Source organism: Lampetra planeri, chromosome 2 (genome assembly GCF_965212315.1).
Source record: "Lampetra planeri chromosome 2, kcLamPlan1.2.h2, whole genome shotgun sequence".
Taxonomy (NCBI): domain Eukaryota; kingdom Metazoa; phylum Chordata; class Hyperoartia; order Petromyzontiformes; family Petromyzontidae; genus Lampetra; species Lampetra planeri.
This window is the reverse complement of record NC_136108.1, coordinates 35571282-35683845: the sequence shown is the minus strand read 5'-3', so window position 1 is coordinate 35683845 and position 112564 is coordinate 35571282. Positions and strand designations below refer to the sequence as shown.

The 112564-nt window shown below is 50.9% G+C and overlaps 2 protein-coding genes across 4 annotated transcripts; one reads left to right on the top strand and one right to left on the bottom strand.

Moving 5' to 3' along the window:
- Positions 1-5034: 5034 nt before the first annotated feature.
- On the bottom strand, positions 5035-110785 carry TG (thyroglobulin). 2 transcript variants are annotated; one of them, XM_078614420.1, is made up of 48 exons: positions 110657-110785; positions 109854-109965; positions 109352-109452; positions 108079-108279; positions 106777-106942; positions 104034-104140; positions 102182-102325; positions 100723-100908; positions 98632-99801; positions 96007-96597; positions 95174-95413; positions 93192-93329; positions 92393-92470; positions 91316-91437; positions 90024-90156; positions 85920-86117; positions 83068-83304; positions 82105-82280; positions 81280-81436; positions 80307-80498; positions 79698-79847; positions 79158-79286; positions 78210-78332; positions 75205-75320; positions 72114-72222; positions 71564-71761; positions 70137-70304; positions 69308-69451; positions 67859-67975; positions 66805-66942; positions 65729-65917; positions 62640-62751; positions 52142-52221; positions 50980-51123; positions 50272-50337; positions 49922-50068; positions 45649-45819; positions 39676-39892; positions 38391-38478; positions 37162-37321; positions 35857-36053; positions 15250-15423; positions 13108-13272; positions 10604-10794; positions 10267-10374; positions 9482-9622; positions 8629-8822; positions 5035-5556 (listed from the first exon to the last, which is right to left on the bottom strand). In XM_078614420.1, the coding sequence occupies exons 1-48, from the start codon at positions 110733-110735 to the stop codon at positions 5402-5404; spliced, it is 8619 nt and encodes a 2872-aa protein (XP_078470546.1). In that variant the 5' UTR covers positions 110736-110785; the 3' UTR covers positions 5035-5401. The 2 variants fall into 2 exon arrangements, with proteins under 2 accessions (XP_078470546.1, XP_078470555.1); XM_078614429.1 differs by having other exon boundaries at positions 82114-82280.
- Positions 19439-30370, top strand: LOC144732823 (src-like-adapter 2). Of its 2 annotated transcripts, XM_078614441.1 has the most exons (8): positions 19443-19709; positions 22078-22191; positions 23133-23217; positions 23622-23708; positions 25497-25600; positions 27303-27455; positions 28272-28419; positions 29104-30370. In XM_078614441.1, the coding sequence occupies exons 2-8, from the start codon at positions 22113-22115 to the stop codon at positions 29213-29215; spliced, it is 768 nt and encodes a 255-aa protein (XP_078470567.1). In that variant the 5' UTR covers positions 19443-19709; positions 22078-22112; the 3' UTR covers positions 29216-30370. The 2 variants fall into 2 exon arrangements, with proteins under 2 accessions (XP_078470575.1, XP_078470567.1); XM_078614449.1 differs by lacking the exon at positions 23133-23217 and having other exon boundaries at positions 19439-19709.
- Positions 110786-112564: the final 1779 nt, after the last annotated feature.

The following is a 112564-nucleotide window of genomic DNA, read 5'->3' as shown; positions in this document are numbered from 1 at the left end:
AACGTCCGGATTCTTTCGACGAAATGGATGCCCAGAACTTGAGCACACAAACCATAGAGGGGACAACTCCACTTGTTTTTTGTCACGTAAACAATGAATGTTACTACCTTCCGTACGTAGCCAAGCGTGCTACAGCACCTACACCCAAACCAATCGCCTCGTTAAACTTTCCAAAAATGTTACTCGTGTCAAGATCTGTATAGTTGTTGGGCGAGATTGACTCAGAAATATGTTCAGAAACAAACAGGAACGCACATGCGTTATAAAAGGCATCAGCCTCGCGTGTAAGTTCGAGCCAACGTACAAAAAAAACCCAAAAAGATGCTCCCTCGTTGGACTGGTTTGTCAGCTTGTTTCGGATTGAAACTCGGACTTGTTTAGCTGCCCTGGCGGCAACCGACAGCGATCGCTGTCAGGTTCGTCTGTCTCCTCTCGCGGTCTCGCCACGAGTTGCCAACTTCACATTGGCACCGAACACCGACCTCGCACAAAGGGCAGCAGCACGCGGATTGTAATGTTGAAATACGCATCTAACAACGCAAATGTTGTAAACACATCAATGGTTATGCCAATGTTGTCTTTCAAGGTGCTTATGCCGAACATAAAACCGTATTTTAAAACATATTATGAGGAATTGATACTATGTACATGGATAGGGCCTTCCAAAAACCTGTTCACGGCCAGGATAACGTCTCCACGTGTTTAATCCACGCAGATGTGCACAGGGCGATCCAACTATAGATAACCCACGGATTATTTCTAGATTTGAAGCTTTCGTGACTGCAATAATTCATACTCTTTGGTTTTTTCGGTAAAGTCACGTGGGTAAAAAATCAAATAAAAGACACACTTAAGCGGTCGTGCTTTCGCTACATTGTCCCCACCTGAAGAAGGACGCTTGTGTTGCGCCCGAAACGTTGTTTTAATTTATTTTATTTTTTACCTACGTGACTTTGCCGAACAAACCAAAGAGTATGAACCCACGGATTGTTAACAGCCCTCTTCTAGACGTCCGATTGAACATTGTGAGAGCGATGGGTCCGGTGTCTCACAGAGGAGGAACGCTCTTGCACGCGTTTAGGGTGTTGAACTTTGCTGGAAAGACGTGTCGGAGATTTGAAATAAAATTGTCGTTTTCTCTACGATTTCTCGATATTATCTTAGCGGGGTATCTGTCAATGGATCGCAACGTATACATTCTTCGAATGCATGTGTTAGCGATCCAGTGCTTCTGGGCGATACACCTGCGGCGCGTGATTGTATCCTATCCCAGGGCTGTGACAATAACGCATCAATCATCGTCTTCGGGAGCCGGTTGCCGATGCAAACGCGGGGATGGTCACTCCCAAGACAGCGACATCCAAGGTTAGACGCCTGTAATCGAATCGGCAGCGAAGCTTCGGCTGGATAGTGATGGGATGTGTCGATGAAGAACGTGGGGGCTACATGGCGCCGGCAAGAAGGTGGTGCCGCAAAACCAAAGCGTGTCCTGTACTGTACTTCTATGCTTCCACCTCCTATGCCCACTGTCTGAAACCACCAAACCCAACCTGAGTATTGTCTTCAACACGAAGGCTGTCGCCACCGATATCATCCATAGTAGAGGTTTTTGGGTTTGATACCTGAGTAGCCCACACAGTCCAGACGGTGCGGGGAGGCCCTCATCCAGCAGTGGATTGACACACAAGGCGCTGTCCATGCTGTGCACGCACCTCCGATGAGCACGGCTGACTCCGTGCGCTTCACCGAAAGAGGTTCAACATCCACACGCACGCACGCGTGGCAGGGGATGCATCTGAATCCACGAGAAACGCCGCGAAGTCGGTAACGCAATGACGCGGTGAAGTGAGTACAGCTGGAAAATGGATCGCCAATGACGACGACAACAGCGCGACTTGAAATGGGGGCATGGAACCGCATTGGGACCCCCCCCCCTAGGAAAGGGCACTTGGAGGAGGCTGAAGAGCCCCTTGTGAGGAGGGCTGCACACGCATGCCTCTGCACCCCCCCCCCCCACATCACAACGTAGCCGGCCACGTTCCTGTAACCCCCTGGGGAGAATCGATTCTTATCCGAATTGTGCACGCCACTGAGGGTGTTTTCAAACGGTTTAACTTGAAAGCACGGAGAGCTCAGCCCCGTGGTGTCGTGTGTGGGAGGCAGGGCTGGATGACCAGCACGCCTTTCTTATTTCGTACAGTCGAAGAAAGTTGGCGTCACATTCTACACCAGTGGCGGTGTTTTTAAGTTCGCGAGTAAACACCCAGAACCGTCGAACACAAATAAATGCGCCCGCACGCAACTGCTGCGGTTAAGTTGAATCCGCAGACACGGAGAGGCGAGCCCGTGTGTGTGTGTGCCTGTTTCCATGACTGTAGGGGGCTGAACAAAATGTACAAGTACACAGGTACACCACGATCAGACAATTGGCACGTGGCCTGTGGTGATGTGCGTGCTCCGCGTCTCTTTCAAGACGCCCAACCAGTGCGGAAGAGTAGGCCAAGAGCCCTCGAGAAGGGCCCTCTCTCTCTAGAGCCTATCCGCCAGCAGTGGAGTGAGCAAGACATTTCAGGGCTGCGCCTTTACCGTTTACTGTATCTCGATGGCTGACGCAGACTCCGAATCCCTGGTTAGACTCGCGAGTGGAGCCACGGCAGCGCGGTCACTGTTTTCATTCTCTCGTGTCGGCGCCTTGCCAGGAACAGAGCAACATACGTGGCACACACCTCGAAGGCAAGGCGAGCACACGAGAGCGCTCTGTGCGGGCGGGCAGCCCTTCCTCAACGCTCAAACAACGAAATCGCCTTAAGCCGGCTGCACCTTTAGCGCCGCCGCTGCGTTTTGCTTTCGGCTCGGTCGTTGGGCGTGCTGGCCCCGGCGACTCTGGCAAAGTGGGTGACCACCGTCTGAGTCTGAGTCGTCGCCGACGGTGGCGGACTGCTCCCGACAATGACAGCAGAGACAGGGAGAGAGAGAAAGGGAATGGGGCGCAACGCGGGAGGCGGAAGATGTCATCAAACAGAAGCTGCAGATTCATTCTAGATTTGAAATTCCTCGCAGTGGCTTGTGTTGTGTGTCTGTTTTGTGTGATTATAAAGTGTGCGCTTACGTGAATTCATCATCAGCCATGATCTATTCACTACTGAGTGCCATTTCTCTTTTTTTTAGATCAGAGGAAACAAGAATATGCTCGGTGTAGTCGGCACTTTGCTTCGTTCATCATTTAGTTTTGTTTAATGCTTTGCTTTATGTAAACCCACCCCCCTTTTTAAATGAAAGATTTAACAAAATATTTCTCGCTCTGCTCTCCTTACCCCTTCCCTCTCTCTCTACCCCCCTCTCTGCCCCCCTCTCTCTCTACCCCCTCTCTTCCTACTCCATGTCGCTCTCTCGCTCTCTCTTTTTTAAACTACGACAAGTGCTGCATCTGCACGCAGCCCTTCTCGCAGTCCAACGGCCTCCGACGGGTCGCTCATATCTGCATGCAGAGCTCCCCGTCATCTGCCACCGAGCACACGGCCTCCTCCAGTGGCCACTGCTACTTGAAGGCCGGCACGGCGTGGGTCAGCCGCGCATGGCGGAACTCCAGCCACACCCTGGCTCCCGATCTTGCGATGTTATGTTTTGTGAATGAAGCGTTAATACCGTAAGGTGGAGCGGTGGCACAGTGCGTTATGCTATTATGAGCTCCGCGACCTACATTTAATTCCCAGCGATAGTTAACGTGAGAGACGAGTGACGCCTGCACTGCTCCAGCCCACCACATCCCGCATTTCACCAACCCGCACTGACCAGCTGGATGAAATATAAAAAAGATTAACTAAACTGTAAACAATTTTTATTTTACCAGGCAAGGCCCACTGAGCTACGTAGCTCTATTTCAGAAGCGACCTGGGCACAAATGATAGCTCAACAAAGTGGCTTATCGCGTGGAAATTTTATCGCAGCCAAATACTCTGAATCTACGTGACCACGGTGAGAACAAGCAAATTCCAAAAATACAACAGGCGTCAAGTTCGGGATCGAACCCACGACCTCCTGTGTGTCAAGCGAGGTGGTTAACATTTCACCCCGTGACACCCTTGACTAACACAGCGCAGGGACACCTCCAGAAAGCAGTGAATTCAGGAAGCGGCTGTAAATGATTCGTGAATATTGTTTGTAGAATGTATCTATTTTAGCCGAATGCAAAGTTTCATATTTGCACGCTTCCTATCCATGGATGACAGCCAGTAACACCGCAGTATTAAATCAGATTAGTCTCACCATTTGGCTCAATGTCTCATATTGGCCACCTCTCAAAATATGAACCTGAGCGTGCCAAGCGCCCACGAATCTTTCGACTTGCCTCTGATTCACATTCTTTTTCTCCAAGGGTGGAACGGACGAACCTTTGTGAGCATCACCGAGCAGCTGATATGTTACGAAGTTGTTCACTTTGTTGTCAAGTAGTGGATATCACAAACCACAAAGAGAACACAAGTATGAGTCCATAGGTCTGCAGAACAAGCCAGGTTCATCTGCATCTAATTTTATGGGGGGAAATAATATTCACGGATTAAATATGCGACGTTTAAAATAAATTTGGTTTCGAGTCAAGCTCGTAAATGTTCCCTCCCTTGCCACGCCATGTGTTTTAAGTTTTTTAGCACAACCCCGTATATTTCATTTCCATGTAAGGAATCATCCTTGCAATTCATTACCAAGCAGCATGTGCGACATCACCGATGTTTATTAACCTCCTTGCCGAATGTTGGAAAAAGTTTTACTTAAAACACACACGCACGCTCACGAAACTATATTTGACATTGGAATTTGAATTCCTTTGGAATGTGCGTTCTTTTGAAACCCAAATGTTGACACAGTATCAGCTGATGTAGTTTTGAGAGACTCTTGATCACCGACGGTTCTTCTTGAATCAATCGAGGCGCTGTGTTGCTCCGAGCCACTTGTGGGTGCGGCCACAGCCCTTGGCAGGAGTCTTGCTTTTAGAACACCGGCTGCACCGCAAGTGACAATCTCAAATAAACATGGTGAATTGCAAACATTTTTATTCAAACATAACGCACAGTACAGAGGTTTTTTTTATTTAAAGACGAGGTGCCAGAGACTCCGCGAGGGACGTTTTCGGTGCGTGTGAGATGATCGCCGGATGCCCGGGAAGTTATAGCCGCAGGACCTACCGCTAACCAAAAGTAAGCACCAACAGAAGCTTCCCATGAAAAACAAAAAGCAGATTATACGCAATCAACCCGGCATTTAAAAACATGTTTTACATTTCACATTCAAAAGTCCGGAGAGTAAAAGTTATCTGCAAAAATAGAAGTAGCTTATCGTGTGCCTAGTTTAGATCACGGCGGTGGTGGCGGTGACGCACGGTGGCACGGCGCTCGGTGGCGGGTCACACGTATGGCGCAGCGGCGGGTCGCTCCGTCGCCGTGCTCCCTGTGACCGCCGCTCGGAAGTTGCTCATCTGGACCCGCCACTCGAGCAGGGCCTCCTGGCGCCACGCGTGGTAGTCCTCTCTCCACTGCCGCTCCACCTCGCCGATTCCTCCTGCGTGGAACATTCGTCCGTTAGGTTTTTTCGGTAAAGTCACGTAGGTAAAAATAAATAATAAATAATAAAATAATAGCTCTAATAATTTAAATAAAATAATAAATCGCGACGTTTCCTTGCAGTCACGAAAGCTTTAAATCTAGAATTCGTCCGTTAACTAATTTGCTCACTTGTATCGGGTATCGTTATTATTATTTTATTATGTTTTATTTTTTATTATTTTATTACTTCCCTTCTACGTGACTTTACCGAAAGAACCAAGAAGATGAATCCCTGCAGTCACGAAAGCTTTAAATCGAAATCATTATTATTGTGAGGGCTGAGCCCTCGCAAGCGTCTTCTTGTTATACCGTGCGTTGTGTCGCATGATGTCAAATTGCTTGATCTCTGACATTCATCTCATACAACAATCCGTCGAGCTTCTGCTGAGTTCATCGCTCCACCTGCACAGGAGGTGCCTTCTCAGGCTTATACCCTCCTATCACGAGCACCACCCAGTCGTTAGCCATGACCACCAGTCGTCATCCCAAATGACGTGCGTCACCCAAGCCCACTTACTTTTCCTAGCGGTAATTATGATACCTCTAGATTGTGTATCATCTCGAATCCACCTCTTCCTGTCTCTCAGCCCAATTCCCAGCATGCACTTTTCCACGCTTACTTGTACACATTTCAACTTTTGTTCCATTTGTATTTGTCAATACGCCTGATTCGGAACCATGTCACAGCAGAAGAGTGAAGCAATTCAAACTCTGATTCAAAATGCATTAAACTATGTGCAGAATAATCGGCGTTTTTGGTTCGTATAGGACACGAGTAATGGGTTCACATCACCCCACACTAGCACCGTTACTAACGCTCACAATGTCAAAAAAGTAAGTTGAAATATAAATCATATTGCGCCCTTTAAGTCATGACAATTGATTGACTTTCCAGAGGGGTACATCCTTTCACCCATAGCAGCTGTACACACGGATCAGAAGACAAGCCAAGAGGCATCACATTGACTGTTCCGAAAAATAAGTGGGCTCGAGCAGGGCACGTCGCTGGGAGGGATCACGGCTGGTGGTCAAGATTAACGACAGTAGCAGCCCGAGGAGGGAAGAACACGCCAGAGAAGGCATCCACGGCGGAGATGGAGCGATAAGATCGGCTCGTGTGCAAGTGTTGGTTGGATTGTTGCATCGAAAGAACGTGACAACAACGGCTTTGGGGGGAATTTGTCCAGCAGTGTATAGATCGTGGCTGATTGATGATGATGAGTACAACAGCAGTGGAAATCAACTTCAATGCAATTTAATTTGCGCGGTTACATGATTGAGAATGCAGCAATAAGGGCAGGCCAGGCCATCTCAGTAGCAAAAAAGTGAGATTGTCCTTCGATAACCCGTGCCGAGCATAGCTCTTCACACCTTGTCACCTCACTCCTGCAGAGTGCCTCTACAAGTGATGGTGGAATGTTCTTTCAAAAGGAAGGGGATTAGGACGTGACGTGGAAAAATGAAGAATTATACTGCACGAGCTCGTTCCGACACTCGTGAACACTTCATAACTCTGAGGATGAGAGGAATAATGTCGGCCTGGATGGAGTTCTGTTCAGTGCAGGTCCTAGTCTGTCCCATCGGGTCCAAACCTCTTTGAGAAATATAACTCTTCAGCGTTTGTTCAGCAATTCCCACGCATTTTTAAAAGGTTAAAATTTTTTGCCTCATTGCTGCAGCAATTCCAACTGTGCATGCCAATATTCAATAACTACCACGTGCTTGTTTACAAACGCGCACACCTACTGAACGTGACAGGAAGAAATTCTGCATTAAAACAATAGTTTGTTTATATTTGAAAAAACAACCTTTGCGCTCCAAGCTTTGGCCTTCTGTTCACACCACGCAATGTGTTCAATGTCATGTATTGCATGTACTGGCATCGCATATGTCAATCGTGTCAAAGGACAAAAATTAGAAGCATTACGATAGACAAGACCAGGCAGAGGTCGTCTTCTTGGGAGCGGCAGTGTTCCGCGCGGGAATACAAAATAAAATAAAATCTTCTCCATGACAGGGCTGTGGAGACTCCGGATAAATGCCCTCACGGACAGATGTGCAAGACACGTCTCATATGCAAGGGGCAGTTGTTAAATTAACAAACTGCGGCATTATCTGCCTCATGTAAGAACAAAAATATATATAAAGCCATTATGCATTCCATTGCGGCTTTACTTGACAGAATGCTTCATGTGACAGCCGGGCGTGGTGGTGCACGCCTGTAATCCAGCGCTTGGAGGTGATGGTTGGTGGATCACATCGACAATGATGCTCTCAAACCCGCTGGGCTGCAAGGTGGCCATGCCAAAGCAGCGAGCAGAATTTTGAAACTTGTCCGTGTGAACCTTTTGAATGATATCCCTTGTTGTATTTGTGGATTTTCTCTGGGCACTAGCTTCCTCTTATATGCAATTCACTCCTTAAAATAGAATAGGTCAAACATCTCGATGCAAGACCAGCCTTGAAAAAGAGATCTGACATTCAGCATGGCTTTCCTGGATAAATATAATTTGGTCGGCTGGTGCAAGCGGTAGAGGGTATGGATTGCAATGGCAAGGTTACGAATTCAAATTCCAGTCAGGGGTCAACTCACCTTTTCAATCCGCTTGGGGTAAATAAAATGAGTACCACTCTGTGACCAGTGCTTATCCACCCAGATAATGTGTGGGCACAGAAACACTTGAGGAACACACGGGGAAATCCATTAACCCAGCCACGCAGGAGCACTGATGTAGTGGAATGTTGCACACCTTTTCCAGCTTTGCCCACGCCCAACCCCTAACGCAGCTCAACTAGATGAGCGAAATCCAAAACATCAAAGAGAGCTAAGAAACCCAATTTCTGGAGGCTCAACCAGGACACACCTCCGACAAGCAAAGCTGGCTATGTACGGTGCGAAAGAAGTTCATGGTGAGCTGGCAGGACCAGAATATTTATTTATCCCGGAGTAATCCGATGAGCCGTGAAAATCTTTTTCTTTGGCCGTGACAGTCGCGCGAGTTTGGTAGCGTTGAAGGGAGCTCCTCACCTGTGGCGGCCATCAGAGGCTGGACGTAGTCCTTCCAGAAGGAGCACTCTCGCATCTTGAGGCCTCTGTGGTTGCGCATGCCAGCCCGCACCTCCTTGTAGAGGCCTCCCGCCTCGTTGAGGGAGAACCTGGGCCACGCTGGAAGGAGGCGGCTCCCGGCCCCACGCGCGTGTCTGTTCGGGAAGCTCGGGTCTCTGCATCGGCACGCGACACGAGCGCAGAGCCAGCACGCACGGCGCCGTGTGACTCTTCCACAGGAAATACCACGAACCCTCAGCACCGCGGATTACAATACTAATTACCATACACACCACTGGCCTCTGCAGAACACCACAGTTACACATCATCAGCATCATCGCCCATGATTTATCCACTGCTAGACGAAGGCCCCCCCCTAAGCCGGCAGAACTCATGACGTTGTCCCGATGCATCCAGCGCCTGCACACGTGCCGATCTCGTTGCTCTATCTCCTTGGGGAACGTCTTTTGGGACACGTTCCGTTACTTGCCTGCCACTGTATTATTCTTGACCGCTGACCATCGTCCCCCTCAGCTATTAACTTTTCTTCAAAGTGTGCTCTCTAACCCACGTGTTGCCCTCTCCTTTCTCTCAGTGCAATGCCAAGCGTGTACTTCTCCACGCCGATTCGTGCACACGTTATAGCTTTGTTTAATTTCCATGTCAATGTCAACGTTTATGTTTGTGATCCCTGTATCACAGCAGGTGAAAAATATTGCATCGAAAAGCATAAACCATTTATGTACCAATACATTTTGATAGATATATGTGTACATTTAGGCGTAGTATAAATGCCTTTTCAGCGTGTAGCGTGGCGACCGCGATGATTCCTCACCCGGACTTCACAAAGTTGGCCAGGTACCCGATGAAGTGTCGAGAGAGTTGCTGCTCGGCCACGCAGGAGCGGCCCTTCCTCTCGGGGTGCAGCGGCACCCCGAAGGCCAGCTGCGTGTCGCTGTGTGGCTCCCACTCCAGGCTGACGGGGGGGGGGGGGGGGCGGTGAGGAGGCAATGACGGTGACGACTCTCGCGGGGCACCGCTACGGAGAGCCACTGCTGTGTCCAGTGGAGTCGCGGCGTTGCCATGGCCCACATATATTGTAAATGCTTCACATATTTGCCGGATTGGTAGCAACATCGCCCCCTCCTGGCAGACTAATGCCCTCCTGCATGGCCAGTTCTGTATTCACCCTATGCTGCACAGGGGCAGCTGCCACTGGGGGTCCCCTGCTGCAGGTTGCCTGGAGACTTACTGCGTAGGAGATGCGGTATAAGTATTAAGTGATGACGCTTTGGCCGAAAAGCTTATCTACGGTGCGCTGGTTTTTCATTGCCAAGTTTTGCTGAATACCGGCTTTCCATGGGGTCAGTACCTCATTGCAACACAGCTTTACACAAAAATTGAATTTACATTGGATCATCTTTACAAGCGTAATCGTTGTCGCCGATATAGAGACAGACAGATGGACAGAGCCAATGCACTGACGTGTTAACCTTGGCTAGGAAGCATTCGAGTCTGCTCAGGCAGAATGCTGCAGAGGAACAGCTCGCCATCTGTGCCCCAAACAGGCATTCACTGGGCCCTCGTTCACGGTGTCCGGTGCACAACGGGTGTGCGTACGTGTTCCACGACTGCTGCGTCGGCACGTAGTAGAGGAACGCGTTCGCTTTGCCGCGCGAGGCCCACATCTCCGCCATGTGCACAGCAGGGCAGACCACGTCGTAGTCCCTGCCACCACGTACCATCAACGGACACAAAAAAAACACGTAATTTTTTTTAAAGAACTTAACAAACTACGCACAAGAGACACATTTGTCTCGCTCAGCACGCGCTTAACATCGCCGTGTATTTTTCTAAAGGGGTTATTTGTTTATCGCCGCACTCGTGTCCAACGCCGGGCTGGGGCAGGCGGCCGTGGCCACCGAGCCGCCACCCGAGTCGGCAGCCGGCCGCTCACCGCGAGACGTTGCTCAGGAGCCAGGACTCGTCGGCGGCGAGGGGAGGTGGGTTGGCGCCGTCTCCCCGCTTGTAGAACCACCGCACGGCGTCGCGCGCAAACGAGCTGTCCCCGGCGCCACGCAGCACCTTCTGCAAAGCGACGTCGAAGCCGGCGCTGCTGTAGCTCATCGTGGTGAACCTGGGAAACACCTGGACACCGCCCGGCGGGACGCGCGGAACGCCAGCGCACGCGTCGGTTTCAGGGCAACTTCAGAATGTGACCAGAAAAACTCATCTTTCACGGGGCCTTGTTAATAGGGGTGGTGGGGCATGTAAAACCACGGGGGGGGGGGGTATAAAATCACGGGTGGGGGTCACAACACGTTCAATGTTAAACAATCCGTAATCAAACGTTAAACTCTGAACAGAATCATTCACAATCCGCTTTTCTTCATCGTGCATTCTGCTCTCCCCGCCTGTGTAGAGGGAGGCAGGCAGGCAGGTGGGGGGGGGGGCTAAGCCGTCGTCAGCCCCCACCCACGGCAGTCTGAGGCTGGTGAATAAGAGCGGTGCCGTGCCGGTGAGCGGCACTGCCGTGCCAATTGCGAATCGGAACCTCAGCTGCCGTCGTCATCAGTGACGCTAAATTACAACAACAAAATATATTACATTAAATAGTTTGTATATGATTTACACTTCAGGCATTCTGCTCTGAAGAAGGTATACGACCCAAAGCATCGGCCCAAGAGATAATATGTCTTTGTACTGGAAGGCATTTGCTGGTGGTGACTGAGGTGCGTTAGTTGATTGTTGCTTGTGCCGTCGCTCACGCAATCCTTTATTTATTTATTGTTCAGCTACTAACGTGGAGAAGAATGAAAAAAAGAGGTTAAATTGACCCAGTAATCATCTTAGTAACAGGACTGTTGTTTATTCCTTGACAACATTAAACAATATTAAACCACTATACTATAACATGATGATGATTTATGTCTCCACAATTCACTCCGCATCTGGCGAACATTTTTGGCCGGATATCAAGACGTGCCGTCATTCTGCGAAATGTTTGCCGTTCCTCCATCATGACATCATGAAGGTCACGGCTGATGGGTGACGTTGACAATTGATGAGACGCTCCATCTTAAAGGAAATGAGATGCTCCATCTGAAGGGATTATCCGGGTGAATTTTGATTTATCAAATAAGATACGTATAGTGAACTTTCTAGTTAACAACAACACAACTTGTAACGTGGCGCTGCACAGACGAGCGGGAAGGCAGCCAGCAGGCGGCACAGACACTCGCACAAGCTCTGCAGTCCTCTGTATATTAAGATGTCTTCAGCCAATAAATGAGTGTTTAATGAGTGACGATGATGGTGACGATGTTGATACCTACGTCGGTGCAGCGAAATAAGCATAGACCGTAATTTTACACAGTGAGCCAACCGGCGTTCGTACCAGTCAGCCTCATATTGCTTACATTTATTTCATTTCCAGCAAATCACATTGTGAGAGCCAAAAGCTACAGCGGGCAACACTTTGGCTGAAACACCTTGTTTATATGTTTTGAGATCCTGGCATGAATGCAATATTCGCATGTGTTTTAACCACTAAAAATGTATTAAATATCTACAGAGGAAACCTGGTGAAATGGATTAATATACAGTTCGACTGTATACGTGTTTTTCTGTGCACAGTTGGCACATATTTTACTGAACATGAAATAATTAGTTGCAAAGGCATCGCTTAACTGTGGCTCAATTGTCTCCTACCATGCGGCCGACTGCTTGGTGCAGAGCTTGGCGGTTCGAGCCCGGCGGCCGGCTAAATAGGCGCCCTCTTCTTCACAGTTGACGTTAAAGATCCCGTGGCGTCATTCGCAAGAGTAGGTCTCTGGTGCTGCCCGTGTCATGGTCCAAAGTTGCGGGGGGAAAAATTACCGCCAAATTATAATAATTGTAATATTCATAGCAGTTGTCTCCCTCCTACTGCAATACACTTGGCAGGAACCTCCTTGAAAAGAGTCACGAGACTCGTTGAGACTTTCTTGGGTGAACAAGCGTCAATCATATAATAACTGTGGTGGATGAGGTCTGGTTGGAGTGGCTTTTAGAAAACTGAGCTGAATATTGAAAACAACGGTGCCGATGTGCCTCAAACAGAATGTTTGATCCACGCGCATTACTGATGATGACCCGGACCAGAAAAAAAAAACTTAAAAAGATGCAAAGAAGTATGGGGCATTGCGTGCTTGGAATTACATTGAAAGATAGAAAGAGAACAAACGGATTAGAGAACACTCGTGATATTGACATTACAATCACGGTTAAGAAAAGTAAGATGGCTTGGGCCGGACGCGTCGCAGCTGAAGGCGATGATGGTCGACGGTCAACAAGAATGACCGACCAGCAGACAAAGAGACGGAACGCGTCCGAGAGGGCGCCCTCTGCGGAGACGATCCGCCTGCGGCCGACGTCGCTCGACGAATGCGAAAATAAAACATCGCCCCCCCCCCCCCGAACCTGCGGGAGGCGCGAGCGCCCGAGGGCTCCGTCGTCCTCCGTGGCACCGAGGACGATGTCCACGTCGGCGAGGGCCCCGCGGGCAGCGGCCTCCGCGGGGATGTCGCGCAGGAAGTGGCCATCGACGACCGCGGCCCAGCGCTGCAGGTACTCGCCACTCAGCAGCTGGAACGGAACATTTTTTTTTTTGCGAGAAAATAATCCCCGGTGCTGGATACCGCCATCCTGTGCTTCTATGACCGTCTGGAATGCGCTCTTCCTTCTGATATCATCTATATTGAAGACTAATTTCTTAAGAACTGCTTTGTGTATTTAGATTGTTGTCCTTCTCCTGCACTTCAAATGAGCACGGTTGGCTACGTATGCTGCGAAAGAAGGTCAATGTGCATACATACTGTGGGATGTGCATCGATTCGCACCTGAATATTGACGGCAGCGATAAAGGAAACAGGAAAAGGTGCAGCCCCGAAATGTCTTTCTCCTGGCGCTGCTGGCAGATGCACCTCTACTAGAGGGTGTTTGGTCGATGGCCACCACACGTCTTACAGGATGTGGAAGTACCTGCGCTGTACCCACACCCCCCCCCCCTTTTTACTATAGACGCCCTGCCGATCGACCGTGGGTTGAGCCCATTTTGACTGCTGGGTGGAGAAGAGAGGTGGCCGGGGGTTTTGAGAGACCGGCACCGTTGTTTCAACTCCTGCGCCAGGAGACCGAATCAAACCGGCGACCTCCGAATTCCAAGTCCAGCGCGTTGACCGTTACACCGCTGTGGCGGCATTCTTATTGCTGCGATGATTAAACCGGCTCTCTGGGTGAGGACCAACTTGAGCTCTTGAAGTCAAGAAGTGGTTTACGCTGCAGTCACAACTCGGAGTGATGGACAATGCTTCGCTACGCCGACCACAATGTTGGCACAAGGGACACGTGCAGCAGCAGTAGCGGGGCTCCCAGAACCATTATCTTCACGGACTGTGGCGCAACTTGCCGTGTGCTGCGTGGGTGTGTGGGAGTGTGTTTTCAGTCGATAACAGCAAAACGCTTCATTGCCGCTTTTGTAAACTTTCCATTAAAAAAACCTCTCAAAACAAACACAGCAAAGCAAATTAATAAACAACACTTTGAGAAAATGAAAAAAAACAAAACCATTAGTACGCGTAAATTTTTCTATGGGTCCTCCGGGTTTCCCCTCCCCCCCCACATTTAGAAACACTCGTTTAGAGTATTTGGCTGCTATAAATGTCCACGTGATGATAAGCCGCTTCGTTGAGCTGTCATTTGTGGCCAGGTCGCTTCTGAAAAAGAGCCACGTAGCTCAGTGCGTCTAACCTGGTAAAATAAAAAATAGTTTTAAAATAAAAATAGTATTCATCGTTTATTTAGGGGCTGCAGTCGCAGATATAAATAAATAAGTACAGTACTGGTTAATAGTGATGGAAACGAGGGACTAGTATTTACAGGCATCGTATCGCTACGCGTATTACGACCAGTTATGGGCCGAAAGAAAAACAGTGTTGTTTGCTTTAACGTCGATTTGCCTTCCACATTTTGCAAGGATTAATTTTAGCCAGAGCTGTCTGGGGCTGAGCTCCAGAAAATCTTTCCCGAGGGTTGAAAATATTTTTGGGGGCCTCGGAAAATGTTCCGTGAGGAATTTAAACGGCTGACAATTTTGCGTAGGAAATTAAAGACTGGAACTGAAATAACGAGAGTAAACAACAATGGTGTGTTTGGCATCGCACATCAGGCATGGGTGTTGGTAAAACAGCGAAGGAAGGAATTGCAAATACAGAGGGGCCCCCTTAACTCTAACAGCCCTGAGCCCCCATCAACCGTGACCTAGTCCTGTGTACATGCTTGTGTGTGCGTGTATTTTGCTTGAGCCTATGCATGCGTGCGTGCGCGTCCATGCGCGTGCTTACGTGTATCCCTGCATGCGTGTGCGAGCGTCGGTGTGTGTGTTTGCCGGTGTGTTCGTCGGTGTGTGCGTGCGTCTGTGTGTGCATGCGTCCGTGCATGCCTGTGCTTCCATATCTGTGTCCGTGCGTGCGGGTGTCCGTGCGTGCGTGCGTGTGTCCGTGCGTGCGTGCGTGTGTCCGTGCGTGCGTGCGTGTGTCCGTGTGTCCGTGCGTGCGTGCGCACCTGCGCTTGCGCCGCGTTGAGAGCGAGCGCCGAGCGGCTGCGCAGGCAGCGCACGAGGTACTCGCTGCTGGAGTGTCCGCAGCCCACGAGCTGGGCCAGCGCCGCGGCCTGAGAGCGAGCGGCGGCGGCGGCGGAGTCCAGCTGCACGGCCGATGGCGACAGCACGGACCCTCCCTTGGAGCGCAGCGGAGACAGCGGACACACAAGCGCAGGATGAGCACGGCCTTGCTCGAACCCTGTCGTGGGGAACGGTCGACCAGACTGTTTCATCTCATCTAGAATGTTCATCCGCCACGCTGTAGGTCACCCCGCTTCTCTTACTGCTTATTCCCTCTCCCATCAGCATCTCCGTTCACAAGTTCTTATCGCAACCTTGCTCGAATCGAGGAACGCTTTTTAGTACTCATACACACGACATCTGTAATAGAGCTGTTTGTGGCTGACCGCTTGACATGTTGGGCCTGTGCTCGGCGTAACAACCTATCGAATCCAGGTGTCCTGCTCATGACCAGTGATTCTGAGCACCACCCGCTCCTTCACCACCCCAGCTGACGCAACGGCCGGTGCATCTCGAGCGGCTGGGGGTTGTCAGCCATGGTTTAGGTGTGGCGGTCGTGGAAGGGGGGCGGGGGTGAGATTTGGCCATACTTCACCATACTGGTGAGTCCGGGTTGGTGAAGGGAGCGCACGGTGTCTCTCACTGAGCGGAGGAGCGGTCCGCGTGCGTGACGCTTTCCAGCATCGCTGCTCAAGTCTACAAGGGTCGTGGGATTCTTCGCCACATGCAGGCAGTGCCCCAGTGAAGAAGATATAATAACGATAACGAGCACTGCCTGCGCTGCAACGTGGGATATAACTTCAGTGGATTGCGAGCACTATGCGTTTCTTGCTATTTGTTTCCAAATGGCACCCTCTGGCATACAGTAATTTCAATCAACAACCTCAACCAAAATGACATGACAATACCAACTTCAATAATGTTACGTATCAATAGCAATATTACTGATGATACCAACATCAACTAAAATAATATATCACTATCAACAACATTATGACATGTCAACAATACGAATGTTAATATCATCATCAACACCACGTGTGCACATATTACCAAGGCAGATGTACACGCATTTTACAACCACAACTGAATCCACAACCGTAACCGCAACTACAAACATATTATAATGAAAACCGTCACGACGGCAATATAATCACAACCACAATGAAACCATAACAGCTGCAAAACAACATCACGATCACGAGCACGGCGTGTGCGATGGAAGGACGTCGTTTCCACGCCGACTCTGCACGTTCCGACTCCACCTGAGCGTCGGATAGTCCATTAATAAATTAACACGTTTTGCCGGCTCCAGCACGTGCGTTCAAAACCACAAAGCAACGTTACGTCTATTTGTTACGTACATTAGTAGACCTTTGACGCAATTTCTCAGGCAGCCGTGTCCTCGGCAAGACACGTTTTTTTTTTGGGATCTATGGATGTCTCCTTCCGACGTACGGTTTGGGAGAGTGTGACAGACGGATGGAAGCTGGCAAATTATGCAAATTGGTAACGGGTGATGTGCAGCCCCTTATCGATCCACTGCTTGACGAGGGCCTCCATGCACCGCGTCGAGCACGGTCAGTGCGGGTTGGCGATGGGTGCGGCCCAGGATCGGTTCAGTTATCACTTCTCGCTGTGGATATCAGCCGTGGGCGGGAATCAAACTCGGGTTTCGGAGTTCATAGCAACGTCCGCTGACCACTGCGGCAACGCTCCTCCGCACACCCTGGGTGCCAACACTCCGAGGTCTGCTCTCTAACACAACATAGAAATGTGGCAGCATTTGGACCGTCAGAGATGCAGCAGCAGCGATGTGGATCACATGTAACCCATTCAATTGCAGGAGGCATTTTCCATAACCGCTAAACGGGGCCATTTAGAAAGTTATTATTTATTATTAAAACGCAACTGTGGCTCCATTTAACTGTATGAATGCACTGACCCGTTGCAAGGGAATTTTTGCTGGGAATGCAGAAATGAAAGTCCACTCAGTTTGTCAGTACACGCCCATCCAGCGCGCTCATATCTCAGCAGCAAGCAAAGGTACAGTAGGTAAAGGTGCAGCATTGAAATGCCTTTCTCACGGCACTGCTGGCGAAAGGGCCTCCGCTAGAGGGAGCTGCAGAGGTGATTTGGTCTCCTTTTCCACGCTGACAAAGACGCTACCCTGCCACACAAACAGCTGATTGGTTAACTGTGGCGTACCCATTTGTAATTCTGGGTGGACAGAAGCAAGGGAACTTTTAAGGAAACTTGCACCATCGTTTCAGCGGCCACGGGTATGGAATCGAACTGGCGAGCTCTCGATTGCAAGTCCAAATGTGTGAACCGTGACACCACCACCACCACATCACTCCCGTAACAGCAATGCCTCAAATTCACTCCATTAAGTTTTACTCCAATACGAGTCTTACTTCATTATATCCACCCAATTATGTTTTAAATTTATGTAATGAAATATGGGAAAATTACATTTTAACTCCAAAAAATGTAATCTTCGTTCAGGACTTAGTTCCTGATTAAGGGCCGGGTGTGGCAGTTTAGGAAGGTTGGTAAAAAAATTAAGGAATTTAAAGTTGTGTTTATATATAAATCCGGATGTTAGAAAACTGTAGATTTGCGATGGAAACTGAGACTGTTTTAGTTCAACGTGCTTATTTATTTATATGAATGCACTAAAATGGAAACCGACAAATTAATTTATGTAAATATCAGCCCAAAGAAGTTATTTTGTAATGCTCATTAATGAACACTCTGCATACTTTTCAAAAGCTATGTTTCTTTACTAATTATTACCACAATTTCATGATACATGTTTATTAAGGTATACTGTATTATTCGTGAATGCTGCAAATGGTCACGAAGAAACGTACAATTTTACAAGAAAATCTATATAATATACACACTTTATAACAATGTTATATCTTATATATTTAGCAAAAGCAAAATGAAGCAAAATGCTGAAAGTGTAAACAAAAGTAAATGACCAAAGAAGATGTTCGACTGAGTCTCGAGACTCTCTTTAAACAGCGTTTTGCATTGCCATGTCCGGCCAATTCAATTCCTAACACGTGGGAGGAAACCCGAGGGGCCAGAAAAAACTCACTGCATGGGGATAGCAAAGTGCTGCACAGATGGTTTCAATAATCCATGTAATGTTGTCAACTCCTGACTCCAACCCAGGAGATGGCCACCCACCTCACAACCCACAGGTCTACGTGAGCCACCAACCCTTGCACCCCAACGAGCATGATCGATATTACCCTGAATTGCAGGTGTGAGCCACAATAACTAATATCGAGAAACATCTAGCACTTACATTCTGTGACCCCTTAACTCTCACCACCCCCCTCCTCCCCCACTGTGGAGATATTTTCCAGGCCTCAGCCGCGGCTGACATTCAGCCTTGCAAAAGGGTACTGCCAGACCTCGTCATCCATAATAAAGGTTTTTTTTGGTTAGATCGCGTAAATATAAATGCGTCGTTAAACCCGCCACCACCCGATATAGCCAATTAGTAAGGGTTTTCACGTAAACAAAACATGCCAATTCGTTACTAGTACAGCACATCGGTGTGTTGGAATTGGCACGTTCTGTTTATGTGACAAACGTTACTAATTGGCTGTGTCGGGTGGTGGCGGGTTTAACGACACATTTATATTTACGCGATCTAACCCAAACAACCTTTATTATGGATATTGGTCGCGAAAGCCTACGTGTTAAACAGACATAGTCACGTTTCAACTTTGAACAACATTTCGCTATGGGAATAAAACTGAGCATTCGGTAGAAATCATGGGTCAAAGTCGATTGACCAGTGGTTGAGTGAAGTCAGTCGAAATGATTCCCACAAGAAAGAAAGCAAGATGCCAGTACAAACCGCCACACCACCGCCACTTTGACTGAAACGCTGTTCATATCATCAGTTCACATTTATCAATGGAAAGCACAAAACAAAATTCAGTTGCCGATTTGCAAAATGCAATTTGCAGGCTATCAGCACCACGCATTGAACACCAGAATGTTTCCTGTGAACCTTGTTCATTTCCCCCGCTGAGTAGGCGTAGTAGGGGGAAGGGGGTTAACACGGGCGCGTGTGTGCGAGTGTTGGGGTTGGCGTTCACCTACGTTCTGTGACTCCGAGCCCGCGTGACCACAGAGGCTGCTGTGGAGCCCTGATAACGGGCAGAACCAATCCGAAGCAGAGAGCGCCGCTCGGACCAATTGCGAGGGCAACGCGACGTCGTACAACCCGACTCCAGCAGATCCAGACACCGGGGTGCCGGGTCACGAGCAGCCACACGTGGTGGTGCCCGCTGGCCGGTAATGGCCCAACCGTCCTCCTGACTGCGTGGGAGCGGAGGAGACGCAGCGCTTCGTTGAGATCGGCTTCTGCCAGGTTCGAATGACTTCACGGGACGAAACGTGGCAGTTGTGACCGTGCCGCTCGAGTCTTGCGATGACATCATGCGTAGCCTCACGATATTAAATGCGCTGCTGCTTTAGTTTCCTGCTTAATCTCTGGCATTGTTGCTATTAAAGAGGAAGTGATGGCTGTAACATGCCGTCTAAATGTGTGTTTTCTCAAACTGCGCTGTTTTCATAAATAAAATACAATATTCAACGAATGATACTTTGAATGAAGGCATCATTTTGAAATGAACGGTGTATGTTATTTTCAATTATTGTGGTGTTATTTTTCAATGTTTTTATTACCAACTTAATTTGGGGCGTTTGTATTACAAGTGGGTCCACATTATATTTGACCACAGAGTTTAGTCATTGTCTCCGTTCACACTTTTCAATGGATATGTAAAACGAAATATAATTAATCATAAGGCCAAACGTGACTTTCACACGGTACAATTATAAACTACGTTTTCCATGACTTAATGATCTTTCCACAATTTCACAATGCCCGGCTTAACTCACTCATACCACCACAGCTGGAGAAGGTAAGTAATGTTGATGACTCACTTAAACAGCGTGCTTACTGTGTGCTGAGCATTTCAAACTTGCCGTGCTATTTGTGGATCACCGTAACCTTCGTAGAATTCAACTGTTAAATTTAAAATCAGGAATATTTTTTTCCAAGGTAAAGGTACAGCGCTGCTATTAATGTATCTTGCCACTGCTTTGGGGAAGGGGAGCAGGAGAGAACCCCTCTAAAGAGGGCGATTTGATTTTACTCTGCCATGTTGGCCCAGCCACCTAAGCAAAGGTGCGAGTACCCACGCTTTACCCCACCAAACCAGATTCAATTTGCCGATCGACTAACTGCAGTCCACCAATTTGTACTTCTGAGCGGGGGGGTGGAGGGGGGTAGTGACAGAGGCACAAATCATTCATAAACTCGCTCCGTTGTGTCAAGTGCCACGCCGGGTGATCAAATCGACCGGATGCCACTTCACGTGGCTGCCATTGGCAATGCCTGTGGGGCACGAAAACGCGCGGTGCTGCAGGTCACCTCTGGGGAGGTGGACGACAATGATCTTGCAAGGCACGCGAGCAATCAACGCTGGGCTATTTGATCTCAGAAGAAACGCAGCTGCGCCGCATTATCTGGAGCAGGCAGCAGACGCGAGTAATGACTATTGTATGCCTGGCACAGAACCAGGACTCGCTCGCAGGGCTTAGTGCACTATTTGTGTCTGCGGCACACAGCGCCGCGAAATGCGAGCAGAGCACAACAAGTCGTTGCGTGTTTCCTATACGCAAAGGAGCCCCCGTGTCCTCCACACCCAAATACAGATCTTGGTGCGCGGGTCCCGTTTGCCTGCGCAGCGTGTTACGTGCCACTGGTTACGAATACTAAACGAATCGGAGTCTTTGTGCGTGGGTTTGCAGTGTATCGCCACCGCGTTCGGGTCTTCACGGCTGCGCTGCGTTTTAGCCCTCCGACCTATTTCCTGGTTTGTACCGCTCGTTGTTCGGCACAATGTCCAAAAAGTGTCTCTGCACCTGCCGAGAGCTTCTTCAGAACGTGGCGCGAAACGTCGGGCGCCATGGCGAACGACACGTGGTATCACCCGGGGAACACACCAGAGGGCTCGCAGTGCATCGATCGCGAGGCTTGTGCAGATGCACAGATGTTGATGTTCTTGTTCCCTGTGTCTCGGCTGTTAAGAGTAAAAGAAGCCTGATTGTCACTCGCTTATCTTGCACAATATGCTCGCACTCATAGCGCAAGCAAATGCACGTTTTATAGATAGCGCTATCACTTCCCGCCCAATCATTTAGTTTGTGAGTACGGTCTTTGTGTGCCTCTTATTGCATGACTTCGGCTTCGTTCCTCTTTGCTTTATCCTCGGGACAACGCTGGCCAAATGTCTTCCTCTAGCGGCTGTATAAACCGACACAAAAACGCACGGCGCTAAAAATCCACCGACTATCATCTTCAAAGATCAATATTTTAACAGCAATAGCTCAGTAGGCTGCAGGGCGCTGAGTCCCCGCAGGCTCAGCCGCTTTTAACAATTGTATTTCATCAACATTTGTTTGAAGTTTATTGAACATTGACTATGTCGTATATACCCACCACCCGCCCGGGGGGGGGGGGGTTATTATATAGCGGACCCCCCCCCCCCCATTAAGCAAGGGTCATGCTGCACCATCACACCCTTTGCACTCTGCGAGTCGGACGCCGCTAGCAAACGTCACGGCACCTTGCAGGAAATTACCGGCGAAAAGGTAAAAGGATATTTTTTCAGCCGCCGCCTGAACCTGAACCTCATGGCCCGTGCGTTTCCGGCGCGTGCGGTGTGCAGGAATTGACGCGGAGCGATGAGAATCGCTCGCCGCCATGGGAGTCACGTTCAGCGCGGCCAAGCAGCGCCTGCTCTCTGCATTCCAAGCGACCCAGCACGCCGCACCCGCTCCCGGTAACTAGCAATCAACGCCACGGCCGGTGCGGCGCGGGGCCCCGCCGTGCCGAGAGGGACGCGCCACCGACTGCGGGCTGCCAGGTTGTGGCCTCGAGTAGCCGGCGCACCGAGGGGCCATGGAACAAGCCAAACGTACATGCGGTGCGTTTTGGTGGTGCACAAGCGCAAACAATAACGCGCTCAGCGCCTCCGTCGGTAACGACGCAGTGAAGAGGAAAAGTGACAGAATAGGTGACGCTTGTTCTGCGATCGAAACGTCGTGGTTTCTATCTACGTGACTTTACCGAAAGAACCAAAGAAGGTGGCTAATTTCTCTGATACAAAACAGGGCCATTGCCTGCAATGTTTCCTATTGTACCGCGTTTCCTCGTTGAGACAGTGACATTGAGGGACACGTTGAGTTTTTGTTCTGCGTGGAAGGTCACGAGGGACAATCTCGTTCCCAAGACCGTGTCTGCGCGCACTTTGTGCTAGGGCAGAGTGTTTGTCGCGTGGTGTTGCCGATGACACAAACGCGGGGCAACATTTCTCACAACGCGATCATTGACACAAATTATGTCAGCAAGCATCGCGTGTTAACGATGTGGCGGATGGATCAATTGGAACCCGTGGCGATGCGATGTGCTGCATGGATAATGGGTGGTGATTTTATCCCTTGAATCGCTTAAAAGCGTTTCCCCGTTTCAGTCACTGGTGGTGATTTATAAATTTTAGTTTAGGTTTTAAACCGACTGATTACGGACAATAATACTACTCAATAAATCCATCTGTTTAAAAAATGCCATTTAAAGTTAAGCGGAGTTCGTTTATGGGAAACAAACCTTCCGTTGAACTGTGGGCGTGGAGTTGTAAAGCTGCCGTGGTGGAGACTGGGGGGCTACACTGGGCCGTGTGCCATGCTGGGCGCGCCAGTGACGGACAACTTTACTCTCTTACAGACCTCGGCATGGCTGTGATTATTAAAGACTTTCCAGAATGGCAACCGCTATTCGCAGTCGGCGAGAAAGTCAAGATAACAGGCGTGTAAGTCAAACACTGATGTTCGTTAGTGCACAAGAGTAAAGGTTGTAAAAATGCAAGCGGGAATTCACTTGGTGAAAATAACCACAACAATTTGAAATAATGTGGTTGGAGTGCTGGCGCAGTGGTTAGCGCACGACATTACGGACCTGGTCGCCTGAGTTCGATTCCTGACCAAGACTAACCATGAGTGATATCTTAACCTGTCCTGGGTCTCCTTTTCACAAACCCGCACTGACTAGCATGGTGAAGTATGGCCACAGAGCCCCTATGACTTACAACGACGTAAGGAGGGAGGCCTTCAACCAGCAGTGGAACGTATAACGTACACAAATCAAACATATAAAACAACAATACTTTAAATTATATATACTCTATTTTATAATGGCGTGTGCTTTTATCCAAAGGGATGGAGACTGGTGGAAAGTCATGTCCTTCTGCAACAACAGAGAGGCCTTTATCCCTGCCAGCCACATGGTGAAAGTGAAAGACAGGTACGGGCTAGCGGGCGCACGTACGAGTGAGATACAACAGCAGCGCACACCCACCCGCACGCCACACCGGTGGCCTGCCACCGAACAAGACACTTCAAACAACAATTACACGAATTACAGCCGCTTGTCGAGCCACTGCTAGATGTCAGCCTACCCATGTTGGTCATGGAGGTTGTTTGACTAGACGTCACCATCCTGGTCAAGACAGCTTGGTGAGGGAGCGGAGGGGTGCGGACATATCACCTGTTTAGCCGTGGTGAGGAATCAACGCGAGGTAGCTGGCTTCACAGCACAGCACGCTGCAGCTTCCCCCACACAAGCAAGTATGCAGACTAAACATGACGTTAGCTCTCCTTCGTATTTTTACATTCCCCTGCTAAACACAAGAAGTTGCAATTGCCAAGAACAATGGTATTTCTTATTTCCAATTAGAACGAGCCCACGCATTTCTCTAAAACATTCTTCTGGGCAATTCCACCAATTAGACAACCTCACGTAGTTTTTCTCTGACTCATCCCAGACAAGGAAGTATAAAACAGTGTTTCGAAGGCTATACAAATATCTAGATGTTCCCTTAAATTTACAGTGCCACGCAGACTACATGCAATACAAGCACGTTGCTAGCATGTACATGAAGTGTGAGTCCACAGTCTGAATGCCAGCTCTCTAAACGTGTTTCTGTTTTCGTCACCCCCTCTGTCGCCGTGTCTATGGGTTTAATTCGTGGACATGTCACCTGATACTCAGAGCAGTGCGGTTTCACGGGTGGTCTCCTACGATATATATAAAAAATATTTACTGAAATTGAATCTGACCACCCTCCTTTGAGGCTCTCCCAGGCTTTAAGACAGTGATGCGTCCCCAAAAGACAAATCTCTTTATTCTAGTTATTATGACACAATTTTTTTTTTCGGAGGCTACAGACACAAACATTCAAAGTGACTTCTTGTGTCTATCAGCACGGAGAAGGTTGGGCTCACAAGCTGTTTACAGCCCTGAGCTGGTGGTAGAAATTCCACATTCTTATGTCAAGTCCGAGTCTATCCATACGACAACAACCGTTGACTTCCCCACAAAGTGGTACTCATTGTATCGCTATGACGCCTGTGAGAAAGAGCTTTATCGCTTATCGGATTCCTTCAGTCGAAATAAAGATTCGATTTCTGACTCCAGAAGAGTGATGGGCTGAGCCATCTCCCAACCAGGATTTGAACTCACAACCTTTTTATTGTGAGTCGCTTGCTCCGCTGCTAAGCGACGGACAAAAACACACAACAAACGTATATATTACCTTTATAAAGGTGATGCATTCAGAATAAGTAAAATAATTCCGTAAGTGGTGGAAAGCCGTTCGATTTTTTTTGGGTTGTAACATAGCAACAGCTGCATTTTTGTATAACAGCCCCAGCACATCGGTAAACATGCGCCTGGGCAGTTCTACATGGTAGTCAAACCTCACAGTCAAATACTCAAAATCATCACAACAATGTAAACGTTGTGTCATGTTTAAGGTTATTTATGCACAATTATAGAAAACAAGGGGGGGGGGCATAGGCTCGAATATTTTCTGGATTGGCAATCACCCTCGCAGGAGCGGAGAAGATTTACACAGAAACAGCCACAGTGGGAAGTTTCGTCACGAGTGGGCTGAGCTATTGGTGTCGCCGAGATATGAAGTGAGCTCAGGCGAAGGGAGTGCCGGCAACGTAAGGGTGGCAAACCTCTTCTCTGCGTGAAGGGCGCACTGCCCCCTCCCGCACTGCGTTGGCACTTTCATTCTGCACTCAGGTGGCTCTTCGAAGGCTTGATGCGGGAGGACGCCGAGAGGATCCTGTTGATGGATGGCAACCACGGAGGCTCCTTCCTCGTGAGAACCAGCACCAGCAACCGCAGTGAGTCCCCGCACTTGGGTGCCCGGGGGAGAGGGCCCTTGCAAACGCCCACGTCAGGGTGAAACTAAACTTTAAACTATTTTTATTTGATTACCAGGTAAGGCCCACTGAGCTAGAAAAATCCACGTGGCAAAGGGGAGAAAACGCAAACTCTAAATATACAGGTGTCAGGGTCAGGATCGAACCCACGACTTTCTGTATACCAGGCGAGGAGTTAACATCTCACCACCGTGACCAGCGGTGCTCGGAGATCGGTGACACGTCTTCCTTTCCCAGCTCCAGGGCAACGATGATGGGAACGGTTTAACTCCTCGTATTCCCCTTTACCGGCTATGTTGCTCCAGTCATACTCGCCAGCATCACGATTAGCCATGATCAATCCACTGCTGGATGAAGGCCTCGCCAAGCCGTCGCCGCCTCTCGCGATCCAGCGATGCGGTCATCCACCTGGCGCCCATAGCGCCTGCACTGATTTCAAACTTTGCTGCTCACCTTTGGTTGCATTTTCTTTCTCAATGTCCACTTTTTGATGCGTGCCACGGCAAGTAACCTACACTGATTCAACAGCACATACCAATGTGCCCAAAGAAGCACGTTGTTAATCAGTGTACCTTACCTGCTGTGAATCAATCAGTCAACAGCCAACGTCGAAGGGGTGGAGCGGCGGTGCAGTGGTCAGCGCGCGGCGCGATGAACACGACAACCCACATTAGATTCACGGCTACAGCAAACATCGATGGCGAGATATCCGTGAACTAACACTGCACACTAAACTCTGTTTTATTTACCGCCTGTCACCGGCCCACACTGACCAGCATGGGCAATATGGTAAAAAAAACTACCAACAAGGCATGGGGAAACCTCATCTAGCAGTGGATTGAAAATGGTTGGAATGTATTTCTTCATATTTTATTTTATAACATAGTGGACAAAACCTAATTTTACTGATTTTCTCAACCTCAATTCCTTAGTTGTTCAGACACAATATCTCGGTCAATTCTAGGTTTACGAATTCAGATGTATGCATTGAATTAATGCGATTAACACTGTATTAAATAAAATTAATCCTGTTTGTTAAATATTTTGCTAAAAAAACAACCACTCGACGGAAATCAGTGAGCAGAGTTTGCTTCACCATGAAAAAGACACGCGCTGATTTTGACCTTTAATTGACTTTCCCTTTGACATTAAAACCAAAGCCATGCCACATCTACTTGAATATTCCATGGGGGGAACCAAAACAATTTTCCACGATGTGGTTGTTGTTTATAAAGACAGCGTGCCACGACTCCGCCTTATCACGTTGTTGTAGATTTTTTTTTGTCCGGCTTACAATTTATACAGTGTAGTCTGGCCCCTGCCATAGGAATGTGGAATTTCCTCCACTGGCTCAGAGCCACTAATTGAGATGAGTACCGCTCAATGCTCGGATGAACACCGACACCAGCTACCGACTTTGATTTTACTTGATAAAAAATATTCGTACTCAAACCCATACGCACAGAAGTAGACATCTCCTAAAGCCGCCCTGGTGCACAAGGGTATTGTGTGACCAGTACAAAGTACACTCTTGTTAAAAACACGTGTTTTTCAAAATGACCCCAAAGTTCAGGGCGCATCTTACTCTAGGGAGCGCCCAACGTTAAACAATACGGTGAATGTTCAACGCGCAGAGATGTGAGTTCCGCGTGCCGTGCCGCAGATATGTACGCGCTGTCCGTGCGTCGCCAACGACCCTCCGGCGCGCCGGACGTCATCAAGCACTACCGGATCCACACACAGCCCAACGGCATGTGCTACATCAGCCAGCGAGCACAGTTCGAGTCCCTGGACGAACTGGTCGACCATTATATGGGTACGGTGGTGCCTTCGTCGGCATCGTCACCATCACCGCGTGACATCAACATCATCATCAGCAGAAGCGGCGATGATCAATCTGATGCTAGATGAATGTCTCGCCAAGGCATCACCATCTCTCACGGTCCTGCGATGCCACAATCTATCTCGCTCTGGAACTTGTGCTAATATCATCACCCTATCTGCAGGCGAAGGTCATCCGCTCGAGAGAGTTCTAGAGAACACCTCTACAGCGACGTCGTCATCATCATCATCATCAGCTATGGGAAATCCACTGTTTCACCGCGGTGGTCAGGATGCGTTCGCTAAGGCGTGAGCGGAGAAGCCAAAGCAATGGATTTTGCTGCATGGACCAGCATGGTGAAGTATGCTCAAACAAGCCCCGTGACTGACAGACAGCATGGAGAGGCCTTCATCGGCAGTGTTATGATTAAAAGGATGGGGATCTGCTGCCACAGTGGTGTAATGATGTGCGTACTGGTTCTTGCAAACTAGAGGTCACAGGTTCGAATCCATCTCCCGGTGCAGCAGTTGACACAAAGGGGCAAGTTTCTTAAATCCCCCCAGAGCAACAGAAACGTGGCGGGGCACAGTTGGTCGATCAGCAGGTCACGTGTGGTGGGGCAAAGCGTGGGTACTCCCACCCATTCCATGATGCCCGACCAGCATGGAAGAGTAGGCCAAACACCCTCTCTTGAGGCTGTCGAGAGCTCCCTCCAGTGGAGGTCCTCACGCCACCGATGGCGTGAGCGAGAGATTGCAGGCGCTGCACCTTAACCTCGTTAACGACGCATCCCACCGCTCCACCCCACAGAGCAAGACGACGACGTCTGCAAGCGGCTGAGGGAGCCCTGCTTCTCCCGGCTCCCCGGAGAATTGCGCAGGATGAACGTCGCGCCGCCACCCCCGCCTAAAGCTGAGCCCCTCAGGGACTCGGTCCGCTACTGGCAAAGCCTCCACAGGTTCGCGCACATTGCTTCCGTCCGCCCACGTGCCCTGGCTCGACGCCTGGGGAGGATGGCCCCTGGCGTGCACCGCTCGATTCGCTCGCTCACTCTCTCTGCGTTATTACGACGCTAATGTAACAGGAGCCACGCAGCGCACGCATCATCATCGTCGTCATCATCATCATCGTCGTCATCATCATCATCGTCGTCATCATCATCGTCGTCGTCATCATCATCGTCGTCGCGAGGCATGCGAGGTCACTTCATTGGCCGCTCGCTGCTCCCCCCCCTCACCACGCCAGGATTATTCCGCTAATTGAATAAGTCGCGAGCTCTGCCAAGTGGCATGAATGTGCGCCTTTCTGTTTCGTGTTAAATTCCGCGTGTCATTTAAAACGATTCCTCCTCCACGTGAGGTCATGCCCGCACAGCCACACTGATTATAGATGATGAAGATGATGATGATAATGATCGTTGTCTTAATGTCGCTGGACTGATTGGAGGTGACGTAAAACAGATTATAGATAATGATGATAATGACGTTATATGGATTTCAGACGGTGGTGTTGATGAACTGATTGTTGATCTTCATGAGTAACTCATTGTAGATGATGACGGTGGTGTCGAGTGTAGATAATGATGACGCGATGATCTGAATGTCGACGCAGACGGCGACTAAGTACACGTCTGACGTTCCAGGCAACCCAGCTCTACGTGCGTCGAGGCTCTGTCCGCGAACAGAGTCAGCTACGGGCTGCTGGAGAGCATGCGGGATCATCTCAACTTTTCCGGGATGAAGAGCGACAGCTAAAGAATGACCGCTGGACACAGAAGTTGTTACCCAAACAAGCTAGCGGAGAGTTGAGTCGACCTTCACGGCCACCGCTCGCTGCTGCTGCTGCTGTTACGGTGTGGCCGTGCTGCGGTAACAGCTGCAGCTGCTAAATAAGAATTATGGCTGCTGCAGAACATTTCCGCTGCGGGAGAGGCTCGGTTCGCCTGTGAAGGTTACCACCGAAGCAAAATTGGAATGTATTTTTTCATACACAAGTTATGCTCAACAATGTATCCGCGGGGCTTTAAGGAGATTTGCGGGAGCTCTATCTGACGCGAGCTCCAAACGCCCTCGCTGTGAACGGGAGCTTTGGACGGCTCGTAGTGTGCACGCGCGCACGACCCTTCTGCTCCGTCCACTGCTGGATGAGGGACCCTCCTGTACGGCTCGCGCGAGGGGGGGGGGGGTGGGGGTTATTTGACCATACTTCACCACGCTGGACAGCGTGGCTTCGTGAAGGTGGAAAAGCGCAGATGTGGGAAGCATGCAAGTACAGCACAATAATTAACTTTGCTGTACGTACTTGCAAGCTACCTACCGCCTAGCCCCACAGCAGCCGATAGCAACCCGTTTGTGCATCGTGGTCACCCATCACAGCACCCTCTCGGATCAACATTGCTTAGTACCTGATAGATTGAGCACATTCCTGGTGATTATACGCAGAATAACAGAATACTCTCCGTATATACATATGTAAAACTGAATATTGCAGGGATCTTGACATTGTGTTCATAAAACATGTATAATGTGTATCCACACATTGTACGGATACCATTCTACAGGTTTCATCATTCACTTTAAGAGTAAAATTGCTAGACTATTGCACAGGAATTTTGTTCAACATTGTAAAAAACATGCTTTCGGAAATGATTTCTTATCGAGCTATGCAAGTATGAATGTACTTATTTATTTTGTTTCTCTTCTGAAATAATCTAATAATTTAAATGTTCAGTAAAAGGCTTCACTTTACGATCGGGGGACAGGATGTGGCTGGACCACTTCCCTGCCCTACATAAGCAATATTAGTTTATTTTTAAGTATCAATCTCATCGATATTTTGTTACTAAAATGATTCTTTGTACCGCTATCTTTCATTATCTGCTCAAAAAATAATACAATTTTCCAGCGCGGCATTATTGTCAGTTGTTTTGTTTCAGGAAAAATATTTTCACTTGCAACGGATATCATTCGGTCAGGTGGCTCAACGTGAGCGGATGACAAAGCCCACCATCCAACCAGGGTCGATAAAATGAGTACCAGTTTATGGGGAAGTTAACAGTGGTCCTCCAATAGATATACTCGCCCCCGCCATATGCACGTGGAATTTCCACCGGCTCAGTGTTACAGAGAAGAGATGAGCACCGCCTCAATGCCCATTCGAGTAGAAAATCAGTTTGACCTTTTGCCATTTGAGCTTGGTTGCTGTTCCGCCTGAGGGGCTGCCAATGACCACAGTTTGCTCCACCTTGGCATCGGTATCGGTTGCGCAGGGAACTTAATGTGGCAGACAGAGTGAAGGTTACCACCTTCGTCCACTGTAGTTGGCAGCCTCTCACGAAAGTTCCCCCTGCGATCGTGCAGCGGCGCAAACGACGAAGCGTGAAGTTAACCGCTGCCCATCTACGCCGTCGAACGCCGGCGCCGGAGGCAATTCATCAGCCCACACCCAACGCCGGGCGAATGGCTAAAGAACCCGAACGTCGATTCATAACATTTGTTTCTGTTCCAAGAAGACGTCGCTTACATCCGCGACGCGTCGTACGAAAAGACGACGACCGGCAAGAGTTGAAATTCAGCGTTTGGGACGTTGTCGACACGGAGCGCAAACGGCCCGGGGGCTGTAACTATCTACGCCGTACCCGTGAATGTGAGCTCTGCTCATTTGTGTTAAAAATATCAAAGGAATGGGAGAACTCTCGTGTGAGCCGATCGGGGTTTTGGGGGATAGTGTGTGCGATTGAAGTAGGGTTCGTGTCATTTCCAATGTGGCATTATTCAAGCCCGTGCCCCAGGACACGCGTGACAAAGGTAACTCGTGAAACAGGCGTCTCTATGCGCAATGCCGCAGGGTCTGTGAACAGTATAGTTCTGTTACAGCACATGCAGCAATGCTGACATTTTTGAAAATTCACGTAAAAGAAAATCCACACCCTGCCTTTCATTCTGTAGGTCCAGTCATTGCACGTAGACCACGTGACACAAAAAACACACACGCTTTGGCGACACCCTGACCCAAGAACTTCAATTGCAGCGCCCTCTGTGTTTGCTAAGCAATAGCCACACGCACGATATGGCGATGATATGAACATAGCTACTGACGTGCCAAGCATCATTTTGGAACCCCATAACCAGTGCTATAATTTGCTGTCATATGCTTTTGTTATATTCCAGTTATAATAATAGTTGACGTGCCCTTTGTCAATTCACTGGTGGATGATAGCCTAGCCACGCTATTTCAGCCATGGGGGGATGTATAGCCATACTTCACCACAATGACCAGTGACTGTTGGTAAATGGGGGGCAGGGCCAGGTATCGCTCGGCACCGATGTTTTTCCCTGACCAGGAATCGAGTGCAGAGAAACCGAGTTCCAAGCGCAGTGTGCTAAGCACTGCGCCACCACTCCCGCCTCCTCTATATTCTAATAATATATATTTTTTACAATCAATGAACAAATCTCGTTCACGTCACCACTCAAGAAAGACATTTGTTGTCCACGTCTTCTCACCAGGTCATAGACAACGCCCATCCATCTCTAGTCCCTGTGGGCCCTCCCCCCGTGCTGTCACTGCGAGCTGTGGGGGATGATGAAGCAGTGGCAGAATCCGAAGCGTCGTTCCACGCTCCTCGTCTCCCCCGCCCACGAGAGGCGGCTCTCCCGGGTGGCCCCTGCTCCCCTTGTGTGTCTATAGCACCACGGTTTGCCGAGCACAGGCCGAGAAGGCCAGAACGCCAAAGTTGGTCAGCAACCATCGGCACTGACTGAAGGTGCGGTAGGTATGTAGAGTTTCCTAAGTAGAGCGAGGTTATGAGAACTTGGGGAGAAGAGACGATGGGGGAGGAGACTCTAAAGTGGAGCGGTGCGAGGAAAGACGCACACAGAGGAGCGCTCTGGCAGGGAGTGCGGTGAGCCAGAGGACGAGTCAGTGCATCTAGCCTGGCGCAAGCGCTGTGGCGATGTGGTGTGTGTTGTTGGTGAGACAAAGGCGGTCGGGTGTGATGCTGGCCGTTGCAGTCTTCATAGAAGCTCGCTCACAGCACTTGCCCCAACAGTCTGCTAAAGGCTATCTGTGTCTCTTGTGTTGTTGTGCCGTGCAGTATGGTAGTCGAACACAGTGCGGGTGAGACAAATCAGTGAGGCTGGTTGACCATGCCCTCGGCATTGTTGTAGAACCAAGGAGTGAAGTTCGTGAGAAGGGTAACCGTGGAAGAAGCCAAAGAAGAGTGATGAGGAGACGACTGACTGCTGTGACAGGACTGCCACACCGATGATGTCCGCTTAAATGTTCACTTGTGCGTTCAACCGGTTCGCTGCTGCTCACGTTCCAAGCGACTGCTGAGGCCACGCTGGAAACGAGGCAGCTGCACCTCCGGCGAAGATCGCCGACAGAGCATAACACAGTACAGTAGTTTGCTCGAACACATGAATGACTTAGCCCAAAAAATATAAATACAATAAAGTGTTAATTCACCTGCAACAACAGGCTCCAGTAAAATGCGGAGAGAGAAATCTCACGGTCGTTGTTTCCAACCGCCCAGCCACAAGTGCGAGGCGAGCATTCTTAGCGGTTCTAGATTTGAAGCTTTCGTGACTGCAAGGATTCATACTCTTAGTTCTTTCGGTAAAGTCACGTAGGTAAAAAATGAAATGAAATTAAATTTATTTTTTTACCTACGTGACTTTACCGAAAGAACTAAGAGTATTCTTAGCGGTGCCATTCTCTGCGCTATTCAACTGAGTCGGAAAGCGTCTATGCATCAGCTCTGTCCATCAGCCCTTAACACGGGCACGCGATAACTGTTGCAAAGATTATTTGATATGAACTGAATGTAAAGTCGTGTTTAGCGACTGACCGTAGAGAAAAATCTATTAGATGAAAGGGCTGCCCGAATAGCTGGCGATAAAACCAGCGCTTACATTTTTTTCAAAGTAACGCAACGTTATTATCGCTAATTAAATACTTCCGAGGACAAACGCGCGTGGTTGTAAGGCATTCTCGCGAACGTGACGCAGTGGCTCTTCATCTGCCGTCACTCGGTCGTGAATGAATCGCGACACTGCGCTCACAATAATCGAAACGTCCAACCACCAAAGCTTCCACAGAGTTGACGTTTGTAGGAATTTGGCTCTGCAGTTGACCGCCTGGTCTCCTCCTTCAGGCTCACAGAGTAAACAGGGCCCAGTGTAATAGTCGCTGATGAAGGATTCGCATTAACCCCCCCCCCGCCACCATCCCAAAAAAAACTGTAATTACAAAGCCACGTCTGTGAAAATGTATTTTTTTTCACTCTCTCACTATTCATAGACCTGTTGATGGACAGGTTAAAGTGTTCCGGGGCACATAAACGAGTGTACGGCGCGGCACTGTAAGCCCAAGGGGGTTTCGCGGTGAGCGGCATGCTCGAAAGAAACCTCTGCCCTTCGTGTCACTTTTTTCCTTCTAAGCGCTCGAGTACCGCAGAGCGAATTCAAACTCCGCACGCAGCGGCGTTACACTGCAGCGGAGAGAGCCGGGGGGAGGAGGTCATTCAGTCGTACCCCGGTCCCTGCGGTGTATACAGTACTTGCTGGCAGGACATTAACCATCGTCCGGCGAAAGTACCTGCCAAGAACAACAACCAAGGTCGCGGTGGTTCTTATTTCGGTGCAAGGTGAAGGTGCAAAGGTGCAGCCGTGTAATTGCTCGCTCACGCCACCGCTGGCGGAAGCGCCTCCACCGGAGAGAGCTCTTGAGAGCTCCTCCAGAGGCTATTTTGGCGAACTCCTTAAAGCTCGCCAAAGACGTCTTGGGAGAGGCGGGGGTGCACATAATTGACCCCAATAAACACGCGACCTACTGATTTACTCACTGCGTTGTACCCACTTATACTGCTAGCTGGACACACTCGGGGAGGGGGGGAGGGAGGCGTAAGTCTAAACTGCCTCGCCGGGAGATCTACATTGAACTGGCGACCTCTGGATTGGAGCCCAGTGCGAGAGCTGCAACACCACGGCAGAATCTGGTTTCTCATTGCGCCCGCTAGAGATGTAGCTATGTGCAGCACTTTGTCAATCCACTGCTGGATGAAGACCTCCTCATGCCGTGTCGGTCTTGGAGGTTGTTTGACCATACTTCACCAGGCTCGTCCGTGCGGGTTTGTGAGGGCGGAGAGCGCGGACGTGAGATCGCATGAGTGCGGTACAACGATGGGTCGTGCTGTGCGTGCCTGCCACGTAGTTCCCACATATTTAACAAACGCATAAAAAACGCACACATTGCAGGGCGGCGGAGTTTAAATGGTAACGTTGGACTGTTTACGCATAGTTGGACGCACTCTGCGATTTAGGTGGGACTAGGTGGTCTGTCAAGATCATTCCAACTCACGTCACTCCAGCTGTGACCAGGCGACGTATCACGTGGCAGCCGATACATCCGCTGGCAGTGCTGTGTGCGGGCCGTTTTGAACACTTGTGGTGAATTGTTGGCACGATCAATTTACGTGACATTTAGGCTGCAGTTTAAACATTTTGGACCCAGCCGTATTATAAGTGCGGTGGTCATTTTTTAACGCAGCCTTTATGGATGTCTGCGCGAGGCCAGTTAGAGGCTCCGTGAAAGGTTTCTGGAAAAAAGCCAAAGGATTTTACACATTTCCAGAGCACAGTGCAATCGTGCTTAACTGTAATAACTTTTTTGTGCAACAGTTAGTTTTATGTGTTTATGCATGTCGTGATAATAATAATAATAAAATACAGCCATTTGTCAATACACCGCTGGATGAATGCCTCGCATGCCGGCAGGAATGTACGTAATGTTCATATCCTTCAAAACAAGGCCTTGCTTAATTCCTCACTGAATATTTTCCAGTTTGCTAGGCGCAGCACTAGTAGCCAGAACCATAGCAGCAAGGGGCGTACTGGATGCAGTGTGCTGGGAAACGACATATTTTACGCATCACCAACCTAGACAGACCTGCCTCAAATTAAGCCTGTTTATAATTATATTACCACACGGGGTGGGGTGAAGTGTGGGTACTTCCATGTCTTCTAAGATGTCTGGCCAGCGCGGAAGAATAGGCAAAGTACCTTCTGGAGGGGCTCTCTAGAGCTCCCTGGAGTGGAGAGGCCCTTCTACCAACAGCGGTGTGAGCAAGCAATTGCAGGGCTGCACCTTAACCCTTTAAAGCGAACAGACAACTTATTGAGATGACAAGTCTGGAGCCTGGAAATAAATAATAATAATTATGAAAAAGTGTCTCTTGTCGTTCTAACCCACAAGACTTGTAAACTCGCAACGGGACACTTGAGCTGATTAGACGCGGCCCAGCGACGTCCGCCAGAAGTGGCCGTGGACAGCTGCGGGCTCCGTGCCACGTGGGGGGGGGGGGCGGGGAGCGCTCGCGGGCGTGCCGGCGTACCATGAGGATGGCGCGCTGGAACAGGCCTCGGCTGCCCGGGGCCACCAGGTGCAGCCCCACGTTGTCCGCACTGCTCCGGTCGCCAGCGACCGTCACGGCACCGGCCGAGCCGCCGAAGAGCGCCGCGTGGTCCCGAACCCAGCGCAGGGCGGCTTGCTGGTCCAGGAGGCCCCAGTTGCCGGCCGCTGCCTCGTCCCCTGGAGAGCGAGCGGGGCGAGCGGGCAGGTTACGGCTCCGACTGTCATCATCGCAGCCCCTTGGGCTTCAAATGTGCCTTTGCGAGTTTACAAACTCAACGGGTGTAAGAATATTTCCGAGAATATGGACATAAACTAAACTAAACTTTTTATTTAATTTTACCAGGTAAAGCCCACTGAGCTATATAGTTATTTGTCAGAAGCGACTTGACCACAAATAGCTCAACGAAGTGGCTTATCATCATGTGGACATTTATAGCAGCCAAATACTCTACAAGGATTTTTCTAAATGTGGAGAAAAAAACCAGAGGACCCATACAAAAATCCACACGACCACGGGGAGAACATGCCAAATATACAACAGGCGTCAGGGTCGGGATCGAACCCACGACTTCCTATATACCAGGACGAAGAAGTTAACATCTCGCCACCATAGCGCCCAAATCAGTTCATGTAGATGATCAAGGCCGGCACAAGGGTGATGATGGAGCGCGACCTGCACCACCAAATGTCCCTGTGGCAACACTCGCGATCACTCTCCTGCTGAGCGGTGAATCACCATTATGGTCGCCCCCTGCACACAACGCCTCAATTGGCCCCCCATGGGATGATGATGAGGATGATGAGGATGTTCTCGAACAATAAAGTATGGCAAATAATGATGATGTTGGTTGAATGATAATCAGGATTATCAGCTACGATGAAGTACATCTAATATTCATGATGATGATGCCGAGTAACATTAAAGATCCTGCAAAACGTGATGCTGACAATGACGACGTTGGAGATGATAATAATAATTTCAGCACTTTGTCAATCCACTGCTGGATGATAGCATCCCCGTGCATTGTTGGCCACACATCTGATCGTCTTTCACCACACCGGTTAGTGTGAGTACAAGTGACGCACAGCGTCACCGCGTCGTCTAGACACGTCTCGACTCACTCACTGCGTGTGGTGACATCAGCGGCGCGCATCAGCTGCTGCAGTGGAAAAACCAAACTGGCACCTCGTGGGCCGCAACCGGGCTGGCTCGGCACGGGCACGCCGGTGGCCGTGCCAGTCGAACCCGGCGCGGGAGAGCGAAGGGAAGGGGAAAAAACCTTACCGGTGCTCAGGAAGCCGAAGAGGCCGAGCCGGTAGTTGGCTGTGACCACGATAATGTCGCCCAGGGCGGCGAGGTAGGAGGGATCCAGGGGGCCCTGAGCCGAGCCCCCGAAGGAGTTGTCTCCTCCAGGAAAGAACACGAGCACGGAGGCGTTGTGCGGCTGCTCGGAGAGAAGGGGCGAAGCGCCGAGTGAAAGGCGTGAAACCCCACGGCACACGGCGGGGCTGGATAGGACTGTAAAACGTCTTCCTTGGCAGGCCTCGGCATCGACACACCGGCACCACGGTCGCTTATGTCGCTGCAAGAGCCTCTCACCGCGACAGACGCGACTGAGTGCGGAGAAATTCGAAATGCCATTAACTTAAAATGTCGGTTTGCGAAAGGTCATCTTAGGATTCATATTTGTTTTATGGGTTAATATAATTAATGATGGCTACGTTGGCTGGTGGAGGATCATACAACAGGAATTTGGTGAGATCATTATGTGGCCTAACCCAAAAATGTGTTATAAATTATAAAACTAAAAACTTTAATATTTTTATTTTACCAGGTAAGGCCCATATAGCTCTTTTTCAGAAGCGACCTGGCTACAAATGAAAGCTCAACAAAGTGGGTTATCATTTGGAAATTTATAACAGCCAAATACTCTAAACACATGTTTCTAAATGTGAAGGTAAAAAGTGGAGAACCTGGAAAAAAATCCACACAATCACTGGGAGAACATGCAAACTCCAAATATACAGGCGTCACGGTAGGGATCAAACCCACGACCTCCTGCATACCAGGCGAGTAAGATAACATCTCGCCACCGTGTTGCCAGGTCAAAAATGATCCCCTCTAGTAACCGATTAGTGTGGTTAAGATTCTCGCAGTGATAGATAAATGTAATTTGTGGGGCGTTTCGAAGTGGCAGGCGTCATGTGTGTTCGGGGAATATTAAATTAAATGTGTATAAAAGCCAGGCCTGTTATACAAATACGTTCTACTGCTGAATAAAGGCATGCCAGATCTACCCAGGATAACGTGGATTATCTGATTGCATGTCACCAGGCTGGTCAGTGCAAGCTGGCGAAGAGGAGGGTGGGCCAGGCCCGGTTCGGATATCACTCGAGACTCGCGTTAGCCACTACCGGGAATACAACTCATCGGCGGGTTTGTGTCGCAACGTGAGAGGCGCTGCGCCGCCACTCCACTCTGACTGTGCCGGCGTGGGGAGGCCTTCATCTTACCTTGACCTTGGGGACAAAGATGTTGAGGTAGAGACAATCTTCAGACAGGGAGGTGCCTCGCTGACCGTCTGGCTGGAGACAGTCCGGCCTAGTCCCACCCAGCAAGGTGTCAGTACACTTTGGTTTTTTGTTAATAACGTGACGCGCCGGGCGTAATTGTCCATTTGTAACCCTGAGAAGGGCACTTCGAGCCTGGGTGTCTCTAGTGATGAAGAGTACACCTGCAAGCGACCGATCGTTCGTCAGGAAGTGCGGACACTTGGCCCTGCAAAGGGAAGCTCCGCTCTCAACGTCCGCACGGCGGGTGTGGGAAAGGACGGAGGCATGCGGGAGACGCACGGAACGTCAACGCTAAATAGTTAATTTCTTGAAATATTTATTCAAGAAATGAATACACCCCCAAGAGGCCTTTATTTTAGCCTCTACACCAATTTTATTTCATGAATAGTTTTTAAAAAATATTTTTGCACGGAATATTTTCATTTGCGCCAATGCTACCTCATGCGCTACTCTTTCACAGAATTTGGCCTGAAATCTTGGATCGCGGTTCAGGAAAAAGTTTTGGAAACAGCAATGTCCAGAGGCATCATAAATTACAAAATCGGTACAGGATTTGTTTCTAATGCACCACAGATTCATGTGTTTTGGAAGCACTGAATCAAATGAATGAGCAATTTGCAAAAAAAACATTTTAATTCATTTTAACTGCAAAATTTGAATTTCGTTGACATGCCAAAACTTAGAGTGTCATGTATATTATCAGAGGGAAGGAAGTTATTCATATGGTTCCAATGTTTCAGATGTTCATGCCTTTTTCCATAGGTAATGCTGGCTGCTCAATGTTACCTTAAGAAGGTAAAGGTGCAGGACTGTACTTGAGCGCCCATGCTACTGCTGGTGGAAGGGCCTCTACTAAAGGGAGCTCAATAGAGCCCTTGGCCTACTCTTTCACGCTGGCTGGACTTCTAGTAAAAGGTGGATGCAACCACACTTTAACCCACCACATGTAATTTGCCAATTGACCAATCGCAACGGATCCATTTAAACTGATCGGTGTACAGAGGTGGGCGGATTTCAAGAAACTTGCACCATTGTTACAACTGCCGCACTGGGAGATCAAATCCAATTGCACCGGTAACCTCTGGATAACGATTACATCGATGCAATTCCACGCCCGTTTATTTGCAATGCCCTGGAGAGCACGTACAACAGCTCATAAACCACTGACACTCCCAAAAAAACGACATTTGGAATATTCCAATTAAAAACATGTTCGGCGGCGTACTTGTAGCGGTCTGCGTCCCATGTCACGTTGACGGCGAGCGGCCGCGGGGCCTGCGGGCCACTGAAGCGGTTGGCGTCCAGCGGAGGCGCGGCATAGGGGACGCCGAGGAAGACGTCGACCACCTTCACCTGGGAGTCGACCTCCACCGTGCGGGAGGCCCCCTGGAGCTGCCCAGAGCCCAGCGGCACCGTCGGCCGCACGAGGCCCTGGCCGCCCCCTGGGGAGGGAGATGGCGCAGCGCTCGCGACTTGAAACGCTTTCCAGCACGAACCTCGGGTTCGAACTCTTCTTCTCCACTGGCATGTCCAAGTCGTTTCAGCGTAGGCATCTCACAACAACTAACTCACAGCCACGATTTGTCTTGCTCTTATTTTTATATTTAAACAACTATAGATAGTATTTTTTTTATATTTGGGTTAGAACGCGTAAATTTATAAATGTGTCGTTAAAACCCGCCACCACCCGACATAGCCAACTAGTAAGGTTTGTCACGTAAGCAGAACGTGGCCAAGCCACAACATTTACAATCTGAGTACGACGTTTCGCCAGCAATTACAACTTGCTTCATCAGGCGACAGTCAGATTTGTGGAGAGGCCTAACTGTTTCGTTCCTTATATAAAGGCGTAGATGTGGAGACCACGCTTCTACACTCTTGCGCAAAGTGTGGGGGGGGGGGGGATTAGTGAGTCAACGTACATGATGCATGCGCATTATGCGAGCCCTTTCAACTTGCCCTTCCTGTCTATTGTGTGTATGGAAATAGCCATACCAACAGTAATCCCTATTGAAGTATGCTGCCCTTTGTAGGCATGCATTTAAATAATGTATTATTTGATGATTCGCTTCCACACAGCACTAAGGCGGTAGCTATTCGAACGGTAATTTTTTTTTTCTTTCAATTTCGATAGATTCTATAATTAGTCTTGGCCAGTAGTAGCTAGTTTTGTACGCGTGTTATTGTTTTCTCATTGTACAGGATATTCTATTTTTATGCTTGAATACTAATGTGATGGTGCTTTGGGCGCCACGTGTGTAAGTAAAAATCAAATTTACTTGATTCACAGAACAGGTGATTTCCCCGCTGGCTATTTGCCAAGCCGAGCAGAATTCAACCTGTGTAACTCAGGCCTCACAAGACATCTGAATCTGGCTCAGGCCCAAGTAAAACCAGGGGCAGGGTTACTAATTGTAATTGTGCGTGTGATCTCGGCAGCACAGCTCTGGTCGTGCAGTGGAAAAACAACCGGGCCTCTCCTGCACTGTGTTGGGCTGGCTCAGCACTGCCCTGACACGGCTCGGAAGTGCAGTGGAAAAAGAGAGAAAAATAGGTCTCAGACAATTAACTATTCTTTCTAATCATAGCATCAGCAGCCATGATCTATCCATTGCCATTTCTCACAGTCTTGCAATGCAAAAATCCATTGAGAACCTGTGTAGTGAGTCACTTCGGAGACACTAGTTAGGAGTCAACAACGTTAATTCTACACAATATAACACCGTTACACACGGGACTACAATATGCCTATCTGTTACACACCGTTACACACGGGACTACAATATGCCTATCTGTTACACACCGTTACACACGGGACTACGATATGCCTTTCTCTTACTCACCGTTACACACGGGATAACTATAAACGGGTAAGAGCAGCCAACGTGCTGTCTGACCCACGACGTCAGAGACGAAGACGTAGCACCTCGGGTTCACTTCACCTGCAGACAGCCCCGATCAAAGATCAGGGCTTCCCTTTTATCTCTCTCGGTGCGTCCTAGGCCCGCCCTCAGCCGCGCCCCCTTCTGGAACGTTCCTGAAGGTACCAGGCTATCTTGCACGTGTCACCTGCCTGGCTCCGCCCTTAACCACGCCCCCTTCAGGAACTCTGCAGAAGATTCTCGGCTACATTTCCCCACATTCCTCACCTCGGCCCATCACGTGGTTCACCCGAGGCCGGGGTGACTCGTCCTCATATGCCCCCTTCCGCCAGCAGCCCTCACCACGCTCACTATTGAACATTTACGTGGCATTCACTCGCTGTGCTGGCGGAGTGGCTGCTATACCCTACTCTGTCGGTAGGACTCATCAGCCTTTCTCTGCTAGCACCCAGTACCACACACCCTAGCAACCCACTGTGTGGTACTGCATGGTGTGCTAGCCTCTACACCCATCTTTCCTCATTCTACTATACTTAGCTCTACGCGCTGTAGTGATCCTATATCACTACACCTGTACAAGACCTGATCTGGTACTCGGGTCTACCTCCCACATGTCAAAAAATAATTCATGGAATTAGCCAGACATCCCCATGCAGGACCCTCCTGACATTGAATCTTGAGGCTCAGGAAGACTTTCCTATGCAAAAGTCATTATTATTATAATAATAAAGTTCATTTTAGGCATACAAATATGGAATTTCACGTGTCTGCATTGTTAAACGTAATTTATAACTCATGATCTTATGATTAATATGTCGCCTAAGGACAACCTTGAACTCGCTTGACACTAAATTCCAGGGCGGCTGTAAAAATGTCAGCGGTGAATTAGGAGTGTACTACGAGTCAACTTTATTAAGACATCATTTGCACGTCGTCGACCTTCCCGTGGTATACACGTCGATGGTGACTGCTACATGGGGCAGACCGCTGGGTGACGAGGACAGTCGATGAAGAAATAGCGTAGTGCTCGAGATAGGTTGGTAGGAAAGGATCCTAGACTTGTCGATATAAAAAAAATATACAATGTAAGAGTTACGGACACCGAGGGCAGTCAATGAGGTGGACAGACAGGTGGACGGTAGCAAAGGGCGTTGTTGTTAAGATCGTGAACTCGATGAAGGAAAAGCATGGGACCCGTTGCGGAAAGAAGAACGTTCCTGCAGTCCCTGCAGCCACGAAAGCTTTAAATCGAAAAATAACTTTTCATTTAGAGCGTAACACTTGCTTTCACATGCGGAGCACAAATATGGACACACAAAAACCGGAACAAAACTTTAAAAGTACGCACTGATGCATGGAGAGGTGCACACTGGGAATTACACAAGGAACAGAGAGAGAACAACACCAGGATCAGAGAGAAAGGAGTTCATAAAATCACATAGACTACCAAGACTCAAAGTTCAATACACCCCAGCCAAGCTCTCACCGATGTACTAACCAGGCACAGCCCTGCTGAACTTCTGAGGGCTAACAAGCTAGCGTGCATTCACGGTGATTTATCGTAGGAATGCATTTCCTGTGTGGTCGTCAATCCCCTCCATATGCCACAGATGTACAGCACAATGACGCACATAGAACTCGCTGGGAACTGAGACATGTGAAATAAACAAAACGGATATGTGAACACCGATAAAAATGTGTCATTTACACCATCGTGAACACATAGGTGACTGGGCGGAAAGAAAGCGCAAAGCTGCTTTAAACTTGGTGGGACTTGGCTGCGCTTTAGCAGCGAGCGGATGAACGCGATACGAAGAAGACAACGGCTGTCCGTAAAATAGGTCACACCGCTGTGCACAAACACTCCACCGGGGTGGGGGGGTCAGGGCGGACACGCTATATGTGACGACATGCAACATGTGATGCCACGTGACATGTGACGACATGCGACACGTGACATGTGACGACACACTGCGGTTTGAACTATCTCATTGACAGTTATATTTGGTAAAGCGTTACGGCCGTCCCTTCCCAAAACATGATACAGCTTGTGAGCTATACAGGCAGAGCCCAGGGGGGTGCGGATATGTGGCCTGACCCCCAGCAGGGCACAACCACGACTCTTCCGGAGAGAGAGGCCACCAAAAGCGGCAGGCATGCCATTCGCCGGCCACGGATATTTTCTCCAAGACTTTCATATGCCCTGCGTCGCTCGGAAGAGCAGTTCTGCCATCTACCAACGGAGCACCACCGCCGCCACCAGTAGCAGCAGCGGCGGCAGCGGCGCGTTTCGTAGCCTACAGAAGCCGCTCGGTGTTTGTTCAGCTGAGGCCTGGAGGGTATGTGATAGTGTACATCAACACCCCAGGTTATAAAGTTACCGGCTTGGCAAGACAGTAGGAATTCATCCTTCACGGGTTTGTCCCGAGGACAATGAGGTACCTTGTATGGGTTTTTTTTCTCCTCCATATCGCAAACGCATACACGGTATAAAATTATACAAAGAAGATGAATTTAAGTGTCAAGCCAGAGGTTATCTGCAAAGGGAGATTGGTCGCTCTTGCTGTGATCGTTGCATTTCTAGAATAAACAAAGGGCTATTCAAGCCGACATAACTTCGCGAATTTCACAGATCTCTCCAACACATTTGTAACTGTCCAGACCTAAATGGCACATTCTTGGAAACCCACACAGAGTATTTTACAAGAACATCTTGGGGAAAATGCTGGCATTTCTAAATGACTCTCAGGGTTAACAGTATTTTTCTATTTAAAAAACTTAGGTTCTGATGGAAAGTAAGTAAAACGAATAGCTTTCTTTAAAACATGTTGGAACTGTTAGTCATGTCTTTGTTTCTTTTGCGGTGGATTAAAGCATAATTTAATGCTGCAATGTCCGTGGAATGTTTTAACTCATTTTATAGAACACGTAAAGAACACGCACATGTATTTGATTGAGTTATCTTTGCAATGACAATGCAAGGAGACCAACGCTGGATAGAGTTCATGCAATTCTTGTCTTTACCGGCCTAGTCATGAGAACCCACGATCACAGCCACGCCAGCCCAGTCTTGTGACCTCTAACCTTCGAGCCATCTGGCCTCCTCCAATCAAAATTGCATTCTGGGATGAGCAGTGAGCCAGCACCACTGAGACCCTGGGTTCAAGTGCAGGTGCAAGCGGTGGGTTGACATCTCCTTTTGAATTGAGGACGTGAGAGGATGTAAATTATAGATCCAAGACAGGAACGAGCTGGATTCAGCCTGCAGGGAAGGCAATGGGCTTCGCTTGATCGGTCCAAACAACGCGTGGCAGGTGCGGCTACTTCAACCGCAATTGGGAAATGAAAGAGACAGCGTGTTGTGAATGTGGTGAAGTGCAACGCTGTTCGTCGCCAGCCTGCTCAAGGAAGCATTGGGGCGGTGTTCACTTCCGGTCTATGGCGCTGAGCCAGTGGTGGGATTCCACATTCCTACAGCGGGAGCGAGTCTATCCACATGACAACCACCGGTGACTTCCTCACAACCTACTACACATTTTATCGACCCCTGAAGCGAGGGATTATGGGCTGAGTCAACCCCCAAGCGAGATGTGAACTCGCACATGGCCAGTTCCTCTACCACTGCCCGTTGAATGCTCACACGAGAGGCACGGACGCCTAGCGTTAACCATAATATCGCGTGAATATAAATGTGTCGTTAAACCCACCACCACCCGACCCAGCCAATTAGTAAGGTTTGTTACTAGTACAGCAACATCAGTGTGTTGGAGAGCAAATCCACAACATTTAAAATCTGAGTACGACGTTTTAGCAGTAATTGCAATTAGCTTCATCAGGCGACAGTCAGATTTGTGGAAAAAATCCTCCTGTTCCGTTCCTTAAATAGGGATAGATGTGATGACATCACTTGTGAGCCCTTCACGTGCGAAGGGGGAGGGGGGGATTATTGAATGCATATAAATGTGTCCATCATCTTGACACGTAGAATAGACTTTACACTTTCCCGGAAAGAATTCGGAAGGTGGTAAGGTGTTCAAACACCAAATAGACACCGATCACAAGGCATCAAGTCTGCATTCCCCATACAGCATGCTTGTGGTAAAACAATTACCAGCTTGTGTGGGGCATGCAGACTTGATGCTACACATCAAGCAACTCCTGGTGCCACGGAGTGGATCACCAGGCTCAACAAAGCATTTCTATGTTTTGCCATTTGTTTTTTTAAACGCCAAACGCAAGTAGAATAAGACGGAAGAAGACGACGTAGGGAGACGCAGAATGAATAAGAGGAAGGAATAAGAGGAAGGAAGAGCCACCTTTCTTGCGGTAGAGTCGGGCGGGCGGCTCGAGCACGCCGAGGTGGCAGTGGCGGCCCCCCCGGGCGCCGTGGCCGCTGCAGGCGAGCGTCTCGGCGTGCAGCACGCAGCGCGTGCGCTCCCCCAGGTGACGAACCCCCACGGACGCACACCACGGGCTCTGCTGGCACGCTGCGAGGAGGGACACAGCGACGGCGACCGTCAGGCTGGCGCTGCGGGCGACCCACATGCACCGACACAGCGTCGTCGGTTCCAGTTGGATTGTACGTGCGTACGTTGAACTTCTTCTGCGCCGTACGTAGCCGTCCGTGCTAATCGGAGGTGCGCGGGAAGGACAACAAACTAAACGCAAGAAAGATTGAGCGTTGGGTGGTTGATCATTGTCTGCTGACAGGTCTGGACATTCCACATGTCTATGGCAAGAGAAAGTCAAAAACGATTCTAACCGCATATCGCGACTGTGATCGTTATGAAAGGTAAAGGTGCAACCCTGCAATTCCTGGCTCAAAACATTGGTACAGTAGAAAGGCCCCCAATAGAGGGAGCTCTAGAGAGCCCCTATAAAGGGTATTTGGCCTACTCTTTAACACTGGCCGGACATCTTGGAAGAGGTAGGAATACTATACTTTACACGTGACCTGACCATCAACAATCCATTTATATCTCAATATCAATAAAAGTCGTAGTTATATCTTTTGCAATGAAATATAAACAATTCTCAAAGGATGAAACTTTCACTCCACAATGTGCATGCAAGCCCACTCGCTGATCTTCACAGTTTGAACAATGTCATGCACTTGTAAATGTTCCCTTTATGACGTGTTCTTTTTTCTGACTCTGTTCCTTGGGATGTATGTATGTTGAACTTCTTTTGTACCGTACGTAGCCAACCGTGTTGATCGGAGGTGCGGGGTAAGGACAACAAACTTAACACACAAAACAGTTCTAAAGAAATTCGTTTTCAATCCAGATTTAAAAGTGCATACCTCCAGTGTCTTCACTACAAATTAACTCTTCTGTGTAATAACTGGGCTATTCTGACTGTCACTGCGCTAACGAGCATTCCATCCGATGACCTTAAACCAGGACAAGCTGCGTGCCTCTAAAAAAAACCTCGCACAGCCCCACACACATCACACAATTGCTTCAGGGCAATTCCTCACCACACCTGACAGCCAAAGACAAAAAAAACTGTATAATACACAACCCACTGCTTAGCTAAATATATTCAAGAAACATCGCATGGAAACTATGAAGCAGGCATGAAAGGGTAGAGACGCACGTAATGCCTCTCCACGGGGAAGACATTACCGGGCTCGCTTTCCTCCACCACCACGACGATGATGACGATGGGAGCACAAATTGTACGCAGCGGTGCGATGCCGCGATGGCACCTGGGTGGGAGTGCCTGGGCCGCTCGCAGTGGCGCGCGCTCAGACATGAATCACTCTCTCCCCGGGCCCTCCGACCTCCTTCCGGCCAGCAGCCGGCAGGAATGTGGCATCTCCGATTGCCTGCACGGCCGCCAGCTCACCCGCCCGCCCGCTCCCTAGCTCGCCGCCCGCCCGCCCGCTGTCACGGACGGCGTAACGTAAGAACTGTACGGCAAGTGCTTCCATTTATCACAATTTGCCTGAGAGCAATTGTGAAGTTTGCCTCGTGCCACGAGACAGAGAGAGGGATGGAGACGGCATTGGGCGTTCCGAAAATAGGAACCGTGGCAGTGTCCTGCCTCGCAACCGCGCGGCCTGAAATATGTGTTTGCGTTCGCAACTCGGACGGGCTTTGATTGAGTATAATATTTAGATAGCTGCACGGTCCGCGAGAGACGGTACCAACCGCCGTCAATGATCGAGTCATTTGTTTATCTTTTCTATAACGTGCACATGTCAGGGTTAGGCAAATACTCCGAGGGATCTACTTTGGAGCCTAAATGCAACGTAAATAAAACGCGACGTTGAATTATATCCCGTTTATTTTAAAATCACATTTGTCTGACTCGGAGTGTGTGCCCTGAGCATTCTTTTTGGTTTTAGCAAACAATATTGGAATCTTGGCACGGCGCCCACAAGGCCACGTCTGACAGTGGCGGGTGGGGGGGGCTCGGCATTGTTGCGTCAACAGAGCGGAGTGCAGATTCAAGAGCACGGGAAGCCGACGGGTGCCATCTCCGCTGCGCCCGCTGGCGCCGCTTTCAAAACCTTTCACGAGTCGCAGACAACGGCTCGCCGCTGCCCCACAATTCTCCTCCGGCTCCTCCGGTGACGTCAGGCCGATGATAAATGGCAGTGATTAAGATTTTAAGATTGGCGCTAGAAAAATAATTAAAATTCCCCACCCCCCCCCCCAAACAAAAAATTCGGTCAGAGTTTTAGAAGTTGAAAGGGGGGTGCCGTGGAGATTGAAATCATCAACGTGGGGCGCAAAAATGGGTTGCAGATCAGTGAGGATAAACAAACATGCGATGGAAAGGTTTGGGAAGTGGCGTACGGCGAGCGATCTGTGTCCCCCGCGGTGGTGTCAGCCCTCGCTCAACTAAAAAATACACAATGACACCTGCCAAAAAAAAGTCCCGAGCACTTCCTGCAAAAGCCTCGATATATTTTTCTGTTCCTCGGCGCACTCGGAGCGTGCAGAGCCCCCCCCCCCCCAGGCTGCACTGCGTCTTCTCTTCTCCCTTTGTGTTCTGGCTCCAGCAATCTTGACAAATGAATCCATCCACCGGCGAGCATATGGCAACGATTGGAGAGAATTTTTCGTTGCTTTTAGAAAATGTATATCGGGTTATCCGCCGGCGCGCGCAATCACGGGGGACCGCGTCTCAGCGTTAACGATATTCTTCACGCGGGGTCCGTGACGATCGCAGGACTACGGGGAAGGACGACGTGGCTCTGACGCAGCCACGACATCGCCCGCGCCGAACGGAGATGAACCTTCGGATACGGAGAAATGTAAACAGAAAACATCCTCCGCGTGTGCGTGTGTGCGTGTGCGTGCGCTTGTGTGTGTGTGCGTGTGTGTGTGCTTGTGTGTGTGCCCCACAGCGCCAGTCACTCCACACCTGCAGACAGCCCCCACACTGATGCGGGTATGGAGGAAACCGGCCATCATTGAACGTGTGGCTACGGCATCAGACAATCTGAGATGGACTCATGGGGGGGGGGAACAAATCTAAGTGATATTTTGCTCAAATGAGTATTGATACAGTGCTCATCCCCTGACAAAGTGGTACCTATTTTATAGACCCCCAAAAGAATGGTGGGCAGAGTCAACCTCAAACCGGGATGTGAGCCGCTCACTCTGCCGCTGAGCCACCAGATTGTAGAAGATGTCAAACTCTGCAGTGCCACTTAAGAATCAGAATATTGAAAGTATTGCCGGGCTAGGGCACACATAGCCTAAGATGTTATGGTCCTGCTGAAGATAACCATCCTAAATTCGAATATAAATAATAATCACCATCGTTGTCAACATCTCTGCTCTATCCACTGATGGATGAAATGTAACCCCATGTCATCACGTCCCATCACGGTCACGCAGGATGGTCTCAACGACATTACTCACGGTGATGTGAGGATTGGTTTGTAAGGAGATATAAAGGCATAGACAGAATTTGCAAAAATATTAACCGTCACCGATTCTCTGATGCCATCGCAATGACATCAAACAGGAGTGCATGCTGCAGACTCCCCGACTCCCATTCAGAATGCACAGGTAAGGGAAAAAGCGTTGCAGAGCACACACACACAGAGGGGGACATGGGAGGTGATGAAATGGACAGAGCTAGGGAAAGGAGAGAAATAAATCAACTCACTCACACACTCCCAAGCCCACTGACTCACTCACCTGCTCACTCGCCCACTCATTCGCCTACTCAATCATTCAACTGTGCCCTCACCCATCCAGGCAATCCCTCATCTACCCACTCACTCACTCACCCACTCGCCAAGCCACTTCCTCACCGGCTTGCTCACTTATTAGACCACTCACTCAGTGACCTGCTCCCTCACTCACCCACTCACTCACCTATCCGCTCGCTCTCTAACTCACCTACCCACTCGCTCGCTCACCAACTCACTCATCTACCCACTCATTCACCTACACCCTCACCGACAGCACAGGGTTGAAGAGGAAGGTTCTGGGGAGAGAGATGTGAAAGCAGAGAAAGAGGAGTGGGGGGGGGACCCGGCAGAGAGTCGCGTGGGAGAGCGTGCTCAAACGGCGGCCACCAACAGAGGCGCAGCGGATTTGGTGGCCCACTGGCGGGCCTTACCTGCCAGGCACCACTCGTCGGACGGCGGCGCTGCTTGCGGAGATCCCCCGGCTCCGGGCCCCAAGAGAACGACGACGTCAAAGGCCGAGATGGTCGGGTCGACCGCGGCCGTGGAGACGTCCAGGCAGTGGAAGCCGTCGGCGGCGCCTGCGGGGTCCGAGCGCGAGAGGTTTGCGGAGCGTAGAGACGGACTCGAGCGGTAGCGGCTCGATCGCGCGACGGAGTGCGCCGCCGCGGACCTCCGGCACGAGCGTTGGCCGCGACCGACGAAATCGTGGAAGTGTTAGGGGCCAACCAAGAACGTGAGCAAGCAGCGGCCCAGTGGCTGCTCGCCGTGCCAAGCGCAGTACCTTTGGTCGGAGCTGGAGGAAGACTCACTGCAGGGCAGAGCTGTGCAGCCTGGGGGCTGGAACGTGCTGAGGGTGACACGATCATGATGAACGGCTAAAACGACGGCTGAAACACCGATGAATTAGAACACGTTCTGACTCTCGTGTGAGCATAAAATGAATCAATCAAACGTTCACGCACACGGTGGTCTCCCATCCAAGCAGTGTCCAGGCTTAATCCTGCTTAGCTTCCAAGTCCCGACAGAATCGAGCGCGTCCCAGGAAATTTGGTGGTGAGGCATTCTGTGCGTGTCACCGGGTGCCAATGGCTATGCATGCCGGTAATCCAGCACCGTGGATGCAGCGAGCGTTGGTGGATCACACAGACACACACTCGTGAATCTCCATACTTACCTGTGGGCATCAAGCTCACAATCTCCTGACTTGCCAGGTTATGGCAATACAGCAAGTGGGTTAATTTATATCCGAACAAGCATTGAGTGTTACCCTCTCCATCCGCGCGTGCTCTCTGCTTTCCTCCCACGTATATGAACCCTTGTGTACTGAGTCGGCCAAACATTCCAATATAGCACCAAAGATCCTGGGCAATTATCGATGCCAGTTGTGATTACATTCCCACTTCTCTCCCTCTCTCAGAGTGCACGGGAACTGTGCGCACAAACAAACAGTAAAAGATGACGATGGTGACTGCAGAGTAAAGTGAATTACCCTGCGCCCTGTACCATCCGAACAGGGAGCTCGCGGTGTCCACCCCGGGAGGGGGGCACCCAAACGTGGCGCCCACCGGCGACTCGCGGCCGCAGAGTTGCACGCCAGGGCCCGTGTGCGTCGCACACTGCAGCAGCGCCTCCCCTGCGGCAGGCGCACACAGCAGCACGCAGTGTCACACACAGCAGCACGTGGTGTCACACACGTCACACGTGGTGTCACACACAGCAGCACGTGGTGTCACACACAGCAGCACGTGGTGTCACACACAGCAGCACGTGGTGTCACACACAGCAGCACGCGGCGTCACGCACAGCGGTGCGTGGCGTCCAAGCACCACACGGCCTCCCCGCCTGGCCTGGTAAACGGTAAAACTTGAAGGTTGAGGCGTTGCAATTGGGGTCCCGCGGTGGCGAGATGTGAACAACCTCGCCTGGTATACAGGAGGTCGTGTGTTCGATCTTGACCCTGATGCCTGCATATTTGGAGTTTGCATGTTCTGCTCCACGGTTGCTTCGAGTTTTCTCCGGGTCCTTTGGTTTTTCCCTCCATAGAATGTTTGGCTGCTATACATTTCCACGTGATAAGCCACTTCATTAGCTATCATTCGTGGCCTTACCTGGTAAAATAAGAAAAATGTGTTCAGTTTTAGTTTAGTTCAATTGCTTGCTCGTGTCGCTTATGGGGGAAAGGTTCTCCGCTAGCGGGGGATCTGGAGAGCCTCCCGATAGCCCCTCGAGGAGGGATTTGGTCTCTGATCTTCCAGGCTGCCAGACTACTTGGAAGGGGGCTCCGTATCTTACAAAGAAGGGCCTTAAAGATGCAATGCGCGACATCAAGATTAGTTAAAGACGTGTACGGGCTTTGAAATAATATTCTGCTTTCCCAGACATATTTCCCCATTGTTTTAGCGGAACATCCATAAATGGATAACCTTGCATAATTAACACGCAGCATCTCCGCATAATTTGCCAACCGGAAATTCCGCGCGATCGGTTTCTGCCGTACGCCTGGAGACATCCCCAGAATCAATCTCGGGCCGAGTGCGGCTCTCGGCACTGCCGCTGCGCCGCCGCTTCCTCCCTTCGCCTCCTCGCCGCGCACTTCTCCGTCACCCTTGACCCCGAGCCGGCGTGGGTGCCCCCCGCGTGGGGAGTCGTACCACTCGAGAGCGAGCTCCGCAGGAAGGCGAAGCCCTCGCAGCACGGGTCCTCGTCGCACGTCCGCTCGCACCGCGAGAACCTGCCGGGCAAACACGCGCCCTTACCCACAGTGCCCTCCGCATGCTTTGTGGTTGAACCGCGTGTTGTCCGTCACACGGTATGGTGATGTCAGTCGATGTCAGATTGTCAGTTGCCAGCAAAGTGGAGCGACACGCTGTGTCGAACAAATTGTGCAAAGAAACGATGCACGATGCATGCTGAGAATTACACTGAGAGACGGGAAGACGATCAGAGGGATCTGACAGCAATAACGAATTGGGACATCGTACTGACTGCAAAGAAAGGTGAGAAGGCTTGCGCAGGACGCATCACTCGAAGGGACGATGGCCAGTTAATGGAGTGTGCGAGACAGACTGTGGCAAAGCGGGACCATGAGAGGCGGCACTTTCGTGGGGAGGCATTCATCCAGCAGTGGATAGATTATGGCTGATGATGATGATGAATAATGTAATTGAATACATCGTGCAAACACAATACCCGCTTTCGTCTCCCCAGCGCTGACGTCACACACTGCACCGGGTTTTCATTTAAGGCTGATTTGACCTAGAGCAGCCTCAGGACCGGTTCAAAAATTCACCACTGTTATTTGTTGCGAGCGGGAATTGAACTCGGGTGGCACAGTGATTAGCGCACGGTGCGCTAATCACTGTGCCACCGCTCCATACAATTGTAAGACAAAGATCCCCCCGATAGCCTTAACAAACTGTTGGGGCAAGTGCTGTTAGCGAGCACCTATGAAGGCCTGAACGGCACACGAGGTGTGGGTGGCCAGCACCACGCCCGGCCGCCTTTGTCTTCCTAGTGCTGATGTTTTTAGGCACTGCACCAGGTACTAATTTGAGGCTGAGTCGACCTAGGCGAGGCCGAGGACCGGTTCAGATAATCGTCACTGGTGTTGGCCGTAAGCGGGAATCGAACCCGGGTCGCCAGGTTCGTAGCGCAGCATAGCGCAAACCGCTACACTACAGCTCCCCACAATTGTAAACACACACACACAATCACAATCAGACACAATTACATGTCAGTTGGCTGCGAGCAGAAAGCTGCAGCAGCCACAATTAGCTGTTCTGTTTTGTTAAAGCAGTTTAAACGAATGACTTTGTGCCAAACGCAACATCGACCCTGATGGATTGCCTTTACTTTGTCATTTTGCCAAAGAAACAATGTTGGTACAAAGTACTGTATCCAGTTTATGTTTTAAAAAATAAAGTTTATGAACACTGAGTTTACCCCTCAAATTGTAATAATAGTAACAGGCATCTTGTTAAACAAAATATTCTATACTCGATATTTAACAGCACACACCGTTAATAATTTCCCCATGTATCGATTCAACAAAACAGTTTGTGATTTAAAAACATGTGAGAGCGACCTCCTCTCACTGAGCCAGTTTGTGGAAATTCCTCATTCCTCTGGCAGGGGCTGCGTCTATCCATAGTACTGTCGACTTCCCCACAAAGTGGCACTCATTTACCCAACCCGGATGGATGATGGGCAGAGGCGACCCACAATGAGGAATTGCGAGCGTGCGAGTGCGCGCCATGCCGCCTTACACGCAGGGTCGAGCAAGGGGAGTGAACGATTAGCATTCAGAAGGGTGTCAGGCCTTGACCGTGAGCGTAGAGCAAGAACCAAGCTGGTCGTGATGCATTCCATCTGTCCGCACGTCGGCTGCGATAAAAACCGCGGCCCGAGGGCTGGTAATGAATCGGCGCGCGTACAAGCGCTCGTTTGTAGTTGGCGCACAAAGAGCCAGAGGCGCTCCCGCGTGTGAACACGGACGGAGTGAGCACACACGCACACGCACGCACACACACATTCACGCACACACACATGCACGCACACATGCACACATGCATGCACGCGAGCACACATGCATGCACACACACATGCACGCGAGCACGCACACATACATGCACGCGAGCACACATGCACGCACACACGCATGCACGCACACACGCATGCACGCGCGTGCAGCTCCACGCGCGGTCCAGACGGACAGACGGGCGTGCGGTGATCGCAAGCGAAAATCCGCCGAGTTACCATGAGGAGGTAAATGTGCAGCCCAGCAATTTCTTGATTACACCGCTGCAGGCGGAAAGCCACCCACGAAAGAGAGAGAAAAAGGCCTTTCAGAGGGTTATTGCCATAATCATCGTCAGCAGCCATGGTCAATCCACTGGTGGACGAAGGCCACGCCAAGCTACCCCACACCTAGCACCTGCACACGAACTTACATCCTCTCGGGGATTATCAGCTTGCGTGCAGGTGTGGAAGTACAGTACCCACACTTCACCCCACCTAGCACGACCTGCTGATTGACGAATGGTGGCATGCCCATTCATACTCCTTGTGTGGATAGAGGTCGAGTGGGGGGGAGGGGGGGGTAGGTGGGAGGTGGGGGGAGCGGGATTGTTGCCGGGTGGTGGCGGCCACGCTGCCGCACGTGGCTGCATGTCACCGCGCACGGTGGCGGCGGCAGCGAGAGTTGGTGGATCAGGTCACAAGTGTCGTGAAACTCCCTTCCCATGGGCGTCGAGGTGCCACATACCCCGGCTCGCCAGGAGAAGGCGGTACAGCAAGCGGACTTATCGCCACCTGTTTCCATCTGTACGGGGATAGAGCGTTGCCCTCTCGTGTGCGTGGGGTTTCCTCCAGGCACCAGGTTTCCTCCCACGTGTACAATAAAACACCCATCGTGAACTGGCTAAAACAGCTTGAAATAAAACCCAGTGCAGGATCCTCCTGCAAAAAGCGTCGTACAACTCATCGCGTCTCTCCTGCACAATTATTACTATGGGAAGAAATCTGCACTTTCGTTTCAGCTTCCGCGCAGGGAGATGGAATGGAACCGGCGAGCTCTGGATCGCAAGTCCAGGGCGCTCACCATTCCACCACTGCAGCAGCAACTAAGTTACCATAACAAAGCACAAACACTCGTCCTAGCAGAAACGTTTTAGCCAGTGCAAGAGCACAACAATTTACAGAAGATACTGTTACGCGTTTAGCATCTGAGAAACCATTATTCATTCTGTTGGTATAGTAACCGAATTAAAATACTCATCAGAATGTAAATAGAGCTCACACTGAGAGAAGATGAAATACCATTACAGATGTTTGGCTTCTCTGAGCCACTTCCGCAGACAAGGGATGGTAATAATCACGTTTATTGAGTTACAACTTGACCTCATCAACGAGCGGCCGCTGAAACCATCTTACATTCCACACAGACGAATGAAAGCCTCACAATCCTCACGGTGAACAGGTGGCGGGGATGGCAGAGGGCTCTCCGTGCCGACAATCACAGCGCCCTGCATGAGGAATCACAGGCTGCCCTGCTGTAATGGCCAGCACACTGGACTTGAAATCCAGAGGTCACCGGTTCGATTCGATCTCGCAGTGAGGCGGTTAAATAACGCTGCAGGTTTCCTGAATCTGCCACCACCGCTGTGCGCCCAGCGGTATACATCTATACGGCGCAGGTAGGCGATCGGCAGGTAGTAGCGTGTGGTGGGGTAAAGCGTGGGTACTCCCCAGGTGTTTCAATGCGTACGGCTAGCGTCTAAGAGTAGGCTAAAATAGCAAACTCGTGGAATGAGAAATTAATTGTAGGTTCAGTAGACAGACGCAGAATGCGACGGCTCACGGCGTGACACGCGCGCGGAGATATTATCTCGAATAATTATTAAAGCAAGCAAAAAATTAACACGTAGGCTTTCACGACCAATATCATCCATAATAGAGGTTTTTGGGGTTAGATCGCATAAATATATAAATGTGTCGTTAAACCCGTCACCACCATCTCCGCCTCTATTTAAGGAACGAAACAGGTGGACTTCTCCACAAATCTGGCTGTCGCCTGATGAAGCTCGTTGTAATTACTGGCGAAACGTCGTACTCAGATTGTAAATGTTGAGGCTTGGCTCTCCAACACACTGGTGTGCTGTACTAGTGACGAATTGGCCACGTTCTGTTTACGTGACAACCCTTACTAGTTGGCTGTGTCGGGTGGTGGCGGGTTTAACGACACATTTATATATTTAGGCGATCTGACCCAAAAAAAAACTATTATGCAAGCAAACGTGTTCACGGACTACTTCCGCCACCCCGGCATTGACCATCTCTGGGCAGAGCCGCTGTGGAGCGTGACAGCGGCCACGAGGTACGACGAACCACAGCGGCACGGCCCAGCGGCTCGAGCGTGAGATGCGCCCGCCGCGGGCACGAGGGCCAAGGCAAACAGGCTGCTGCAGCCAGCACGGCGCAGCGAGACAACTTGGATGTGAACTGCTGGTGAGAGCGATGGAATTCGCAGTGAAAATAAACAGCGTCGATCCCCGAGACGGCTCTCGATGCGCGCTTCAGTCCCTGGCGTCTGCTCATGTTCCAGGTAGCAGCCAGAATGGAGCTTTCATTTTTCACTTAGGCTCTCTGCCTTCTGGGTTTGTACATTTTGCTGCGTATATATTTATGTACAGTGGGATGGAGTTGTGTAGAGTGGTTAGCGAGCTGTGCTATGAACCACTGGCGTGCTACTGGTGTGGCACTGAGAGCAAGGAAGGGGAAATTTCCTCCAGATATTTGGCAATCCATTACCATTCCAACTATATTAGGTAATGAGGGATGAGTTGGGAAAACGTTTAGTTTTATAGATATATAAAGGGTGCAATAAAAAATAGTTTGGAAATATTGATTGCTCTTGTGTAAAATCATGTCCAGCCCTGTACCAATCCACTGCTGGATGAAGGCCTCCCTCTGCTGGGTCGGTGATAGTGGTCATTTGATCATATTTCACTGTGCTGATCAGTGCGGGTTGGTGACGGAAGAGGCCAGGATGGGTTCAAATATCACTCATCACTGATGTTGGCAGTTGCGGCGAGGTTCAGAGCGTGGTGCGTTAACGGTGCATGCATTTTTCTCCAGCTGTAGGTTTCCTTTTCATCTCTTTCTTGAGTGTTCATCAATTTGTTCATCATCCATGCGTCCATCTGTCAACCAAACCGTAAGTATAAATTTTACGAAATACTCAATCAATAGAGAGAAGTTAAAGCCACTTGAACTGCAATCAAGATGCTTGTGGTTCTACGCATATAATGACTAAATAATGTGCCACTAAACTTGTGATATTTTATCACGTCACGATGGGATAATTGGTAACAAATGCACGCACCGTATTCTTGAGCATTATCCCAAGAAGGCAATCATCGTCCAGGGTGGTTTAGTGAACTTGTGAACATTTCGCTCAAAACGCCGTATATATATATTTTTCCTGATTCCAAAACGCATCCTAAATTCTACCTTTGCTTTTTACCTGTCCGCCGTTCTCTCCTCACTTTTTTGCACCCTCGAATATTCATTTATTCCATTGTTGAATCAACATCGAGCGCTACCAAGAGTTCAACTCATATTTGCGTTGGAGGAATTTTCCACTTTCCACATCGCGCGTGGGGTTGGGGCACGCTTGGCGCGCGGCAGCCCCCGCTCCCAGTCAGAACAAGAAGTAGCTGGCCCCAGACGGAATTCCTCCCTCCCACCAGGCCGCCGATTTTGCCAGAGGGCAGGCCAGAGCCCGGAATGTCTGAGCTCCGCGCGGGCGATCATCTGCCCCCGCTCGCTGCTCGCTCTTAAAAGCGCAGCGATGCCCAGCGGGGGTGGGCGGTCAAAATGGGCACTTTTACCAGAGGCCTCGCACAGAAGAGGGCCCCACAATGGGGCTGTGGGATGGGGGAGCGAGGGGCCTCGCGTGGCCTCGCGTGGCCTCCGAGCTCCTCTGGGGGGCCCCGATAGGCCAGGACGAGCATCGCTGCGGCGTCCCAGCACGTCTCGTCTAGACGCTTGTTAGCCGGCAAATGGCTTCAGCTGATGTGCGGCAGATCGCTTCAATGCCTCAGGTTGAGTCTGCGATTCCAACCGCTCACACGGTGGTTCATGACTGCGTCGGCGATGATCCCGTCGCTGGTTGGGCAACGGATCCCAGGGTTTTCCTTGAATTTCAGGTACAATAAATAATAATAAAACACAAGAGGGTAATCAGAGGGCACTGGTTGAGAGAGAGTGTGCCCAGAGTTTACATCCTTGCCATTAAGAATGGTCAGCGCTGTTTGTATGATGCCGGACAAGATGATGGCGGAATTTGGCAAGGGAATAAAAAACACACTTTTTTTAAACCACAAACTGCCGCGCCGACGCGCCGCCACGCTTGTTGAATCGCCCATTGTGGCACGGAACCGTTTCTAAAAGTCTGCCCACTGCTCAGAACGTGATAAATTGTAGCCTTTGTCTGCCCTGCAGTGATGATCATTACTGTCCCTTGCTTCATGTGTAAATCAGATCATCTCCATGTGCCATTGCGCTCCAGATTTTGCGTTGCAGCCCCAACGTTTCGGAACAACCTTGTTTCTTCCCTTACAAAAAATATCTTTCAACAGAAGAATAGGGCCAGATACAGCAGCCACATTTGGAACTGCGATTTGAAACCCTGAGTCTTACTCATGGTGTTGATAGTTAAATTATAAAGCAAAACGTAATCGAAAGACCGTATCGTGTTGGTGTCGTCTTGGCTTGTTGTTTTGTTTTTATGAAACTTGCTGACCCACCCCTACTGGACAACTGTGAAAAAGAGCTTCACGGCTCCAGTCTTAACAAGGATTCTGATTCTGGCTCCCCTGGCATCCTCCCAAACGATGGGATTGAGTATTGAGGGGCGCCTGGTTCTGCGTGCACTGCGCGGGTTTTCTGCTGCCGTGTCGTATTTTCTTTCGCTCAAATCGTGGTTGCTGAGCACTGGCTCAAAGGCTGAGGACGTGAAGCGGTACAGCAACATGCAGCAGCGCTGTACAACATTCAAGAACTTTGTAGGGGAGGCGATGGGAGGACATTTTCAAAGTTGAGCAGTGTGGTGGTTGAACACAGGGTGGATAAGTTGCAACAGTCAGCGCCTATGTGAATTGGTGAGTGCCGTATCGCTCTCCAATGGTTGTACCGCGTCTGATTTAGCCGCGAGATTCTTCAGAAAATTAATTGAGCATCAAGAACCAGCATTAGCAGCAGCAGCAACTGGAAGCGCTTTATGACGGAGGGAGCGACTTAATTCCGTTTCGGGGGTAGCTCCCAGCACGTAGATCGAAACGTCAGACATCGCGCCGAACAAAAACCGGCAGTACAACTGGAAAACACGTCGGTGGGTTTAATGTAATCGTTCGCAGAGATAATCTAGGTGGAGCGGGAGACCGGGTCACGTGCAACACAGATGTGGAGCCGAGGCTTGTTTTCAAAAGCGGCTTTTTGTTGTCATTGTTTCTGAAGGCGTCACCGGAGCGCACACAACCAAACACAGGCTGCGGGTGCAGCAGGTATCTACGAAGCCAAACAATCATCGCCTCAGTCATTTCCTGCCCCGGCACATGCCGACAGCCCAGCAGGACGCACGGCCGCGTTCAATGAAACGCAAGTGAATGTTCGTGAGTGCGCACGAAGGTCCATCCATACCCCTTGAACAAATCAACTCGCTCGGAATGTGCCGGGAATCGTCAAAGAGCTCGGAAGCGAAAGTGGCAGACCAACCGTGCGTCGCGGGTGTTATAGGCCGTGAGGCTACGTGGTGCTGTCCCTCTGTGCCCACCACATCAACGCTGCACGCCTTCACCAACCCGCAACTGACCAGCGTGGTGGACTATGGTCAAATAACGCGCACGACCCACGTGCAGAGGCCCTCGTCAGCCATGTGCGAAAAGGAAAATGGAATTGGGAAAAAAAATATTTGGAAGCATTTTAAGCCTCTCGTGCGTGAATTATGGAAAGCCAAACCAAAATTGTAATCATATTTTTTGGTTTAATGCGATTTTAGCAGTTAACGGGAGACCTCACATGTGCTTAAAATGCTCCATAATTTCACAGTAATTTGAGAAATCGCAGCAGTCAACCAGGGAGGATGCGTGAGAGGGTAAAATCTGCGGCTAATGATATGCAAGTAAATTAGCGGTAGAGTGACATTAGGTCAGAGGGCCAAATTATGTCTAAGCGTTTGAGTAACACCCACGGCAGTCATCGCACACTGCCTGTGGGCCTGAGTGACCTTTGAACAATTCTGTAAAAAGTCTGCGCAAGCAATTTGGTTGAAATAGTCTGACCTTTACAAATAGGGCCACGTGGCCCACACTGCCCACATATCTGGTTGCAATAAGCTGGAATTAAAATGCAGAGTCTCCATGCCACCCACGACTAAAAGCACTTTCTGTTTTGAAAGTACTTTTTTTGAAGGCTGTTTATTTATTTTACACATCTTATAAGACTAGGCGATCATGAACACACTTTCCGTCACAGATGGGCATGGTCTGCTAGCAGCATGTGGTCTCAGCCAATTAAATTATTTTTTTCTAATTTGGCCAATTGGATCATGACGCTGGCACACATGGCCTACTCGCTCCCGAATAGCATCACGGGATCTTGAGCATCCATTGTGACGCAGGTGGCATGAACTGTGTTCTCTGGACTATAAGACGCTCCGGACAGTAAGACGCAACCCAAACTTGTGTCAATAAAAGTTTTACAATTAAAGTTACACACAAACACAGCTACCGGAATATATTATGCCACCCCTCCAATATTTTCTTTGAAATACAGGGGAAAAAAGTGCACCTAAAATAATCTCTAGATTACAGTATTTAATATTAATGTCACTGCGGTATTAACCAGGGTGGCCGCTTGATTCCAACCGCAGAATCTCTGCAACGGGCAGCAAAGGCGCTACCGGCTCGGTGTGCCGCCGCCAAAAACCATAAAGTTTGTTTGCACTGCACCCAACGCGAACAACTTTCAATAAAATCGAGAATAAAGTGTGTTGACAAAGAAAACAAAAACAACCCCAAGTGCTCGCGTATCAAAGCAGCATGAGGGGAGCAATCTCTGCGCTAGAGCCACTTGCCCCGGTGTCCCGCTCAGCGTCCCCGCGCTTCGCTGCGAATGTAAATGCGTTTCCCCGCCGCGCCCCGGCGCTCGCTCGCGCGCCGTACGTTCACGCGAAGGGCCCCGCCGATTGTACCGGGGGTCGGCTGCGTGCGCCGCACGCTTGATTTAGTGTAGCTAAGGAGCGCCGCTCGGGGTTGCAAATGGTCCAGTGCTCGCTGCCTGGATACAGCGGCATGGACGGCGCATATCAATGCTCGCAGCGAGAAAATCACTCCGGCTTCCGCTGATGTGTTCAAACCAAGTGCTGCATACACATCCCATTGAGCCTCCTGCGTTATTGCATTTGGAGTTGGGGCAGAAGCACAAAGAGCAAAAAAAAAAACTCGACACGTTCGTCAATAACACTCTGGCCTTATTAGAAAAAAATATATATAATAGACGACGTTTGGTGAAAAGGTCCTTCTTCATTGCTCGAGCCATTGCCTGTTTAATAAGTGGCTGCCACCAAATCACGCGGAATGCGCCAAATATCATCTGATCTCAGAAGCTAAGCAGGATTGTCTGGACGGTGCTTTCATGGGTGACCGCCATCCACACCCGGTTGTCACAGGGGTTTTAAATTATCTTACAGGGAGAGGAGGCCCTGGATCTTTAGGAAACAAAAAAAAGCGAGCGTCTCTCAGCAATCAAAGCCGTTTAATTAGCCATACGCAACTCCGCATGGCAGGTCGCCCTTGTGCAGCCTGAGCGCAGCGCGGCTACTCAACGCACATCACAGCAATCGTGAGCATTTGCAGGCAGCAAGCGAGTGTACAGTTCATTGGGTAACGTGGTGCCTTGCCAAGTCTCCATTCATGAGACCCCTAGCCCTGATATGACCCCATTCAGCACCCCCCCTCCCCCCCCAGGCATTCAGGCTGCATTGCTCCTCGGAGCTGTGCGAGGTGGCACAGGGTGGAGTCGCTGTGGAGCGATCTGAGCACTGTGCCATGAACCCAACGACCCGAGTTCAATTACCGGCCACGGTCAACATCGGTGCCGATTGTCACCTGAATCGATCACGGGTCTTCCCAAGGGAACCTGGGGTGATGGGTAAACATCGGCAACTGGAGAGACAAAGGCGGCCGGGCACAGTGCTGGCCACACTCGCCAAGAGATTGAAAGCTAATTTCTTCAGAACTGCTTTTTGTGTTTAGTTTGTTGTCCTTCCCCCGTTTCTCCGATTAGCACGGCTGGCAACATACAGTGCGTAAGAAGTTCAACGTACATACGTATAACAGCACTTGCCCCCAAAAGTCTATGTCTATCGAGGGAACTTTGTCTTTGTGTTGGCGACAGGGGGAAAAGTGGTAGTGCAGTAGTTCAGTAGTGTGGGCCGTCATGACAAGTGCTGTCTAAAAAATCGTGAGAGTATGCTGAGAGTATGCTGCGCCTCCCCGAGGTTGACTCAGATGAGTGCCTTGTGCGATGTCCTAACGTCAGCATTGAGTTGGAGTGGGGTGGGGGGCGCGGGGGCGGGGGGGCTCTCACCCGTCAAAGAGAGCCATGCCGGTGAGGTTGGCAACGCTACGGAGCAGGACGCCGACCTCGCTGCGGAAAGCCGTGCGGCGGTACAGGCGTCGCACCGGCCCCTCGGCACCGTCTGGGAAATCACAACAACAATAATGTTAATAGCGATTTATCATCATGTCTAAACGTGTCGTTCTTTTGGTATTCACGCCATTCTGACAGCGCAAGGCTATCGCGCGGGAGGGCGCTACGTGCCACGCGCGCTACGTGCCACGTGCACGCACAGTCCGCAGCGGTTGCCCAGGAGGGGGCGGTGTTGCCATGCGTGATCCCAATTTCAGAGATTTGCGGTGAAAATGATCGAATTTGGGTCATGACGCTGGCAAACAACGGCCTACGCGCTTCGAATTACGTCGGGGCGGATCTTTAATGTCCGCCGTGAAGCAGGCGGCGCATGTTTTATGATTAACAACCCGGGTGGCCGCTGCGTTAGAATCGGCGTACCTCAGCGACGGGCGGTAAACGGGGATGTCAGTTGAATGCGATTCACGACAACTGAGTGCTTGCCAGTGAACGCCAATGCCTCCTTCGTTCTCTGGATTTCGTCAGATCGGGAGTTTGGCCTGCCACGTTGACGAGTGCATGCGGAGGTTGGCCAGAGAGCCAGTGGACGGCTGCAGCGGTGGCCTCCTCACGAATGTCCGAAACGCTGCTGCCGGCGGAAGATGGAAGAGGGCAGTTGCGTTGCCGTGTGGCCCTACGCGGCGCGGCTCGCGTTGAATGCGGTTGAAAAGCAAAGCGGTGCGACTCGTCCGCAGACTTTCTCCGAAACCGACTCGCACGCAATGCGGCTGCACGGAGCGCGGACAGGAAATTTTAGGAAAGTGCCAGGAATGTCGTAAACTCTGTGAAAACCTTCATTAGGCACTGATATCACAAAGTCGCCACGTGCGAGCTCGGCCCGTGATGGATACACAAGGATATCGCTTTACGAGGTTGTAAATTGAAAGCAGGCGCTTTGGCCGAGCGGGTTAATTTAGTGTATCCGGAGTGTGGACGGAGCGCGGCTCTCGTCTGGCGTGAATAAGGAGTCACGACAGTTCGGCTCTCGCGTGGCGCGGACCTCTCTTCTTCCCGCACCCACAGATCTGCCATTCCGAGCGATTGAGCGACGGCAATATAACGTCGGCGGTGCCCTCGAATGTGGAACGCTCCGCAGAGTGGCTGCCGTAGGGCGCTGGAGGTACGCGGGAGAGCGGCCCCTGCGGCCGTGATTTATCAAACAATGTCCCAAATTGTTTGGGAACATTTTAAGCTGGGGCTTAATGGTGCGTGTAAAGGAAAGGATGTGTGTATGTGAGCGTGTGCGTGCACACGCGTGCGTGTGTGCAGTGCTGGTTGTGATTAGCCCTGCGGGTGCAATGTGCCTGCGCAATACCGTGCCCGTGAATTACGTTATTCCCTTTGTGTTTCGTGCTATGACTTCTTCTGTTCATTATCCACAGCAGCCGTGATCAATCCAAAGCAACAATTCATAGAACAACTGCACATGAGCTGATTTCATCGCTCCATCTCTGCAGAGGATGTTGAGCATGCAGCTCTGCAGGCTTCTTCACGCCCTTCTCAGCTTTTGTTACATTGTATCCATCGTCGTCCATTTTTGTGATCCATACGTCACAGCGCGTACAGCGGTATGATTTTCATTCTCAAGTTCAGTTTTACGAAAGCACTTTTCACTCGTCAAAATATATATTTGTTCATCCATAACAATGAATAATAATCTCAAGCGGTAACACACAGCGCAGCGTTCGCTCGCTCTCGTAGACAGAGAGAAGACGACTCAGAACCACGATCGGGAAGGCAGCAGCAGCGACGCGGTGAGGAACGGCACCGAATACCCCTCCACACTCTGCGATCCTCGATACATTGAGGCGTCACGTGCGGGAAGAAACCGGAGCACCTGAAGAAGCCCACGCGTGTGAGCGCTGCGCATGGCCGCGCACGGATGCCTGGTTGCTCAGCAGGATATTTACACGGAGGGAAAACCTCGCACAGACGCCGGCAAGGACCGGCGCCAGCTGAGTTCCCAAACACGTTTGCAGCTAAGCCCTGGCCTGATTTATGTAATCGCCAAGAATTTGGTGTTCATAAAAAAATTACAAGCATTTAGAAAACCCTATTAAACGATGTGGAGGGAACAATAATCGTGGCAGAGTTATGGGGATTATTTCTTTCACACCCGAAATTTTTCTAAAACTTCTAAATAAAACGCAGGTGCTTGTGATGTGCACGGGTTAGGCGACGTCACGACGCGCCGTGACGCGGGCGCACTCCGAGCGAGACCGGGGCCGTGCACAGCTGACGGAAATGCCCGCCACATACCCCGTTACGCCAGACGGCAACATTCCTATACGCTACCAAATTTAACCGTGCTTTGGTCGTGTTTACCGACTTTGTTTTGACCGCGCTCCACGCAGACTTGTCGTGATTTTGTTATGGGTGGGGTTGGCGCACCGGACTCAGACGCTAGAAAAATAAGTTTAATCCCCGGTCAATATGCACAAGACTGGTGGGGCAATCATTATTTTACACTGATCTGGACCGCCTCAACCCAAGATGGGTACCTGGTGTGATACTCGTGAGTAAATATCGTCACCATGGCGACGACGGTCGCAGCACACCTCCACCGGACACCATTCCCTTCGATGGCCCTGAGCCCATCCGGCATCAATGTCCAGAATACAGCGGCCTTCTTCACGGTCCTCGATGAGCTTCCCCTTGCTTAGTTATCTGCCTCTCGTCCCACTCTGCTGCCCTCCCCTCCAGCAGCCAAGGCTCTCTCATCGACAACCCCCAGTCAACCCTAGCTCTCAGGGCGAGGTCACTCATTCTCTTCTGCTGCCCCCAAAGGGTCTGGAACGCCCTTCCCCCCGGCCGTGCCGGGCCCAAGACCTTCCATTTTGTTCCCTCTCACCTGACAGCCCCCCCCCCCACCCCCTCTGTCTCTCTGTAAAGAACAAACATGCGCACAGCGGTCGCGTTTCGTCGCTCTGTGAGTCCACGTGGCGTTGTCCGCTGTTGCTCGTCATAGTCCGTGCGAGCCGCCTCACCTCGCTTCCGGTAGAGCGTCCCGTCGAGCCGGGGCAGCAGGCTGGCGCAGGAGGGCGCGCGCGCGGGCCAGTCCAGCAGCTGCTGGCTCGTGCCGCAGCTCTGCGTGTCCGGGTAGAGGAGGCACTCGAGCCAGCCGGCCGGGCCGTCTCCCACCGTGGCGGCCTTGCACAGCGCATCCCCCCGGCACCCTGCGGACGCGTCGAGCGATGACGGAGACTCAGCGTGAGTGGCGTGACACATTGATCAGTTAACATCATCAAAATCATCAACATCATCATCATCTATCTGTCCTTTCTATCAGCTCATGAGTGACAACGGGGTTCTCTTCCTTTAGCCACTGTCACCGCTTCGCTCATTAGCAATACTTGATCATCCACGCCTTTTACTGTTCGAAAAAGCAGGCCGTCGTGTGTGCCAGCGCCACGGTCCAAATATTGTCTTCTAAATTACTTCAAATTTATGAATTGGGAACCCACATCGTAACATTGTGCTCCACTGGCAGACTCATGCGCACACGCTGGCCGGGGATGCGTTCACCTTGTGCCGAACGGGGGCAGCTGCCACCGTGGAGGGAGTCTGTAGATTTACTGTGCGGAAGCAGGGCCACATTTGCTCATCGGCTAATAAAACCATCAGATTTTGTATGCCCTCCCTGAGGCCCTCCATTCCATATTGAAGTAGCAGCTGAATGTAATCGTTTAAATAGTTTCGTTGAGAACGATGGGAGCGCAGCCATCGCAAACATTTTTGTCTTTGAATCACGATGACGCCATTCACGACTTTGCCACAGCTGACGCTCGAAAGAAAAACAATTGTAGGAAGTAATGAGTGTAGTGAGTGAGTTACGATTGATGAATTTACCTTGAGTCGAATACAATTGTTGATTTTACACATAAATAAATATATTTAACGACTTCATAATTTGTTTTGCAATATGTAAAACATACTTGGGCCTCCTATTAGCCTTAGGCCCCTCACAACATTGATCTAGCCCTGCATGGGAGGCGTGGCATGACCATGAAGTGATGATGGTGATGGCAATCCCGCTGGTGAATGTATTTTTTGCCGGGCTTACTTCTGAGGCACCACGAGGTGGCCTGCTGCGGTGAGAAGGCCCTCCGGAAAAGCCAGAAGTTCTGCTGCGCCACGCGCATCTCTGGCTGCAGCGTCACCTCCTCCGGCCGCAGGGTCGAGAACCGTCCCGACACATCGGCTGCTCGCGACCATCGGGACGGCAGGGGCAAGGGAACCCACGGGAATTTGACGTGCATCCTCTTCTGTTGACATACTCGTACGAGCAATGATCACCCGAAATCTATGTTGATGTTTCTGTGTCTCATAGTTTACAATTCATTATTGTTTTAAATACAATTCAATTGTCCAAACCAACTTTTGTTTCTGGAAATAATTCTATATTATGTCTATTGTTTTTTTGAATTGTTTTTGATCCCTTCTATCACGCAATTGTTTTTGTTTTCATTTTTTTTATTGGCATCATCGTTGTTGTGCTTTGGTATTTTACGTTTTGGCATTTTGTCATTTTGGTGACCCAGGTCAGTTTCGCGAATGAGAATTATCCTCCCCCTGGTCTCTTGAGTTCTCTAAACAATCTTAAAGGTTGTGAGTTCAAAATCTTGATTGGGGGTTTGACTCAGCCATCATCCCTATGGAATCGATATGATGAGTACCACTTTGTGTAGGGATATGAATCAAAGCCGACTTTGTGATAGAAAAAAACTACAACTTAGCACACGATGGTAGAGCTCAACAAAACGAGACACAGTGACACTGCGACAGGGGATCCTGTGTCCGATGACGTTCACCCTTTAAAACTACGAACACACTCCAGCTCACTGTCCTGCGCAGTGGGGACTTTGCGGGTGGACACGCGGCTATTTTTGCAAGACATTTCACGTGCTCTACATTCTAAACTGCGAAAATCCCCACAAAAAACTTGTATTTGTCAGCGATGTTAGGGAAGCTGAGCATTTATGGACCGTCGCATCCAGCAACTGTGATCTTCCAGGACTTCCTGGAGGCCCAGGGCAAATTGCCCCGTTTTACCACGACTTTTGGTGGCCCCGTTGGTAAGCTCGACAACATGTTCAATAATTTCCACGAATACAAACCCTCGTCTTGTGGTGAGTGGTAAGACGCATCCTCCTCCTCCTCTCCGGCCAGCTCCCCGGGCTGAGGTGTGTAGGCCTTGGTGTGTAAGCAGACATCGCGTGGCCCAGCTTCACTGCCTGCACACAAACGAGAGTACGCACCGTCGATATGCCCATTGCATCGCCAGTGTCTAATTAACAACTACAACGGAAAGGTGCAGCCCCGCAATTGCTTGCTCACGTCACCGCTGGCAGAAGGGCCTCTACTATTTAGTCTATGCTTTCACGCTGCCCAGACGTCTTGGAAGAGGTAGGAGTACCCACACTTTACCCCACCGCTTGTGAACATACACGGTGGGATTTAAGAAACGTGCACCGTTGCCCAGGTGGATTGCAAGTACGGCGTGCTGAGCATTACAACCACGACAACAGCAGCAGCAGCAACCCTCAACAGACGAGCAGAATAAATAAATAACTCACGTCTAACAACAACAACAACAACAGAAAACAACCCACCAGGAATTCAAATAAAGGCGCGTGAGAGGCAGTTACTCGGACAGCGCGTTGCACGGCGCGAGCTGAAATGTGCCTCGTCATCACGGATCACTCAGCTCGCGAGTAAAGCCGCTATTGAGGGATAATTCAGCTCGGTGAGTAACGCGCTGGCAACGTCTTGGGCCGGCATCAGCGCGCGCGGCAATAAAGACGTCGCCTTCAGTGCATCTTCCTCGCGAGCCGCTGCGCCTCGCGACGGGCGCTCGCTCTGCCCGCGCGGCAAAGCGCGGCGAGCGTTGCACGAGCCGCGGCGAAAGCGCAGTCGGACATTTATAACGGATATGCATGTTGAACATACATGCACGGGCGTGAAAATAGAGAGAAAACGTGACGGTCACAATTCAGCGAGTGGCGTAGATTGTTTGCAGGGCAGGACGGTGACATAACAGAAAGTATTTGCGGGCACTGAACATGTTCTTTTCTTGACGGATGCAATCACACGGTGATATTTGACAGTGTTCACAACCCCTGTCTCCTACTGGATACACAATGTCGTTGCGTCCCTACAACAACAAAAAACAACACAAATATGACCTCATATTTTCTGATACATTTTTAATAGACAGTTTTCTGGGGTCCTCCACTGCGCTGCCCCACGCCCCCTGTCTTCCTCCCCCTTCCCTGCTGGGGACGGTGAAGATGAGGGGGGGGGGCGAAAATATTTTCCGGCTGTCTGTGCGCTACAGCTCGACGCAATGGCGGCAAGCATACCACGCAGCCATGTCGCTGCAACAACGTCGCTGCAACAACGTCGCTGCAACAACGTCGCTGCAACAACGTCGCTGCAACAACGTCGCTGCAACAACGTCGCTGACGGGCAGCAAAACTCTTTTTGGGCTCCCAAAGGTCAACGGCTAATGCTTCCGCGTCAAGTTGCCCCGCCGGTGTCGCGTGCCCACGGTGGCCAATCCCCACCTGCCCAGAGGTAGATCTGGCTGAAGAGGGCCCCGCCACGCTGCAGGTCCAACGTGAAGCCAGCCTCCAGTGGACCGCTCGAAGGCCGGGCCGCGGCTCGGGGAAGGCCGGCGTCCTTCTCGTACGCTCCCAGGTCTTTGAACGCTGCGCGGGGCACGGGCACGAGCGTCGTCAAAGAGAACGGGAAGATTCTGACGGCAAGCAAGCGCCAGCGCGGCTGGAGTTGTTCTTCCCTCGTCCAGCTCGTCAAGTCCCACTGGGTAGCCTGGTCCCCCCGGAGGTCCTGGCTGCTGGTGCATCGTGAGACACGTGGTGCATCGTCTGCAACGCTTTTCGACCGAGGTTGCAAATGTTTATGCGTTGGCGCCGTCGGTTCATGCGTAACGCGTGGGGGGCACTATCACTCTGGTGAAGATGATTCAATCTTTTTTATTCGTTGAGATGGGGCCAGCTGGACCAACGGGTCACACAGAATTCAGGCAAAAGACTAAAAGAGCCAATTAAGGACTATTTGTAAATATGTAAATTAATTTTGTACTGCAGACACCTTCCACGTTGCTGATTGATTACTCTCGACACCAAACGCGCGTGACGTCCGACCGTTTCGCTCCACGTTCCCGAGAACTTCGTCAGGATCCGAATATCGACTTCCCGAAGAAGCACCCAGCACGCGCAGCGGAGGCGCAGGCCGTCACGGCGAACGACTCGCGGCACAACCCCAGAGAACACATCGGAGCGCCGCACAGCGCAGCCGCGGGAACCTGGGCGGCGGCGGCGGTAGCAGCAGTAGCAGCAGCAGCGGTAGAAGCGACAGCGGAAGGTGGATTACTGGCGTTGTAGTGGACGCCGCCGAGGCTGAAGCCGAAGGTGCGGCTGGGCTTGTGCACGCGCAGCCCGGAGCACTCCCCGTCGCCGTACTCATCCGCCGTGCGCGGCCACCCCGGCGCGCGGCACGTGAGCACCGTGGGGCCCGAGAGCAACGCGCACACGAGCACGCCTGCCGAGAGAGACGCTCACGCAGCCATGCACACAACAACAACAACCATCGCCGGTCGTCACTAAGGGGCGGTGATTTAACCGCGGCGTTTTGTAGTGCAGCTGGCTAACCGCGACATTATCGCTCCCCACCGCTGCACATACACGCATGCACACGCACACACGCGTACGTAAAGTCAAAATTATTTTCTGATCAAATAAGCATTGAAGGCGGTGCCATCTCCCATTTGCAGGCCTGAGCCAATGGTAGAAATTCCACGTTCAGATATCACCTGCCACGAATTTTAGCAGTGACCACAAATTGAACCCAGGTCACAGAGTCGGCAGCGCATCACATCAGCACTCCCCATGTACATACACACACACAGATGCGGGCGGGCACACGCGCACTCACACAGCAGCACTGGCACGCTTTCACACGAGGGCACAAATCTGGGTGCTCCGTGCCAGTACACCACACGGGCACGGACTGCAAGGAGGTTTTGGCAGGGAGTTCAGTTGACGATTAGGCGATGTGGGCCTGCCACTGGGTATGACCCCTGCGGGTCTCACAGGGCTGCGAGAGCCTCTGCGTGCGCTCTGCCGCTTCGTGGCCGAGTTGATCAAGGCGTGTTGCCGTGGTGCAATGGCGACCGCACTGGGACTTGAGAGGCCGCCGATCCGATCTCCCGGCGCCTCCCTCTCCACCCGGCAGCATAAATGGGGACACCGCAATTAGGTGACGTGCAGTGGGGCAAAGCGTGGGTACTCACACCTCTTCTAAGACATCTAGCCAGCGTGGAAGAGTAGGCCGAATACCCTCTGGATCGCAAGTCCAGTCCGCTAAACATTACACTGCGGTGGCATCCCTCTGTGAGGATGGAGTACAGCATCGTGAGATGTGGCGAATCGTGTCGCCCACCCGAGTCGATGTACCGAGCAGCAGAGCCACCTGTCTTGGCTGTTTCAGAATCGCTCTCTATTCGAAGCGGCTGCCTTCCCAGTGAATCTGTGAGTCTGGAAGTCTTCCCGGGACATTAAAGGCCACGGTTTTTGTCGTCTGCGTAACGGTGCACCGCTCACGGCAAGGCGCTTACGCGCAGTTCTCCGCTGGACCGGCATTGCGAGATATTCTCCTTCCCTCGACAAGTTCCCGGCGTTTTGTTCGTTGGGCGGCGGCAACCCCAGGGAGTTTAATCGGGGACTGAGTTTGCGCCATGGATGAACGGGACCGGCTTGGTCAGCCGCCCTCACGCTCGCGTGCGCAATCACGGTCATCACCGTTGTCGAGCGGCAGCTCCTTGAGCAGGAAGCCGTCGCAGCACGCCTGCGCGCTGCACGCCGAGCGGCAGTAGAGGTGCGCGTCCGGCAGGGTCGTGGTGCCGGCTGGCAGGGCCAGTGTCCGATATGCGCCGCTCGCCGCGTTCCCGAAGCCCGTGGGGCGGTACAGTTGGCCGTCCCACGAGGGCAGCTCGTGGCCTGCGTGGAAATAAAAACGTCGGGAGTAAAAAACAAATCGATGTGTCTCCCCCGTGCTGCCACGCTGTTTGCCGGTGGCCCACGCTTGTCAGTGCGGCCGCGTAGGTTTTCGCGGTCGTGCTGCATCACACTACACGACGCGCGTTCGGGTCGTGCCGCTGGTCGGTTCGGCGACACGTCCGACGTTTCGCTCCACGTGCCTAAAAAGCACACCGCAGAGCTTACATGGAAGTATCATTGCTTGATCACTATGAACGTTTGCGGTTTGACCTGGGCCTTAAGAGCGGTGAACGCAAGACGGGATAAATCCGCCGCGTGCCATGGTGAGAGGACTCAGGGCACGCTCTCCTACCCTTCTTCCTGTAGACGGTGAAGACGGAGCCGGGAGAGAGCGACACTCGCGGGCGGCAACTGAGCCGCTCCACCCAGCTCGAGTCGGGGTCCCCGAGGAACCCAGGGGCCTGCGCATGGGGGGTTTGGGGGGGGGGTAAAGATGTCTCGGACAAATCACAAAGCGCCCGTGCGATTGTGCGCAGGGTGGGGAGCGGTGGGACAGTGGTTAGCGCACTGCGCTACAAACTCGGCAAACCGAGTTCAATGCCCGCTCAAGACCGATAACAGTGGCAAAGAATATCTGAACCTCTCCTGGGCCTCCACCTGGGTCAACTCAGCCTCAAATGAGTACTTGGTGCAGGGGTGTACAAATATCCCCACTGATGCTGGCCACCCACCCCCTCGTGTGCCGTGACGAACCTCCATGGGTGCTCACAAACGGCACTTGTCACAACAGTGTGTTCAGGGACGCGGTGCGGTGATGCATGCACTGGGCTGTAAACCTTGGCGACCTGGGTTTGATTCCAGGCCAAGGTCTAACATCAGTGGCAAGCGATATCTGAAGTGGGCATCCACCTTCACTCACTCGCATTGACCAGTGTGGTGAAGTATGGTCAAATAAACCCCCTTGATCAATACGGCATTGGGGAGCAGTGGATTTACCATCATACAGCAGTGAACTAACCGAGAAGTATAAATTAATATTTTTTTGTCCACAAAGTGTATGCACACACCTCTAACGAAGCATTTTGTTTAAGGGATAAATGCACAGCTTACATGTAGTACCGGCAGGCAAACAGACCGTAAGGTAAACAACTGATCCCACGTGAAGTGCTCATGCATTTATTTACAGTTTTTCGTGACTAACAGCTGAGACGTTTGCTCCTATGTGTGTAACTATCTCCCAATGAAAGGTTAATCATGTCAAAGCATCAACAACGGACATTGCAATGACCGCAATAAACACGACGCACTGCGAAATACCAAGCGCACTCTTCTCCTCGAGTGAGACACGCTCTGACACGTGCTCTGTGCTTGGTTTTGTTTTTGCTGGGTGGGTGGGTTTTGTGGAATGGACGAAGCTCCATTTTGTATTGTTGTTGTTGTTATTGTTGTTATCGTTATTATTGTTTGATGTATTGTTGTTGTTGTTGTTGTTATTGTTATTATTGTTTGATGTATTGTTGTTGTTGTTATTGTTGTTATCGTTATTATTGTTTGATGTATTGTTGTTGTTGTTATTGTTGTTATTGTTTGATGTATTGTTGTTGTTATTGTTGTTATCGTTATTATTGTTTGATGTATTGTTGTTGTTGTTGTTGTTATTGTTATTATTGTTTGATGTATTGTTGTTGTTGTTATTGTTGTTATCGTTATTATTGTTTGATGTATTGTTGTTGTTGTTATTGTTGTTATTGTTTGATGTATTGTTGTTGTTGTTGTTGTTATTGTTATTATTGTTTGATGTATTGTTGTTGTTGTTGTTGTTGTTATTGTTGTTATTGTTTGATGTATTGTTGTTGTTATCGTTATTATTGTTTGATGTATTGTTGTTGTTATTGTTATTATTGTTTGATGTATTGTTGTTGTTGTTATTGTTGTTATTGTTTGATGTATTGTTGTTGTTGTTGTTATTATTGTTTGATGTATTCCACTCGTGCACCCAGGAAAGCCTCGGGACTATTTCTCAAGGTTCTTGCAGCAGGGGCCAATGTTGCCATCTGTAATCCAAATTGAGTCATTTGCGGGGATTTCTTTTTCAACATTGGGATGATTGGGCAATACCAGTTACATTTCGTTTAGCTATGGGAGGAAACCAGAGAACCCGGGGGAAACCGGCGCAGAACAGGGAGAGAATAGGGAGAGAACGGGGGGAGGGATACACAAACTCGCCACAGAAAAGGTACTCGAGTCAGGAATAGAACCCAGGCGATACTTGGTGCGAGGCACAAGTGTTGCCACTGCGCCATCACCCTTCCAACACCAATCTTAATAAATCAAAGAGCTAAAAATTCCTCCTTGCGCAGTGCATTATGCTTCCTGTGTATACGTGTCTGGCCTTGGTATCTGCCAAGAATAATGGAAAGGATAAACAGTCGGCTTGGCAGGATCCCATAGACCTCGCTGACAAAGCACCCACGGCCTTGACACTAGCCATGCTGTGGACCTGCTTTAAGCGATGGCAAGCCCGGCTCTGCCAAAAATATGAAGCCTGCAGAATTATAAAAAATAATGTTTGTCAATTTGTCATTGCTGATGAACCCTAGTGCATGCCTATACAACTGCTGACAATATTTAGCAGTTGCTAGCACCTGCTTTGCAGATGCGCTGGCCAAATCTAAATATTGTGCATGTGCATTTCTCATTGCCAAATATCCTGGAATCAGGATCACACACAGAGACGCATGGGGAAACAATATATATCAGCTCGAGCCACCACACAAACAACTTATGTAAAGTTCCCAGCGACAGGTTATGCGCGGTATGGACATGAGTGATTGCCTGAAACCAGTGGGGGTGCTGGCATATCAGGGGCCCTCAGCTGTGACATGTTAACTACCTCGCCTGTATATTTGCAGTTTATATGTTCTCCCCGTGGTCGCGTGGATTTTTCTCCGGGTCCTCTGGTTTTCCCCTCCACATTTAGAAACATGCGTTTAGCGTATTTGGCTGCTCTAAATTTCCACGCGATAAGCCACTTCGTTGAGCTGTCATTTGTGGCCAGGTCGCTTCTGAAAAAGAGCTACGTAGCTCAGTGGGGCCTTACCTGGAAAAATAAAAAAAGTTTAGTTTAGTTTCAGTTGGGGGCCCTCCTTTCAATATATAAAGTCCTCGTGAGATTACGAAAGAGATATATAGGCAAACTATAGATGTAGTGAGATGTGAGAGATGTAGACAAGAGATAGATGCAGTGGCATGAAGAGATTTACAGCAAATATAGAGAAGATAGAGATGAATTGGCATTTTAATTTTAATTTGCTTGTTATGTTAGTTAGGATTTGAGCTGATATTTGGGCACTAAGCTTTTGCTCGGTTTTCTCATTCCTCACGCCGCCACTGCCTACAACCCAATGTCCAGCCGCAAGCTCCCAAAAAAGCTCCTTGCGTACCTCCGACGCTGTCTCGCACTGATAGCTTTCCCGCGAGCCGTTGTAGAAGTGGCAGGAGCTGACGTCACCCTGGGTGGAGAAGACGAGGAAGTCGCAGCGCTCTTCCTTCAGGCACTCTGCCAGAGACACGGACAAGGGCGCACGGAGCGATCGAGATCACACGCACGTCCTGCTCGCGATGCTGACACACGCGCGCGCACTTCGGACCTGTGGGTGGCTCGGAGGTCGGAGCTCTTGGCGGGCCCCACTGAGAACCTGGGTTCAAACCCAGACAGCTGCCTGTGATTAAACCAGACTCTCAAGTGTTGCGAGTTGATGATCTCAGCCCAGTCATCAATGACTACGTGACAACAAATATCACGTTAAATCTGATTCCGCACTTCGTTGGATGAAAAATGTCCAACTCTTGAGAACGGTAATTATCACTTCCACTGAACATTACTCTCAGTGGCAGGGTAGCCACACCAGAGCTGTTCCCTGCTGTGTTGGCCGGAGGTCACTTGGAGGAATGTCAGAGACCGCTCAGTGATGAAAACCGATTCAGTCGGCGGTTCCCTCACAAGAAAGGCTGCACTGGGGGTTCTTCATCCCAAGCGACGGCGCGGACCACACAATCAGAACAAAATTCGGGTTAAAGACCTTTTTAGTTATCCTAGCCGCCGTGCGGCGAGATAATGTCGTGGTACGCTGGCAACGTACACGTCGTAGACGTCAACTTACACTTAGCTTTTTCAATTTCGGCATGTTTTTTTTTACTGTAAAGCTAAATCTAGGTTATTCCTGTGTGTATGCTGTCTTCGTGCAATGTAAAGAAATCTGGCAACGATTAAATGTCATCCATGTGAAGCGCATGTACAGTGTCAAGGTACAATTGCATCACGTAAATTATTTATTTTGACGCGCACCACTGCACCATCAAGACCTCATCAAACCACGTAAAGCAGCGCGCCAGCGTGATGCGGCGCTGCGCAGCGTGAACATCAACACGGTTTGGCAGGCTCCGCTTCGATCGGCGACCGTGAAAGTGCGGCGGTGACGGGACAACTCCCGACGAGAACTCCCGCGCAAGTCGCCCGAGTCGCTTGTCTGGAACGACGAGCCCCCCGGGGGGGGGAGGGGAGTGGGGGGGGCCGTCGGCTCGTCGGCGGCCGTGAGCAACGGAACTTCCCCGGAGGCTGCGCGGCCTCGCTCTAGCCCGCCGCCACGGCCCTGAGGGGCGGCACCAAGGCTACAGAGAGTCACCGCCTCCTCCTCCTCCCACCCCCCACGCGATCGGTCTGTCAATTCGTTTGCGCGAACCCGTCGGCTTCCACATGCCGACCCGGTGAACCGCTTCTGCTCCGTTTAAAATAATATTTATTTTTCTGTGAGCGGTTGAGTTTTCAGCGGAATTAACGGTCAGTTTGACATCCGAACATGGCGAATGTTGACGCGCGAGTTTTTTCTTTCTTCCCAAACGCACGCGAGCGTATTCTGTGACTGGGCGTCCACGTGCAGCTGCTCCATCGATCCACTGCTAGATGAGGCCTTCCGCCTCCCTACGCCCCATGGGCCGTTAGGGATGTTTGATCGTGCTTTACCGTGCTGGTCGGTGCAAGATGGTAAAGGTGCGGATGAACGCAGAACAACAACAATGGACATTCGTGCACTGCTTTCTGCTGCCCAAAACGCCTAATGCACCACTCTGTTGGGCATGGTGGAAACCCATCCCTGGACTGTCCAGGTTCAAGCCTGCTCAGCTTCTGAGATCTGAACCGATCCGGGTGCATTCTTGGTGACTTGGTCAAAGGTGAAATGAAGTGTGTTCTGAAACGAACTACATTCTGAATAATGAGTTTTAACTGAAATGACCCTTGCAAATACATTGCACATCCAGATGGGAGAGTGATTAATGGCCCTGCCACACTCTCTGCTCCAACAGAAATTGCTTCAGTACCTCTGCTGCCAAGATGTGTAAATGTCAATAATAGGTGGCAAGCTGAAGAGGTTAACGCACTTACATCAACTCCAATTTTCGCAGGCAACGTTAGATCATACTTTCCTTCCCCACTGGAAACAATTTGACTTCAGGGTTTTGTTTGTGGGGGAGAACGAGACGGAAACGCTGTGCGCACGACAGAGCGACAAACCCACGTCATCCCGGTTCTTGACCATCAATGTCACCGTTCGCTGAGAAACGGATTTTCGAAATCCTCTCTTTTATAATCCTTCCAAATCCAGACATTTATATTTTGATTAGTTTTTGCACAGAAGCAAAAAAATATTCTCCGCTTGGCACGACACGCAGCTTCTTTATTAATAATATTGTTGGCGACGTTGTAAAGGAGGCAAATATCCAGGCATGCGAATTCATCCAACCACGTCTCTGTATGACGTCCCTCGATATCACACTCTTACAACAACGGGATATTGATGCAATTCACGCAGCTCGAATATTTTATCCAAAGCAACGGCACCAACCAGTCGCTGGGCAGAGCTCCGAAAAACATTCCAGTGGGATCTCCGGAAGGCGGTGCGATACCAGCACCAACCTCTACACATTGCTTTTGGCAGTGCAACAGACACTGCGGTCTACAATGCACTCCTACAGCGCCGTTGTCAATCCACTGCGGGTCATGGGTGTTGTTTAACAATTCCTCACCACGCTGGTCAGTGTGTGGTTTGGTAAAGATGGAGAGGACATAAATTGTAACATTATTAAAATGACTTAAGTTTTTTATAACGGTTGAAATGCAATAGTGGAGTACGATTAAAAAAAAAAATCCTAGAGACAATTTGTTACGTAAAATTAAATCATTGCCTATAACTGGTATTACTGACAGTCATGGGCCAAAATGAAGATAGTTTTTGTTGTGTTAACTTTGATTTGGATTTACATTTTGTATATCACATTTAAAACCCAGAACAGAAATAGTCAAGGTGAGTGGACCGTTTGGCATCCACCACGGGTGGTGTGTGCGTGTGTGCGCATGCGTACGTGTGTGTGTGCGTGTGTGCGATCGCACCTTGCAGACAGCGCGGCTCCACCTCCTGCACAGGCCCCGTCTCCGTTCGAATTCTCAGCGCCACTGCGTCCACCGCCCCGAGAACCAGGTCTTCCGATGGGACCTCCTCAAACATCCTGCGGACTGCGCGACGCACGCCAGAGCTGTGGTGAGAGGCATCGCAGTACTGCACGTCCACGCAGTTGATCGACTTGACCAATCAGAATAATTACCTTTAATAGTGCCGTGGTTGGCATGGGCACCTGGTGCAAGGAATAGAAATGGGGCACCCTGGCTGGCTTCATCCCTCTTCCTTGCCCGGCATTTGGTCCTCTCTGGCCTGGGGGCTGCGGTGCAGTTGCACCGCCTGCACACTCGGCAGCTACGCCACTACCACTCACTCAGGAAATTATCACTGAGTCTCAAGGGTCTATTACAGGAGGATATTCTGTGGGGATGTTTGGCTTATTCAATTCGTGAGTGTTTGGCTTTATGTGGGAGTAAAGCGGAGTACAGGGAGAAAACCCACACGTACCAAGGGGTAATACTCAAAGCTTCGTACAGTTAGATTTAATAATCCATTGCTCTACTGCCCTCACCACCTTACACCGAGCTAAGAACACTTGGAATTTCAGGGAAGTCTCCCATCCATGTCGGCTCAACCCTGCTTTTATGTTTCCCATATGCAATACATCGACTAAGCCGAACTCAGGAGGTGACAAACACTACCCAGGGACGTTCCCCCACCTCGCGCTCGAGGTAACTTGTAGGGGCTCCGCCCTGGTGGACACCTGGTCGAGGTTGCTGGCCAGTACTTGACCCGCTACGCGACTACTCCAGCCGTAGTCGACTCGCACTCCCACGGCGGCTCTTCGTGCCACGCGGGTGCCCCGGGCGAAGCGGGTGTTTGCGCAGGCCTGTGATGGCGGCGAGCGTTATTCGTGCTTGGCCTACGAGCGGTGTGTTCACCTTCATCCTGGCCTCCCTTGGCCGGCTTCTCTCCCTCGTAGAGGCCCTCTGGGTCGCAGTAGAGCTCCACTCGCTCGCCGGCCCCCAGCTGCCCCCGTCTCAGAGCCTCCCGCTCGCACGGCGTCCGGCCTGCGGAGATAGACGTCCCCCGCTCGGGTTTGCGTAACTCACCCTACCGAACATCTGTGAAAAATAACTTTATAGCTTACTAGTTTCCTCCAGTATACATAAATATTCTGATTCCGAGTCCCGGTTTCCCATCTGAAATGTCAAAGCGTCTTCCTGCCCCAATGAGCGCGGGGCAGCGTTCGTCTATTACACCTTCAACAGCACTGCTCGTTGCTGGCCGCTCGGCGTTTTTGTGCCTTTTTGACCTGTGCTCAGAAACCCTCGTTATATTTACAAATACATTAAAAACAACAGTCCCGGTTGGAGAATCCAAAAGTCCCCCAACCGCAGAGTGTGAATGAACGTAAAGGAGACGCGACAATCTGTTCCAACCGTGGGAGCGTCGTAGGGCGGTCGACGCGCAGCACCTACACTGGGAGGCGGCGGCGGCGCCGGTGGTCAAGGTGCCGGAGTCGGCGGGGCACGGCGTGCAGGCCGTCTGCCCCGGCTCGTCCTGGTAATGATCGGTGGGGCACGGCGCGCAGACCCCGTCTCTCCACAGCGAGCCCCGGGGACACGCGGCTGCGCGGCGAACGACACGGCGGGGGTCAGGCTCCGTTGAAGTGGAAATCTTAATTTTGTTTTGAATTTGGTTACACATCCAAGCACTATCCAGGCTCACAGGGATGGCGGGGGTTAGGCTCACCTTCGGACATCCACTGTTGACTCCCCACAAAGTGGTATCTATTTTATCAAAACGCGAGGAATGCTGGGCTCAGGCAACTCAAACACAGGACAAGCCACCACTACCGTGACAACTTTGCAATAACACTCTTGATGGTTTTTACACATATACAGCGCGTCTGAAAAGTACTTAGCCGATTTGTGGAACTGCCCGTGGGCATGGGACGTGTTCATGGGACGTGTCCATGAGAAGTGTTCTTTGGATTTTTTTGTGGGGACGTGTCCGTGGGACGTGTCCGTGGGACGTGTCCCTGTTCACGGGACGTGTCCGTTCCGCACCAGGGTCGCGCGACCCACCGCATCCTTGCGCGATGCGCACATAGCCCGGCTCGCAGGCCATGCGGAACGCGGGCGACGTGTCGTAGAGCTCGTCCTTGCGGAAGCGGGCGGCTCCCTCGGAGGAGTAGTCGCGGCCGTTGAGCGCCAGGCGGTAGCCGCGATCGTCCAGCAGCTGCGCGAAGCGCTGGGCGTGCGCAACAAACGCACGCTCTGTGCGGCAACAAAGAAAGATCCCCCCCCCCCCCCCGTAGCTTTAGCGAGACTTTTTGGGAAAGTGCTGTTAGCGTGCACCTAATGAATACCAACGTGGCACACGAGGGGGTGGGTGGCCAGCACCATGTCTGGCCAATGCTAACACACCACACTCGGTACTCATTTAAGGCTGAATAGATCTAGGGGAGACCCAGGACAAGTTTAGATAATTGTGACTGGTGTTGGCTGTTAGCGGAAATCAAACTCGGGCCGCTGGGTTCGTAGCGCGTTAACCGTTGCACTGCTGCACAGCACGCACAGACGTGCAACGCATGTCAACTCCTCTACTGCACCACCACACAGATCATCATACTCATCATCTCTCACGATCCTGCGATGTTCTCGCTTGCGGAGTACCCGGAGGAAACCACACATTGCGAGGGGGGCGGGGGGGGGGGGTAATACTCAACCCCCGTACAGATGGAATTCAGATGGTAATTAATCCACTTGCTGTGCTGCCGTCGTGCCCTGGCCGTAAGCTACGAGATGGGGACATCGACGCCCATGGGTACGGAGGGATTTTTGCAAATGTGTGTGACCCACCAACTCTCACTGCCACCACCACAGAGCTGGCTTACAGGTCACGTGCAACATCGCGCCAGGCACGATTATGTACCACCGATTAGCACGATTGGGTCCGTACGGTGCGAAATAAGTTCAAAGCATGCCTACATACATGCAAACAGGCCAGGACACAGACAGATATACGTGCGTGCGCCGTATATGAGCGAGCGCTGACCGATGTTGTGCAGGTCGGGGTAGCTTTGGACCGGCAGTCTCGAGAGCGAGCTCCTCCACGTGACGTTCACCAAGAGGCGCAGCGCATCCTGGCACCGCACCCGCACGGAGGCGGCGTCGCACACCGCCACCGCGCCGGAGCCTCCGCCTGGGGCCGACTGCACGCGCGCACGCACGGGGCAGGGCGGAGCGGGCAAGCACGTGGGCGCGTGTGGCAAGGTGCTGAAAATCATTGCACGTGGCGACAGACATCGCTCCGGCTCAACCAGGTGGGGCTAGGTGGTGGTCAGCTCCAGCTGGGGGGTGAGTGCTGCCCTCTGCTGTGTGGACCAGAGGTCACTTGAAGGGATCTCAGCGGTAGGTCTGTGATATCCACTTCCGTGGGCTGTTGTCTAGCGGAGAGATATGCACTTTTCTGAGAGAGATCGGACTCAATATTTTGTCTCATAACACGATCCCAATTGCACAATAATAATAAAAAAACATTTGATTAGATTTTTTATTCTCGAGAGAAAAAAGTCAAGCTGAGTGGTGGTGTTTGCTTAAGTTCTTAAGGGGATGCCCATTGCTGTCGGGAATTCTGAAACTGTGAAGGAAATTCCATATTACAATGACGAGAACAGGCAAGGCCAGATTAACGCAAGGGCTTAAGGAACTGTAGCTCTATGGCCGCGGATTTTGAGCAAGTGGTGGCGATGCTATTTCGGGTTCAGTGAGGTAAACGTTACATCACGGCAGCTTCCCACCTTCGCATTACATAAATACATGCACCCGCGCGTTCACAGGCCGCGCACGTGCGCGCTACCCCGTAGCGTGTGTGACCCACCGCTGGTACCTGCGCGCCATTGGAAAGGTGACAGAAGCCCCGGGCAGTGAGGTCTGCGAGCAGGAAGGAGTTGAATGATTCCAGGAGGCCCTCGTATTCCGGGTTGCACACCTTCTCCTCCGGGAAGCGCAGCGTGAAGGAGATGCTCAGCTGCACCGCCTGCCATGGGTGGATTTCTAGGGGGTTGGCAACCAAAGCAATAAGAAGAGACAATTTTTTCGAATTCGGTAAAAAAGAAAAACTCAATCATTCAAGAGCCGCGACGCGCGTGAAAACGAGACGGTGGTCCTTGATGAATAACGTCACGAAGAAGCAGCATGCTGCTGGCCCCTGGGTTAGACGGTGGGAGGGCGAGTCAGGCATAAAGGCCATAATGATAATAACAATTTGTAATTTGTAACACGTACAGTTTTCATTCACTCTCAGAGAAAGAATGATTTAGAGGCGCGGAAAACGACAGCTGAGAGGGAAGGCAGAGCCAGAACTGGTGCCAATACTCTCCCAAGCTCTGTGGTCCTACATTGGCATGTTTGGGCAACTCCCTGACTCACTAGAACAATTTCATGACAATTGTCGACAGCAAACGTTACTGGCCAACAGTTGCCACGGCATTTCCTTTTGTAAACATGTAATGGCCTGAAATGAGAACAAATGTGATTGCAGCTTCCCTCTGCGATAAAACAAATCTGGGGTGGCAACTTCCAATCATATAACAGACAGTGGGCACGTGACTGCTTGATGTCAAGCGCTCTTCATTTGAGAAATGTCAGCTTCAAATCAGTGCGCATGAGTGGGGTGTGGACAGATGAAAAATAAAGCCTTCCGCTCAATTACCTCTCTGATAGTGCTCACGTTAATCTCTTTGCTTAACCTTAGACACATCCACGCCGCCGGAAACCGCCATTAATCTCTGCGCACGTTCCGGGCGCGGTCCAACGTGTAATTGACCGCGATGGCGGTTACCCTGGCAAGCGTCCGGCTGTGGCGATGACCCGATCCACTCCCCGCTAGTGGCGTTACACTGGAACTCTTGCGGCGCACCACCACCATGGCTGGCGCCGTCCAGGGTGCGCGCAAACCCACGCAGGCACGCCAGCGAGCACCGCTGCAGCCCGGCGGCAGCGGCGTTGGTCCCATCCTCGCACACCAAGGCCCACCCTCCCACACGCCTCTCGTCTTGGGGCAGCTGGCACCGCGGCTCTGAGAGCAGAGAGCGTGGAGCGGAGGAAGAGAGAATCGATGAAGTCACAGAGAGATATGAAATCACAGGGAGGTCGCGAACAAACTCATTGAATCCCCATCTCGCCTCTGTACACCGGGCAGTGAGTCGATCGTCAAGTTGCTTGTGTCCGGGTACAGTGTGGGTGCTGCCATCTCTTCCAATACGTCTGGCTAGCGTGGAAGAATAGGCCAAATACCCCATTAAAGGCCTCTCTGGTACTCGTTCTAGTGGAGGTCCTTTCGTTAGCAATGGCATCAGCAATAAATAATGCATTTCCACATAATGCCCATGAGTTTGTGTCCAAAAATTAGGTTTCAGTTTGGTGTTTTAACAACTTAACTGTATATTTTGGTTCTGGCAAAGGAGGTTCCATGATTCTGGGATGATGTTTAATAATTGTACAAAAGGTGACGCGACGGCCGGTTTGTTAATCCACTGCTGGATGAGAGCCACTCCAAGGATTCAAGGGGGTTAGTCAACCATCCTATATCACGCCAGCCAGCGCACGCCGGCCAAGGCAGGCAGCACAAACGTGGGGGCATTGTGAAGCACGGTAACGCCATCGTTCCCTGGGACACGTGGGATGGTCAGTGACAGCTCAATGCATCGGTTTATCTCACGATGATTTTTTTTCTGTGTATTTCCATTCCAGGAATTTTCAGTAACAACCCTATTTAGGCTGACACACAAACCCTACTGCTGAATTAATTTTTACAAAAATATGTCAAACCGGCAGTGTAGTTTGTTTCGCATCCACATTGTCGTGTTTAAAATTGTGCTGAATTGCACTTTAGAGGACTCCACGGTCTCTTGGGTGGTCTTCCCCTTAGAAATGTGCTGTGGTTAACGAGTACACGAGCAAAGGAGATATCTCGAACGTGAGTACACGGACAGTTGCAGCCCAAACGACGGTCCGGGCCAACTTGTGATGTGCTTCCACGGAGACCGTTAATGATAATATTTATTCCTTTGCTCATTGCGCTCAAAAAGCCCTCTCTCTGGAAAGGGTGGAAACAAATCCACGAGCGATGATTTAGAATCAGCGCGGCGACGCTGTTCTCTCGCGGCTCTCGGTGATTGATGCTTCGTTTGTTCAGCAATGCTGCCTGGCACCTTGCCAGGTGACTTTTACACGACTTAGCCATAGATCATAATGCTTAAAACTACGAACACGTTAATTTATGTGCCGGCCGCAAGGCGTTTTTTTAAATATAATATAGCATCCTGCTGATATAAATACCATATATCAGAAAAAGTTATCAAATCTGCGGAGAAAAATACATTCTTTGCACTTCTGTGAAATAAATAAATGAACGTTTGAAATTGCCGTTGCAATTTCCAAGAGTTGTGTGTGCGCAACTGGGGAAATCAGTGGTGGTTGTCCTATGGATGGACGTTCCCCCGTCAAAGGAACAGAGAATTTCCACCGCCGTATCAGAGCTGTAAACAGGATGTGAGCACCGATGCCTCAAGGCTCATTTGAGCAGAACGTGAGATCCACGTTGACTTTGAATTCGGCTGCCTGGGTGCGTGGGAGTTCCAACAAGGCAGCGCTGCAGACTTCAAAGCTCGCATGGTCAGTGTGTAAATTCACATTCATCAATGATCGTGACACCAACATAAGCCAGATACATTTACACGCACTCTCCCGCCATCAACTCAAGTGTTTACAATTACAAGCAACTATGATCACGCTTGTTTTGTATTCATCGTCAGAATCGGCCAAGTTCAATCCACTGCTGGACGAAGGCCTCCCTCCAACTATCGCAATCTCTCACAATCCTGCGATATGATAATCCACCGGGCACGTGCATACGAGCCGATTTCATCGCTCCATCTCCCCGGCGGGCGTCCTCTCTTGACGAGTCGCATTCCACCGCTGCCGCTCGATCACGAGTGGTGAGCACCGTCCCTGCGAGCGACGCGTCGCGCCCAAGCCCACCGGCTTCTCCCTGCTGCAGTTTGAGTGACGTCTCCGCCGTGCGCGACGTTTTCCCTTCGCCTCTCAATGTAACTCCGAGCGTACACATCCCCATGCGTCTCTGCACACTTTAGGATCACGTTGAATTGGTTTGTTGATGACCAATGTTTCCTGACCACGCGTCACAGCAGGCAATGGGTTTCCTTCCTTTGTTCATTCACAGCTCGTCTAAAATGAGGCAATATATTTCACAGAATTCATTAAAATATTCAACAGTATATAATTGCCTGGTTTTGCTATAAATCATTTCAGTGATAACTCACCGGTGGGCTTGTTTATTTACTCACACGTGTAGTTATTTTATTTTATTTTCATGAGCTGCAAGAGACATCATTCGGGGTTTTGATGATGCAAGAGGAGGGTTTTCACCTCACCTCATGTATTTGGGACACATCACAGGAAGGCGAATACCTCACAACTCCAAGAGAATGCATCGCCGTGAGTGCTGTACACATCAAGTGACAAAAACCGGGACTCCTTCATATTTTGCGGGAAAACAAAAAACAAATGTGGGACCGCTCCCACTCAAGAAGGCGAGGCCAGGACGGCTGGGCGGGGGGCGCGGGGTGTTGGGGGGGGGGGCTGGTGACGTGGGAGAGGAGCCGGTGGTACCGTGGCAGACGACGCCCGGCTCCCCGGCGTGCCGCCGCGTGCCGGGGATCTCCTCCCCGCCGGCGCTCGCGCACCAGCACGTCCTCTCAGCGCACTGCCGCGCCGCGTAATCCCCGCGGGAATCGCACTCGGGCACCGATCCCAACCCGGCGTCGCGCAGCAGGGCCTGCCGCCGCCGCAGCTCGCACAGACTCGGGCCTGGGGAGCAGAGAAACGTGGCAGCAGGCGCACGCACGCACGCACGCGAGAGGGTATTTATTACCACGGACACAGCTATTCCCAGAAAGTGCACAATGAGGCAGATTTCGCGTCTTGGCACCGCATCACACGGCGGCGAAACTCTGCCAGCGACGCCGCTTCCCTTCGCACCGTTGAGTTGCGCGGACGTGCGAAACGCCGAGTGCCGCGGGGAGCGAGCGAGTGACCCGCGTGTCGTTGGGCGCTCGATGTGGTCCGCCGTCGGGGGTTTGTTGATGCCGATTCTTGCACCGGTGGGGTAAGCGTGGCCAGGCAGCGCCGAGGTGCAGCGCGGGAATACGCAGAGCGGTCAGAGGCTCCCCCGGCTGCTCGCGGCATCAAATGCAGAGCCACCACGGGGAGTCGGGAGTTCGCGTGAAGCGCTTCCGCCGCGTGGTCCAAGGGACCCGTCGCCGCACGGCCGTGCTGCGCAGCTCTCTCCGGTGTGCTCGCGGCTTGTTCCGCGAGTTGTTCCGAGTGATGCCCAACGTTTCGCTCTGCGTTGCCGGGAGTGCTCGCTTCCGGAGGAATCTCCCCGGCACGTGGACCAGAATGTCGGACATCGTGCCCGAACAGCACGCGGTAAATAACCAAACGCACATCGGAAGGCCGTAAGTTCATCGTACATCGGTTCCGTGGCAATGCTAACCCGGCCCGACCTAGCGGCCGACCCGTTGGGCGGTTCACGACGCCGGCCGCGTACTCGGCCTGCGAGCGATGCAGCAGTGGCTTGGGAAAGCAATTGCATTTTTATATGCGTACATGCAATATACAACGAATACACGTTGCAATAATGGTACCAGTGGTGTCTTAACATTACAAGAGGAGGATACAATATACAATGCAATTAATGCAGCTTCTAAATGTGACAGCATCTCAAGAATGCTGTACAGGAACAGTGGGAACATTTATGCTTCTAGAGAGAGGCAGCCAGTCATCGGCCGAGAGGAAGGCCCTGGGGCAGGACTTGAACAGGGGCAGGGAGTCAGCAGCACGGGCCACTGGGGCAAGGGAGTTCTAGACAGTGAGGGCAGCAGAGGAGAACGAGCGACCTCCCACTGAGCGAATGAAAGAGCCCCGGTAAGCGTTTGGAATACAAAGCGAAGTCTGAAATATAAAAAACTAGCGAGCTGCCAATGTAACATGGAAACTGGGCTTGCGAAGCAGTGAGTCACTCGTGCATCGCAGCTTGGTTGTGTTTGTTCGCAAAGATGCAAACACAAGCGGCATGCCCCATCAAGTCGGGAGCACGAGAAACGGCGACGTGCGTGCTGGCAGGCGGCAGACTGAGCGGGCACATGGACGCCCAAATCCACCGTAGGTCACGGTGGATCCTCTCGGATTGCTGAACATGTGCTCAGCCTCACCGAGGCAACATCGGAAATGAAGTGACGTTGTTTGACTCCTGCTCAACGTACTAAGCAGACTTTTGGGATAGTTTCATGGCCCATCGTGCCAAGTCAAATATTCCTCGTCAAGTTACGTAAAAAGTGCCCGTAAGCATATCAGCAGGACCTTTCAAAGCCCATATGTGGTCAATAAAACAATGATTCTTTGTAAATGTATGGCTAAGTTCCTCTCCGACAAACACTGCAAATCCTGTTCTGCGTCCCCAGAGGGCTCTGACTGCAGTGGGGGGTCAGAGCAGCCGCGGTTCAGGATCTCACACACGGCACTCCGCGGTGGCTGCGATGTTTACCACTTCTGGGCCCACCCTAGATCGACTCAGCCTCAAATGAGTGCCTGCTGCGCTGTGCAATCGTCGCCACTCTGGGGAAACGAACGTGGCCCGACGTGGTGCTAGCTACTTCATACTTTCGTGCGCCGTGCCGGCCTTCATCAGTGTTCGCGAACAACACTTGCCACAGTGGTCTGTGTGGGCTATGAAGGGGAATTGTGGTCTTTGGTGTCGGTGGTGCTGATTGTGGTGATAGTAGCCGAAGTTGTGGCTTATGATTATGAAGTCGATATTGAGAGATTATATTTGGTGATGGAATCTAGCTCGGCGGCACTGTACGCCGTGCCGACCTTCATTGGTGCTCGCGAACAGCACTTGCCCCAGCAGTCTGTATGGCTACACAGGGGATCTTTGTCTTTGGTTTCGGCGCTGGTGGTGGGGGAAGGGTGGGTAGGAGTGTACGAATACGATGGCGGCGTTGCTTATGTTCAATGCAGAAGCCTGCAGCTGGAAAAGCAACCTTGTCCACCCCCCACCAGCCCCTGCACACCCCCGCCCCCACTACCAGCCCCCCTCTCCACCCCCCCCTCTACCAGCCCCCCCCCCCTCCACCAGCCCCCCCTCCACCGCCCCCCCTACCAGCCCCCCCCCCCCTCCACCAGCACCCCTCTCCACCTGCCCCCCCCCCACCAACACAAAATGCAGTCCTAAAGAAATGAGCTTTAAATCTAAATGTAAAAGTGCATAGCTCCCGTGGCTTCCAAATATCGGAATGCAGATGATTCCAGACGGCCGCAGAAGCGCATCTGAAAGCGCGCGATGCAGTGACCGTCTTTGTTCGACGGCCAGCGTTGTGACCCGCAGTGTTTGGTGGTCGTGGTAGAACAAAGTGTGGTGGTTGAGACAACAGTCTGGAGGAACCCAATGCACAACACGGGTGGAAGAATGAACGAGTGAAGTTCTCAGAAGCGGTAACCACATTAGTAGCCAAAGAAGAGTAGCAAGGAGAGCTCACTGACCGCCACCGAGCGAGTGACTGAACCTTGAGGAAGAGAGAAGAGGAATCTGCCCAACGTCACGCTCTCAATATCCCACAAAAATGTTTTGCCGCCAAGCATAACGGCATTTTTTCACCACCAGGGCACCATTCAAACACATTTCCTTCAAGGCCAGCACCGTCTGGAACGCCGTGGCGCGATTGTGCGGTGTCTGCTTCGTGTGGATTTCGGCGTGTTTTGATGGCCGTGCAACTGCACTTGATTGTCTACGCTCGCGTGTGGGTACTGCAAGTCCGCTGTTTATTTTATGAAGCACATCGGAGGATATTTATACAGAAGTAATTTTTCTCATGGTTATTTTTAAAGAGCAGTCAAAACAAGCTGATGTCCAGACTGGATACGATTAATAGTGCATTGTTATTCGTGACACTAGCACGCCATTACATAACGATGTCAATTCACCGTTGAGATTGAGTGCAGCGAGATGTGGTGCACTGGATGCAGGCGACCTGAGTTCACTTCCTGGCCATGGGCCATGACTCATACATGTGAGGCAAGTGCTATCTCAACTGCGTCTGGTCCCTCCAATTGCTCTTCACAGACTCGCACTGACCAGCGTGGTGAAGTATGGTCCAACAACCCCCATGACTATCGTTGGGAGGCTTCCAGCGGTGCATTTTCAAAGGGCCGTACGTAATTACATATTCACGTGAGATGAGGCCATGGTAAAATTGTAAGCTTGCTGGAATTGCAATCCAGAGGTCACCGGTTTGAATCTCCTGGTGCAGCAGTTTAAACCGCCTCAATCTGTCCACCCAGCAGTAGAAATCGGCTTACACCACAGTTAGTTGATGGGCGGGTCAGGATATTTTTCTGAATTTTAAAAGAATGTGTTTATACCAGAGGAATCCGATGAGCTATGAAGCTATTTTAAAATCATCCCCAGTCGTTTTACAGGGTCACGAGCGGTGGGTTAAAGTGTGGGGAAATTCCACCCTCTTTCCCGAGACGTCTGGCCATCGTGTAAGAGTAGGCCAAAACACACCCTCTGACAGTGCGTTCTCGTGGCGGCCCTTTCCGACAGCAGTGGCGTGAGCCGGTGATTGGCCCGGCTCGCACCGTCGCCTGCCACGCGGCGCGCCGTGGGTACGCGAAGGGGGTGGTGGGGGTGGTGGTGGTGGGGGAACTCACAGCGAATGTCTCCGCTTGGGTCGTCCCTGCCCAGGGGCTCCGCCTGCTGTCCGCTCGCGGGATCCACGCACCACGAGCGCTGCTCCAGGCCCGACTCCGAGTCGCGCTGCCGCGCCTCGAACTGCCCTCCCGCCTGGCGCCACGGGGACGGCACGGCCCGGGTGAATGCGGGAGTGGGTGGGGGGGCTTTAGGGCAGTATTCTTCACTCATTTTAAGTGGGGTGGTGGGTGCACTTTCACAGATGTCTTATCGTTGAAGGCCGCCACACATTTGAAACCATTGGGTGTGACAAGCAGCACGATGATGTGTTATTTACGAATCTCACCACATTCATCAATTCCACTACCTTCAAAGAAAACAAAAACTATATTATGCGACGTTTCAGGCAATGGCTCATTTTCATAGTACATCAACAGAAGGTTGTTTCGACTGTGATTGATCTTTACAATGAGTATCACATTTTAAAAATGAGAATCAGAATTTTAGATTTGAAGCTTTCGTGACTGCAAGGATTCATACTCTTAGGTGTTTTCGGTAAAGACACGTAGGTAAAAATAATAATAGTAAAAAAAACAATAATAAATACATTTATTTATTCTTATTTATTATTGTTTTATTTTACTATTATTCTTTTAACCTACATGACTTTACCGAAAAAAGTCTAAGAGTATGAGAATCAGAATAACCAAGGTGAATTGCAATGGGGTATTTGGCAGGCACTGGGCATGGGCGGTGGTGAAAAAGTCAGCGAGGACCTCCCACCCCCCACAACTCCCAACAGCCCCCGCATGTGACGTTGTCTCACAAGGCCACGCGTCTCGCCCTCCGTCACGTTGGCTCGCTGTGTGGCTTGAAACCGAACGCGAAGGCTAAATATTTCGGAGCGTTACATAAGCCACGAATATGCACCATTTTTCCGAACGTGTGAAGCCTCACAGTGGTCATAGGGAAGGCCACCCCGCGCCAAATCATCTCGTTAGTACGCTCGGTATTATTTGCAATATTCTCGTCGCGCGAGGAGCTAAATGTCACAAAGTCTGCAATAGTGTCACAGAAGGGGCGATGATTGCTTTGTGTTTTCCCAGTTGATCAATTTGCGGTGTCAATTTTCCAAATACGCCGGCACGCGCGACCGCGGGGATTGCACCACGAGCAGCAAACGTGCTTACGGCTCGGCCACGTCACTGCGGTCGAGTTCACAAACAGCCAAGCCAAGCTCGCCCACAAAGAACCGTGCTTCGGGGCTCACCATAACAACGCAGACAGCGCCCGGGGTGGTGTGAGGCCTCACCGGGGTGCAGGCCGGTGTGTGTTTGGTGAGGACTTCAATGGAGCTGCCGTTTTCCACGGAGCCCAAACTCTTCCAGCCGGTGAGAAGAGCCTCGGCACGGGCTCTCTGGCACAGTGTGGCGCCTGGACGGGTCAAATAAGTCACGCGACCGCGTTAGTTTATCAGTGAACGCATTTTAGCCAGGAAGGTAATCGACAGCTAAATTATAACTTATTTTTATTTTACATGAAGGGAAAAGCTACACCAAAGTTACATGCAGAAAGTACCAAAATATGTATAATTTTAACCTGCTGTGAAGAACTGCTATTACCAAAAAATGTTTCCGATTATAAATATTTCCTTTGAAGGCCACTATTATTGATGGATGTGGCAATTGTTTTGCTATATATGCGCGTACACGATTGCCAACGCAGTGTCACCAAATATGTGTTGAAATCTCAGAAGTGGAGTTAGGAAAGGTGAGATGGTCTTTGTCAAAGATATTGACAGAGACATGAACATCCAGTGTAGACGAGTGTGGAAAAGGATGATGCTGAACACCTCATTGTAGGATGAGATTGCAAAATCCTGTGCAGGGAAGCCATGTGAACATCGACCCACTTCATCGAGCGATCATATTGCGGCCGGTCGCTTATGAAAAAGAAGCTAAATAGCTCAGTGGGCTTTACCTGGTAAAATTAAAATAGTTTCGTTTTATATATTTTTTGTGATTTTCTTACCTTTCCTATACTTCTCACTCCTATCGTTTTGTAACTTTCTGACCCTCCCCTAATGGACATCTGTGAAAAAGAGCTTTAGAGCTCATCGGATTCCTCCAGGGATAAATAAAGATTCTGAATCTGAAAATCCACCCAGAACAGGAGGACATAAAAATTCCACGCAAAAAGGCACCCGTGTTGGGAATCGAACCCAGGTCCTTCTTGCTATGCTACTCAAGCGTTACCGCTGCAGCACCACCCTAACGATCGCACCGTTACCCATTCTGTCCGGCGTTTAACCTTTGTTGAAAGTGTAAAAGTGTTTGTTTGGCCCCCTCCCCGGGTTCAGCGGGGCCGCCACGCCGTGGTGCTGACTCACACTGCGGCCGGCGCCTGGGTCGGGCCACGAGGGAGCCTGCGACGAACTCGCCGGCAGCGTCCACGCACCAGCAAAAACCTGCGCCCGCTCGCACGGCGGTCCAAATTCACCACACGGTTAGAGTTAAAGGAATTAAATTGGAGATACAATTTTTTTTCTCAGAATCCTGGAAGAGGCCTGCTGAGACGTACGATTGCTTGTTGTTTAGGAGCCCTGATATTGAACTCCGCTGCGATGGTCATTAGATTAACGGGTGGATGACAAATCCAGATGTGTGTGTGTGTCTATAAATGCGCAAGTGCAGGAAACAACGGCCATTGAGCCGTGAACCGCAGGGCCTAGTTGTAAACTGGCCAACTGCATACGAGTGCACGTCCACCGAACCCGCACTGATCAGCGTGGTGAAGTATGGTCAAATCATTCCCACAATAGCCGCAAGGACGTGGGTATTTTAAAAGTCCGTTACAAAACGGGGGAAAAAATACACAAGCGGCACACAGCATGATGCGTCACTTCGATTATATCGCAAAATGTGTACGCGTACGAATCATTTGTCAATCCACTGCTGGATGTATGTTGAACTTCTTTTGCGCCGTACGTAGCCAACCGTGCTAGTCGGAGGTGGACGACGGCCTCCCCACGGCCTGCCGATTTGAGGCGGCGGCGGTATTGTTTGACCATACTTCACCACGGTGGTCGGTGCGGGTTTGGCGAAGGTGGGGGAGCACAGACGTGGGACCGTACAAGCGCGGTACAGCGATGAGTTTCCCCCGTCGCGCGTTCCCGGCGCCGAGCGTACCGGAGCTCTTGTCGCACTGCGCCGGCTCCCAGGCGCCCGGCTCGGTGCACTGCGGCATGTACGGGTCGAAGCCGTTGAAGACGCCCTCCCCGATGGTGCCCAGTCCGAAGAAGCGCCGTCGCCAGTGGAAATGCATTGCTGCGGAGCGCACGGAAACGCGCGAGCGTCACGCGTGTTCATCTAACACGGTAATTGCCACGCGTGAATTCTCACGATGACTTTGACCTGTTTCTTCACAAATTTTCTGGAAACATTAGGACGGGAAGCATTGACGGGAAACTTTTTTTCTCCCATTTACGACCCTGAGCCAGTGGTGTAATTTCCACAGTCATCGTACGGTGGGGGTGACTCCATCTACAATGTGCTACTCGTATTATTGATCTGGCCGGATCGTGAAGATACACGTTTCAGGAAGCACGTTTCCTCATGGGTGCTGCTTTAGCGGAATGGAAGGGAACGCAAAATGAACACGGCGAAACACTGAACTCGCTGGCAAGTGCTTCTGAAAAGCAGCCCAATTTTGCGCGCTCCCACACGCCCCACCGAGGGTCCCGCATCGCTGCGGGTCTGCACCACGCACAAACCATCGTGTCACGGGACATGTGGCAGGCGAGCCCTAAACTTACTGCCAGCGCCCTGGCAGGGGTGCCCATCACCTGGCGGATTGATGTTGCGAGTGCTCACGCGTTGTTGTTGTGGTGCCGACGTGAATTGCCTTGCCGCTGCACGTCACGTCACTCCGTCACGGTTACTCAGCCCGGCTCTCCAAACACATTGCTTCGGCATTTCCGCCGACCAACCCCGCATCCCAAACAATTGTTAGATTGAATTTAGAGCAGATGTGCCTTACCATAATACCATTGCACAAGAAATATTACCAAGTTTGTTAAATAATTATTGTCCAAAGATGCTGGATAATGCAAACAATTCAATCTCCAAGAGATAAAATCCCATGTGTAAAGTATTTCGCCGGGCAGTCACATGTGGCGGTTTGGCACAGTCACAGCTGTACATGGTCCCGCATGTGACTGTGAGTGTTTGGGAAGAAACTGTGGTGCGTGTAGAAAACCCCACGCATAAGAGTGGATTGCGTTCTAGCTGTGAAGACATTGGTGAGAAACCGACTTGCTGCAGAACCTCACTTTGCTGATCTGAAAGTTGACACGGCTCACTCAACCTCTGGCCACTTCTTGGAAAGCGATCATGTTGATTGATGATGCGGGAGTCGATGATTCACTCCAGTTGCTCGCTCACCGGCGGTCAGTCGCCTCCTTATGGCTACTGTTCCCATGATCTCTTTCATTCCTTCACTGATGTTGATCACTCGGACTACCAGACTCACTGTTTTGTCTCACCCATACTGCCTTCAACCATGACACTGTGGGTCGCTACTCCACTGAGGAATTATCTCTTCATAACCTTGCTCAATACAAGGAATGTATTAAATTGAATTCATGACACCTTTAATAGTGCTGTTTGTTGATGGCCGATAAGGGCCTGTGCTCAACACTTGTGATTAAAAGAAGTAGGAAGTGGCTGGGCGGCTGAGAGTTCAGAGGTCAGAGTACTGAGCTGGTACTGCTGAGGTCCTCGGTTTGAATCTGGGTTTCAGCCACCTGTGAATAAACCTGATCCTCAAGTGTAGTGGATCGCTGGTCTCACTCCATCATGGTAAGTTGGGTTCTGTATTTAATTTGGGCTAAATTCCATCTGGGATGAACGTTACTCTTATATGCACAGCAAGTGTGAGAGTGCTGGACTCGTGTGAGCCAGAGGTCACGTCAAGAGGTGGTTCTCTGATATCTGCTTCCGTTGGGTCATCCTCCAACACGTAGGGGTTCAGCTACGTCGTGAAGGCTCTCGAGCGATTCGTCTCGTGATGCCGACCCTGCCAAAATCGGGAAGGAAAAAAACCGCGACGAAAAAGAGTCACCACCAACCACACGTCCCGAGTGGCCGGGCTACGAGTGCGCGCGCCTCACCGGCCTGCGCCGCCAGTCGGACGGCGTAGCCCGTGCCGCCGGCGAGGATGGCCGCCACCTCCCCCTTCACGTCCCCGAGGCCGAGAGGCGAGCCCAGCAGCTCGTCCTCCGTGAACGCGAGGCCCCGGCCAAACGCGACGCCCTCGCCCGCCGACGAGGCTCCGGCGCTGCCGATGAGCAGGTCCGCCTGCTGCAGGTAGCGGCTCACGTCCGCGGCCGCCAAGTGGCAAGCGCCGGGACCTGAGCGCGCGAATCGGCATGTTACAGTCCGTATAGCGTCACCGGAACGCGAACCGTGCCTCAAAACACGCGGTGACATTCTATTTCCGTGCGTACATTTCTCACGGAGGCGCGGGAAACTGGAGGCAGGGGGAACGGCAGCCATAGGCAACAATTGCCCAAGCTCTGCGGTCCTCTATTGGAATGTTTGGCCAACTTCTTTAACGGGTAAGTAGTGGAGTCCTATCAAGTGTGATCACGAAACGCATCTCAAAGTGAAAGTATATTTTACAGGCTTATTGCAATATCAACATGTCGACCGGTAATTTTAGTGTGAAGAGGATTGAATTGATACACTGTGTGTGTGTGTGTGCGTTTCTTAATGAGCAGTTCCACAAATTAGGTAACCTCCATACTAGAAATGGCTAAATCATCCAGGTGCCACATTATTTACGTCTGAATTACAGTCTGCATTACACTAGGCCCAAGATAAAAGCCACCCTCGTGAATGTACAAACGATTACCCACGTCTTTAACGTACGTGTCTGACGTGTACATCTGACATTAGCACTGCCCCAACGGTACACTTCCAAAGGTGACGTTCAGTGTCTTACATTTTGGCAGCTGGCCTGGCGAGGCGGTGCGGGTACCGTCGATTTCGTGGCCCGCGGCGTCCACGCACCAGCACAGCCGCGACTCGAAGTCACCGTAGCCGCCACTGAACTCGGCGTAATCGCCGGTATACACGAAGGACGCGTTCTCGGTGAGGATCTTCCAGACCACCTCGGGGTTTCGCAGAAACCGGCTGGAAGAGCCGGATAAGTTTAAGACCTCGATCGGACCCTGCAACGACGGGTAAAGCGACAGTTCGGGGAACAAGTCCTGACGGCCGGAGTCGTAGAGAAAGCTCAGGAAGCTTCGCAGTCCATCGCCGCCGGCGCCGCGAGCTCGCGCGAGGAGCGCCCTGAGGTCGGAGAGCGTGGCTTTGGAAGCGTCCCCCTCGTCCTTCGTCCACGCGTCGACGAACTCCCGGATCTGCTGGCCGGCGCCGTCGCACTGCACCGGACGCCACCCGCCTCGCGCGTCGCACCGCGGGACGTAGATGGGCGGCGGTGAGCTCGGCGCGTCGCCACGCAGCACCGGGCCCAGGTGACGGAGCTGCTGCAGAAGCTCGCCGGCAGCGGCCACCTGGCAAGGGGTGGGGCCTGAGAAAGAGCGTGGCAAGGGGTACAAGGGAGGGACAGAGACAATCACCGTGACCGTCTCGTCGTCATTCAAATGTTTACGTGATCGTTCACTCTAAAGCGATTGGCTGCTCAAATGAGCATTGCTGCGGTGCTCCTCTTTGCAGCCCTGTGGCAATGGTGGGAATTACACATTGCCATGGCGAGGGCCATCAGGTCGGTTCAAAGGACAACCACCGCTAACTTCCCCACATAGTAATAATTTTATCGACCCCGGAGGGATGATGGGCTAGGTCAACTCCCAACGAAGATGTGAACTTGCATCCTTGGGATTACAAGGCGCTGGCTCTAGGGCTGAGCCACCTGGCCGGGTTGTTGTCGTTTGTCCTCATTCTTTCTGGCTCGAGCACTGCATCTTGGGTTGCCACCCCTCTGAGGTGAAAACAAACCAGCGCACACCACGGAAAGAGGAGTGCCTCACCATCCCGGTAGAGGAGAGAACCACGTGTGTGAATGCGTTGTCTTGTGTGGCCCAATTCAGAGTATTCTATGCTGTGTTAGATGATAAATAAGTATTTGAATATTTGTATTCCCACACGAAGTTCACCGGATTCAATATTTCACATTTCCAAGTAATTGCAAAAAAAAACAAAGCCTGGGTTTTCAATTGAATCGCTGATGGGACACATTCCGCCCACAGCCGTAGCAGCAGCAGCTGCGGCTGTGGCATCCTCTCTGCCTGCCCGTGCTGCTGGGGGTTGCGTTTACAAGGTTTGAAGAGGCCCGGGCGTCCTCTGCGCAGCTGCTCCATAGATTTGGCGTCTTGCGCTCACGCCATAAATCATCTCTTCCAACTCGGAGCCGCGGTGGTGGACGGCGAGGGGCGACGTGCGAGACTAACGCCGCACGACGGTCGGCTCCTCGCAGGCGTCGCGCGGTCATTAAAATGTTTTACTATTTAACTACCTTTTTATTTTACCAGGTAAGGCCCACTGAGCTATTATCGTTACTTTTTCAGAAGCGACCAGACCACAAATGATAGCTCAACGAAGTGGCTTATCACGTGGACATTTATAGCAGCCAAATACTCTAAACGCGTGATGTTGATTCGAAATGTGGAGGGAAAAACAGGTGGAGCTGGAGAAAAATCAACGCGACCACGGGGAGAGAGACACGCAAATTCCAAATATTCAGCAGGTGTCAGGGTCGGGATCGATGCCACGTCCTTCAGCGACTACTTGGGGCTAGCACCGGAATTAAAAACCCAATGAGCGTTTCTATGTCAGCAGGGACATTTGTTTTCACGTTAGAAAATAGCACCGTATATATTCTGCCAGACGGCATGCTCTTTGAATTAAAAGCGTGCTTCGTTAACACTCTTAAATTTCTGTTTACCGAAATGCACACTGGAGATTTGAAAGAAATATACAGAACAACAACAACCAAGAGTGGCTCTCGCGTTTGTAGGAGCCACACGTCTAGGCCCTGCATCCTGGCCTGTCCACCACAAGTTTGAAGCGTCACTCATGAGAGAGAAGAAAAGACTTCAAGTCGACTCTCTCAGGCTGACTGCAGTTACGCCAACCACAAGCAACGTATGGCAGCGTGTGGTCATAGCGGCACATTCGTGTCAACAGAGTGCTCCTGAATGTCACTTGACAGTCTGCTCACTAACGGCACGGCACGCACAGCATATGTGTGTGGCTACACGTTCCTGATTTTTATCTCATGAAATTATAACCTTTCACTGCATTTTAAAAGAGCTCCCACTTTCTCGATTAGGCAAAACGTGCATGTGATGCCACGCTGGAGATGGTGGACAGGAGCGAGCGACAAAGGTGGACACGTTCGTCAGTGACGACGCCCTAAAGAGGGAGCATTATATAAAAGGTGACGTGTTCAGAAAGAGCTCCTCCACATAACAGAGAGCGCTGGACTCAGAGAGATCTGCTTTGACAACGAGACATTGGCCGAAACGCCCCCGATTATTTAACGCGTTTTCCTCTGTAGCTCGGACTTGACGCTGAGCGGGACGTCGTCGTGCGCACGACTCACACGTCACGGGGTCGCCGAGCGGCCTCCAGGTCCCGGGGACCTCCGCTCCGCCAGCGCCCACGCAGAAGCAGCGGTCGCCGGAGCACTGCACGGGCCGGTAGTCTCCCGCGCCGTCGCACTCCGGCACGAACAGCGGCGTCCCCACCGGGCGGCCCCTCCGCGCCAGCAGCGCTCGCGCGCGCTCTCCCTCGCACGCGCTCGGGCACCGTGGCGGCACGCCGCCGACCGCGCGGGTTCCCGCGACCTCCCTCCCGTGCGCGTCGACGCACCAGCAGGCCGCGCCGCAGCACTGCACCGGCTCGTAGGCGCCGCCGTCCTCGCCGCAGCGCGCCACGAACGGGCGCGACGCCCGCGGGCCGTCGTCGGCGTCCGCGGCGTTCTGCGTCTGTCGGTCTTCCTCCGCCACGCGCAGGAAGGTCAGCGCGTTCATCCCCACGTCCCCGCCGCTGAGCCCGATGAGAGGGGCGATGTCCCTGACGAGGCCGTAGAAACGTGGGTCTTCGAGGAGCGTGACGACAAATCCGAGGACGTTTCTGTTCCGCTCCAGGTTTGTTGCACGCGCGAAGGGGTCGTCGATCGACTGGTCAAAGTTGAAGGATTCTCGCGAGAAGTTGGAGGAGCCTCGGGTGAGGTACGAGTCCTCGCCGGGGGCAAAGAGCCGGGCGAGCTCCTCAAAGTTTGCGCCGTCGTACATGCCGGTCAGCCCCACCTGACCAAACACCTTGCTGAAGTTAAACGTGCCGCGGCCACCAACGGCGCCGGTGAAATTGAAGAACTTGAGGTTCTTCAGAAACCCGCCACCGAAGAGCATCTCTGCAATGCGACCCGGCTGGACGTTGGCACCAGCTGCGGTGAGGGCCAATTCCTGTGTGGGGAAGATCCCCCCCATGAGATCACCGAGGAGGCGGCTGCCCTGGCCGCTCGCCGGGAAGAGGCGAGAGGCTTGCGAGAGAATTTCGCTGAGTCCACCGTCAAGCAGCTGCTCCCTCAGGGCTCTCCAGTGGAGCCACAGTTCGTGCTGCTTCTCCTGAGATGGCGACTCGGCGAAGGAGGCACTGCCATCACGCGGGAGGGCAGAGATGAGGTCGTCCGTGAACGGTGCGGAAGGGCCAAGGAAGAGATGGGAGAGGGCGCGCTGCCTTTCCAGTTGGCATGGACTCGAAGATGAACCTGCAGTATAATAATAACAATTAGTGATCTTACAAGTAACAGACGTGTTGGTTTTGATTGCATAAGTTCAATTGTGCAGCTCTGTAGCTCTGCAAATGTGCAGCTCACGCCAATGCTAACGGAACGACCTCCACGAAAGAGCCCCTCTAGAGAATATGTTGGCCTACTCTTCCACACTGGCCAGGTGTGTTGGAAGAGGTGAGACTCCCCACAATCCCACCACACGTGACCTGTTGATCGACTAACCGTGATGTATCGGTTTATACTGCTTGGTGGACAGAGGCCAGGTAGGGATTTAGGACATTTGCATCATTGTTTAGACTCTAGCTGGGAGATCAAACCGGTGCCCTCTGGGTGTCCAATATGCCAACCATTACTCCATTATAGGAACAGTAATTTTGATAGCATATCAATGAAAAAAATATCACAAAAAGTTGAAGATCAATAGAATTATCTTGGTAAACAAAATACATCTCGTGCAATTTAACTCAAATTATGCGGAATTTGTGTCCTAGGTTACCCATAAATTCACAATCTTCCGATACTGTCTTGATCTTGATTGGATGATGCTAGGAGGGCCTCTAGGGGTGTAACAGCCGCACCACCAGTGCAGCGTGTGGGGGAGTCGTGGATGTGACGTCCTCCGCTCCTGACCAATTTTTAGTTGATACAGCTCTTAATTTAGAGGTAGAAGGAATACTTCTTCAGGAGGCCTATAGAAATATTTGTTGTCATCTGATAGAAAGCAACAACAAATTTGTGTACAAGTTGGTGGTTTGTGTGTAAGTATGTTGAACTTATTTCGCACTGTACTTAGCCAACCGTGTTAATCGGAGTTGCGACGAGGTGTGACGGTACGCGGAAACGCCGGGGCACTGGCACGTGCCGGCTGCGTTCGGCGAAGCACGTGAGAAGCCGTACCGCAATTGGGGACGCTGTCTCGGACCCTGCTGCCGAAAACCTCGTCCCCTCGAGTGTCCACACACCAGCACGTGGGCCCGTGGCACTGCGTGGGAACGTAGCTTCCGTCCTGGGAGCACACGGGCGCGAACCCACGTCCGCCAAGTCGGTCCGCCAGCGAGCGTTCCACCTCGCACACGGTGGGGCCTGGAATGGGAGCCGAGGGCGCGAGAGACAGAGAGCATCGACTCTGCGCCTTCACGGCTCGTTCGTTACAGAGGGCGATGAGAAATAATATAAAAAATACGCATGCAAAAAACGCGCACCCAAAACGGCTTCTCGATATCAAATTGTCATTTATGATTAGAATTCTAGATTTGAAGCTTTCGTGACTGCAAGGATTCATATTCTTAGGTTTTTTTTCGGTAAAGTCACGTAGGTAAAAAATAAAAATGAATAAAAGTAAAATAAAATAAAAATCACGACGTTTCGGAGGCAACACAAGCTTCACCTTACCATATTAATAAAAAGTGTGCCGTACTTGGCCCTTCCCCTCTTCAACCATTATATATACGGAGTGGTAGCTCTTGTAATCTCTCATTTACTTGATACAGCTGTCGTGGCTGTGACGGTTCCACCTGAAGACGGAAGCTTGTGTTGCCTCCGAAACGTCGTGATTTTTATTTTATTTTACTTTTATTAATTTTTATTTTTTACCTACGTGACTTTACCGAAAAAAAACCTAAGAATATGATTAGAATTGTTTAAATGCTGGATGCTCACGTGGTGTAACGGTTAGTGGCGCACTGGACTTGCAATCCAGGGGTCACTAATCGTATGTATGCATGTTGAACTTCTTCCGTACCGTACGTACCTATCCCGGCATGGTAGTTGAAATCTAATCTAATTTATATTTATAGAGCACTTTCACTCAAGGCGATTGACACCGCTTACAGAACGGTGAAAGTTCCTTAACTGCCTACCCCAGCAACGCCCCTGTCGACCCAGCAGTAAGCGTGAAGGAGTGGGTCAAAGCTCCTCTCTAGAGGGGCTCTCTGCAGCAGTCTCTCGTGGAGGCGCTGCCACCAGCAGGGGAGTGAGCAAGCAACTGCGGGGCTGAACCTTCGCGATGAGTTTGGTTCCAACTTTTGCCTTCACCTTTTTTCCATTCTCCGAACCAATGTCACTTGCCCTAACCCTCACCCTACGTGGGGTTGGAACACATGGCTCATTGGTGGGAACACTTTATTTACCCTGCAGGTATAAACATTCGAGGAGAGCAATATTGTGTACATTTGCACGGGCGGCACCTGGGATCCTGCCACCATTTCCACAGACACAACCCAGACACGTTTCTCAGTCAGCCGAGGGCTATCAAACCTAATGTGCAGAATGTTGTAGTGAAGGTCAACACAATACAACACAAATCGATTGCTGCCACGCAAACACAGATGGTGGCAACCGCAGGCCCCCGACTCACATCTGAAGGATCCAGAGAGAAGCAGCCGCAGGGCCAGGAATCGCCGGCGTAGCAAGCGGAAGACGGGGGCCTCCTGCGCCGAGGGAGCGAGCGCCGTGAGTGCCGCGGCGTCGTCCTCCTCGCCCAGAGGAAGCAGCTCCATGCCTGGAGGCGATACCGATATGCACGTAAATTTACTTTTTTTTTTACCGAATTTATTAATATTAATGGGGTGTTTGTTTACATATTCACAATGTGACCCGGCAACCTGTCCTGCAGACGGGCATTGGTCTGCCAGTCGGGGCCCGATGACTGCTATCTGTAATCTCAATTTAGTCATTTGCAGGTTATTTTTAGAAATTAATAAATTCGAACCACGAGACAGGCACACTATGGCCCACTCGATTGGCGTCAGGCAATCTTTTATGTCCACTGTGACGCAGATACCGCGCATTCTATGGTTAATACACAATAATAACCAGGGCCGCCCGCCAGATTCGAACCACGAACCTCTGCAACGAGCGGCAAACGGCTGGCCTTCATCCAGCAGTGGATTGGCGAAGGACGACTACAAAATAAATGTTGCTCCCAGGGAGCTAACGTATCACATGGGACTGCGAGTCGACTGCAGAGTCAGGTGGCAGGTGTGCACGTGATGCGTGTGATGATTAACGCAATGAACAAATGAGTGATTGCCTTGATTTGCTGAATATCAAATTGCTTCCACCCTCGGGATTAATTGGCGAGGAAATTAAAGGTCACGAAGAGCGCCGGCGTGGTTGGGGATTATGAATGAGGGGACAGCAGCGAAGGAGAGGGATGAGTTCGGGTGACCACGCGGTGCGTAACGCGAGGAAGGAGTTACGCAACGGAACATCACGCAAGGCGTGCAATGTTAGCATTTACGTTGTATTGTTTTTGCTTTGTGTGATGTACCATTGTTATATGCAAGCATTCTAGCTAACATATAATGAAAATAATAATGCTTTTTTTTTATACAGCCTTTGTCAATCGACTGCTGGAATAAGACCTCCCCAAACGGCATCAGACATGAGGGGTTGTGTGAGCATACTTCACCACCCTGGTCAGTGCAGGTTGGTGAAGTGGGAGGGAGGGCAGATCCAATTCACACATCCCTCGCCACTGATCTCAACCGTGGCCGGGAATCGAACTCAATGTCGCTGGATTTGTAGAGCAGTGCCCTAACTATTCGGCCGCGACTCCCCACTCTGGCTACACGGGAGTATGTTGGTGGTGACTGTATTTTTTGTTGTACATTCCGCTGTTAGATTCTGCTTGCCCCGTGTAACGCCCCCTAGCCGGCAGATGGTGTGGGCTCGTTTTGTTAACACGTTGTGCTTTACACACAATATCGAGGAGATGAGAGTGGTTCAAACTATAAAGTACCGCAAATGCTGGGGAGCGTAATCCCTTGGTTCAAAGCTCTAATCCACGCTAAAGCTTGGCGAACATGAAAGTTCTCCTGCACAGGTTTTTGCCGTCGTGTTGCATCGCTCTCCGATGTGTTTTCGGGTCGTGCCGTGCGTTTTTTGGCACGATGTCCGACGTTTCGCTCCGTATGCTGGGAGCTTCTCCAGGACGTGAAGAAACTCCCATCGGCCTTCATCCCTTCTCGTGCCGTGTCTTGCCCAATACCGAACCCACTACTGAATGATTTGAACGATGTCTTGAGAAATACGCCACGAACATAACGGGGAGATGTTCGAGAGAGAACGATGCTCAGGGGAAGCCGACTCAGTCCATGAAGAAGTTTTCACGGCACGTGGAGTAAAACGTCGGACATCGTGCCGAACAATGCTCGGCACGACCCGAAAACGAATCGGAGAAGTAAACACACGAACGCCGCGGTCACCTGTTTCCGGCAGCTCACGTCCCTGAGGGTCGGCGCAGTAGCAGTAGGCGTGCACGCCGGGCAACCGCGCGCGGAACTCCGCCAGCGACCGGAACGCCTCGGGGTGCCTGCGGATGGGAGGTGAGCAACAGCGGGTGGCCTCGGAGTGCCGGAGGAACGTCCGCACGACGACCTCGAGGCAGGGGCCACAACTCAGGCTATGGCGGGGCGAAGAGGCCACTGCCTCCCTCGATTAGCTGCCGCCGTTTAAAAGGGGTTGTTGCTGGACAAAGCGAGTCACCCATTAAAAAGCCCCACACCTCCCATTAGCATGGTTGGCTACGTCCGGTGCGAAAGGAGTCCAACATGCATACGTAAACACTTACGTGTATTTATCACTTGCATTTAGAGCCTCTATTTAATACACTTTTATTTTTATGACGTAAAAGATAATGAACTGGAGTGAAGCAGCAGTGCAATGGTTAGCGCATTGCGCTATGAACCCGGCCACCTGAGTTAGAGTCCTGGCCACGGCTAGCATCAGTGGCGAGAGACATCGGAACGCGTCCTGGACCGCCCACCTCCCCAACCCGTATTGAGCCATTAACCAGCGTGGTGAAGTGTGGTCATGCAGCCATCACGATCGACACTGTGTCGGGAGGCCTCCATCCAGCAGTGCATCGACAAAGGGCTGTACATTGTTAGTAAATAGCGGCCAGCCCATGCAATGCCGCTGAGTTCTCTGCGGTGTAATGCCACCCTCTCTCATGCTGCCCTTGCGACATCTGATACTCGTCAGTATTGCTCCTGACATCTCTCTCTTTGTGTCTTGCTGTTTGCTCTCCATTCACACACAGCACCGATTTCCCCAGGTTTACATAGCGATAGCATATACGCAGCGCTTAATTTCTAACTCAAGATTTTACAGAATGCTGCTCGGTAGGCTGGCTTGTTGGCATTGTGATGATCAGCGTAAGACACTACCACGAGAGTACAAGGTGTGTCTATACAAAATATTTCTATATTTTTGTACCAGATTTTCCCGTTATCCTCTAAAACAAGGTTCATAAAAATGAGATGCGAGATAATCGGTGGACGATATTCCGGCTGAAACAAAGCACTGGCTACTCGCACACTGACAGACAAAATACATGTTTTATTTCCCATTATTACACATGGGTTACCAATTAATTAAAAACACTGCCACCGCACCTCTTAAGTGTGAAAGGAAAATGTCACCGAGGCGGAAGGAGCGATCTCATTTAAATTTCAAAATGAAAAGCAACGGGCTTGCTCTGCAGCGCGCGTCACTAACCAAGTGCAACGCGGACTCCCCCTGGGATCAGCGCCATCGTGAATCCTGGCCCAAGCCTCGATTCAACAATCGTGGCTGTAATGTACGGCGTCATCTTCTACACGGCGAGTACAAATTATTTTCGCACAATTTACGCACTGTGTGAATTTATCACAAGTGTAATTTTTTTTTTACGTTGACATTTTATCTGGATAATTTTAATTAGATGTAAGTTGGTCAACTACTTGTCTTGCACGAGTAATTTTAGCAATAGCTAGGGTAATAAATAATATCATAATAATCTATTTCCAATAATCTAAATCATCTACTTTTATATTTACGAGTGTAAATGTGATGAGGGCCTTTTGAGTGGCAGATTTGTGCCGGAACGGCGTCAAATGTTTAAGCAAAATTTTAATAACTTTATTTTAATAGCGAGGGGGAATAAAAAGATAACCCCTGAGTGTATCTGAGCTCGTTGGACTTTGGAAGCTAAGCGGAGTTGAGCGTGGTTAGCTTGGACACGCGATAGCCAGCGCTCACCGCGTGCTGAAGGTATGGGGCTGTGAGGTGCCCAGTTGGCTAGGAGATTGGCCAAGTGTCACCCTCCGCGTGTGTGCCGACTGTGAGAGCCGTGGACACGTGCGCACACATGCAGACACGCACACTCACGGAAAAATGATGCGCTTCGAAGGTATGGCATTACTTAATTAAACTCTGTGGGGAATAAAAAAACGTGTGACGATTGTAACGTGAAATTTACGGCTGATGTGTCTCTGCTGTGCAGATCGCAAGAGATACGCAATTTGCACCGTGTCTGGGGGAGCCGTGATATTTCAGCGCCTCTCACGTTTAAATAACCCCTTGCTCTCCCACTGCACATTGTTTTAACGCGCGGGAAACGGTGGGAAGGCAGCGCGTGCCCATTTAATATTTGCGCACCGCAGGAGGCTTATTTTAAAAAAAATCCACAAGTGCCATGGCTCTTTTGTGAATAGTCTGTCTCGTTAGCGTCTCACAACAAGCCGGGCAAAAACTTCCACGCGGACAAACCCATCAACCCCCGCTAATAAGGGTACATGCCACCATTTACAAAAAGTAGCTCATTAACATCTAAAATCATCCCCCCTCCCCCCGTACTGTGATCATTTAAAAAGGCAGCTTTTGGGGATGCATTACTATTAGAGCAATTGCTCATTTTCCATTGGCATATCCGAGCCACGCCAGGCTGTCTCGGCGTTGGGTTATTTTTCCACTGCGGTACCAGACCTGTGCCCCTGACATCACGTCCAAATGAATGGGCAGAGACGCACGTAGATGACGCGGAAACCCTGTGCTCGAGTTGTTACTGACCGACGTGATGCACGACGAACCTTTAGTGCGGCGTTATTGACGAATGTTTTGAATTTGTGGGAAAACCAGGACAGGGGGAAACCCTGCCACCCCCACCCCTCCCCCCGCGGCTCTTACATGCTGAAGGCGTCAAGGAGGCTGAGCGTGGAGCGGCCAGCGGTTCCGATGAGCTGGCACTGGGTGGCCAGGATACGCTGCTCGTCGCGGTCGCACTGAGGAGGGGGGCTGCCCGGTGTTGATGCCCGCACGGCGCGACGGACGCTCACCTGACATGGGGAGGGGCCTTGCGCCCCGTGGACACGGGCGGGGAGAGGGGGAAGGGAGGAGGAGACGTGGCACAGAGGCAGCACAACGCACAGGGACATCCGTGCGGTGACTCGCCGAGACGGAAACCACGCGTGTGCATGCGTCGTTCTGAAATGCTTTCCAACGTTGATTTGTGCTTAGAAGTATTTCATTATATTAATGATAATTTGTTACCTGCTATGACACGTGTGGCTCAAAACTATGGTCATTTATAAAATAGAACAAACACTTGAAATTTGCACGCAAAAGAGCGTGGGCAAAGTCATGCTTGGAATTGCACCGAGACAAAAAAAAAGGAACGTAGATTAGAGGACATACATAGGTCAACAACATCGTTCAAACTGTTAAGAACAGTAATTTAGGGAGTTGATGTCGCGAGATGATGGCCGATGGTGAAGAATAATGATGGAGTGTCAGATCAGGAATGGAGTGAGTTGGCAGTGGACGTCCACCAAGGAGATGGAGCGGAGAATACAGCACGTGCGCAGGTGATAGGTGGATTTCTATATTGGAGAACCACGAGAGATGCCGATGTATTGGCGAGGCATGTCATCCCCGCGGGCTACAGGGCCAACATAAACTCCTATTAATTATCCACACCCTTGCTCTTCCTATTATCTACGATCATCTGCGGTTTTTCCCCAACTTGTTTTGCAGAATGGCTTCTTATGGCATGTTCATGGATAAAGAGGAGGCACGCGGCAAATGCATCCTATTATCTCCAGGTTACTCATGAACAAAAAAAATTGCCACGGAAAAGTGGAGTAAATTCGTGGATAGAATCTGAGCTACCATTTGTTTTTGTTTTACAAGGTCAATCTATAAAGCCCCTTTCTCAGAAGCGACCTGGCCAAAAATGATAGCTCAACGAAGTGGGCTATTGAGTGGAAACTTATAGCAGCCAAATACTCTAAACTCATATTTCTACTTGTGGAGGGAAAAATCAGAAGACCCGGAGAAAAATCCACAGGACCACGAGGAGAGAGACACGCAAACTCCAAATATACAGGCGTCAGGGTCGGGATCGAACCCATGATCTCGTGCATACACAGGCGAAGGAGATAACAACTCGCCACCGCATGTCGGCAACGGTCACAACTGATTCGTCCTCACAGCTGAGAGGCGCGCCGAGCTGCCGGGTGCCGTAGACCTCCATGCCGTCGGCGTCCACGCACCAGCCCTGGCCCGAGGAGTCAACCTGCGCCGGACGGTAGCGGCCGTCCTGGGCGCACTGCGGCAGGTGGAGAGCGCGGGTGCCGTTGAGGTACCCGCTCAGGAGCACCCTCTGCCGATGTAGCTGGCAGAACGACAGACCTGCCCGGCACACGTGGAGGGGCCGTCGGCGTGCCGTGCTTGAACCCAGTCCAGCCAGACGAAGTAACAGAGATAAAGGTGCAGCTCTGCGACTGGACATCTGTGACATAGAGCTTCATGGCTTATCGGATTCTTCTAGTATGAATACATATTCTGATTCTGATTCAATGTCTAGCTCACGCCACCACTGGCAGAAAGGCCTCTACTAGAGGGAGCTCTGGAGAGTCCGTCTATCACTGTTGTTAATAGCATGGTTGGCTATTCATATACATACAAAGTAGCTATAGTTAATTGTAAAGCAGCTCCGGCATTTTTGTGATTGTACTATCAGTTGTGTTTGCAGTACTATCCTGAGCTAGAGGGAGCTCCATAGAGCCCCTCTTCAGGATATTTCTGGCCCACTCGTTCACTCTGGCGAGACGTTTTTAAGAGGTTGGGGTACCCACACTTTACCCCACCACACGCTACTGTTGGGTGGACAGAGGCATTGGGGGGGGGGGGGGGGGGTTATGAAACTTGCCCCGTTGTTTCAAATGCCGTGCCAGAATATCGAACCGGTGAGCTCTGCATTGCAAGTGCAGTGTGCTATTATGCCATGGCAGCAATCTCCTAATCTAGTAAAAGCCCACATGTGACATAAGGAATCTCTGATATATAGCGGAGGTGGCTTATTGGTTATCGCTTAGCTTATTGATCTTTGTAACTCTACTGCTGGATGAAGTCCTCCCCATGCCATGCCGGTCACAGGGATTATTCCACTATACTTCACCACGCTGGTCAGTGTGGGTTGGCGAAGGTAGGGGGAGGGAATGGTCGGTTGAGATGTCGCTCGCCACTGACATTAGCCATGCATTGGGCTTGGGTAGCCGGGCTCATAGCACGACGTACTAACTACATTGCCAGCGGGAATCAAACTTACTTAGATCGCTTTAATCACTGTTGCTAAAAATGTAATGCCACGCAACAAGACAAATCACACGACACATTGTCGATGGAGCTGTCCCGGCGAGCCTGCATGATGTGAGTCTCAATGTGAACGCTTGGGCCTTCGTGTTTGGAGACTGGCACTGACATGAGGGAGGTTGGCCCTCCGCTCTCCTGGTGCCGGGCAGCTCCTCCCCGGCGGCGTCCACACACCAACACGAGTCTCCTGCCGCATCGCACTGCAGCGGCCTGCAAGGAGACTCAGCGGAGACAACAGAGTTGCAGGAAGTAAAGTTCGCAAGAGAAAAACAACACCGATAACACATTCAAGACCTGTTTCGATATTGACCGCACCGTCGGCAAGAACTTTCATGGACTTACACGTGCTGTCCCTCTCCTCTCTCATCTCACTCCACTCCCCTCCACGAACTCTCCTACCTCTCCCCTCTCATCTCACTCCACTCCCGTCCACCCATTCTCTTACTTATCCCTGCTCGTGTCAATCTATTCCACCGATCTGGACAGGCCCAGCTGATATTAGGCCTGGCTTTATATACGACGGGACATTTAATCGTCTAAAAACCCAGACCACATGGCTTCACTCTCAGCCCTCGACGGTGCGTGTGTGGTCCGGCTGCGTCACGGCGCACCTGAAGGCGCCGTAGGGGCTGCACTGGGGAACGTGAGAGCGGCCGTCCTCCATCGCCTGCTGCCGCAGCAGCTCACAGGACGAGGCACGGCTTGTCTTCGAGTCGCTGTACTCTGTGCGCACACACGGTACACATTTTGTAAAAAAATGAAAATTGCGCGAAAATGTTGAAACTGAAAATCACATTAAAGTCCTCCTATGTGTTTTCGGATTGTACCAAATGCTGTTCGGTATGATGTCCTATGGTTCACTTCATGGGCTGCGAGCTTATACAATAACTTTCTTTGTTGGACATGAAGCCAAGCAACATGAGGTACAACCCAAACACATCGGGAAGCTACGCAACCATGAGCACCTCCGCAGTAGGAACACTAAAGACGCTCACAACTCATAAAAAATCAAGACACAAAAGTTACACAATAATGGCCATTTAAAAACGATTAGCGGCATTGACAAGCTCCTGCGCACCGTGCCAGAAAGATGATCAGAAGGCTCAACAAGAACGTGGCAAAACCGCACATCAGCTGGCCAAAGCAACAACAGCAACTTTCATTTATAAGGCTCTAAATGACGCAACCAAACGTTCCGAAACCACATCAATGAATGGAACAAGGAGGAATGGAGGTAGATCAGGGAAGAAGAAGAATAAGTGCAGAGACAGCCGCGCATTGAGGCGGCAAGGGCAGGAGCACATGTGCCCGAACAGTCGCAAAGACCATAATTAGTAGAACAGCGCCAATCCTACCCTCGAGAAGACAATTTGTTAGAAAATGTGCGAGCAACAGAGAAAGAGGGTGAGGGTACCGAGTGCAGATATGGATCCAATCCAAAGGACCAGGTAGAGGATGGTGGTGGTGGCTGGCAGTAAAGGTGAGGTCCTCATGGCGATACTGGCAAGTCTGTCCCGCTAATGCCCCAGTCACGTCCGTACGCATCGCGCAGCACTGCCGAGTGTGCCGCGCGCTGCTCCTTATATCGAGTGCGGTGGCCCCACCATCTCCCAGCACGGGAGACGAGGTGTGATCATAGTGTGCCCGCCTGTGCGGTCAGTGCCGCTCCACGACAGGCCACGCATGGCTGTATGCACTCAGACAGACAGGTGAAGATGCCAAGCAAACATCGCCAAACGCACAGCAAACAAAACAGTCGGCTCGCATTAATTGTGGAGTGTCAACCATGAATCAGCATTTGCAACAGGCCGACACTCTGACCGTATCCGCGGCTGATTTTCATCTCCATTAATGCGTTAATAAAACAAACACTCCACTGAGTTCTCTAGGGCTGCAATGACTGGGCACATTGAACCTATTTATGGTGTGCCATGATTTAATGTGTTCTTGTGCAAGGCGGTCAGTATCCACAATGTTCATTAAACCCTCCGCAGCGTGTCTAGGACAATGCACTTTAAATTCATCTTTTTTTTTTAAATGTCCCAGCATCGGTGGGTCCCTAAAGAAGCACACAAAAAATGCTAAGAGCTGCAGTGGAGCGCAGTGAACGTTGTTGTAGCGCTGCTCGGTGAAGTGACAATTAAGTGCAATGGTTAGTGCTTCGTCACTGCGCTGCAGTGTGTCTGGCTTGTGTGACATTTATAGTTATAATTTGTGTCTTCTATTAATAGGACGCTGCCGTGGTGAAATGGTCAGCACACTGGACTTGTAGTCCAATGGTCACTGGTTCGATTTGATCTCCCGGCACGGCGGGTGAAACATTTAGCAACTTTCTATAATTTTGCCCACCGTCTCGGTCCACCCAGCAGCATGAACGGGTTCACCACAGTTAGGTGGTGGTGTGGCTGGGGAAAGTTTGGGTACCTCAACCTCTTCCAACACGTCTGGTTAGTGTGCAATAGGGACGTGCGGTCAGGGGAGGCAGGGGAGGCAGAGCTTCATTTGTCATACTCCAATGAAAATAGCTGTTACGAAAAGTAAAAAACAAGAATAATCAAATAAAATAAATATTAAGATTTTTCCACTGATCTGTGTTTTAAATGTCATTTCTGTACGATTCCAATCATTTTTATAGTCAAAATCGCCAAATTTGCGGAGCTCCGGTGTAAATACAGGAAGAGACGAGAGGTGAGGCAGTGACGAGCTCAGCCTCCCCTCTGATTGCGCAACCCCTCATGAACTAGATGGAAGCGGGCAATAAGCGCGTGCCTGTTACTATCTCAGTATGTCACCAATGTAATGTTTGTAGACCCCTTAATTTCATGTCCTCGCCTTCAATACTCCAGGTAACTTATTTCACGTATGTGTATAAAAAATATTTAGGCTCGCTGGTTTCGTCATGAAACTGCAATGAAAAAGCACCAGGGGAGGCAGCTATCACATCTGCCTCACTGAGAAGGACGTGTCTAACAAGCCCCCCTCAGTGAGGACACGCCCCTTCCGTGAGGCCACGCCTCCCTCCGTGTGTGAATCTGGCTCTGACACTTGCCAGTGCCTCCCAGCCATTGACCTCACCGCACGTCACTGGTGTGCAAGTGAAGGCCAAACACCGTCTAGAGCTCCTTCGATTGGAGGCCCATCTGCCAGCAGTGGCATGAGCAAGCAATTGCAGGGCTGCAGATGTACCTTTTTAATAACATATTTTTTTCAGCACGTAAAATGGTGTATACGGTTCAAACAATACGTGATGTCTTGATGAAAATATTTATATTTTCTCTTGAGAAGGGGAGGATTAAAAGTGGACAATTTTCTCCTCTTGCAA

Excerpts from the sequence above, each read along its gene's own strand:
- LOC144732823 (XM_078614441.1), top strand. The coding sequence starts at position 22,113 with ATGGGAGTCACGTTCAGCGCGGCCAAGCAGCGCCTGCTCTCTGCATTC. Across the intron at positions 22,192-23,132 it reads GCACGCCGCACCCGCTCCCG|ACCTCGGCATGGCTGTGATT; the intron begins GTAACTAGCAAT and ends ACTCTCTTACAG. Across the intron at positions 27,456-28,271 it reads ACTGGTCGACCATTATATGG|AGCAAGACGACGACGTCTGC; the intron begins GTACGGTGGTGC and ends TCCACCCCACAG.
- TG (XM_078614420.1), bottom strand. The coding sequence starts at position 110,735 with ATGAGGACCTCACCTTTACTGCCAGCCACCACCACCATCCTCTACCTG. Across the intron at positions 67,976-69,307 it reads CCAGATCTACCTCTGGGCAG|GCAGTGAAGCTGGGCCACGC; the intron begins GTGGGGATTGGC and ends GTTTGTGTGCAG. Across the intron at positions 10,375-10,603 it reads CTCCTGAGCAACGTCTCGCG|GGACTACGACGTGGTCTGCC; the intron begins GTGAGCGGCCGG and ends ACGTGGTGGCAG.